Consider the following 144179-nt stretch of genomic DNA (forward strand, 5'->3'; position numbering starts at 1 on the left):
CAAATCCATTTAAATTGACCCAATGGGTGATCAACCCATTTCCAGCCTGCCAAGTAAATGGGCAGATTGGGTGGGTTAGATACTGGATGAGTTAGGTGGGTTCAACGGGTTGGGTGACAAATTGCCACCCCTAAAAGTGATTAGTTCAATTTTGTTACACAATATGAATAAACCTCCATAGTTTCTTATTTTCCATAAATTGTTTGCACATGTATTCTACGTGAAATGTTTACTTTGCTTAACAGTGATGATGTCAATCATTCTATATATCGCCAAAAGCTTTATGGCACAACCACTTCATCGTAGCTCATTCTGATTTAGGTAGGTGGCGTTTGGTAGTGTGTAAATATTGTGGATGAGACCGTTTTAATTTTGTCCACAGTAAGATATGGTGTTCTATTATGTGTGGACAATCCCCGTCCACAAAATAGTGTGGATAGGGGTAGGCTACAACCCAATTTATCATTTACGGACCATAGTATTTTCTCGTAAATGGTCCACACTATGATGTGAATAGTTTGTGGGAATATCTCAGTGTGACGGACCCATATTATATTGGTCCAATGATTCCCATTATCAATAAAATAATAATTTTTAATATTAATTGTAAATTAATATTAAATTTACAATTTTTTCATTACTTGAATATTAAATTTTACAGCATCTTTACCAAAAAATTCCAAACCAAGTGATGCCTAAAAACGATAAAACCTAGTTCCGAAGAGAATTATATTCATGCATTGCGAGAATGAGGACGCCCATGGGGAGGGGTTAATTTTGGCCATGGCGCTTACAAATTTTATTGAGGTTTTCTTGGTCGATACTTTGAACCTTGATATAGATGTACTAATAGGATAGAAGGGTTGAATTTGGTTGTGGCACTTGAAATTGTCTACGCCCAAATTACTGTATATGTTGCTGTAGTTATTTCTTAATTTGAAAAATAAAAGGGGTAATAGCATATAAGGTAACCCAAGAGCAACGTAACCCACATCCATCTAACAAATTCATCGCTTCATCAGATAAACCCTCCATTCATAAATATGATTGGCTCATTTTATGACGCACACTCCACTGGTCAAACATTTTCGGCTAATATTGAACCTGACTACGTTCCATTGGTTGGGTACAAACGGCAAGACGGTCACTGGGACTCTGGGAGCCCGAGAAGGCGAGAATATTGACCACATCTTGTACGATGGTCGAGCTTGCCGAGTGGAAGAACCAGGTACTCCTGTAGCCGTGACCGTGAGATTCAGATTCTGTCGCATATGCGTTTCCAGCTGTTTGATAAAATGTGAAAAAGAGGAACCCAGAGCTTGCTTTCTCGTCCAATTAGAAGAGGATGTCTCTCGGGGCTCAAGCGGGTAATGCTTCAGCATACGTACATTTTGCTTTTGCCCTTTTCTTCCATTTGCTATACAGATTTACCCTTGTTAATCAACTCTCCTCCAAGCAACGAGGATTGACATCTTCCTGTAGCTGTAATCGTTAGATCATCACAAGGCTTCTCTTGCATGCAAACAACTTGGTTGAAATTTGATCCCTTCTCATTGGAATCATACACTAGATGAACTCCGCACTTGTTTGTTGACAACCCTCCTTGGCGGCCTATCGTGACCTCCACTTGGTGCCCAGCTTCCAACATCCCATTGCAGGGTTTATAGCTCAGCCACATGTGTTCTTGACTGGATTTTGGTAAGTCACAGGCATATGGTATGAAGCGGTAGACAACCCCTTTTGTCTTGTTATTGAAAAAAACGAAAGGACGTAAGGTCGCATGACTCCCATCATGGTCATCCATTTCTTTAGCATAAATAACACACAGAATAAGCCCTTCGATCTTCCAATCCACAACTGCAGGCACCTGAAAAGATACAGAAGATCCCATTCTCCAATAGCTGAACCAATCTGGAATGTCACTCCCGGGAAGAAAGATATGACGTGTTTCCGATCCCTGTACCATCATCAGATAATATTTACATATAATATATATAATATGAGAGAGAGAGACCTGAAAGAGGGTTATGATATTTTCCATGTAAAACTTCTGAATCATTAGATTGTAACAATCATTAAACTGCAAGGCCCATATGTACTGCATATTTGATAGATTTGGCAATCTTTCCAAGGACGTGCAACCTTTTGCAAACAAATCTTCTAAGTTTGACGGAAGATCTGGGGGTAGTCGAAGCCTTTTGCAATCTTCTAAAGTCAGAGTAATGAGACAAGAAAGAAGACTTGTATCACGTGGTAGGTCACAAATGTTGGATCCAGACAAGTCTAATTCTTGCAGTGAAGATAAATTCCCAAGATTTGATATTTTTTCCAAAGATGTACAATCACCAGCAAACAATTTCTCTAAGCTTGATGGAAGCTCTGCTGGTAGTGATTTTAACCTCGTACATCCTTCTAAATTTAGGTGCTTTAGCTTACCAAGGCAACGGAAGCTATCCGGTAGGCTATAGAAGTTGTTGCAACTTAAATCCAGTAACTCCAATGAAGGTAGGCTCCCAATTTCACTCGGTATTGAACTCTCCAACCAAGTGCAAGCAGTGAGTTTTAGTGTTTTTAGGAGGCGTAAGCCAGAAATGGGTACCAGATTTGAGCTGTAAGCATCAGGACTTCTTGTTGGTGGTGATCCCCAAGACCAGAAGGATAAACGTTTGTCAAGTTCAGAACAGCCAGAGAGAGTAAGGTTCTTCAGGGATTTCAATTGAAAGACGTTACTTGGAAGATCCTTAAGTTTCTTGCAGTTTTTCAAATTCAAAGTATTGAGTTTGTGAAGATGTCCAATGGAATTGTCAACCTTAACCAATCTTGTACAACCTTTAAGAATCAGACTTTCAAGATTGGGAAGTCCTAAAAAATCCGGGGTTGTGGTGAGGTAATGAGAATGACTGAGATCAACTATCTTCAAACTTTTAAGTGGCTGCAAGAAAAACAATGAGAATAAATCATATATTGAAAAAAAAGACAGACATAAACATTAATTCATAACCGGCTACCTTGATTTTCTTCCAAACTTGTTTGAGGCTGCTGTGTTGCATGTCAAGAACAGCTAGATTCTCAAGATTTAAACTGCTTGGAATACATTTTAAAGGGAACCCATGCCAACAGAGCCATCTTAACTCTTTAGAAAGATGTTCAAAACTCCCCTTGAGGTCTACATAATTGAGTTGAAGCAGTCTCAGTCTCTGCATATTTGCAAAGGCTGCAGTTTTGAATGGTTCCCTTATTGATCTAGATGAGTTATCCAGGATGAGGCCTTCAATTGCTCCTGTACCCTAATTAGGCATGGCAATAGTATGAGCACAGGCTGAAGATTTACACAAAATTAATATTTACTTCATGAATGGGTCAACATAAAAAGAGTGAAAAAAAATCAGAATCCTAATTAGGCATGGCATACCACGGAATTGATTGTTCCTGGAGTTCACATACAAGGGGTTTATTTGGAATATTTGACAACAATGTTTTGGTTGAAAATCATTCAATGTGCAAAAGTTGTAGAAAGGAGCAAGTGACTCTTTTCTTCGAGCCACTACACAGAATATTCCTAGGTCACTAAGGCTTCATTTGGCATGGTTTCAGATAATTAACTCTGATGAATTTTATGATTCTAATAGTCATTTTTAAGTTTGGAAGTGTGAAAATTGTTGAACCTAGTTCTTCTATCGGTCTCAAAACTCATTCTATGAATCGATTCTTTGGAACTAAAATACATTAGCTTAAAAAATCAATGTTGAAACTCATTTTTCAAATGGTGGGAGCAGAATTTTAACCAAACATGGTGTTAGACTCCATTAAACCACCTAGTTAGTAGATCATCCATTTGTAAGAAAGACTTCAAATTGAAATTTATTCTCACCACATGTTATTCTACCAAGACTGATGAGATCAATCCAGGATTGAATGCCACATTTATAGCATTGATCCCTAAAAAATTTGGAACTGATCATCCAAAGGGTTTGGAGGAGTTGAAGAGGAGGAAAGGGTTGATTTGTAAACATGATCCAGAGAAAGCTTATGACTTGGTGGACTGGTCAACATAAATGGAGGTAATGGAACAATGAAGCTTTGGGGAGAGACGGTGCAAGTGGGTGTGGGATGTATCTAGACATGCCACTATTCTATTCTAATAAACAAAACAGTCGTGAACTTTTTTCAGGCTAGTCGAGAGATTAGACAAAGATACCCCCCTTCCTTTTTACACTCATTGCAGAGATTCTTAGTAGACTGATGATTAGGGCAGGTGTGAGACAATTTGTAAAAGGGTGGAGAGTGGGAAGAGGCAGAGTATCGATTATTCACCTGCAATTTGCAAATGATACCATCTTGTTTTGTGAAGGTGAAGATTTAGATGAGGTTCGGAATTTGAACACAACGGTACAACTCTTTGAATGAATGACAAACATAAAGGTAAATTTTGGTAAGAGTTGTATAGTAAGGATTAATATGGAAGATGGAGATTTGTTAGAATATGCAACAATTTTGGGCTGCAATCTGTCTTAGTGGCCCCTGAAGTACTTAGGCTTACCCTTTGGAGCCAATCCTAAAGAGGCATGCTTTTGGAATCCTGTAGTAGAAAGATTTTCAAAAAAGCTAGCCTATTGGAAAAGGGGTTATTTATCTCTTAGAGGAAGGATAAGCCTAATCAAGTTGACATTAGCTAACCTCCTTGTGTACTATCTCTTAGTCTTTAAGATCCCACAAGGAGTTAGCAAAAGAATTCAAAAGTTGATGAGAGCCATTTTATGGGAACTGGAGGAAGAAAAGAGGGACCATCAAGTTAAGTGGAAAGTAGTTAGCAAAAGCAAAAGTGAAGGGAGGATAGGATTAGGAAATATTTAAATCAGGAATCTAGCTTTGTTGCGGAAGTGGCTGTGGAGGATGCCTTAAGAAAGAGATAGGTTATGTGCAAAACTGAGCTTCTCCTTGGACAACGAATGAGATGCTGGAGTGTCAACTATGACAAATTAAGCTTCTCCTTAGAAGGCCATCAACGCAGTGCTACCATTATTTTTAACTTATGTCAAGTGTGATCTGTGTTTTGGGGATCGTACCAAATTGTAGGTACAAGTTTGACTAGGGACCTCACCACTATAGGACCAATTTCCCTCTCTATTTGCATTATCCTCAATACATAATGAACCTACCTCTAACTTCACAGCTCCCCCAAACTCAAGAAATAGCTTCAACCGGGACTTGGGATTTAGAAGAGGTGTAAGGGACTCTGACATTCCTTATGTTTTCCTGAATTCAATTGCTTGAAGGAATTTTTCTTGACCCACCCAAAATTGATGGCCAAATCTGGACATGTTCTCCCTTTGGCCTATTTACTTCTGCCTCCTTTTTCGAAGCACTATCTCAGCCCACAACCCACTCTTTGAGCCCTTTTGCTGCAAAGGAGGTGTGGTGCAAGTCTATTCCACCTAGAGTAGCAGCTTTTGTTGAGAAATTGTTCTTGTGAGAATCAACACCTGCGATTTGTTTCAAAGGCATAGACCTAATTGGTGTATTATGTGCAAGGCCAATTGTGAGAATTTGATTTGTTTCTCTCTTTGTTTGGGTGTAGGTGGACCCCTCTGGCTGATGTTCCAAGCCCTTTTGCTCAAACAACCTTTGAGTGGCCAAAGAAGGGAAGATACATGTGGAGATATGTAAGAGCCGCAATTATTTGGACAATATGAAAAGAAAGGAACTCCAGAATATTCTTAGAGAAGGAGATAAATTTAGAGACCTTAATTGAGTCCATTTTGATTATAGGCCATTGTCATGTTTTTCACATGTTACAGTGGATGACATTACTAGAAAATAGAAGGAAGTGGCTGATTCTTCTTGCAATAAGAGTATCACCCATCCTTCATGGGCACCACCGGAGAGAGGATTCATAAAACTCAGTTTTGATGGGAATAGCCTTGGAAATCTTGGAATTTTAAGAATTGGAGGGGTGATTAGGGATGAGGAAGGGAAGGTAATTGCCCTCTTCTCTGGATCAATAGGTGAGGGAGACTCCCTTAGGGATGAAATTATTACAATGATGGAAGGTGTAAAAAGCGCAAATCGATTGAATATAAAGAAACTAATTATTAAAGTAGATTTAAAATTAGTAGTGGGGTGGTTACTAAATAGACATGAAATTATGGATGTACAACAATGAGAAAAAAGAATTCAAATGGCTGGCAAAGGATATGGGAGTGAAATTAATTTGGGTTAAGCAAACCTCCAACTCTATGGCAGATGCATTAGCTAAGCAAGGGAGAGATAAACTGGTTTATCTCTCATTCTTTGCATATTTATATTTACAGACCTTTTAATTTTATAATTTAATGAAAGCCGCAGTTATTGATCAAACAAATTATAAGCAACTTCTCGATGGTGAACTTTAGAAAGGCTGTGACTTTGGGCAGCTAATATGGATTGGGTCCACACTGCCACAGGACAGGTGATTAGTGGTGGGCTACGCCCTATGCTTCTACCACAAATCATTATGAAATTTTACCTTTGGGTTTTTCTCAACTTGATTCAGAGTAGGTCATGAAATGAGTCGCAATAAAGAACTCAAGGCACAAAGACAATAATAATGTAGATACATGCATGCATTATATAAATAAAGTTTAAAATATCCATAAATATATAGAGATAACTTCTTTCTCAAACTTTTTTTTTTATTTTTTTACCAGTGAAATGCACTATTATTATAAAAGGTCAATGTAACAGCTCTTACCATATAGTTTTTCAGAACATCGTAGACATCTTTCTGAAGCCATAGTCTGCTGCGCTTCTCAGGCTCTCTTGGAAACTTGTCATGAACAATTTTCTTCCCCATGTCACGAAGAAGATCATGCATCTCCAATCTATTCATTTTATCGATTCTTACAAGAGACTTACTTACAAGATTACTGATTACATCCTCTGGGGAGAAACCATAACAACCTTCAAGTATTTTATTCACATAGTCTTTGTCCATTCGAATGAAGAAAAATGCGATATCAAGAAACATATCTTTCTCTTCATCATCACTTAGTGCATCATAACTTATTTTAAGTATATCCATAATTTCACCATTAGGAATCACTTTTAACTTTTCAAAAGCACTTTTCCATTCTGATGTGCTTTTGCCAAATAAAGAAGAACCCAGAACAACAAGAGCTAAGGGAAGACCTTGAGTTTGACTTGCAATGCATTTTGAGAGATCTACATAGTCTTCTTTAGAATGATCATCTGCAAAGGCATGCCAACTGAAAAGCTGAAGAGATTCCTCATCATTCAATGCATCAACTTCATATATTTTATCCACTTTAAGTAACTCCAGCAAGTGCATATCTCTAGTTGTTATGATGATTCTACTTCCTCCACCAAACCAATTACGACTCCTAGCTAATGCGTTTAATTGATTTCGATGATTCACGTCATCAAGAATAATAAGAACCCTTTTACTGCGCAGTCTTTCTTGGATCACAGTGATCCCCTTATCAACACTGCTTATATTTAGGTTTTTTGTCATTAAGATGTCAGAGAGAAGCTGTTCTTGTAAAGAAACTAGACCATTGGGTTTCTGAGAAACTTCTCTAACATTTTGAAGAAAGCTGATAGCTTTGAATTTATCAAAAGTAAGGTTATAGAAGGCTTTGGTGATGGTTGTCTTACCTATACCACCCATACCACAGACCCCTATAATACGAACATCATCTGATGACACATCTAATAATCTAGTCATGCGTTTCACACGAGAATCTATTCCAACTGGGTATACTGCAATATCGAAGTGTCTTGGATTTAACTTAGTGATGACCTCTTCAACAACTCTTTCAATAAACTTTGATTGGTACCTGTCAAATATAATTATGATTCAAATAGAAGAGGAAGCACAAAGAGCATGCATCAGTTGAAACAATCCATAAAATATTTAAGATGTAGGTTACTAGTTTTAATAGCCACTCACTCAAGTCAAATATAAGCATACAAAAAGCGTACGTTTCTTCGTTTCTTTTTTTAACCAAACTCTATAAACTTTACTTTAGGTAGGTGCTTGGGATCGACGTTGTTTCCTCCACATCAGAAATCAATTTTCTGAGAAAATGTCTGCTTTTTGGTTGGCCGCTTTTCCGAAAAACATTTTCTTTGACCACACCTTGAAAATCGGGAAAAGTGTGATCTGAGAAAACACCCTTTTTACATGGTGTTTGGAAGTGTGGGTGCTTTTTGGGACCGATTTTCAAGAAAAAATGTCCATGCTTCCAAGACCTGTTTTTAACAAAAAAACGCTTCTGCCACATAGGCAGTGAGCAACACTATGCTGTTTGGTAAGATGATTTTCATCACTATTTTTTATGTATGTGCTACAGGTAAGCACCACATAGGATACACATTAGTCAACCGTTGGGGGAAACGGTTCACCGATGCATGAAACGTCAAATTTTCTAGGCATACCCGATTTTTTAATAATCGACTGAACCAAACAATGAGATACATGGGCGTTTGTTGAAACGCCTATGTGGATCCGACGTGGCACCGTTTTTTGAAAAATGGCCATGGTTCCAAACATCCCCTTAGTGTTTTCCCGTTTTTCTACTGTTGCTAGCAATGGTGTGCTGATATGGCATTGAAAAATGCCTATGTGGCAGCAACAGCAGTGGTACCAAATAAAAAACCTAAAAAAATGTTTTCTAAAAAGACAACATGCTTATGCAGCACCGTTTCCTGAGGAAACGCCTGCCTCTCAAGAAATAGCATCGATCCCAAACACCATCTAGGTGAAACAGAAGCCTTGAGAACTTTAAAGGGGAAGATATAGAGTTGGGAAAAAATTATGATGTAGACATGATATCCAAAAGACTTTGACCAATCAAAACCCATATGAATTTTGATAAAAATCCAGCTGATTGATTACCACTTTTATGATGCTGTTGATTTATTATAAGTTTTTTCTGATATCATGCCTTTTACGCATCATAATTGAACCATAGAATTATATAAACCAAAATAAGGGAATCAAATAAGAACTACGCCCACGTTTGGAAGCTTTTATTTTTTGAGTTTGCAACAAAAATGAGCCAAAAAGAGTATTAAGGTTTGGTAACAATTGCTTTTTGAAACATATCAATTTGAAGCTTAACACTTTCAAGCCCCAAAGCAAATTGCTTCAAATCGGGGCTGTAACTCTAAAGATCATAAAGACGCATCCCTAACTTTGTATTACAGTCAGTTAGCTCCCTTTTGAAGTGCTTATTTGAATGCACACTTATTTTTTAGGCCGGATCCACACTAATAAGCATTTATGTGTGTTTGGTGAAAAAGCCTAGTAGTGGTTATTCCTGAAAATAAAATCTATTTTAAAGAAACCAAAATATTGGGCTTATTTTTAATCACTTATTTCCTTCTCACCATATCATTTTGAAAATATCTATATTTTCCTGTAAGCGCTTTTTCACCAAACAATCATTTACGTGTAAAAGTAGAATATTTGAAAACTTCCAATTAAGGGAGAAGAATTAACATGTAACCTCATGAGGAGACAAGGAAGAGTTTTAGTTGAAATTACCCATCAGCGACTTGTTTTAGATCCAAACCAGACAAATCCGCCACTTGTGCAAGAGCTTCCCTCCACCTCCTCACCTTCTCAGTAATCTCCCCCAAATCAGAACGTGTTTCATGTCTAGCAAATGCTTCAGCAAAACTCCCAGTTTGCTCTCTAACATCCGACGAATCAACATCATAAAAAAGAGGTATAACCCACTGGCCCTTTGTCTTCCGGCACTCCAGGATCTTCACAAGCTCCTCCAGGCACCATCTTGAAGAAGCATAATTTCTGGAGAGAACAGCGATTGCAATTCTTGATTCTTCGATTGCTTTCTCAAGATCTGGCGTGATTTCTTCTCCTCTCCTAAGAGCTTCATCGTCTCTGAAAGTGTTAATCCCTCGCTGAACCAAGGCTGTGTAGAGGTGATCAGTGAAGTTCTTGCGTGTGTCTTCTCCTCTGAAACTCAGAAATACATCATAATTCCATCTTGAGTTACAAGAGGAAGAAGAACCTCCTTGGGTCATCATCTTTGCCGAAACAGAAGCAGATGGGAGGAACAAAAAAAAAACACAAGAAAGAGAGATCGAGCTTCTGCTACGACGGGGTTTCGGCCTCTGTGCAAAAACCCCGTGAACACGAATGAATATAAATGCCCTTCCATTCCATGTCCTGCTGTGGCCCACTTTGATCCTTGACGTAAATCCACTTACAATAACGATGGTCCCACAGCAAATAAATACATCCAAGGCCATCTATAATATTAGCGAAAGTGGTCTCCACTCCCCAGTCAATTAGATCCCCGAAAATCTATAATATTAGCGAAAGAAGTTCCACACACCACTACACCAGTACCTAACCAGTAACCACATCGCATTTTTTGGGGGCTAAATTCTAAAAACTCCCCTCTAATATGGTGCCTGTGACAAAGACCCCCTTCGATTAGTCTTCCATTAAAAAAGATGAGAAGTTCGTCGTTGTAATATTTTATACGTTTTCTTAAGGCTGTAAGTCAGATCGGGTTAAGTCGGATTGAGGCTAAACTTAGCCCAACCCGAAGTTTTAAACCCCTAACCCTAACTAAATTCCTTCAACCCTAACCTGAAGTGTTGGGCCTAACCCAACCTTCTTCCCATCCCTTAAAACCTCATAGAATTTCTCGATTTTAGATCTTAACTCAACTTTCACTATATATATTAATCCTATGTTTCACTAGTATTTTTTTGTTCTTTTAGTACAAAATTCAAAAAAAAAAAAAACAAGTATTAGAAATGATTATAATTTATTATGAGTTATTTGAATCTTGACATTTGAATTTCAGAAGTTTTAACTTCTTAGAAAGCATGAACAAAGTTTGTAATGCTCTACTCCTAAATCTGTGGAATTTTGTTATTCAAACATTAAATGCCTTGATCCTGAAGCTTTTTTGTCACCAACTATTATGAATTTTTACATTCGGTAATCATTTGCAATAGTATTCAGATTACTGTCTTTGTGTCTGTTAAATACCTGAAATAGTTCTTTTCATAGTAAGGATTTAGATAGTCACCTAGATGCGATTCATTAATACAATCTGTGATAGAGGAACACTTGACATTTATTGGGCCAAGATAATTGTATTATTCCCCTTCATGTAACTGAAATAGTTCATAATAGAAGCAAATAAAATAACCATGTGCTAATTTCAAAAGAAAAAAAAAATCAATAATCAAAGATGTCTAGAATCAATAAAAAGAATGTTGAACAAAGATAACATTGAAATAAACACATAGGTTCTCCTGACATTAATGCCTAGATGTTTCATTAGGAATTAGCACCTTCATAGTGCTTTTGTTTTAACTAGTTAGAAAGAATGAACAAAGTTTGTAATGTTCCACTCCAGGACCCGTTTTCCCCCGTAAAGAACTTTATATAGTGCAAAATTTTTAATTTTTTCCATAAATTTTGAACCTTGATGTTAAATTACTTCTTTGAGAAAGTTTGTAATGCTCCACTCTTAGCCCCATTTTCCCCACTTAAATGCTGTGAATATGTCTCCTTGCATTTTCTTACAATTTCTGCAAAATCCCTGATATTTTCATGTATTTTGTTTTCTGAATTTTTCCGCAAAACTATTGTAATTTCTGTATTTTTCTGATTTTCATGAAATTTTCTGCAATTTCTGCAAAATTTCAGGTATTTTCATGCAATTTTCTACAATTTCCTACAAACTTTCTGTAATTTCTATAATTTTCTGCAAAATTGTTGTACTTTCTGCATTTCCTGCAATTTTTTCTATTTTTGCAAAATTCCTGATATTTTCATGCAATTTCTTGCAAAATTTTCTAGTATTTTCATGCATTTTCTGAAATTTCTGCAAAATTGTTGTAATTTCTGTATTTTTCTTGCAAAATTTCTACATTTTTTTTTTGCAAAATTTCTACATTTTTTTGATATTTTCAAGCATTTTTTGCTTTTTTATTTTTATTAGGGTCAAAATTGGAAATCATGGCTGATTCTGATTCCTGCCTCTTAATGAACCAAACAGCATAAATTAGAATCCAACTCCATTTCCAGTCTGGATCAAACATTCAAGCAAAATAGGCCATTCCGATTCTGATTCCAAAGAATTCCGATTCCAATCGTGAACCAAACGGACTCTTAGATTGAAACATTAGTTATGAGGAACACAAAGAGTGTAGAATGCAAGAATTTAATGGTAACAAACTGTTTCAATCCAGGAAAGTAAAAGCTGATGTAGAGGAGGGTGCTGTTTGACCTAATTTTGCAGCACTATATACCAAAGAATACCAACCAAGTGCTACCTGCCTAAAAGGGCTAAAACCTAGTTCTGAAGAGAATCAATGAAATTCATGCATTGCGAGAATGAGGCCCATGGGGCGGGGTTGGTTTTGGCCATGGTTCTTACAATCTTATTGATGTTATCTGTATAAAGAGAGCAATAACGGGTGAAGGTCTGTCTTCTATCTCGTCCCTAAAAAAATGACGGACTCTGATATCTCCGACTAGTTGTTTCAGTGTAACTGGACCGGATGGTTGTTGGACCGTTAGAATTGGGAACCAGCAGATCAGTCATAGAAATGTTTACTTGGGCGAACCTTCTGCTCTTTTCCACAAAATATATGTATTAATATTTTTCTATAACCTGTAATATTCCAAATGGCTTTAAAAGATAGGGAGAATGACTGATCAGTCCAGGGCAGAATTTTGTGGAAATTTCTGGGGAGCTGTCATTCAGAATTTTGCATTGGGTTGCAGAGTACTTAACCCTAAAATGTACAATAGGTTATTCCTATTGTTGGATATGATTGGTAAAAGTGACTAGCAATGGCAATTGGGCTGGTTGGGTTGGGTTTGCTTTGCTTTGTTTTGAGCTTCAACTCAATTCATCTAACCCGCTAATCCATTAATGACCTAGTTATATAAAATTAAATAGGTTGGGTTCAACCCAAACCCGCCTTGACCCAATCCAACCTGCCTAAACCCATTAATTTTATATTTATGTACTTAAAACAAAAAACTAACTCTCATTTGACAAATAAGTTGGTCATAGCTTGGTGGTAATAATAGTTGTTATTTACACAAGTGGTGAAGGTTCAAATCACATTACATGCATGTTATTTTTTATACACAAGTGGCGAAGCCATTTGACTATGTTCGGGTTTTGGGTTTGACCGAACCACTTAGGTTCAAACTGGTCAGGCCAACTTGAACTATCTAATTGGATTGTCTTCGAGCTAATCACATCAAGAGTGGTTGAACCATTTGGATTCAAAATAGTCCGATCGAACCAGACTGGACCGGTTCAATCAATTGCAAATTGACTTGGATCAGCCCATGTCAGGTTACGCATGGGTCCGCGACCTGGCCCGGCTCGACATGAACTTGGATCGACTTGGCACGATGGTCTGCGGATTGTGCCGCTCGCAGCACGCAAGCCGGCACAATCCATATATATTATTTATATATAGATATTTATATAATATACTAATAAAATAAATATTTTTTTTAATTTTATTATACTAATTTATTTAATTATTGTATACACAAAATTCATATAAAATTAAAATTTTAAGTTTTTTATCAATTTTTTTAAATAAATAGCTTTGGCCCGGTGCACGACCCGACTTGGCCCAAGGCTTGGCCCACGGGCCCGCACGGGCCTGGACCATGTCGGGTCAACCCCTAAAATTTTCACTAGGGAGGGCAGCACGACTTGTGATGGCTCACGGGCCAGCACGACACATCCCACACTTTGCGCGGGCCGCCCACATGCCATGGCATGCCGGCCCACACGACCCACTTTACACCTCTAGTCAAGGGAAGTCAATCGGGCTAGTCCAATTTTGGGTCGGGTTGTACGGCGGGTTGAACTAGGTGATCCAAACCGAGTTGAAGCAAGCGGGCTGAATTTCGGGTCGGATCGGACTGAGTCTAGGTCAAACCAAACCATCCGACTCTGTTCATATTCGGGTCAACCCATATTTGTATGGTCGGATCGGGTTGGGTTTAGACTTGGGCTGACCAACCCAAGCGAAGCAAACCGAGGTGATCGGATCTATTCATATTTAGACCGAATTGAACTGGTCCAAAGTTGGATCAGGTTGATTTGGATTTATGTCAATTAAGGTGAAATGTGTTGATTCGAGTCAAAACTAATTTTAGTCAATAATTAATATACATTAATTATAAATTATTTCACTCAAATGAAGAAAATAAAAAAATGGCTAAGGAATTAATACTTGCATCTTTAGTGACTAATCAATGGTTATCCACAACCCAACCCGATTCAACCCATTTAAATTGACCCAATGGGTGTCAACCATTTCCAATCTGCCAAGTAAATGGACGGATTGGGTGGGTTAGATACTGGATGAGTTGGGTGGGTTCAATGGGTTGGGTGACAAATTGCCACCCCTAAAAGTGATTAGCTCAATTTTGTTACACAATATGAATAAGCCTCCATAGTTTCTTATTTGCCACAAATTGTTTGCACATGTATTCTACATGAAATGTTTACTTTGCTTAACGGTGATGATGTCTATCACTCTATATATCGCCAAAAGCTTTATGGCATAACCATTTCACCGTAGCTCATTCCGATTTACTTAGGTGGCATTTGATAGTGTGTAAATACCATGGATGAGACCGTTTTAGTCCTGTCCATAGTAAGATATGGTGTTTTGTTATGTGTGGACAGTCCCCATCCACAAAATAGTGTGGATATGGGCAGGCCACAACCCAATTTATCATTTATAGATCATAGTATTTTCTCGTGGATGGTCCACACTATGGTGTGGAGGATAGTTTGTGGGAATGTTTCAGTGTGACGCACCCATGTTACACTGGTCCAATTGTTCTCATTTTATCTTTTAATAATTTTTAATTTTTAAATGTTTAATATTTTATTAATAAAATTTAATGTTAATTCTAACACAAGTCTGATAGTTCTCCTTCTCCACTCTTTCTTCATTATTTAAATATTAATTTTTTTAATATTTTTATCATTACTCTCCCATAAAATATATATGAAATACATAAAATAAAAAACCCTACCACAGGATGTGGTGTGGACCAGTCCACACCCACCAATTTCTCATCCATATTATGGAACACTCCCTTAATTTGCTATTATATTATTCTTTTTATGGGGACAAAAATGATAGAACCATATTGAGAATATATACAGATGTTTCAATCCAGCAAAGTAAAAACTGGTGCAGAGGAAGATGCTATTTGACCTAATTTTGCAGCATCTTTACCATAGAATTACAAACCAAGTGATGCTAAAAGGGATAAAACCTTGTTCTGAAGAGAATTAAATTCATGCATTGCGAGAATGAGGACGTCCATGGAGTGGGGTTAATTTTGGCCATGGCGCTTGCAAATTTTATTGAGGTTTTCAAAAGCAGTGTGGTCGATGCTTTGAACCTTGATATTATGATATAGATGTATTAATAGGATAGAAGGGTTGAATTTGGTTGTGGCACTTGAAATTGTCACTACGCCCAAATTACAGTATATCTGTATATGTTCCCGTCTGTAATCATTTCTTATTTTGAAAAATTAAAAGCATTTCTTGCGAACCACAGCGACGTAACGACGTAACCCACATCCATCTAACAAATTCATCCCTTCATCAGATAAACCTCCATTCATAAATATGATTGGCTCATTTTATTTTCGCTCCTTGATTTTATGACGCAAACACTCCACTGGTCAAACATTTTTGGCCAATGTTCAACCTGACTACGTTCCATTGGTTGGGTAACGGCAAGACGGTCACTGGGACTCTGGGAGCCCGAGAAGGCAAGAACATCGACCACACCCCGTACGATGGTCGAGCTTGCCGAGTGGAATAACCAGCTATTCCTGTAGCCGTGACCGTGAGACGGCGAAAATAGATCTTCTTCTCCAACAATGGTGACAAGATCTTCTCCAGCGATGATGACACTCGTTTCTCCGACGGTGAAAGGACACAGATGATTTCAGGCAGTGTTTATGACAAATGTGAAATTTATTCGAAAACAACAAATAATGGGTGAGTTTCTATTTTCGTCATTTTGAAAATATTAATTTGATTTATAGAGGGTATTTTCATCAAATTATACCTTTTGTTAACTGAGTTAACAAAAGGGGTCTTTGTCTCTTAGTCATAGTACAAGGGAGTCTTTATAATTTACTCTTTTTTGGGTATGCATCACTAATAACTTCCCCGTCCCCTTTTGGAATAAACCAACTAACACACCAATGAGTCAGCCATCAATTGATTACCACATTGCATTAATAATTAATAGATTAATTGGTGATTGTTTCTTAATAATAAGATAAATGTAAAAATTTGGTCAAAACATTATTAAAGACATTTTTCATATTGCCATTAAAATAAACATATACGATGAGTTATCTTATGAGCAAAGAATGTACAAATGACCCTCCATACACAAAATTATAGTTTGATTTAATCTCCTCCCAACATGAACAAAAATTATTTTTTTGGGTTTGGACAAAATTTAAAACCCGCGGGCTTGGGCTTTAAATACCAGGCCCAATTATTTTTTGGATCAGGCTCGGACTTTCTCAAATAAGCCTGACCCGATACTATTACATATAATAGAAATATATTTTATTTATATATAATATGTATTTATTTATAAAGTTATTATCAAATATTAATTTACTGTTCAGAAAATATAAATTAATTTATTAAATTATTACTAAATTAATATAATATCAGTTTATTAAATTACACCAAGAATAGGACATTTTATGTATAGATTAGGCTTTGGGCTCGAGTTTTGGGCCTTATATAAGGGCTAGGCTCGGGCTCAAGATCTAAGCCCAAAGGTTGGACCGGATTCAGTCGGCCTGAACATTTTCTGTAGATAAAGAGATAAAACCTGACCCAATCCGTGAACAGGTCTATTTCCATAACATATTTCCCAGGCTGCAAGGGCATACTCTTGCTTTTCCTGATTGAGTGGATTCCACCTGACGTTCTGCTGTTGTGTTTCTTCCACAAGCTCTTCAGCCTCCCAATCCTAGAAAGTTATTCAAACCTAGATCATAGATTGATTGATTGCTTAGGATCTCATACGAATCAGAAGCTGAGCTGTCTATATTGATTATTGTTGCTGAAGAGTAACCTCTCTGTCCGAGTGATTATTTATGAAAAAAGAGTAACCGTTTCGTTTGAGATTGCTTGCCACTGAAGAATAACTGGTTAAGAACTGAGAGACAAGTGAAGACAGACAAGACTCATAAATTGCAAGCCTTGGAATTGAAATTGTAACCCTTGAAACAGAGAACAAAGAAGAAGAAAAAAAATCTGGAAATAGAAGAAGAGTTATGGCATTTTTGAAAGACAAAACTGAAATAATAAGAAGTAAGAAAAAGACACTACGGAGGTGAGAGATGGAACCTTACCCGAGAGACCAACCACCGATAGGAGTTTGTGCCATTGAAAGAGTTGTTAGGAAGAAAACAAAACAGGAGAAAGACAGAAATGGTTGGGGGTTAGGGTTTGGTCGAGCATTCTTATGTTTTTCATGCGTGATTACCATAATACCCCTCCTTTCACGTGAAAGAAAGCTTTATTTTCTTCTCTTTCTTTTTCTATTTTGTTCTCTCTCACTTTCTTCATAACCAAAAACAGTGTAAAGGTATATAAAACATTTAGTCATGTTCCATGACTAAAATACCACTACCTGAATATAAATTAAGGCTCAGTTCGGAGAGAGTGCAAATGCAAATATGTAATATGTATAGTATAGTACAAAGCCTTGTATTTTATATTTCTAAACCAAAAATAGTGTAAAGATTTACAAAACCCAAGGCTTGGCTTGTGCCATGTTCCATGACTAAAATCCCACCACCTGAATAAAAATTAAGGCTCAGTTTGGAAAGAGTGTATATACAAATATGTACAATATAAAGCCTTGTATTTTGTACTTCTAAACCTACATTTCATTGTAGATATTTGTATTTGCACTCTTTCCAAAAAAGAGTACAAATACAAATGTGTACAGGGCAATACATAGAAACTAATATAAAATATAAGGCACTCTGCATATTTACTTTTGTACTCCTACCAAACTAAGCCTAAAAAAATAATTATGGGCAAATATTATATTTCCCATCACTAGACGGGGAAGATTAAACTATACATTGAAAAAGAAGGAAACAATTCTACAAAAAATAAGAAATGTTTTCAGTCCATCGACAGAATCTTGCCAATCTAAAAAATCCTACCCACAATCAATCCCATGACTGCAAGCCTGTCAAGCGTCTCAAATCTTATTCAGTTCGAAGAAAACTGCCAGTTTTAGTCAACTGCAATATCCATAATACAGGCCAAGCCATTTCTGAAATTTGGATTGAGAACTAACGAATTCCATGACAATAATTAAAATTAAATAAGTAGCAAAGCGCATTCAACTACCATCATCACCACCACCACCGTTGTCAGCATCTACCTCACCCATGTAAGTGGTGTCAACTGCAAGCATGTTCCTTCATCTATTATTATTGAGAAACCTCAGTTGCTCACCGAACTGACACTTGAATCTTATCAACTATTAAACACTAATCAGCAAGCAGTTTAGAGATTTTTCAAGGGGATCTGTAAGAATTGTTTTCAGTTGTTTTTCAGACATTGCCCTTAGAAATCTGCAAGATTTCTTTCCACCCCTACGGTAGTGGAGGGTGACTCTAGAAATTGGGTGGGCCTCCAATCCGAAGGTTGGTCCTTGGAGATTGGCCTATCTGCTGAATAAAATCCAAGATCTCTCAGCTCCCTTCTCTTGCCCTTTCAGATGGATTCGAACTGAATGAAATGGCTGATTCATTGGCCAAAACAGTGGCAGCTTTTTGGTACGGTACTAATGCAATGCCTTTGTAATTGTTGTCTTTTTGGAGTTCGGACTTCATGTACAGCCAATCATAGGACACGACCTCAACAATCTTTGCACGACATCAACAATCTCTTGCACAACTTCCTGCACATGCTCTCTTGACTGTTTCTCTCCCTTCAGATTGCCCAAAGACATACATCCCACATCAATTTGCCTACCCTGCTCTACCCCTTGAACTGCCATGTCTCAATTTTTTTTTATGAATAATAATAAATTTATTAATTCAGAAACTGATTTAGAGTTGTGAATTCATACAACATCCCAGGGAGAGGTGCAAGCTGCAGCCCCTCCTTGAATCTTACAAGTAAACTAGGAAAGAAATACAGGAATCACAGCTGAGTCCAAAACAATTCTTCCCTATTTACCCCTTGCTTGGCTAACACATCTGACAAAGTATTTGTTGATCTCCCCACCCACTGTACCGTGACCAACATATTCCTTATCAATCAACTGAATTTTTTCATTTCATTCTTATAGCGCCATATAGCATCTTCAGGATTTTTCAACCAACCCACCACCACTTTAAAATACCCTTTGTATCACTATTGTTACTATATAATGCCAATGGCTTCACGTCCAGAACACCACATGAAAAATCTAATTCATCCCCCCCCCCCCCCCCACACACACACTTTATCCTCTCTCTCTCCTCTTACATGCATTTTGCACTTGTTATTCAACTTGTTACTGATATTGAGACAATTTTATGAAGGATTGAAAAGTAGGCCCAACATGGCAAGATCTCCACAAAACTTTCAAGAACCGAGACAACAAGGAGTTCATGGACTCAAATTCTTTAGACCTTTGGCACAAACAACAATAGCTCAAGACTCTGTTCCAGCAAAGAACCAGTCCTTAAAAGATTAAATCATCAGAGATACCATTAAAATAACATATCAATTTTGTTACCAATATCCTTCTATTTACCCCAACGAACCCATATTGACACTAAAAACTTGGACATATTGGTGTCGGACACTAACATGTTAGTGACAGATAGATCCAACTCCTGGACACACCTAAAATTCAAACCTACAATATTCTCATTCAAAACATGTTATAAAAAAAAAAATCAATTTCCTTCTTCCGAATGCTCCACAAAGTAGCATAAGACATGCGCACATCCATAATAATTTGTCAGCATGGCCGAAAGGAACAAATCCCAAGATCTCGTGGAGTGAAAGAATGTCATGCAGATTAAAAGGAACTTCAAGACCGATGGAATAAGCAATTGTAACTTTTTCAACCTCTGAACAGTGTAGGAATAAAAAATCAATACAGGCCACTCAAAAACATAGAGAGGAAAGCATCCAAGAATTCCCACTTTGAAATGAGTTTGAGTTGAAGGTACTTGCCCTTCTTATAAACCACCTACCATAATTTTGTAAGAAAAGTCATAGGAGGATAAGGTTTAGGGTATAGATCTACAGACAATAACAACCATTACCACTAGTTACAGAGAAGGAACACCTGAAATCTATACTCAAAAGTGAGCAGATGGCTTTTAGGACATCAAGAAAGGGCCACATCTTTTTTTTTATTAACAGAAAATTTCATTAAATTAAAACGTGAGAAAGAATAACAGAGCTGGAATGTTAACCCAGCCACCCATTCTGGTTTTCCAGTTTCAACCCAATTACAATTCATCCCGAAACAGCTGTTCCCTGTGAAACACTTGCTTGGCCAAAAAATCTACCATTACATTTGTCGTCCTCCCAATCCATCTAAATGTAGCTCCCACTTCCTTGGCTAGTGTATCAATTTCCATCATTGTTTGCCTATAAATCCAAGCTCCTGGAATGTTGCTATTTAGCCATGAAATGACTAATTTAGAATCTCCCTCCAGCTTCACTTATTGAAACCCAAGTTTCTTAGCTATCCTCACCCCTTGTAGCAATGCGCCATTACTTAAGCTTTAACAAAACCTCCAACTCAAATGAGACCTGAATACATCGACTTGATAGCACCGCTTCATCCCTAATGACTCCCCAATTTGTATCAGGCTTGGATTGCCTAAAGAGCTCCCATCAAAGTTCAGTTTCAATCCCTGACTTGCTAGTGATTTCCATTCCACCACAGGCTTAACAATCTTTCATCTTCTTCTCTCGTCTCTCAACAATCTTTGAAGGAACTGGAAACAGGACATGTAATATGCAGGAAGGCTTAGCAGAACACTTTTAATGAGAGTTACCTTACCACCTTTAGATAGGTACCTTGCTTTCCAAGGTACCTAAATTCTATAAATGGTGAAAGGCAAAATTATCTTTTTATGCTACATTTATTATTTTGGTTAGAAGTAAATTAAACAAGGACTACAAACACATTAATATAAAAGCTACCACAGGAAAAAAAAAAAAAAATTAGCTTTAGTTCTAACAGTGTCTTAGCACAGGTGAATTGGATAGCATTCTTATATGCTAATAAGGTCAAGAAATTTGTAAGCCTATCTTGTCGTGAACCTTTTCTAGATTACAGTTCATATCTTTTCAACACGTTTCCTTCTATCCTCTACATATTCATTGGAAATTAAAATTTCATCAAGGATTTAAATAGCCTAGCTTTATAGTATTTAATCATTTTCCTTTCACCTTGGATTTGTAATGATTCCAAATAAGGCTTTTTGAATTTTCATTTGGAAACAAATAGGAGAGAAATAAATAAATAAATTTAAGGCAAGAAATTATATAACGTAAAACAAAACAAAAACATTGAATCACGAATATCAAAAAAAAATCTAGCCAATGTAAAGCTATCAGAATTACTATCAATTGTATATCCAGTAAGATGGCAAAGGATGTCTGAAGAAGGCTATTACCCAATGCTGGTCCTGGATATCTGGGGTCTTGGGAGGGATAGAACGGACATGGACCTAACCTTAGCATTTTTAGTATGAAGTAACAACTTCTAGACCTGTGGTGTTATCCACTTGTCAGCCTGAGATTTTACCATCATAACAAACAATGGTCCCAATGGAAAAAGATGTCTCATAATCTTATTAGTTATATTAAGAAAATACTTGGTACACAAAAGAGTAAATGGAATAAATGTTCAGTTATTTAAACAATTAGCTTTTTAACAAAATGGAAAGCTTTGGAGCCATTTCTGGATTGGAAGCTTCATAACTGTATGGATAATCATTGCCACAACAGCAACACCATAGAACATCTTGGCCTTCACTGCTCATGGAATTCTTTAGAGGAAATACAATAAAGGCAAAGAATATTGAAGTAAGGTGCAAAAAATTGAAGAAACAATTTTCCAAGTCTGTCCAGTGAAAATTAGGGTATGAAGGGACCTCATTTTTCACTACTACAATATTTCAATAAGTAGGAGCAAAGAAAAACAGAAGTATTTAGTTGAAATTTTAATAATATACTCAATCGTTGACCATCATATCCAGGAAAAGAAAACTGATTTTAAAAAATAAGATCTGTTGTTTTAATTATCAAACAAAAAGATATTAATGTCGATTGAAGTGGAGGATGTGATCTTACAACTGGCTAATCTGTTGATTTTTTCAAACATAGCAGAGACTCTGCCATCCCTCTATCTTTGATTCCATTAGTCATTCCCTATTCAATATTTCAATGGGAAAAAAATCAGCAGCACAAAGAAAAGAAAATGCAATAAAACTAGATTCTCAAATCTGAGGCATCAAAGCTGAGGCAGGGTCCTCAGAGCTGGAGCTTCCTGATGTTGCTTTCTCCGTTATCTTCTACAAACCACCATGCTCAAACATTTATCACTTAACATCTATCACTTTTAGTTGGATTGACAAATGGATTTGCAGATTCTTTAGCTAAACACGGGGTATATAGGAATCAGATTTTTCGGGCTCAATTGTAAGCTTGTTGATACAGTTTAGAGGTGGCACCTCACGCCTCTTTGTGGGATCTTGTAATATGTATCCTTTGTGATCTTTTTAATAAAATTTTTATTAAAAAGTCAAAAAAGAAAAAACATCTATCACTTATAGTTAGAGTAACTGATGGCTTTATTGATTAAAATAAAGAATAATTTGTGTATACAAACAGTCTTGCAGTCCCAACTTTGGATGATTACTGCCACCAAACCCAAATTTCAAAATTAGATTTCAGTTCCCAACCCTTCCCAAGATAAGTGGCCTCTATTTACCCCCTGTTTGGATGGTGCATCATAAAAAATGGTTGCTGATCTGTACATCCAAGCATAATCAACTTCCATCTATCTTGTTTACACCCTTAACTCCTTAAATGTGTTCTTGCAGTGCCATGAGCTTTTACCATTACCTGGCATCAATCATTTTCCCATCTACCTTGGTAAAACTTTTTTATTAGATTATCAGTGTATAATGTAGAATGAACTATGCCCACAGTACAGGACAATAAGAATAACCAAGATGAAAATGAAATGCAATTACATTGATCAACAACATCATACAGTATCATTTGAAACTAATTTATGGTACATCCTCTAGAAGACAACTCATGTACCCATATCACAAACAAAAGAGCTAAGAATTTTATTTGGATATTGTTATTCTGTAATAAAATTCAAATTTAGTTTAGTCTTCTCCTTTTACGCACATGATGAACACCTCCATCTACATCTAGAGATCCAGACACACTATTTCTCCTTCTTCGTCTGAAGCTACGAGAAGAACTCCCACTGTTCGGCTCTGACGGGGCGTCAACAGGAACCCCAGCATCACCCTGTATCACAGCCATTGTGCTTGAAGCAGAAACTTGATCTGCAGCAACTGTTGCTTCTCTGGTGCTTTGAACATTAGCATTGGAATCCTGTGGATCCACAGATGCTGAGGCACCAGAATGGTTACTACTGTCTTGTATCCTCCCTGCAACATCAGCAGCTAGAGCAGCCAATCTCTCAGAAATAGGAACACTGTAAAAAGGATGCCCAGGCCAGAAGCTAATTCCATGTCGTGCAATAGCAGGCGGTGTACTTCTTGATTCACTCCCATGAAGCCCTTCAGGAGGCAAGTTACCACTTTGTGTGTAGTTTAAAGCCATCTCAATAGCATTTCTAGATGTTTCATTTCCCCTCAAGTTGAATCTACTTTCCAAACCATCCCCCATATGAAACCGCTGAGTTTCCATAAACCTGGCAATTCTACGGCTACGTCTAACCCCATCAACAATCCTCTGTGTGCTTGGCTCCTCTTGCCCTTCTCTATTTCCACTGTGTGTTTCTTCACCAAAAATAAGCCTCCATGAGCCAATTTCTTCCAGTCTTCGGGATAGTGGTCTTCTTATCTGTTGCCTTAAACTCTCAAAACGGTGTCCACGGGGCCTAGGAGGGATCTTCAAATTTGAATTCCCCACTTCCTGCTCCTTCTGTTCAACCCCCATCTCAGAGTTCCCTCGCCCATAAATAGGAATTATTTTTGATTCAATCACCTCCCCTTTACATACAGGGCACTCCTTATGGTCACAGTGAAGATACAACCACTGATACAAACAAGGCCAACAAAATAAATGACCACAAGAAGTAACCACTGGCTCCTTAGCCACATCCAAACAGATATTGCAATCAAAACTCGTGGTTCCACTACTTTGTTCCTTCGTTCCGTCTTTGATATCCTGAGCAGCACTGCCTTCCAAACTTGTTTTCTCATTCTCACCATTTGCTTCATTAGATTCCTCAGTTGTTGCCATAGTGCGAAAAGCATGGCTCTCTGAGGAAATTGCATCTAGGTTAGGACTGAGATTGTAAGGAACTGTGGATCTGAACCTCCTAACCCCCCATCTGCGGCTCAACTCAATCAATCTCCGGATACGAAACTCTGGATATTGAAGAAGCTCTCGCTGCAAAGAACCATCCCCAACTGGAGTATCTCTACCCTGTGCAGTTACCTGTTCTGCACCAAACCCTGTTACTTCAGGTACCAACCCACTAGACTGGCCATGGTGAGTCTGGTCAGATGGACTAACTGGGATATAGGGGACATGAGGATTTTCTTCCTGGATCAATGGTTCACTTGAAGGACCTGGGGGCGACAACGATGCAGGCACGTAAGAGGGTGAATATGGAACATACTCCACATGATTTCCACCCTCATGGACCACAGTTTCAGTGTCTTCATGCTCAGATGCGGACACTGGAGCGTACGATGGAGAATAAGGAGCATGGTCTATCGGATCATTTACGCCCTGTCCTGCAGGTTCCAGGCGAGCTTCTGCTGTTGGAATAACAGGATCATAGGATGGCGAGTACGGGCTATACTCGGGATGGGACCTGCTTACTCCAACTAGAGATTCAACCCCAGGTTGCATCGCTTGAGAAGCAGACGGAAAAGACGGCGACGGAGGAGAGTAATCAGGATAGGTGAAAGATGAGTTTTCATTTCGGTCAAGAGGTTCAACAGCCTGCGGACTCGGGGAGTGTGAAGCATGTGATGGGGAATAGGGCGCATGCGAATCTGAGAGCCCTGCATAACCAGACATCTCGGTTGATCCACGAACTTCTGCCTCGCCTGACACGGGTAGCGAGCCTAGAGCAAGATCAGACCCAAGATCCAATTCTCGACGACGTGGTGAACGAGGAAGACCCAGATACAAATTCAAATCCATTCTCCTGTTTTGGTCTTCATTTCCCGCATCGGCCATCCCCAAACCAATCCAATAACCCAAAATTCCCCTAATCTCTTATTTCTTTCTTAATTCCAGAACTCCATGCTTTCAATCGATCGTAACTTTTTGAAGGTTTTTCAAAAATCAAGCACACGAAAGCTAATGATTTAAAAAAAAAAAAAAACGCCAACACGAAAGAGGTAAAAATACACCAAATAAACCCCAAAATTGTGAAGCAAGCTGGGGTAAAAAACACTGTACAAAACCCTAATTCCCCTTCAATCATGACACCCACAAAATACCAGCTAGTCGAAGATCTCTCAAGCTACAGACAAGAACATGGGTTAATACTTCAGGGTTCCATCTATTTGGATCGGTTTGGGGAAACGAACAAACAAAACCCTAGAAATCCATACCTGTGAGTGAGGAATTACTAATCAAGGAGAAGTCATCTATCTGGGTCTGACTGACAGAGGCACTGTTGCATTCTTCAGAGCCCTTCGAAGGGATTGGATTTTGAAATCCCTCCCACAACGACCGGAAGGGAGGGTGGAATAAAAAGGGAAAATTCGTAGTTCTACTTGATTTTCCTCGCTCAGAAATTTCGGTTCATTCATTATTTCCTCTTTTGACGGATGGTTTTGGACTCGCTGGCTCCTGGCGTGCGTGTCGTGTCGCCTTGGATTCTTCTAATTGAGACGAGACGGGTCGTATCGCTCTCTCTCCTCACCTTGCGCTTGCAAAAGCACGTCGGTACTCGATAGGCGCTTATAAGTTATGGCTCCGCTTCCCCATAGACCGAGACCGACCTGAGTCGTCTGCTCAGGCCTGGGCCTTACACAAGGCAGCATTAACATAGCCCTTGCTGTTCCTATCATAGAGATCGGCTTTAGTGGCTCACAACACCGTGTTTATAAATTATACCGTTCGGACAGACTTTTACAGCCGTGCATTGGGAATATCTCCATACTTGAATGTTTTTTATAGAGAGATATTCCCATGCAAGGCTGTAAGGGAGTGTGCCGATTATGTCAGCACCGTCTTGTGAGGATCAAATCTAATTTCATAGAAAAATATTCCCTATGAAGGGGCTGTGTGAATGATGTGAACATGGTCTTGTAAGGATCAAATCTGATTTCATAGAGAGATATTTCCAATGCAAGGCTGCAAGGGGCTGGTGCAAATGATGTGAGCACTGTCTTCATGCTGTACTCACAACCCCTTTGTAGCCATGTATTGAGAATATCTTCTCACGATTAAAAAAGTACAAGTATGTTCCAATGTATGGTTGCAAAAGGCTGTGAAGAGGGTGATGGGATCTGCTCCTCACAAATGGGTGCCTCAGAGGCACATCCACCATGCATTGAGAACATCTCACGTGAATAATAATTAATAAATACGGGAGATGCTCCCAATGCATGATAAGTTGTGCGTGTGAGGTGCCAGGTGTGAGGAGTAGACCCGGTCTCGTGAAGAGGGCATTAGGACAGTTTTGTGAGGACTTAATCCAAATTCGTTTCACTCTTATTTTTTAGGCTTCATGGGTATCTTGAGTTTGTAACTTGGCATAGCACTACCAAATCTATTACAAAAGAGTGCAAAGGAGATAGTATTCCATACTCTCATTCAATTTTTACTCATGTTGGGGTGTTCTATAATGTAGATGAAAAATTGGTAGGTGCACAATAGTGATGTCTGATGTATTGTAATTGTTCTGGATTACGGACAGACCAGATCATCCATGTTGATTTTATATATCTCACATACAACTTTTTTCTTTTGGGTAAAACTTGTGAGATTATCTATGCAATTGATCATAAGTGAAAATCTCTTATATTTTAAGCCCATAATAAATTAAAAAAATACAAAATAATAATGAATAAAATAAAACACCAATATGTAATTATTGAATATGCCAAATAAATGCCAAACATTAGAGAATAAAAATGTATAGAATATGAATTTATATAATAATAAAAAACCATTTCTATTAATACAAAAGGTAATAAAAATAATTTAAAAGCAATTACTTTTTATCTTCAAATATTTTTCATTAACAAAAAATAATGGAAATTGTTCAATGTTAAAACAATTACCACAATAAAATAATATACATATAAAATAAATTTAGAAGGAAAATAAACTAAAAATATAACTATGAAAAATGGGACTATAGTCCCATCATGGATGTTTACAAAAAAAAGAAAAAAGTCCCATCATGGATGGGGTGGCTGGTCTCCATTCACAAGTTTTACCTGTGGACAATGTATTGGGAAAGGGATGGTCCCTACCCACAATATATTATGGATGGAGACTGTCCATAGTGAGCCAAATAACTCTTATGTCTCATGGACGGGATCAAAACAGTCCTGTTCACGAGATATTCATGCAACCAAATACAACCCTTATTGTCAAGTATATGGTCTCATGGTCCAATCCAATTTGGCTTGGAGAAAATTTCATACCAAACAAGTAAATTAATTGAACTGTTTTATTATAACTTGGTCCAATGTTTAATATGGTTTAAGCCATTCTAAAAAATAGACTTAAATTGTAAATCGAAATTTAAAAATTTTCCAAACCAAATCAAAGCATTCTTAAATCTGGTCCAGACCAAATTGCCAATTTCAATTTGGTTTGATCTGGTTTGGCAGTCATTTTCTTTTTTGGTATTTGGTGATAGATACCATACCCCCCAAGTCGTGGATGTAAGAATTGAATCCACATTTATATTGGGAGCCAAGGAGTTAACATACCAACTGAGCCATCCCTCAATTTTGTGGTCTAAATTATATAGTGAACACCCCTAATGAAGTGTGAGGCTATTCACAAGTTTTTATTGAGTTCCATTCACGTTCTAAAACCCTGTTTATATATATATATATATAGATATCCTATGAAATGACCCAGTTGAGCTTGTATGAGTGTTGGAAACCAAATGATTAGAAGCAACTAGTATCTTTCACATCATAATTAAAACAAATTACATAAAACCAGAATTTACCTAAAATCACTGTCAAGGTTCAAATCATAGAAACATACGATACATATTGATTTTCAAGGTCATTGGTACGATATTTATTAGGTAATGGGACCTTTTAATATATTTAAATGTTAATAAGGTGAAATAACATTGGTTTTTTAAAACACTTAGGTTGCGTTTGGAACCTTCGGATCCAAATAATGCATATATAAAGGCACCAACCCCAATGGCATTGGGGGGGCAAGTAAATATATTCTAGCTTTCATACTTTGTGATTTTTAGCTCATAGTCTACTATGAGAGTACTGACTTAAGCATCAGAGTGACTTCGCCGGGTTAGCCACCTCGGGTCCTCTGACATTGATTCCTTGCAGGTCTCTAAAGAACGACGAAACTCAGCAATCAATCCAGCTCACTACCAGGCAGTTCGGCCCTCTGAGAAGCTCGTCACCTAATAGACAGCTCGACATTCTGGTCAGCTCGGTACTCTGGTCAACTCGGCACCTAATAGGCAGCTTGGCACTTAACCTGCCTAGCTCGGCCCAGTCAGCTTGTCACCTAACCTGCCTAGCTCGGCCTAGTCAGTTCGGCACCTAACCTGTCCGGCTCAACCCAGTTAACTTGACACCTAATCTCCCCCAGCTCAGACCAAATGACAGGTACTTGGCACAAAAAAATTGATTCATCAACACCTATTCTATACATCAATGCCCGTCCGTAAAAATTTGGGTCAGATGTACCATCTTTATATGACCATTGTACTCTATCAAGAAGTCATGTCCTAAATCAGATTGGACATTTATAGGCCATTTCTAACTACCTTGACTCATGCTGCTATTGTCTTGCCCTAGCTTTTTTAAAGCCTTCTATTTGCACCAAGTCGGTCTTTCTCACTAGTGCAATGCTGAGACATCTTTAGTTGTCTTTCTTCATTTTGTTACTAATCGGATAACTCCTATGTCTTCCCAAATGTGTTCTTAACTGGTTCAGACATTCATAATCTTGGCACTAATCCATCTTATCATATTTATCCAAGCTACATACTCTTCTGAGCATATTTCTTTATTGTCCAAAACTCTGTTCCATATAACATTGTTAGCCTTATAGAACATTACTTTTGGTCGTATTGTTATGTACCAACCACATAAGAAGCCGTATTTATTTTTCTATCTCAACTACGAGACTTAACATTTGGTCTGAGTGACAACTATAAACTGGTAGTCGTTTGAAATCTAAGAACCATAAGCATGTCTTACTTGATCATTGATTGACATGATAACTTGAATACGTATTTAATAGTTTAGTTGTTCAGTAGCAATTTCAGTAAGACCAGATTTGGCTTGATGAAATTTTTATAGCTCTATTGGAACATCTTGACACTCTTAATATTCCATGTTAAGTCTGTCTTCATCGGCTTTTCCTCCAACTAATCATCAATAGTATGTTTAAGTGTTTCTTCAATTCCCTTTCATCTTTTTACTAAATAATCCACATAGCATTTAAAGTAATATAGAGACCTTTCCACCATCAATGAATGTCCAAGAACAAGATCCCTCCTCCTAAAAAAAAATCAAGGGGATGAGAAAGAAGGCTGAAGAATTTGTGGATTAAAAAGAACAAATCTAGATTGAAATAGAGAAGTAATGGGCTTTGAAGAGTGCTTTACTTCATTTTGGTTGAAATTGGTTTGCATGCAGGGGCATGTATTTCTTCTAATTTCATTGGGGGGGGGGATCCTTTCTAAAATTCAGAAAAGCAAGAATTCTGGCCCACAAATGCTAAGATCAGAAACAAAGCATAAAATATGGAATGTTCTTCTCATAGATAATAAACACAACAAACATGGAAGAGATTTTGCCACTCTATGAAGATTGAGTGTGTTCACTTAGATGGATTAGGCGTTTTATGTGGCTGTATAGATTTTATTTTGCAATTTTCTAGTAATTATTTTTTTATAAAAAACGAGTTGAGTTGTGAGTTATCTAATGACAGCTCTCATCTTAGGTCAGAGTACTCCTGCATTCACTGCTTCAAGATGCATGTATTTGGATGATTTTAGCAGACTTGGTTAAAGAGAAGTCATAAAACAGAATAAAGAAATAAAGAATTTCTTGACCATCTAGTGATTTATATATAAAAGACAGCTCTAATTTTATTTCCTTGTCCCAGCCAGTTTCTTCTGTGATGTCTTAGCAGGCTATTGCAGCTCTCTTAATTTTAGGCCTTTGTCTGGACACTCTAGCAATTAGGAATAAACTAAAGGATATTTCACAATAACCTGTAGCAACATCACACTCTGTCTTGAATCCCAAGGTAAAAAAGAGAAGGTAGGCATTGTAACATTGCAGCACAGAAACAATCCTTGTGAGATAAACATGTTGCATAAAGGGGGCTCAGATCTGCTACCCACTATCTGTTCCCACATCTCAACCCATGGGACACAACAGTTGCACATTGGGAATATCTCCCTTTTCATTGATAGGGAGATGTTCCCAATACACGGAGGGAGGCAGTGTTCGGTGGGTATAGATGTGGGAAATGGGAACAAGTAGTGGGTAGCAGTCCGGAGTGGCATAAAGGTGAGCTAAGTTCCCAACACCTTTGTCACTCCACTTATATTCTACACATCCAGTTCCCATCCACCACCAGTGCCCAACTAGTTCAGTCACAATAAAAGGTGTAACACTTTTAATGAGGGCATTGATGATACATAGGAGCCATTAGGCACCACATCAGCAAAGGTGCCAAATAAATGTCGTTAGGGGAAGCTCCAAAATGAAGCTTTCTGAAACGGGAGAGGCACACGGAAATCAATATTTTGCAAACAGGGGTGTCAATTGGACTGGATTTGGTCCAATCCGAACCAGTCCAATGTGAGTCCATTATAAATGGACCAGGTCCAATCCAATCCAATGAATGTTTTGGATCAATTTGGACTGGTCTAATTCAATGTCTGGACCATCTAATCTGTTCAAATTTATTTTGACTTAGATTGGTTTCAACCCAAACTTCGTTCATTAACACATATATTCTTATCTTATATCAATGAACCAGATATTGGCTTAAATCCAACCCTATCCAATATAAATTTGTTACGGATGGGCCAGGTCCAATCCAATCTAATAAATATGTTGGACCGGATTAGTCAAATCCAATATATCTTGTTGGTCCATCCAATCCATCTAAATTGATTTTGGACAGGATGGGGTCCAATCCAAAACCGGTCCATTGACACCCTTATTTGCAAACATCGATACTTGCGCATGTGCATAATGATGCCTTTGCTGATGGGGCACCTATGTGGCAGCATGAACTCAAACACATAGAGTGGCAAGCTTTCAGCATCTTCTAAATATCACAGCTTTTGAAGAATTTAAATAGCGCCTAAGAATTCAGCAGGGAAGCAATTTAGTGAAATATCAAAGAACATCCAATTTATTGGTATAATCTTTTTGAATATAGAATCATCAACTGACACTCCTCTTGATCTTATTTGCCAAGCCAGGCCCTGCTTGCACCATACCGACCCAAGAAAACTGAAAAGAAAAAGGTATATGTGGGGCAAACCAAGGTTTCAACCCCATCACTGCAAGTACCATACTGCAAGTAACCAAAACTTGTAACCACACCAAACTCAAGCCCATAAGTGATCTCAGTTTTCTTTTCCTTCCGAAGCCAACTGGTTCCCTGTCAGATCTTGCAGAGCTGTTCTTGTCCTTCCCAATTGCTGCTCCTGCAGTCACCAAAAAGCAATGTGAGCCACCCTACTGTCAGTAATCCTGTACCTAAAAATATTAGCAAATCCTCAAAGAAGAAATATCTTCTCACCTTGTTATTGTCGTTGTTTTTTGGCCCTTCAATCTGCAGCTTCTCTTTGAACATCTTCCTCAGTTGCCTTAGACTGATTTCCTTCAGTGCCTTTTGTGCAATTTCCTCACCTTTGTTCTTGTTCTCCTTCTCTTCTGCAACAACTGTTAACAGCTTGGCATTTCTAATTCCACTGCCAACACCCAGTTTTCTGGCACTGTTGTCAATGTTCTCTTCATCATCCTCCAAGACTTTGATTGTCCTTTGAAGTGGCGTTCTTGGCTTCATGTTGGATGACTTCTTCGGTGTCACTTCAATTTGAAGTGGGAGATGATGATTGGAACCCGAATCAGGTGCTGCAAAGCTGATTGGAACCTTGGTCACAGTAGCCTCAAGGATACTGCTTCCTGTGGTTGAAATGTCTTCATGGGACATTGGAGTCTGCTCCAAACTCGAGAGACCTTCAGCAATTGGACTCTCTGCCTTCAGATTTTCATGGTCAGCACCATCAAACTGATCGATGACAGCTTTCTTTTCCACCAAAATGACAGTTCTCTCAACCTCCAATACCACATCATCTGGACCATCAAGTGGCAATGAATCAGCGCCAGAACCCGACTCCAGAATTCCATCGCTTGTCTCAGATTGCCCTGTGATAGAATTAATTTCCATTATACTTTCTTCAACTGAAACTTCACCACAGAATTCTTCTTTGACGTTTTCTTGCTCAATAACAGGACCACATTTCTGCAATTGATCAGGGACAGAGTATTCCATTTCAAATTGCATGTTGATTGGAACCTCTGCAGACAACTGATCAATTCCATTCTCCTGCTCTGGAATTGGTTGATCATCGCTTTGATTGCATTCTTTGGTGCCCAAGGCCTTTGGACTCTTAGCAGGACAAGAATACAAAGACCCTAGCTCCTCCTGTGAAACATAACCAGTTTTCCGGCATTCCAGAGGTAATTGACAGGATACTTGGCCATCAAGAAGAGCTGGAACCTCCGTCATATTTGGGTTTTTACCATCCGCTTCTGCTTCTGCACTATATTCATACTCTAAATTACTTTGGCACTCTACAATTGCAACTTCAGACATAATTTCATCGAACACTTCCGGATCATCTTGAGAAGTAACTTCACTTCCCGAATCGCAGGTCGTGCTTTGGTGGTCTTCCACCGCATCTACATTAGAACCATTGCTCTCCAGAACTTGTTCAAACTTCCTGTCTTGCACAACCTCAAGGCAGCAATCATCCGCATTGCATTCATCTTGCTCTTTGATTCCACTGGAAACTTCAACAATAGACTCATCACTTGCAGCAGCATCCTCAGATTGAGCGGCATACGTGTCTTTTTCACAAATGTCATGGTTGTTGGCTTCTGGCAACACATCAAGTTCCTTGATTGCCGGAAACTCACTAAACGAAACCCCATCCAAAAGCACAGATTCAGTAGCAACAAGAACAACATCATCAATAGACCCTGCATACGTGAACAAACAAAATTCACGTTCTGAATAATAGGATGAGGACTTTGGATTTTAACATACCCAAAAAGAATGAAAAAAAGTAGCATACCTCTGTCTTCCTGGACATCGTCATTTGCATTGCACATCGATTTGGGTGACCGTCCGGGCAAGACGATTTCAGAAGCATCAGATTTCTCAGATGCGTCTATTTCTTTCTTCTCCGATTCTTGGGATTCTTCTTCCGACAATGCGGAAATCTTAATGGCTTCTCTTTTCCCTCTTCCCTTCTTCTGAGTCGATTCGAGTAGCTTCTTCCCAGACAACCTTGTAGATCGCCTCGTATTGTAAACACGAGAAGGAGGATTCTCCTCCTGTTTCTCATCTTTTCCTCCTTTATCTTCTTTTATATGGGTATTAACCCTTTGGCGAGAAGCGACGACTGTCGTTCTTCTTCGTGAATTTTGGGGAATGGGTGTTTGTAGTATTGCCGATACGTTATCTTCAGCTGGTTTTTCGGTTAAAATGTTGGGGTTTTCTTTCTCTTGTTCCTTTTCTTGAACGGTTCTTCTTCTTGTACTCCGGAGAGTGCGAGTACCAAGCAGAGAACTCGGGGGTTCATTCTCGATCAGAACGTCCAGATCTTTAACGGGTTTCCGGCGAGTCGAAGTTCTGCGGCAGGTTTTAGGGAGATCCGGAGATCTATTCTCTGTCTTTTGTGGCGATTCTGCCGCCGATTGTGGATTTTCAGACACAGTAGTCGGTACTATAACATCTTCAATTCCTTCAACCTGATAAATAAACATCGGAAGGATGAGAGAAAAGATCAAACCAATAAAGAGACAGTGACTTGAAAGATTCTGCTTAAAAGAAACGTAAATTGGCTTATAGGATTAAAGAAGTATCTTACATTCTTGAGAGCCTTGAGAGCATCAGCCATGGCATCGTTGGTCATGTTGGCCGGAATTTTATTCTTCTTGCAAAGAGTTTGGAGCTCCTTCCTTGTAAGGCTGTGAAAATCCATCGTCGATGAAGGGAAGAAACTGAAATCCCGATGAAGGGGCTGGTAATTGAGAAGAAATTGATATGGGTGATGGAGCGGGAGAGCTTCTCGATGAGAAGGGAGGAGAAAGGAAGAGAGAGATTATGTAGAGCGAAAGATAGAGACGTTGTGAGTAAACCAGGCGAGGAAATGACCGTTGGGGAATTTGAAATTCAAATTTTGTGGAATGAAAGGAAACTATGGTTGTCAAGTGCGGCGCGTAGGGACAAGAAGGGCCATTAACGGAATATTTTTAAACGCTCCCGGTCGCGGGCACTTGTCACTTGATTTTCAATTAGGGTTTTCTCGTTTAGATGGGCATTTTCCTTATTGTCCGATTGGAATCTAGTTGGCACCACTATTAAATCCAGACCTTCCGAATTTCGGCCCTTGTCCTTTCGAGTTGTAATGTAACAGTGAATCTGGACGGTGGAAAAAGTACCATTAAAAGCTACATGAATCTGGTCATCTTAAGATCTTAACAGTGGGTCCCATTCTTTTCCCTCGGGTCCAGATTTATGATACCGGGAAGGCGGGAAGACCGATCAATCGGTATCAAAGTGATAACCAATGAGTAGGGTCTTCATTATACGGTCCAAACCCTTAAATCGAACTGAACCAAACTGAAATTGATGGTTTTATTTTGTTGGAACCCAGATTTTTTACTCACTTTTTTTAACCATTCTCTACCAACCACACATCTCATAATTCATAATAGAGATGTGTAGTTGCAATTCAGGCGGGTAGAGAGTGGATAAAAAAAGTAAGAAATCTCGATGCGTTTTGTTGATCTTAAAAAGGGCCTGGTTTAGATTAGTCTAGAAAATTTTTAAATTTTGATTTTATGGTCTCAGTCTGGTTTTTGAATTTTAAAAATCAGTCTAGACCATAAATCTTATTAATAAATCTAATATGACTGGAAACCTGATCACCAAACACCTTAATCAAACAACATCTGCAGCGAAAATTAAAAAAAAAAATGATTAACTTCTCTCTAACACTCAAACTCTCAAACCCTAGAATCTCACCTTTTCCTCTATGTCTCATCGATTCATGTTTCTATATGATTTCCTACACTCTTGTTGTTTGTTGTTCGTTTTAATTCTTTAATTTGTAATTTATATAATAATAGCTGGTACTTGTTTCAATTTGACATGTGAATTATATTTGTCATTGTTTTGAAAATCGGGTCGGACCAGACGGTTGAACCAGATTGGGTCGGACCACGAACACCCTTACCAATGAGATAATATTTATCAAGATTCACCAAGGGTGGTGTATACATGGAAATATTAAGTAGAAGTGTCATTATGAATCCAATGCAGGAATTTGTCTTTTATTATTGATTCTTTGTGCAAAATAAGCCCACCCTAGTCAGTTTTGCACTTGATGAGCTCGAAAGGTTTTATTTATTTATGTATTTATTTATTTAATGGGCTACACTATAGGGTAGCACTTAGTAGCGAGCTGAAAATGATATAAGAGAATGAGAGAGCTAGAGAATAGGGATTACCCCTCTTTTAGCATACTTTTGCCCCTGGGGGTAGGGTCTTTATATACTGGAGTCCACACGGGTTTGGTGGAACAATTCCTGGATTCCCACTGTGACGGGACCTGCTTTCGTGTTAGGTGGGGATAAAGCCACCAACTGGTAAGGTTACCCATTTCCGCCTAAGTCGGGGAGTGGGTGAGCTAATATAGACGTTACAAGTCACAATCCCATAAAATGCGGGGTACGGTGGTGAGCTCCTTGGGATTGTTAGGTTGGCACGTGGGCCAGGCCGCCAGGTCGCGAGGTCGCGCTAGGGCTAGGCTGCCAGCTCGTGCCAAGGCCAGGTCGCGCCAGGGCCAGGCCACCAGGTCGCGCCTGTGCCAGGCCGCCAGCTCACGTCAGGGCCAGGCTGCCAACTCATGCCAAAGCCAGGTTGCGCCAGGTTCAGGCCACCAGGTCACGCCTACGCCAGGCCGCGCCGGTGTCAGGCCGCGCTTGTGCCAGGTCACACCCGTGCCAAGCCGCGCTTGTGCCAGGCTACGCCTAATGGGACATTATCAACTTAGCAAAGGCAAGTTGTTGCCAAAGTGGTCCTGGGTGTCACCTAGTTGTTCTAAGGTTACAGGCTACATGAGGGAGAGCTGCTTGTGGCGAGCTGCCTGTAGTGACCTGCCTGTGGCGAGCTTCCTGGTGGTGAGCTGCCTAGTTGTCAAGAGGCTGCACTTAGTTGTCATGAGGTGCCAGGTGTCACAATGTCATTGGAGGGCCAAATCCGCCCTCATCATTTGCCCCCCACCCCCGAGCTGAAAGTAACTCGACGAAGGGAGTGGATTTCTTCTTTTGGCCCGTAATTCGACGAGCTCGTAAGCGCTGATTCAGTCTCTTAGGCTCTAGGAGCTACTTGGAAGCGAGCTGCCTGTAAGGTGCTGAGGTCTCTTCTAGTTCGGTACTGTAGCCCTTAGGCTCTGGGAGCGACTTGTGGTCCACTCCGGAACTTTGCCCAAGCCGAAGAAGCGACTAGTCTTATGCAGTATCGTGGCCCTTAGGCTTTGGGAGCGACTCATAGTCCACTCCTGAACTTTGCCCATGCCGAAGAGGCAATTGGGTCTTAAGCAGTATTGTGGCCCTTAGGCTTTGGGAGCGACTCATAGCCCACTCCTGAACTTTGCCCATGCCGAAGAGGCAACTGGGTCTTGAGTAGTATTGTGGCCCTTAGGCTTTGGGAGTGACTCATAGTCCACTCCTGAACTTTGCCCATGCCGAAGAGGCAACTGGGTCTTGAGCAGTATTGTGGCCCTTAGGCTTTAGGAGCGACTCATAGTCCACTCTAGAACTTTGCTCATGCCGAAGAGGCAAATGGGTCTTCAGCGATGAGGAAGTATTTTATCAGTTCGTCAGTTCGCACCTGGGCCAGGCCGCCAGGTTGGCGCCCATGCCGAGTCGCGTCAGGTCGGTGCATGTGCCAGGCTGCCAGGCCGTGCGCAGGCCGTGCCTGGCCGCCAAGTGGGCGCCTTAGAGCTATGAAGCGAGAGCTTCAGTTTCTAAAAAGGTGAGGACTTAGCTTTCTAGGAGAAGAGGACTTAGCTTTTTGTAGGATGAGAACTTAGTTTTTGTAGCGTGTTCCCACAGACGACACCAATTTATGTCACATTTTCTGGTCACGTATCAATTTTTTGGCTAAGTACCTCGTCAGCTTGTCTGCTCCCAAGTGGCCTGTGACTCGGGGACTGAAGTGGAGCTCCCTAGCGTAGCGCAACCCAGCTTCTCCCTGCAGGAGATGATCTAGCTACCAGCAACAACGGGAGCTAAACTGGCTACTCCTTGCTGGCGATGATCTGCTCATCTTTGTAGGCGGCGGGAGCTAAGGAACCTGCGAAAACTAAATCAAACCCGGCGAGGTCACTCCGATGGCTAAGTCAGCACTTAGTAGCGAGCTGAAAATGATATAAGAGAATGAGAGAGCTAGAGAGCAGGGATTACCCCTCTTTTAGCATACCTTTGCCCCTGAGGGGTGAGGTCTTTATATACTGGAGTCCTCGCAGGTTTGGTGGAGCAGTTCCTGGATTCCCGCTGTGATGGGACCTGCCTTCGTGTTAGGTGGGGATAAAGCCACCAACTGGTAAGGTTGCCCATTTTCGCCTAAGTCGGGGAGTGGGTGAGCTAATATAGCCGTTACAGGTCACAATCCCGTAAAATGCGGGGTAAGGTGGTGACCTCCTTGGGGTTGTTAGATTGGAGCGTGGGCCAGGCCGCCAGGTCGCGCCTGTGCCAAGTCACCAGCTTGTGCCAGGGCCAGGCTGCCAGCTCGTGCCAAGGCCAGGTCGCGCCATGGCTAGGCCACCAGGTTGCGCTTGTGCTAGGCTGCCAGCTCGCGTCAGGGCCAGGCTGCCAGCTCGTGCCAAGGCCAGGTCGCGCCAGGGTCAGGCCACCAGGTCACGCTTGCGCCAGAACGCGCCTGTGCCAGGCCGCGCCCGTGTCAGGCCGCGCCTGTGCCAGGCCATGCCCAGTGGGACACTATCAACTTAGCAAAGGCAAGTTGTTGCCAAAGTGGTCCCGAGTGTCACCTAGTTGTTCTGAGGTTCCAGGCTACATGAGGGTGAGTTGCCTATGGTGAGCTGCTGAGTGGCAAGCTGCCGAGTGGCGAGAAGCCTGTGGCAAGCTGCCTGTGGCGAGCTGCCTAGTTGTCAAGAGGCTGCACTTAGTTGTCATGAGGTGCCAGGTGTCACAATGTCATTGGAGGGCCAAATCTGCCCTCATCAATAGCTATCTAATTTGACTCTTAATGTTATGGAATGAATTAAGAACAGGTTCCACTCTTTTGGTTCCTTGGGTAGACCTTGGAACCAACTCTAAGAGCACCAAAGCTAAAACAAATCTTGATAGGAAAAGCTTTAGTTCCAAAAACTTGGAGCTGACGCTTACAGGGTAGGTTTCAGATTCTACTTTCGAACCAAATCGAATTGACCCATGCTCACTCCTAAACTAAGAAAAGTTTCAAATACCTTATGATGTGGCGTAATCCAGCATCTCCCTGTCGGATGCTGATGTGGCGGCTAGCAACGACGAGGACTAGGTTCCTAAAAGAGAAGAGTTAGAGATCCCGGGGTGGCTCACCCGGCGAGGATACTCCGATGGTTAAGTTAGAACACTGTGATAGTAGAGAGCTTGAAGATGATAACCGTGAGAGAGCTAGAGAGCAAAGATTACACACAAATCAATAGATAATAGAACGTACCCTCGCCCCTGGGGGGCGGTGTCTCTATATACTATAGCCCAGGTGGGTAGGTGGAACGGTCACTGGATCCCTGCAGTAATGGGACCTGATGCGGCGCGTTAGGTGGATGAAATGCCACCGAATGGTAACACTATCGCTTCCCGTCAGAATAGGGAGTTGGTGAGCTAATGTTACCGTTACAAGTACAGTCCTGATGGGATACAAAGTACGAAGGTGTGTTCCTCGAGGTTGCCAAGCAGAGGCTCGAATGGTAGGTGAGCTGCCTGATAGCGAGTTTATTGGTAACGAGCTTCTCGAGCTCGTGCTCAGTCTACCCTTGTCATGAATGCTGAAGTGCCTTCGAGTCCGGGGTGAGTCACCTACCCGGGCTTGACCTGTGGCGAACTTGGTTCCGTTATCCTGGTCGTAATCTGGTATTGGGACGATCTTAGCCCGAGGTGACTTTAGTTCAGGGTGTTAGTGCATCCGAGCTTGCTTCGTAGCGAGCTGATTTATGCTGAGCTGTCACCCGTGTTGAGTCATGTCCACATGTCGATCTGATCATGTCGAGTTGTCATATATGCCGGGTCACATCCACGTGTCTCTTGGTTATGGGGTCGGGCCAAATTCCCCTTCATCATATATGTCGGGTCACGTCCACGTGTCTCTTGGCTAGGGGTCTTGACCTATTGCGGGGAGTTCATGACGTGACGAGTGGATTTTGTCTCGAGGTCCAGGCTGCTCTGGTGGATCGCGTGCGGTTTACGCGCGGACGTCACACGATCTTTGAACTTTACAGATGCCAAAAAATGCGCTAAACTGATTTCGATCTCGATGGTCGTGCAACCGGTTTTCTTAGGAGCTGTTGGATTGTTTTGATCTTGATCGTTGCTTCTTCGGTACAGTGGCTATAAATAGGAGGATCCGAGACTCGTTTTCTTCGCCACAAGCTTACTAGTCTTCGATCTGAGGTCGCGCTTGGCTTCTTTAGCTCGGGTTTTCTAGTTTGCCATCCTCTCCTAGTTTAGTCATTTCTCTTTGGTGAGTCTCCCTTCGCTTTTCCTGTCGGTTTCGTTCAGTTCCATTTAATTCCATGTCTTCTTTTGGTTTCGATAGCCTTCTTGATGAGGCCGAGGAGGGTACCTCGGCCCAGGTTGGTAGCCAAAACAAGGATACCCCGAGCTCAGAGGCTGCCCGCGGCCCTCCTGAGGTTTAGGCACCTCGGGAGGCATGAGAGACTTCGGGTAGTCTGGCATCCACTTCTCACCAAGGTCGGGTGCGTGACCACTTTGGCCCTTCGACAATGACTTTGGGCTGGCTTCAGGCCTTGGTTCGCCAGTACAACCTCCTGAGGGAGTTTTCTTACAATCTCCCTTCAGGCAACTTCCCTTGGGAACACGATAACAATGAGATCGTGATCTTTGAAGAGCAGTTTGTGGCTGGTCTCTGTCGTCCTTTGCACCCTTTGATTGTGGAGGTCCTGAAGTCCTTTGACATTACCATAGACCAGTTACACCCGAACTCTGTCCATAACGTAGTAGGGACCATTTCACTCTTTCATGAGTATTGTCTTCCTCTCGACCTTGACACCTTTTCTACCATTCTGTCATTCAAGAAAAACTCTTCCTGTGTTCTTCCCGAGCACAGGAGAACCTATTACTTGTCTCCCCGTCCAGGCTATAAGTTATTACACAAACTCCCCAATAAGATCTCGGCCTGGAAGCGAGATTACTTCATGGTCCATAACCCCGAGGGATGGCCTTTCCCAACCCATTGGAGGCCGGCAATTCAGGTTCCTGGTGTTAGACTGGGCCTGAGAACAAGGGAGATGCTCAACTCTTGGGAGGAGCTCGGCTTCCTTTGCTTGGACTATCTTGCCGAAGACAAGCTCATGCAGGCCAGCTTGAGTCTTGGTAGGTCGCCTTGGGTTTTTGCTCTCCCTTTTTTTTTATTAGTTCGTGGCTAATCTTGCTTCTTATTTTTTGCAGTTAACATGACGGTTAATGCAGAAAGTCTTCTAAGGAGCTCTTAGAAGAAGAAGAGGGCGAAGAGGCCACACCAGGAGGCCAGTTCTTCTCCCGAGGTCTTGATCGTGGAGCCCATCTTCACTGAGCCTGTCTTCGCAGAGCCTCTCCCAGAAGAGGTTTGACCTGCTTCTCTTGAGGAGGTTTCGGGGGAGGCTCAACATGAGGGAGCTTGTCCCTACAATCCAGAGAGCTCGTCCGCGCCTGTGGGGGCGAAGGCTACTCTAGAGGGTTACCTTCCGCAGGTGAAGGAGAGCATTATGGACCACGTTCTGGCCATGTGCAAGAGTCGGGGTGCCATCTTCCAAGATGAAGTCTCGAAGTGGGCTGAGATGTCTCTGGGCAGTCTCTTAGAACTAGTTGCCAGCCACTGTATGGTGGTAAGTACTTCGCTTCCTCTTTCTTTTCTTTCCTTTTTTTTTCCTTTTTTGTTGACCTTAGTCTTCTCTTGGTAGGCTAATATGGCTGGTCACGCACTGGCCTGTCAAGCGGCGATCCGCATAAAGGAAGCTATTGATGCCAGGGCGAAGTCGCAAAAGCTCCACCGCGAGATGGACCTGACTCAGGGTGAGGTTCTTAGAGCCAAGAAGGGGGCCGAGGCTCAAAAAGAGCTGATCCTGAATAAGGAGGGGCAAATCTCCTTGCTAACTGTGAAGAAAGAGAGGCTTCAGCGGGAGGTCACGAACCTCGAGGCCATGATTAGAGAGCGGGTCGAAGTCTTTGAGGCCACTGTTGCAGATGAAAGGAAGAAGGCTATTGAAAGCTTCAAGGAGTCCCCGGAGTTCGAGGCTCTACAGGTCGAATACAGCTCGAGCTCCTATCGCTCTGGGTTCAAGCTGTGCCGGCATCTAGTTCGGCAGGAGTTCCTTGATCTCGACCTTGGTAGGATTATGATGAGAGGCTTGGACCCCGAGGTGGCTAAGGCGGCAGAGGAGGAGGAGCCCGACTCCCCCGGGGAGGAAAGTGACATTGAAGTCGAAGTGGCGGACCCTTCTGCATGATGGCTTGTTCTCTTTCTCTTTCTTTTCGGACTGTGGATGTGCTCTCCCGAGCCGTTGAGCTCAGATTTTAGTAAAATTCTTGTACTTTCCCCTTTAGGCCAATGAAATATATACATTTTTCTAAGTAATCCTGAGTGCCAAGTGATTCAAAATGTGAGTGAGTTCCGAGCTGGGCAATTTTTTAATGTATAGGTTATCGAACTGTCGAGCTACCGAGCTAGCAACAAACAAGGATAACCGATAGTGATACTCCGGACGGCGCAGGTTACCCCGAACTATTGGGTTATCGAGCACGGCAACGAGTAAGGGTATCCAGGGTGGAATAGACATCGTAGGGTTTTATACCCGAGCTGTCTTTACCTTAGGTATTTAGGAGCTTGCTTGTGCTAGTGAGGTAACCAGGTCTTATGTAGTGCCTAGGTCCTTGCTAGTTCGGTATTTTTGGCTCTTAGGCTTTGGGAGGGACCCGTAGTCCGCTCCTAAGCTTATCCCATGCCGAAGTGGCGATTAGGTCTTCTTATAGCCCTTAGGCTTTGGGAGGGACCCGTAGTCCACTCCTGAGCTTCTTCCATGCCGAAGTGGCAACTGGGTCTTCTTATGGCCCTTAGGCTTTGGGAGGGACCCGTAGTCCGCTCTTGAGCTTCTCCCATGCCGAAGTGGCAACTTGGTCTTCTTATGGCCCTTAGGCTTTGGGAGGGACCCGTAGTCCGCTCCTTGGAGACCTGTAGGGAACTAGATGTCAGAGGACCCGGGGTGCTATCCCGGTGAGGTCACTTCGATGGATAAGTTAATACTCTTATAGTAGATTGCAAGCTAAAAATCATAATCTAAGAGTTCGAATTTGCTTACTTGTTTTTGATGCTGGTGCCTTTTCAATTCGTAATTAGAGGTAGTATCGTCTCAGGTTGCTGATGTTCCATGCCCGAGGTACTTGCTCTTCTTCTAGGGTTTAAAGCTCGTACGTACCTTCCCCGAGTATCCGCTTTACTCGGTAGGGACCTTCCCAGTTTGGTCCGAGCTTACCTATACCGGATTCGGGCACCATAACTTTTTGGAGGACCAGGTCTCCAACGCGAAAGTGTCACTTCCTGACTCGGGCGTTATAATACCAAGCTACTCTTTGCTGGTAGGATGCAGTTCGGATATACGCGAGATCCCATACTTCTTATACCAGGTCGAGGTTGGTGCGGAGCTCGTCATCGTTTCCTTCGTTGTAGGCTTCCAGGCGTAATGTGGGTACCTCGATCTCGGCTGGGATTACTGCTTTCGTGCTATAGGTGAGGTTGAAGGGGGTTTCTCCTGTAGCTGTCTTGGCGGTAGTTCGGTAAGCCCATAGAACGCTGGGCAGCTCTTCTACCCATAGCCCCTTAGCTCAGGACAAGCGAGCTTTCAGTCCATGGAGTATGGCTCTATTCATGACTTATGTCTGCCCGTTCGCCTGGGGGTGTGCTACTGAAGTGAAGTTCTGTTGTATCTCCATCTCAACACACCCGTTCTGGAACATGATATCTTCGAACTGCTTACCATTGTTGGAAATGAGCACTCGAGGCAGTCCGAAACGACATACTATGCTCTTCCAAAAGAAATTTTGTATAGTTCGAGCTGTGATTGTTGCCAGGGGTTCCGCTTCTACCCACTTCGTAAAGTAATCCACTGCTACTACTAAGAATTTCCTCTGTCTTGTCGCTGGCAGGAATGGTCCAAGGATGTTGATCCCCCACTGTGTGAAGGGCCACAGGCTGGTGAGGTACTTCAGGTCGACAGTAGGTTGGTGATGGATGTTGGCGTACCTCTGACATTTGTCGCATTTCTTGACGAGCTCGAGTGTGTCCGCCATCATCGTGGGCCAGTAGTATCCTTTCCGCAGTGCTTTCTAGGCGAGAGCCCTGCCCCCTAAGTGTCCACCACACAGGCCTTCATGGATGTTGTGGAGGACGAGCTCAGCCTCTGAAGGTCGCAAACAACGCAAGTAAGGGAGCATGTAGGATCTTAGGTACAACCGTCCGTTTATCATGATGTACTTGGTTGCCTGTCATTCTACTCTTTTGGCTGTGTTGCGATCTGCAGGTCGGGTTTCGTGAAGCAGGTAGTTCGCGAGTGGGTCAATCTAACTCAACTCTGTTTCTGCAACAAGAGCGACCTCTTCTGCCCCCCCCCCCCCCCCCCCCCCCCCCCCCCCCCCCCCCCCGAGAATGCTGGGCCAAGGCAGGTTCTCTATGTGCACAGTCCTCATGGTGTTGCTGCTCGTGCTGGCTAAACAGGACAGGGCGTCGACCTCAGTGTTCTCGGACCTTGGAATCTGCCTGATGAAGTGTGAGTGGAAGATTTGTAGAATTTCCCTGACCTTGGCTAAATAAGCAGCAATGGTGGGGTCGCGAGCTTCGTAATCGCCAGTAACCTGGTTGACCACGAGCTGGGAATCGCTGCAAATGATGATGTGTTTCGCTTGTACCTTTTTCGCCAATGCGAGCCCGGCTACTAGTGCTTCATACTCTGCTTCGTTATTGGATGTTGCAAACTTGAACTGAAGTGCATACTCCAGTTTCACCTCGCTTGGTCCGTGTAGAACAACGCCTGCTCCGCTTCCTTGTTGATTGGACGAGCCGTCTACATGGAGGATCCAGGGCTCCTCGTCCCAAGTTGGCCTTGCTTTAACCAGGATTGGTGCCATATCAGTTGAGGCCGCCTCTTCGCGTTCAAGCTCTGCCAGTTCGGGGGCTGTGGTGGTGAAGGTACATTCTGCCAAGAAGTCGGCTAAGGCTTGGGCCTTAATTGATGTCCAAGGCTCGTAAGGTTGTATTCGCTGAGCTCGATGGCCCACTTCGTCAGTCTGCCAGATACCTCGGGCTTGAGTAAGACTTGCGTCAGAGGTTTGTTTGTGAGGACTATGATGGTGTGGGCTTGGAAATACGGGCAGAGCTTCTGGGCCGCCGTGACCAGTGCGTACGCCAGCTTCTCGTTCTCTGGGTACCTGGTTTTTGCATCCTGCAAAACTTTACTCACATAGTAGATAGGTCGTTGGACCCGATCTACTTCTTTTATCAGTACCGAGCTGACCATCTCATCACTCATGGAGAAGTACAACTTTAAAATGTCACCCTCCTCGGGTCGGGTCAGGACCGGGATACTAAGTAGGTACTTCTTAAGCTCATCGAAGGCGAGCTAACACTCTTTAGTCCATTCGAAATCTTTACTTTTCTTGATTGCCTTAAAAAAGGGTAGGCAGCGGTCCGCCGACTTGGGCATGAAGCGGCTTAAGGCAGCCATGCGGCCATCAGCCTTTGAACCTCTTTAAACTTGCGAGGTGGCTTCATTTCTAGGATAGCCTTGATTTTTTTGGGGTTTGCCTCGATTCCATGCCGGTTAACTATGTAACCCAGGAATTTTCCCGATGTGACACCAAAGACACACTTACTAGGGTTTAACTTCATACTATACTTGCACAGAATTTCAAAAACACATTGTAAGTCGCTTATTAAACAGTCTGAAAATTGGGTTTTGACGACCATGTCGTCTACATAGCATTCAACCTTGTCACCGATCAACGGCTCAAAAAGTTTGTTGACAAGTCTTTGAAAGGTTGCCCCGACATTTTTCAGTCCAAAGGGCATAACCTTGTAGCATTACAGTCCTAGCTCGGTTATGAATGTTGTTTTTTCTTCGTCGGTGGGGTCCATCTTGATCTGGTTATAGCCCGAGTATGTGTCCAGAAAACTCAGCAACCCGTGCCCTGAAGTTGCATCCACTAAACGGTCGATCTTAGGGAGAGGGAAACAATCCTTCGGGCAAGCTCGATTCAGGTTAGTGTAATCGACGCACAAGCGCCATTTACCGTTGGCCTGTTTTACCAGAACGGGGTTAGCCACCCAGCTCGGGTAGTGGACCTCCCTGATGAAATCGGCTGCGAGGAGTTTCCCGACCTCCTCATCGACTACCTTCCAGCGCTCCAGGGCTAGGTTGCGCTTTTTTTGTCTAACTGCCCTGACTAAAGGATCAGTGTTCAACCGGTGAGTTATAACCTTAGCATCTATACAGGGCATTTCATCCGCAGACCAGGCAAACACATCTAAATTTTTAAGTAAGAATCTTACAAGTCGAGAGCGGATAGGCTCTTCGATCGAGGCTCCGATCTAGAGAGTTCTGGTTGGATCTTCCGCCGAGGTCGGGATGTGGATCGTTCCTTCGGTTGGCGTAGCTTGCTCCTCGAAGTACTCCATAGGTCGTTCTAACTCGAGGTCATCTACCAGCTTGGCCTTTCCATTTAGAGCGGCAACGTAACACTTCCGGGATTCGAGCTGGTCGCCCCGAGCCACCCCTACCCTGAAGTCCGTGGGGAACTTCATGGCCAGGTAGTAAGTAGATACCACTACGCAAAGCACGTGAGTGATGGGTCGTCCTACGATGGCGTTGTATGGGGAAGGCGTTGCGACTACTAGGAAGGTATGTTCAAATCTCACGATGTTGGGCAATGTGCCAACCTCCATGGGTAAAGAAATTCGCCCGAGGGGCCTGACTTCTTCTCCGCTGAAGCCCACTAGAGCAGTGCTGGCGGGCTGGAGGTCACTTTCCCGGAGTTGTAGCTTGTCGAAGGTGCCTTTGAACAGGATGTCAGCCGAACTCCCTAAATCTACCAGGATGTGCATGACTTCGAAGTCGTTGATCTTCATTCTTATGACCAGTGCGTCATCGTGGGGGTACTGGATCCCGCGCGCGTCGTCTTCGGTGAAGAATATAGGGTCCTCAGGTCGCAGCCGCTTTGGAGGGTTCTGCTTTTCACGCTCTAACTCGCGAGTTGAAGTTTTTCCCGCCGCTGTGGAACAATCCGCGACGACCGACCCATCGGTGATCGTGTTGATTATCCCACGAACTGGTCTTTCTTTGAGCAGTTGCCTCTGTTCACTTGGCCTGTTGCTGGACTCGGGAGCGTCTTTCTTCTGCTCCCATCGTTGGTTTGTCTGGCCTTTATTACTTTTCTATACAAAGTTTCTCAGGTACCCGCGACAGATGAGCTCCTCAATCTCGTCGCAGAGGTTTTTACAGTTTTCGGTGCTATGACCGTGGTCTCTGTGAAAATGACAATATACATTTTTATTTCTGTGGGCCAAATTGCTTCTCAACCGGGGCGGCCACTTTACAAAGGAGGCATCCTTGATTGCCATGAGAATTTCCCCTCGCTTCGCGTTGAGGGGTGTGAAGCTCGGTCTTTCAACCAGGGGAGCTCGGGGATGAAAATCTGACATGTTCCCTCCCCTGGTTGGGGACTTGCTTTTCTTCCTCTTGTCGCCATCGTTGTGCGAGCTGTGGTCCTCCCTCCTTTTTTCTACTGGGTCTTTGTTCGCTGGTTCATCTCTTCCTCAGTCTCGATGCTGATGTGGCTGCCAGCAACGACGGGGACTAGGTTCCTGAAAGAGAAGAGTCAGAGATCCCAGGGTGGCTCACCCGGCGAGGATACTCCGATGGCTAAGTTAGAACACAATGATAGTAGAGAGTTTGAAGATGATAACCGTGACAGAGCTAGAGAGCAAAGATTACACACAATCAATAGATAATAGAATGTACCCTCGCCCCTGGGGGGGGGGGGGAGCGGTGTCTCTATATAGTGTAGCCCAGGTGGGTAGGTGGAACGGTCATTGGATCCCTGCAGTGATGGGACCTGATGCGGCGCGTTAGGTGGATGAAATGCCGCCGAATGGTAACACTATTGCTTCCCGTCAGAACGGGGAGATGGTGAGATAATGTTACCGTTACAAGTACAGTCCTGATGGGATACAAAGTACGGAGGTGTGTTCCTCGAGGTTGCCAAGCGGAGGCCCGAATGGTAGGCGAGCTGCTTGATAGCGAGTTTATTGGTAACGAGCTCACGCTCAAGTCTACCCTTGTCATGAATGCTGAAGTGCCTTCGAGCTCGAGGTGAGTCACCTACCCGGGCTTGACCTGTGACGAACTTGGTCCCGTTATCCTGGTCGTGATCTGGTACTGGGACGATCTTAGCCCAATGTGACTTTAATTCGGGGTGTTAGTGCATCCGAGATCGCTTCGTAGCAAGTTGATTTACGCTGAGCTGTCACCGGTGTTGAGTCATGTCCACGTGCCGATCTGATCATGTCGAGTTGTCATATATGGTGAGTCACGTCCATGTGTCTCTTGGTTACGAGGTCGGACCAAATTCCCCTTCATCACCTTCCAAAACTTTAACATGTATATCAATTAACCTCTTTTGTTAGCCTTGCATGGAGAGAATGGTCGGAAAATGGTCATGCATGCATCATGTGACCTTTTAAATCTTTTAAAATTTCGTACTTACCCTTTTAAACATTTTTCCCTCCAAAAGGGTTTTTATTATTTGAATACAGACATTTGTATGAGCTTTTTCACTTATCATATATGACTTTCACAACGTCAATATGGAAGTTAACGAAAAAAAGGGCAAATTAGCACTAAGGTTGTGTTTGGTTGCAATGCGAATTTATTTGCATTGTTGCAAAACTATGGTAATGTAAATGATTTTGGCGCAAATTATGATTTTTTTTTTTTTTATTTCAAAATTTACTTTATTTTATTCAATTGCAATAAAATGAAGTAAAATAAGACCTGAAGCAAAATAAAGTAAAACCCAAAATAAAATTAACCCAAAATTTGCATTATTTTCATTTGCACTCCCATACATTTGTACTAGTGCAAATAAAATTGCTCTGCAACCTAACACAGCCTAAAGAAAGAAAAGAAGAGCATGCAAAGAGGAAAAAGCTTCCCGTGCCACCCAATCTGCTACTCGATTGGCTTCACGAAAAACATGATGGTGTGTCACTCTATAGTCAAACAACTTACTAGACTTCCAACATTCTTTGATAAAGGTCTTCATTCTCAATGACACTTCAGACTTCCTCGTGGTATGAAATAACAGAAAAAAAAAAGAATCACCTTCAATTGAAATAGGAAAGGGAGTTAAAGTTTACCCTAAGGGGGCGTTCGTTTTTGGGATTTTGAGAAGGAGGAAAGTTGGTCAATGGGATTCACAATCCTAGTGACCAAGAAACCCATGTTCTTTTTTCAAAATTATGTGGGGACTGAGAAAAGTTTATTTTCTTGTGTAAGTGATACCCATCTCCCATGTGGGTAAATAACTTTCCCAATAGGTAGGAGGCTCCATAGTTCTAATTCATTGTGGATCTGTATTGGGCTAATAATTATGGGATGGGAAAGTCCATTTCAGGCTTGGGTCTTTAGAACTAGGGGTGTAAATAGACCGAATTTGAATCGAATCAAGTAATATCCAAATTCAAATATGATTAGAAAATTCAATATTCGATTCGATTTGAATTTGACCAATTAATTATTTTAGATAACTAATAAGTATATAAAACAAATATTTTTTATATAAAAGTATATAAATATATAAATTCTTTATATAATTTAATTATTATATATATAAATTATATAAAACATTTAAATATTCGAATTCGACCATATGATATTCAAATTATCCGAATTTGATATGATTATATTGAATCTCGAATTCAAGATCGGATTTTCGAATACTATTGACACCCCTATTTAGAACTCTTGCTTCCCTGGGATTAGACCTATTCATAGGTTTGATGATCCAATGGACTCACCTGGATTGTTCCGTATTAGGCTTGGACAAATTTTTAAACTTGTGGGTTTGGGTTCAAGCTACCAAATACTAAGCCTGAGCCCGTATCTAACCCAACAATATTATATTATATAATAATATTGTTAGTAGCAAAAAAACATTATTTAATATTTTATATAGAATATATATAGAATATTATATAATATATTATAAATTTTCTATCTAGATCCAACTTTGGGCTTTACATAGGATTAGGTTTAGGCTCAAGATCTAAGCATGATGGTCGAGCTAGGTCTGAGTTTGTGAACAAGTCTAGTTGGGTTGGGTTTGAATGCAACCTGTTGAGGGGCGATTTGGCCCTCCAATGACGTGATGACACGTGGCATATCATAACAGTCATACAACATCTTAGCACCACGTAAGCAGACATGGAAAGCGCTTCGAACACTTAGCGCCCGCCTTGATGACCTCAGCACCACTTCGGTAGGCCAAACTATGAATGGCCTGGCAAGACATCAAGATGGCATAAGAGGCGACCTGCTTATGCCAATCTGACCTGACTTCGATTAGCGACCTGCCTGATGTGCCGGGTGATCTCCTCCTTAAGCAGACTATTGTCTCCAACTTCCCCAGGATCACGACACCACGTCAGAAGAGCCGATTATCACCCCGCCTGCTTTGGGCCCGACTGGATAAGCATTACCCGCTTACAAGGAATTCACCTCCAGGCGTGAAACCACCTCTGAACTAGATGTGTCGAAGATCTCAGGCGGGCTTTGCAAGCCTTACGAAAGCTTGCCTATATAAAGGCCTCTCCTTTAACCTCACAAGGTACGCACAATTTTAAGCTCTCAATCACTCTAGCTCTCTTGCTATTTGCAATCACATTCCAAGTTCGCTGACTTAAGTATCGGAGTGCCCACCCCGGGTCCAGCAACTCGGACACTTTGATTACTTCTTTCTTTTAGATTGGCCATGCAACCTACCCAGTCTGACGTCCGAGCTATCCGCCAACAAGGAGAGTCAGATCACACACACCATCAATTGGTGCATTTGTGGGAATGCACTACACAAAAGCCTTATTCTCACACTTTCTCTCTAATTACAAGCTCAATGGCATCTTCTAGCAACAACCCCATCAACAACGCATACGTTGACGGAGTAGTCATTGGAGGGCAAGACTAGCTCGCCATGCACACTAAGGTCCCCTCTGTCATTATCGAGTAGTTCACTGTGCCCCTGACCTTACCAGGCGTCCCCGTCGTACAAATCCTAACCTCTCTCTACCTACTATGAACGTGCCTCTTCTAGTGGTCGAGTCCTTTACAATTGCTATTGGGAGTGATGGCCACCAGTTTCACGAGCTGGTGCAATTTGTCCACGGGATAGACCTGTAGATGAGAACATGGGAGGGCCGTTTAGCAGCAATAGTTGGGATGGAACAATAACAACACAACACCCACAACATCAGGTCGTCGGGCAGAATATGAACCAGAATTAGCAACCTGATGACTAGAACCAGAACCAAAACCAAGTACCGAATCTACCTCACCATCACAATGAGCCAAGCCAGGTCCAAGTTGAGGAGTTGAGCCAAGCTGTAGTGTCGACTAGGACCAAAATAACCAGCTCCACTGAGGGGTCCAGGAGAAGGTGTCACAAACATACGTGCCACAACATAGGAAAGAGCCGTCTCGCCTCGAATGACAATGAGGAGGCAAAGAAGGAAGAGGAAAAGGAAGTGAGTCAAATCGCCACCTTGTCAGCACAGCCAGTGACCCACACTTCACCACTAGCCATAGAGATTCTAATGGCCCCATGGCCTAAGGATTACAAGGCCCCCAGCCTGGAGTCCTATGATAAAACCGCCAACCTGATTAATCACCTTGATAGCTCCCAGGCCTTGATGCAGCTTCACGGGGCCAATGATGCGAGCCTTTGCATGGCCTTTTCGACCACCTTCCGGGGCATAGCTTGGATGTGGTACTCGGAACTGGTCGCGGGCTTAATCAAGAGTTGGAGCAAGTTTGCCTATCTCTTCACCACCCACTTCGTGACGAGCAAGCGGTGTTTGAAGTCAGCGACCAGCCTCCTGAACGTGGTCCAAGGACCCAACGAGAAGCTCTGGGATTACATCAACTGGCTCAACTTGGAGTGGTTACAGATCCCGAACCTCGACCCGACCGTCCAGCTCACCATGGCAGTTAACAACATCCAACACCCTGACTTGGATTGGGAGGTCGAGTTGAACCCTCTAACCTTTATGGAAGAGTTTCTTGATCAAGCAGCCAAGTTCACAAAGGCTGAGGAAGCGCTCGGATCCCGGTTAGAGTTGAGTAGAAAATGGAAGAGGTTAGAGGAGGAATAGAGGAAGAAGAGCAGGTCGCCGAGACACAATAGGTCCCCCCATAATCGACATAGCAGGTCGTCGCTGAGAAGAAGTAGGTCCCTCTACAGGAGTAGCAGATCCTCAGGCCGACATTCTCACACCCTTCCCGTTCGGAACCATAACTGCACTACATTGAATGCAAAGAGGGGAGAAATCCTGATGTAGATAAAGGCAGGCAAGTATGTCAGATGGCCAACTCGGATGAGAGGGGACCCTGCCAGTAGAAACCAAAACAAATACTGCCACTTCCACTAAGACATTAGCCATGAAGCAGAGAATTGCCATAACCTCAAGGATGAGTTGAGGAGTTGATCCGCCAAGGTTACTTGAAGCAATTTATTAAGTAGGAAGACCGACACCAACCTACTGACCAGCCAAGAGAAGTGCCACAGTCAAGCAGGGACCAGCCTCCACGAAACCCATCACCAATAGAGCTGCACATCCATGGAGTAATCAACATAATCATAGGTGGGTCCATCGTAGCAGGCTACAACATGTCAACCGAGAAGAACTCAGTTCAGGAGCTTGTGTATGAAGACGAGAACCCTCCAAAAAGCCCTCGTGTGAAGGAAGCAATCTACTTCACAAGGAATGATGCTCGCGGGATCTAGTATGCACATAATGACGCCCTAGTAATCAAATTAGTGATAAAAGACTTCGAGGTAAAGCAGATTCTAGTCGACTCTAGCAGTTCGACAGCCATCATCTTCTTGGAAGCATTCGAGTGGATAGAGCTAGAGAGGAAGCACCTGCTCCTGGCCAATGCCCCTTGACAAGCTTCAGTGGAGTAATGCGACCTCTAAATCAAATAAGAGTACTAGTGACAACGGGCTCAACGTCGAACCAATTACACTTCGACCATGACTTGTTAGTGGTCGCAACTCCCTCGCCCTACAATGCAATCTTGGGCCAGTCAATCTTGCATGCCCTCAAAGTAGTGGTGTCGACCTACCATCTGTCGATGAAGTTTCCGACATATCATGGAGTTGGTGTGGTGCAAGGTGATCAACTCGAGTCTTGCAAGTGTTATGTGGGAGCATTGAAAGGGAAAGGTAAATAGGCCACCGATTTTGACTTGGAGTCGCCTCTGAAGAACAACGATGAGAGAGATCACCTAATGGAGGACACAGTCATGGTGCCAGTCTTAGATACCGACCTCACAAAGATGATACAGATCAGAGCTCGCCTCAAGGAACTATTGCACTCTAAACTGGTAAGTTTTTTAATTAATAATTTAGATGTTTTTGCTTGTTCGGCAACAGAAATGCCCGGCATAGATATCTCTATCATAACTCATAGGCTAAACATTGACCCTTTAGTCAAACCAATCCAACAGAAGAAAGGGAACCTCGCTCTGAAGTGGTGGAGGGTAGTAGACGAGGAGGTAGGGAAGCTCCTCACTGCAAACTTCATTAGAGGGATCCAATACCCGAGCTAGATTGCAAACCAAGTGCTCGTGAAGAAAGCCAATGGCAAATGACGCATGTGCGTTAACTACACTAGCCTTAACAAAGCCTGTCCAAAGCACAACTTCCCACTCCCTAGGATAGATCGCTTGGTAGATGCGGCCTCAGGGTTCGAGTTGTTGAGCTTCATGGATTCTTACTTTGGTTACAACTAGATACAAATGGATCCCACTGACTAGGAAAAAACATCTTTTATAGATGAAACGGGCTTGTATTGTTACAAAGTTATGCCCTTTGGTTTAAAAAATGTTGGGACGACCTACTTGTGTCTTGTAAGCAAAATATGTTTTGATTTGATAGGAAATAAAATAGAAGTTTACGTTGATGATATGGTTGTTAAAACCTAGTTTTTGAGCTCTTTAATTTCTTACCTAAATTGTGTTTTTGATATTATAAGAAAATATAACATGGAACTCGACCCGAACAATTGCACCTTTGGAATCACGTTGGGCAAGTTCCTTGGGTACATAGTGAACCATTGTGGCATCAAGGCCATCCTATATAAAGTCCAGGCCATCCTAGATATGAGACCCCCTAGGCCGATTAAAGAAGTTCAAAGGTTAACAGATCAAATAGCCACCCTAAACCAATTTATGTCCAAATTGGTTGGGTGGTGCCTTCCATTCTTTAAAGCAATAAAAAAGAACCAAGACTTTGAGTGGACCAAAGAGTGCCAACTCGGGTTTAATGAGCTAAAAAGGTTGTCAAGGCGGGGTAGTCATCTCGGCCTTAATCTGCAAAGTGGACAGAGTGTCACAACTTGTCTACTATGCCAACAAGGTCCTACACATCACCAAGACCAAGTGCCCTAACATTGAGAAGCTAACCTTCTCGCTAGTGCTAGCAGCCCACAAACTACACCCATACTTCCAAGCACACACCATCATCATCCTCACCGATAGATCCTTGAGCCAAGTTTTGCTAAAGCCCAAGGTGTCAAGGAGGCTAGCGAAGTGGGTGATCAATCTTAGCGAAATGACATTCAGTTTGAGTCGCATTTGCAATAAAGACCTAGGTTCTAGCTGACTTTGTCATCTAGTGCACATTCAACACACCGGCCCCTAGGGAAGAGCCTATCAACACCTCGAAGACTTCAACCAGTGTGACACTCATCCTGACTTGGGACGAAGAGCCTTGGATCCTTCATGTGGATGACATGTCCAACTAGAGAGGAAGCGGTGCCAGATTAATTCTCTATGGACCTAGCGAGGTCAAATTGGAGTACGCCCTCTGATTCGCATTCCAAGCATCGAACAGTAAAGCCTAGTACGAGGTCCTGATAGTTGGGTTGTCACTAGGAAAGGAGGTCAGTGCAAAACATCTTGTCGTCTACAGTGACTTACAACTAGTGGTAAATCAAGTAAACGAGCAATATGAGGTCTAGGAGTCCATCATGTTGGCCTATGGCCTATCTAGCTAATGTTAGAGAGCTCCTACCCAATTTTTGCTCTTGGTACATACAACAAGTTACGAAGTCTAAGAACATTGAGACCAACACGCTCTTAAAGCGGGTCAGTGCAACAAACGCTATGAAGAGGATAGTCTACATCGAAGACCTACCACAACCTAGCATAGAAAGAGTGGCAGAGGAGGTCGCTCTCGTCTTGGTTTAGAACCGAGCTGGATAGACCCGATTGTTGACTATCTACACCATGGGACCCTCCCAGTGGAATGCAACACAGCTCGGAGGGTAAAGCAGTATTCAGCTTGCTATATTATCATTGGCGAGTAGTTGTACCATAGGTCGTTCATGCTCCCCTACTTGCGTTGCTTACATCCAACAGACGCAAATCAAGTGTTATGCGAGATCCATGAAGGTCTCTACGAAGGATACTTGGGGGTAGAGCACTGGCCTAGAAAGCCCTACCATAAGGCTACTGCTAGCCCACAATGAAGGCAGATGCAATAGAGTTAGTTTGGAAATGCGACAACTGCCAGTAATATGCCAACATACCACACCAACCGACTGTCGACCTAAGGTACCTTACCAGCTCATGGCCAATCGCATAGTGGGGGATAGATATCCTTGGTCCCTTCCCACCTGCGACGGGGCAGAGGAGGTTCTTGGTGGTTGCGGTGCACTACTTTATGAAGTGGGTGGAAGTCGAGTTGCTGGTATCAATCACAACTTGGAACGTGCAAAATTTCTTTTGGAGGAACATCATCTACATATTAGGACTCCCTAGGGTACTGATATATGACAATGGGAAGCAATTCAAAAACATCAAGTTTTAGAACTGGGGTGCCGAGATGGAAATCTAGTAGAAATTCACCTTGGTGGCCCAACCCCAGGTGAATGGCCATGCCGAAGTGACAATAGGGCAATCCTCTACAAACTAAAAGCCCAACTTTCCCGAGATAAGAGTTTGTGGGTGGATGAGCTGCCTACTGTTCTATAGGCCTACTGAACTACCATCAAGATGGTGACTAGCGAGACTCCTTTCAACCTAACATATGGGACAGAAGCCATCATCCCAACCAAGATCAAAGTGCCTACCTTGCGTTCCAAGACGTACAAAGGAAGCTAACGAGGATGAGTTGCGGACAAACCTCGGCCTGGTGGAGGAAGTTCATGACTTAGCTTAAGTCCTCAAAAGCACAGACTTCGCCGCGGCCATGGCTCCATGGGAATTGGTCCAAGCCAGGCAAAGTGCAGTTGAAATCATTCAGGATGTGGAAAGAAGACACCAAACTAATGACTTCTTCCTTGCTTAGCTCGGTGGAACCGAATTGGGAGCTCGACTGTGGCTCTCGCTAGACTTGTTCATGGGCGAGGCTTAAACCTAGCTTTTGCCAAAATTTGAATGGGCCCGACCTGAAGCCTGAGCCCGACATAGTGTAAATTCAGGCCCAAACCCTGGCCCATGAACAGGTTTAGCTCTCGCTGAGAGTTGAGGTCCCTGTATGGGAACCTTGCCAATCTCGTGCCGAAGTCCCTTCTTCGGCCCGAGCAAAGTAGGAAGACCCCCCTTTAGACTCACTCGAAGACATGACTAAAAGAAGAGGGAAAAAGACTCACCAACTTTTTGGGAAAGAAAGACTGACTTCGCCTAACCAGATTTAGCTCATCGAACTAATAGCGACCTCCCAATAGAATTTGCCTCCAACCTCTTGCCTCACTCTCTTGTAAGAAAACTCAAAACAGTATGAATGGGACCCCCTATTTATAGCCATGGTCGCGGAAAATCAACGGATGAGGTGTCACGACAAAAGATCGACGGTTGAGAGGATCACACTGCTTGCAGGTGAATTTGAATTTTATAAAATTGTGCGCCCAATTTAAAATTTGAACTTGCCAAACGCGCTAGTCTGCCCTTGAGCCGAGTCGAGCGAAAAAGTTAGGCAAATTGCAAACCGACCGGACGAGTCACAACGGAACGGAGATTGGTAATGAGCTACTCCCTTCCTCGAACCAGCATCAAACTTGGGAGTGAGGGCAATTGATGAAGGGCGATTTGGCTCTCCAATGACGTGATGACACGTGGCATATCATGACAGTTGTGCAACATCTCAACACCGCATAAGTAGACCACGAGAGTGCTTCGGACACCTCGCGCTCACCTTGACGACCTCGACACCATTTCGGTAGGCCGAACTGCGAACAGCCTGGCAAGACATCGGGTTGGCGTAAGAGGCGACCTACTTCTGCTGATTTGACTCGACTTCAGTTAGTGACCTACTTGACATATTGGGCAACCGCCTCCTTAAGAAAACTATTGTCTCCGACTTCCCCGGGATCACGATGCCATGTCGGAAAAGCCAGTTATCACCCCACCCGCTTTGGGCGTGATTGGATAAACACTACTTGTTTACACAGAGTCCACCTCCAGGCATAAAACCACCTCCGAACCAAAAGGGTTGGAAATCTTGGATGCACTTCGTGAGCCTCGCGGCAACTTTCCTATATAAAGGCCTCTCCTTCAACCTCACAAAGTACGTGCGATTTTAAGCCCTCAAGCACTCTAGCTCTCTTGATTTTTGCAATCATATTCCAAGTTTGTTGACTTAAGCATCGAAATGCCCACCACGGGTCGAGCAACTCGAGGAATCTGATTACTTTTTTCTTGTAGTTTGTTCGCACAACCTACCAAGTCCAATGTCCGAGATGTTCGCTAGCAGGGAGTGTTAGATTGCACACCATCACAACCGTAGCTTAATGCAATGAATTCCGAATCCAGGGCCCTTTGATAAGTGTTTTTCGAAAGATCTTCTGAAAGTTTTGACGTTCAAAAGACGTAGTGAGCTTTTACTTTAAAATCTTAACAGTTTGAAGACTATTTAGTTAAGGTGTGAGACGAGTTGATATAACCAAAAAACTCCTTATAACTCCTACAAATGGGCTTTGCATGTATTCTCCACACGACATGGCAACTATATCCTTTTCCAAGCAAGCAAACGGGAAATGACTAAAATGCGAGTTGCCTGAACGGGGCCGGTACATTAAGCAACTGCTTTCTGGAACTCGCCGTCACCGGGCTTTTTTGAATATATAGTAGAGCAGAGGAGAAGAGGGGCGTTCTAGACTTCTAGGCTTCTACCCATCCGGCGCCGGCGGGCCAATTGATCCAATTTCTAGTCTACCGCCAAAATTCGAATAGTCTGTTGTCCAGCTTCTTCCCTGCGTTATCTGTTAAGTTCTCTCTGCACATGAAAGCTACGTAATACGTATCATTTTATTCATGCTTCAACCTCTTACTCCTCCTCCTCTTCTCTTTCCTCTCCTTCGACAACTTCAGAGAACACAAATAACTTTCCAATGTCTCAGATCATTTTCATCTGCCTCTGCCCAAAAACCCAAGTGGAACATAAACAGCAATTTGATGATCACAAACCCAGTTCTCTTAACCATGGAATCCTGCAACTCGATGTCAGAGTTGAAGCAAATCCAAGCCCATATGACCCGAACTGGACTCATTATGCACCTTTTCCCGGTAAGCCGGGTCTTGTCCTTCTGTGCACTCTCCGACTTCGGCGACATAAACTATGCCAAGATCATCTTCTCCCAAATCGCCGAGCCCAATACTTATATTTGGAATACAATGATCAGGGGCTACTGTAAGGCCAAGCTTCCGAAGTTGGGCTTACCTTTGTTCCGCCAGATGGTCCAAGAGCAAGTTGAGATGGACAATCGGACTTTCGTCTTTGCTCTCAAGGCTTGTGAGCAGTCTCCTGGAGCTGTTGAGGGTGAGCAGCTCCATTGTCTGATTAACAAGTTGGGTTTTGATACGAATTTGCTAGTTCAGAATGGTTTGATCCATTTATATGTTAGATATGGGTTTTTAAGTTCTGCTCGTCTTTTGTTTGATACAAGCTTTGTAAGGGATGTTGTTTCTTGGACCACTATGATCGACGGGTTTGCCCAGAAAAATCTTCCCAATGAAGCTCTGAATCTCTTCTACGCAATGCTATCGAGCGGCATTACACCCAATGAGGTTACTATGATTACAGTGCTCTCTGCCTGCTCACAGATGGGGGATATTGGACTAGGAAAAATTGTTCATGAATATATAGAGAAGAACAGGGTCAATTGTAACCTAAATTTGTTGAACGCTTTGGCGGATATGTATGTAAAGTGTGGTTGCTTGAACACTGCAAGAGAAATATTTGAAAAGATGGAAGTTAGAGATGCCTTCTCATGGACGATTATGATCAATGGTTATGCAAAACAGGGGGATCTAAATTTTGCAAGAAAATTGTTTGATGAGATGCCTGAGAGGAATGTGGTGTCTTGGAATGCAATGATTGCCGGTTATTCACAGAATAATCAACCTAATGAAGCATTGGAACTGTTCCATGAGATGAAGGAGTTGGGTGTGGTGCCAATAGAGAGTACTCTTGTTTGTGTTCTCTCTGCCTGTGCTCAATCAGAATGCCTCGATCTTGGTCGGTGGATTCACCAACACTATGTTGGTCAGAAAAGGATTCAGCCCAGTGTTATTCTGACAAATGCAATTATAGATATGTACGCTAAATGTGGGGATATTGATGCAGCTGCAAAACTCTTCAATGAGATGCAAGATAAGGATTTAGTGACTTGGAATTCTATGATTGCAGGGTATGCGGCTCATGGATATGCTGACCAGGCCCTTGGTCTTTTTGAGCAAATGAGGAATTTAGAATTAGTGCCTGATGATATCACTTTTGTTGGTGTCCTATCGGCTTGTAGTCATGGGGGGTTGGTCACCCAAGGTAAGAAATATTTTGAGGACATGAGAGTAGAGTATGGAATAGAACCCAAGGCAGAACATTATGCATGCATGATTGACCTATTAGGACGAGTTGGACTTGTGGAAGAGGCCAAAGAGTTGTTAAAGAGAATGCCCATGGAGCCAGATGAAGCTGCTTGGGGTGCTCTTCTTAATGCATGTAAGATGCATGGGAACGTGGAGTTGGGTAAGCTTGCTGCAGATAAACTTCTAGATTTGGACCCTAAAGATAGCGGGATTTATGCCCTTCTAGCAAATCTGTATGCTTCTAGGAGAAGATGGGATGATGTGAGGATGGTCAGAAGTATGATGAGAGACAGGGGTGTCAAGAAGACTCCTGGATGTAGCTCCATAAAGATAGATGGTCAATCCTATGAGTTCTTGGTTGCTGATAAATCGCACACAAGATCTGAGGAGATATATGAAACGTTGGATGTCATGCTTTTGTGGTTGAAGATGGAAGGCTATGTACCAAATACATCCCAGTTAATGGGTTTGCATGAGGTTAATGATGCTTTCCTAAACACATGATTTTTACATTGAAGATCTCTACATCCACCCAGTTAAAGCAGGTTTAGTTCCCATCAAGCATCACAACCATGGAGAATATTTAGTTAGTAGTGAAGTTCATATTTGCTGATTCTCCAGTAAGCTACTTCAAACAGGAAAAAAAATGATGCAGCAGATGGGAACTGTTCCAGAACAATATGAAATATGAGGTCACAAGGCAGTTAGCAAGGAATTAAATTCATATTTGCTGATTCTCCGGTAGGATGATGGTGCAGCAGATGTGAATTGTTCTAGAACAACATGAAAGATGAGATCACATGGCAGGTGGTGCCTCTGCAAACCAAATTTTTTTAATTAGTGTTTAAGTCACAGTTCTCTATGCCAACTGCAACCCACCTCCAAGTAATTAAAAATCAATTTGGCAATGGCTGTCATCAATAAATACTAATTCGTGCCTTACTGGAACCATTGGGAGGTATGTCCAGAGGATGGAATCAGTTGATTGTTATGGTTTGATCCCTATTGTTGATTACAATTTTCTATGACATAAAAAAATTTCATGATGAGGAAGAATGTCAGATATTCTAGATTACTGATGAAAAAATGTGGGATATTCTAGATGCAACATCTATAGCCATTCTTACATGAGAATAAGAGAACCCCCGGAGGTCTTGAGGTAAAAACAATCAATCAGTTGGATAATCAAACTATCATCACCAGACTCTCATCAAGACTATTCTGATACCACTCGTGAATGTCTCTCTCGGGTGATTTCTTATCACCTTTCTTATTGTAATCTATTTTCTTTTATGAATTTAATTCTTATTCTTCAAAAAAGAATCATTCTCTGACCATAACAAAGAATGAGATAGCTCAGATGGTTATTAACTCTGATTGACGTGACACTCTACCTGGATATCTTGATATGTTTGATATGTTAAACCTCTTAATGAAACAATTATCTATTCAGAAGGCTAAGAATAAATTTGCTGCCTCATTGTAATAACTTGATCATGTTATCATGTACTCGTGTTTATGCTTAGAATATTTATTACAAGGGAAAACAAAGGAAAACGGAGGTTAGTTGGGCACTTGTTGCCAAATTGTCTTGCATGAGACTACAAATAGGCCGAGTGTAAATTCTGATTTGCTTTTGCATCAGCTTTTGACTTTGTCTTATTTGTCTGTGAGGTAGGAAAAAGATAATGTAAGCTCAGATCTCCTCCTCACACTCACCTCACAGTGCTTGCAGCCACACATGGGAACATTTCCATACTTGAATGATTTTTAATGGGGAGATATTCCCAAATGCATGGTTGCAAGGGCTGTGAGGACCAATTTTGTGAGGAAATCCGATTTCAGATGTAGTCCTCAGTTTTATAGGAGAGACTTGAGGCAAGTCTCAAAGGAAAGGTGGTGCAAATTTTGCATCAATTTTTAAGTGATTCAACTATGATATAGAAAAGATATGATATCTGAAAAACTTCTGACCAAGCAACTGGAATCATAAATGTGGTAGCCAATTCATAGGGGGTTTTGATTAGTTAACTCTTCCCGTACCATACCTTTTCCGCATCATAGATTTTCCCATTTTTAAGATGCAAAATTTTACAGTGCCAACAAGTACAAATGAAACAAAAAAAAAACAAATTTTGTATCAAGTAAAAGTGCAATTCATAGTTTGCGGACAAATAGATGTAAAATCAAACCGGAAGAAAGATTTATCTAATCCAGATTCGCATTGCAACCAAATGCAGCCTAAGGTATGAATGCCTTTTTTTTGTATGTTCAACATTATTTGATTATTTGATAACAACAAGCCAACATGTTTTCTCATCGTTTGACTCCCTATTTACAGGCATATAGTGTTAGAATTTAAAATAATATAAATTATTTTAATAATGTATATACTTTACCATGACACATCTACAAGTCCATGTTTTCTCATCTTGCCAAGTCAGACACTTGGACATGCATGGAATTCCGACTCTCCATCCGTATCCATACATCACTACCTGGCTGGCAGCCCATGATAAAGAGAAAAACAGAAAATAGAGTGCGACTTCAAGTTCATATAGTACTAATGTGAAACCACGCTAAAAAAATACCGACCGGTTAAACACCACAGACAGCAAGACCCATTAATCAATATCATCATCGGCTAAACTAATCCTGTTTCACCATTCCATTTGTTTAAATATGTTAAATTATGAACACTTAAATCATTTCTTAACTCTATGTCTTTTTTAGTTTTCCCTAACCCTTCAAACCACTTCAACTTACAACTTGTTTTGTCAATATGTAATGGAGATGCAGAATATTTATCATTTCATTTCCCTCACCTTCTTGTAATATGGCTACATGCACTGAATCAGTATTCAGTATGCAGTACAAACATGGGAAATAGAAAAACGTAAAACATTATTATCTACCATCTTCATCATGGTAATCAAGATGAGAATGACTAATTATTAACATCATCTTTAGTAGCATGGATAACCACTGCTAGTGCTAGCTGACCAAGTAGACCTCATATATCTGATTCCAACTCAGTTCCCTTCAATACCACTCTGCTCTTCTTGTATCTCGCTTATCTCCAAGTTCTTACCGCTATTGTTGAGATCCACTTCACCTCCCAACTCTGATAGTTTTGTAATCCTCTGCAACTCATCAACTTCGTCTGAGGAGCGTTCCATCACCTGGTCATTACTTGGTTGCTCCTTCTGAATTATGGATTTTGGTTGTCGGATTGCTGCAGCAGCTTCAGGCATGGAAACCGGTGGGGGCTGTGGTGGAACCCATGTACGCTGGACAGGACGTTCATTGGCCACAGGAACTATGCCATATGAGGCTATCCTTTGATCATTCTCATCTTCAATTTCTGAGATTCTCACATTTTTCCGTTGCCACCAAGGCTCTGAGCTGTAACCATTCAACTGAGAGGCAGAACCATTATCTTCTACCTTGTAACTTGAGTTTTCACCGCTTGTTTGGGACTGAAGGGTGTAGCTAGAGCTATTCTGAGCCTGACCAACCTCCCATGGCTGCTCAGAAATTAAAAAAAAAAAAAAAAACTTAATTAAATTTAAAAGCAACTGATTACTTACACATTTACTTATTAGTTTTTTAATCAATAAAAATCAGAATGCTTTCATTAATGATAAGAAAGAAGTGAACCCCTGCTAAAGGAAGAACATGGTGGCAAGGAAACGAACGAGATAGAATACAGGTCAGCATAGAGCCCACAAACACAAGAAAAAAAACAAGTACAACTAGGTTGCCACTGAAAGTAAAGTTCCCAATGTTATTTGAACACGTGGAATTGTAACAACAAAATCATCAATTTCACCATTCATTGACTCCATTTACTTCATTAAATGTTCTATTTAATTCAGCTTGCTATTCAATATTCAGTTCCAATCTTCTTGAATTCATCTGTCTTTTGAAAGGTCATAATAGGAAGTCTTCTCTGTATCAAGAAGGGGATTGATTTATAGATGCACAGATCATCTGATGACCCCCCAAAAGGATGTTATAGCTGGTGTTTGGAGCCAATGCCATTTATTTGAAAAAAGGTGTCACACCAGTATGCCACATCTAAAATCCATTTTTCAGACAATTCCTGATGTTTGGTTATGCGTTTTTCCAAAAACAACATTTCTCAGACCACGCCTTGGAAATCAGGAAAGGTGTGATTTGAGAAAATGCCCTTTTTGGTGTTTTCTCATTTTTTACTGATGCTAGCAATGGTAAGCTGACATGGCATTGAAAAACGTCTATATGGCAGCAACAGCAATAGTACCAAATAGAAAAATAAAAGGAAAAAAAAAAAACATTTTCTGAGAAAATGCCATGCCAATGCAGTGCCATTTTCTCAAAAAACACAACAGGAAATGGCATTGGTTCCAAACACCATGATAGTCAAGAATACCGTGTTAACTTTGAAAATGGAATTGATTATTGGAGTCCAGCAAACAACAATAAAACAAAGGAAATGAACTAATCATTCTATTCCAAAACAAAAAACAAATTTGATATCTATTCAAAATTCCCTTGTTCGTTCAAAAATAAGGCAAATTTCATCCAATATTTAAAGTTAAAATTTTAAAAATATTCCAAAGGCAAACCTTCATTCTAGGTGCTAAACGAGGATTTGATGGTGGCTGGTTTGGATTGGGAGGTAGGTCGTTGATTTCCTGGAACCAGACCAAAACAAGACAAAATTAATGTTGCAATCCAACATAGCCAGTTAAATCCCATTTTGTGAAGGGAATGAAGAAATGGATTACTTTGATGCCAGGAGGTTTCTCCCCTCTTTGCACCATAGCCATGATCTGCAAAATAGAATTTTCGTACTCATGCCATGCCTCTATTTTTGTTAATAAACTGATTAACTTGAAAACAAAAGAAAGCAGATATATGAAATCAACAATAATGATGGTGTATATAGCAATACGCCCCTTATAGCATACATCTAATGTACATGCTGCCTTCCCAATGTGGTTTCTAAGTTTAGTAATATATACCTAACATTACACCATCAACCAACATACTTGGGAATCACATCAAGTCTCCTTTAGAAGCTAGATGTAGTATTCATCTTAGTCTGAAAAAATATTAAAGATATTTATTGCCCATTGCACATGTTCCATCAAAGAGGAATAAATAAAACTTTCGTTTTTTTTTTTTTTTTGAGAAAAGAACAACATTCGGTAAAAAAACGAAGGAATGTTCCTGGGAGGATTACCTATCTTCTCCCCTTTAATCAAGTATGATTTAAACTCAAGCAACCTCATAAAATTCTAGGAACAGACCTGAGTGGGTAATTCCCCTTTGAAGGACCAGTTTCCGTCTTTGTATTCTCTCTCCGACCTAAAAATAAGCCCATATCCTCCTTCATTGTCCCTTCTTCCTCAACTTCTGAGTTTGGTTGGAACCTGGGCTTGAGAAGGGCTGTTAGAGATGCAGATCTGCACAGCACTTTGGCTCTCCTGGGTTTTCTTGAAAATGTTTTCCTGGACCCCACTAAGGAAGACACTAGAATTTGGATCCCCACCCCCTCAAGTTCCTTCTCTTGTGCTTCATTCTTTAAAGTCTTGACTCAGCCAGATAATCCCATAAGCCAATTCCTCCTAGAGTTGGAAGTTTTTGTTGAGAATTATTTCTGAATAGAATCAACACTAGTAATCTGCTTCAAAGAAAGAGACCCAAGACTTGATTATCCCCTCATAGGTGTATTCTTTGTAAAGCTGATGGGGAGACTGGTTTTCACCTTTTGATTTCTTACCGGGTTGCCAAAACTATTTGGAAATGGGCCTTCTCTCTCTTCGGGTTTGGGTGGAACCCCCCTGTGGATGCACAGAGCCTTTTTTGTTCTTTTTTCAGGTAGCATTTGAAAAGGGGCAGAACTATGTGGAGATGCCTAGGGGCTGCGATGTGCTGGTCAGTTTGGCAAGAAAGGAATTCAAGATTTTTCTCTGAAAGAGAGAGAAGTGTTGAAAATTTGATAGAGCTGATTCACATCAGGGTAGTTCAGTGGTTGAAATCATCGGACCTATTCACAATTTTACTGTGGATGATCTGCCAAGGAATTGGAGAGAGATTGCTAGCAGTGCCCAGGTCAAAACGGGTCTAAGTCTGTCTTGGACCCCTCCCCCCTCTAGATTTATAAAGCTGAACTTCGATGGTAGTAGTAGAGGGAATCCTGGGCAGTCAGGAATAGGGGGTGTATTTAGGGATGAGAATGGGACTGTTTTAGCTCTGTTCTCAGGCCCAATCAGGAGTGGAGACTCTCTCAGGGCTGAGATCTTTGCAGTCTTGGAAGGTGCCCAAAGAGCAAAGGATATGAACATTAAAAGGCTTGCAATTGAAGGGGATTCAGAGGTGGTAGTAGGGTGGCTGCAAGAAGACAAGGCTGGATTATGGAACTACAACAACAAAAGGAGAAAATTCAGATGGCTAGTTAAGGACATGGAAATAAAGTTCAGTTGAGTGAAGAGATCTGCTAATTCGTTTGCTGATGAGTTGGCTAAACTAGGGGTGGACAGGGAATCTATATTTTGGGCTCAGTTGTAATTCTGGTTTTCTCTTTGTGGGGGTTCATGCCTCTGCTGGGGAGTTAAGAGAGTTTATGTCCCCCTTCGTATAATTAATTATTCTGATTGATTAATGTTCATGGGAGGATGCACATGAAAGACAAAAAAATCAATAAAACATGCAGCCCAACCAAACAGGCGTGTTTCCACTATTCAAAAATGGCCTTCCTGACTTGATCTAGCTAATCAATCAGCCCCTGTTTTAAAAAATGTTCAAAGAATAGGAAAAGGGAGAGTTTAACAGATCAGAGGTTCAACCAGGGCCAAACGACTCAAACCGTGTGACATGGCATATACATATATATACTATGGGTCTTATAAATACTATATATAATATATTTTACAACTTTAGTCATACTTAAACATGGTGGATGGATGGCAAGTTCCTTAATTTTTAAAGCAAATGACAAGGGCTCAAGCCTCTTAATTCACACACACACACAGATATATATATATATATATGTTAGAATGCTCGAGTCAGGGATATTTTGGTCATTCTGGTGTATCTTATTGAAAGTGAAATGTCTATTGTATCTGAGTTTAAGTTATGTGTCCCATCTTCTATGAGGGACAAAATTGTCTTTCTTGTAACTCAAGTTTTTTCATGAATAAAAGTCAAGTGGGTCGGCTAGGAGAGTGACTTTTGAACATCCTCTCTTCTAGTCTGGCTGAACACTCTTCTCCTCTCCTTCTTCTTTCTCTTTTCTTTCTTCTTTCTTCTTCCCTACTTTGACCTAGAAACAGCTAGGGTTTATTCACATGGTATAAAAGTTGAACTACCTGACCATTACCCGACCAGATATATCATTTGCTGTGAGTGTGGTGAGTCAGTTTATGCAACATCCCCGGGTTCCTCACTGGGAAGCTGTTCTGAGAATTGTTAGGTACCTAAAGGGTGCTCCAGGTCGTGGTTTGTTATACCAAAAAGGAGGACCTCTTGAGATAGTAGGGTACACAGATGCTGATTGGGCTGGCTCTATATCAGACAGGAGGTCAACCACATGGTAGTGTACCTTCCTGGGTGGCAATCTTGTAACTTGGAAGAGCAAGAAGCAAACAGTGGTGGCAAGAAGTAGTGCGGAACCAGAGTACGGGGCTATGGCCCATACCACATGTGAACTAGTATGGCTGAAGAACCTACTACAAGAGATGGGTTTCTCAATTGACAAACCCATGAAACTATATTGTGATAACCAAGTTGTTGTTCGCATCTCATCCAATCCTGTCTTCCATGAAAGAACTAAACATATTGAGGTGGATTGTCACTTTGTGAGAGAGAAAGTGATAAGTGGGGTAATAACTACATCTCATGTGAGCTCAGGAAATCAGTGGGCAGATATCTTCACAAAAGGATTGTCTCGGGGAAGAATAGATTACATTTGTAACAAGCTGGGACTATATGATATATACTCTCCAGCTTGAGGGGGAGTGTTAGAATGCTCGAGTCAGGGGTATTTTGGTCATTCTGGTGTATCTTATTGAAAGTGAAATGTCTATTGAATCTGAGTTTAAGTTATGTGTCCCATCTTCTATGAGGGACAAAATTGTCTTTCTTGTAACTCAAGTTTTTTCATGAATAAAAGTCAAGTGGGTCGGCTAGGAGAGTGACTTTTGAACATCCTCTCTTCTAGTCTGGCCGAACACTCTTCTCCTCTCCTTCTTCTTTCTCTTTTCTTTCTTCTTTCTTCTTCTCTACTTTGACCTAGAAACAACTAGGGTTTATTCACAATATATAAAACATAAAGAGTCATTAATTAACAAAAATAAAGAAGTAGGTTAATAGTAATTAAGCAATACTACAAAATAAGAGGCCATGGGTTCAAGTCTTGTCACACATGTTTTGAAATTTCAATTGTTTAATGGCCCAAATAGTTTCATGAAACCGAGAATGGTTCACCAGTTTTCCAGTTAAACCAGTCAGTCAGCCAGCTTTTTTTATCAATAATAGAATCAATTTCATTAAATTGGTCAGTTAGCCAGTTTTCACCAGGTTTTTAACCATTTCAATTCTTGGGGTGTAATCGAACTGGTGAGGGCCCCAGTCACGGTGCAACCCATCTGACCGACCAGTCCGGTTCAGTTTCCTAAACTGGTTTTATCCCTATCCCTTGGAAATCATCTAACCTCACCATTCAACTAAGATGGGATTTCCCTAATTTCATTGAAAAAGTAAGAGAACATACAAGGGCCATTTTTGGTACATTGAGACAATGAAATAACATTTCTTGAGTCTTTTTCAATATTCAAGGAAGTGATCTGGAGAACTTTATGTTCTGAGACCAACCAACAAGGCACTACCTTCTTCTGCTTCCGTAAAATCAGTAGTTTGTCCTATTGGCAAACTAAAACCTTACAGAGTAGAATCATCTACCTTGAGGGTTGCTTGCTTTAAGTGCCTAATCTATTTTGTACATGGCGCTATGAAATTTTTTATACCCTTAATTTTTGGGGGTTATAATAACAAAATACATATTATTACTAAATTATTCATTTCATGGGCTTATATACTAGTTTCTTTTTATTATTTTCTTACTGGTTAGGATTTAATCAACACACATGGTGGTGTATGCTCTCTTGAATGGGAAGACTTCAAAACCTGAACCAATAAGCAAAGAACTTCAAATTTTCTCCAAACAACACATTCTTTTTTTTCTTTTCCTAGGACAAAAATAGGGGCTCAGCTCCTATATTTTTCTAAATTTTCTTTTCCTTCTTTTTCTCCTCATGAACACATTGTTTTCTATATATAAATATGGAGCTTATACCTTTTAATGAAGATTATGCATAACGACTAGTGAGAGATAGTTTGGAAGATTTCCTTTGTCTTTCCATAATATGTCATCAGGAGAGATTGACCAAACTCTAGTGTCCTCCACTAACTAGTCCAAAAAAAACTGAATCAAGCTCAGCCAACAAATGAATAAGGAACTCACATTCATTATCCCTCAATCCACCTCTAAAACCAAAATCCCAAAGCGGATAAAGTTAATGAAAACCAGTTTTCCTCTTGTATTGATTCCCAAGAAGCTGAAGTTGAGATGGGGGTTGCATTTGCATCCCATGTATGCTTGCAATAATCCTATGCCAAAACCTGTTCCTTTCCAAAGAAAATCTCCACAGCCATTTACTTAAAAGAGCCGTATTCCTATGAGTTAGGTTCACTATTGCAAGCCTTCCCTGTTCCTTAGATTTATAACCTATTCCCACTTCACCAAATGGTCCCTTTTCTCATTTCCTAGCTCCCCATAAGAAGTGCTTCATAAGTTTCTCTAGTTAACCCACTAATCTAACTGGAATACGGAAGGTGAACAAGAAGTAGATAGATAATTGGCCAAAGTTGCTCTAATCAAGGTTATTCTCCCACCCATTCAAATACAATTTCTTTTCCAAGGTGTTGGCTTTTTGACAAATATTTCTACCACCAGTTTCCAAAATACCTATGTTCTCGGGTTCCCTCCCAAAGGAAGACCTAGGTACACCAAAGGCCAATATCTAACTTCACATCCTAGAATCCCCACCAATACATGAATTCCTTCCACTTCCAAACTAATACCTGTTACATGACTCTTTCCCATGTTCACCCTCAGGTTAGAGATAGTATCAAAAATCTTAATTTCTTCAAGTTCCTCAAATCATCTTGATTGCCTCCTTCACAAAATAAAATTATATTTGCAAATAGCAAGGAACTACCACCTCATTTCTTCCTACCCTTCAACCTCTAATCAAGCCATTTTTGGCATGGCTGTGTTGTGTTGTCATTTGAGCTCCACATCAGTGCCACATAGGCATTTAAACCTCAACGGTCAAAAAACCTAAGGGTGAACATGGGAAACCTCAACCCAATGTAGCACCTTGATTTATAAGCCTCAGGCCATTTGAGGAAGCAAAATTTTTTAGCTTCCTGAAGCAGCCAAGCATTTGAGCTGTTGCCTCTCCAACATGGCATGGCATTAAGTTAGCATCGAATGTGGACACAATGTTCATTATTCGATAAGGGTGAACATTCGGTTAGAAAACTGAACCAAATAAATCAAATTTTTAAAAACCAAATTAAGAAAATGAAAAAGAACCAAAACCGAATTATAGAAAAACTGAAACTGAAATTTTCAGTTCGGTTTTCGGTTAAAACCAAATTTCATATTCTATTCTATTCTATTCTATCATTTGAGTTGTTGCCTCTCCAACATGGCATGGCGTTAAGTTAGCATCCAATGTGGACACAATGTTCATTATTCGGTAGGGGTGAGCATTCGGTTAGAAAACTGAACCAAATAAATCAAATTTTTAAAAACCAAATTAAGAAAATGAAAATAGAACCAAAACCGAATTATAGAAAAACTGAAACTGAAATTTTCAGTTCGGTTTTCGGTTAAAGCCGAATTTCATATTCTATTCTATTCTATTCTATTCTATTCTATATATAATGAAATCAAATTTCATTATAGTATATATTAAATATTATGTTATATGTTATATATTATATATTATGTTATGTATAATATTATTATAATTCGGTCTGCCCTTGAGTTCTGTTAGTCTGATAACAGCCAAGAAGAGAGAAGAAGAAAGAAGAAAGAAAGAGAGAAAGGAGGAGAAAAAAAGAGAAGAAAAGTCTACTTCAAATGATATAAAAATTACCTCTCCCATTCAGCCAAGTATGTTTTATATTACTAACATAATGGAAAAGACACATGTGCCCCTACTTAAGTGAGGGACACTAGTTCTAACATAATATTACACATCAGCAACCTCAACATAAGTATAAAGACAGAAATACCCCTACATACTCGACACTAACACTCCCCCTCAAGCTGGTGAGTATATATCATATAATCCCAACTTGTTACATATGTAGTCTACTCTTCCCCAACTCAACCCTTTAGTAAACAAGTCTGCCCACTGGTTCCCTGTGTTAACATATGCAGTGTCTATCACTCCACTCAGCACCTTCTCTCTCGCAAAGTGACAGTCAACCTCTAAGTGCTTGGTTCTTCAATGGAACACTGGATTAGAAGAAATATGAACTACAGCCTAATTGTCATAGTAGAGTTTCATTTGAGTGTTAACATTGTATCCTATCTCTAGTAAAAGGCTCCTTAACCACACTAATTCCCAGGTGGTATGTGTCATAGCTCTATATTCTGCCTCTGCACTGCTTCTCACCACCGGCCCAATCAGCATCAGTATATCCTTCTATTTCAAGTTTTCCACCACTTTTGTATATCAAACCACGGCCAGGAGCCCCTTTTAAATACCTCACAATTCTTAGAACCGCATCCCAATGAGGAACCAGAGGTTTCTGCATGAACTTACCACACTAACCGCAAATGAAATATCTGGCCAAGTAATGGTTACGTAGTTCAGTTTACCTACAAGTCGCCAGTATCTGCTAGGGTCTTCAAACACTTCATCCATATCATTGCTCAGCTTAGTATTTGTTTCCAATAGGTGTTTTAGCTGGTTTAGCACCTAACAAACATGTTTCCTCCAACAAATCAAGCACATATTTCCTCTGACACAAATTAATACCATGTTTAGACCTTGCTACTTCTGTCCCCAAGAAATATTTCAATTTACCGAAGTCCTTTGTTTGAAAATGTTCCTACAGAAAAGTCTTCAACCTGTCAATGCCCATTTTATCATTTCCGGTAATAACAATATCATTTACATACACCACCAAGAGGATTTTTCCTGCCTGAGAGTCATGATTGAAGACCGAATGATCAACTTGGCACTGTTTCATACCAAACTTCTTTACCACCTCACTGAACCTACCAAACCATGCTCGAGGAGACTGTTTAAACCCATAAATAGCCTTCTTTAGTCTGCACACCTTACCATCCTCCCCCTGAGCAACAAACCCCGGTGGTTGCTCCATAGTAGGCCTCCTCGAGCAAATCACCATGCAAAGAAGCATTCTTGATATCAAGCTGATAGAGGGGCCAATCATACATAGCAACAAGAAAAATCACAACACGAACCGAACCTATCTTAGCAACTGGGGAGAAGGTCTCTGTGTAGTCAATACCATAGGTTTGGGAGTACCCTTTTGCAACCAATCTAGCTTTCAGTCGCTCTACACTACCATCAGGTAAACACTTAACAGTATAAACCCACTTACAAACGACAGCCTGCTTCCTAGGAGGAAGAGTGGTGAGGTCCCAAGTATGATTATGAGTTAGAGATGAAAGTTCTTCTTCCATTGCACGACACCATCCTGGAGAGGTAAGGGCTTCCTGGACATCCTTAGGGACAACGGCAGAGGATAACAAAGAGATAAACTGGCGATGGGAAGTAGAAAGGTGAGTGAGTGAAGCATAATTAGAAATAGGATGAAGGGTACAAGTGTGTTTACCTTTCCGCAAGGCAATGGGAAGATCAAGATTTGATACTGGGTTTGGGGCCAGTGTGGGGACAACTGTCGGATTTGTCGACGTTGATGGAGTTGGAGGAGCAGCCGGTACATGTGGATGATCTATATACACTTGGAAAATAGGTGGTGGTGGTGGCACTGGAGGCAAGGACTTGGTCACAACTAGAACAAGAGGAACAAAATCCGCAATTGGAAGAGGAAGAGGAGTAGGTGATGAGGAGAAAGAAACACCACTGAACCCCGAGAAAAACGGAGTAGACTCGAAGAAGGTAACATCAACACACACAAAGGAATGTCGAGAACTAGGATGATAACACATACCCTTTCTGGGTCCGGGAATAGCTAAGGAAGATGCACTTAATGGATCGTACATCTAACTTGTCCTTCCTGAGGCCCAGATTATGGACGAAGCAGACACATCCAAAAACCGGAGGAGAAAGAGGAAATGGAGACAAGGTGGGAAACAAGGTAGTGATGGGGAATGACCATCAAAGATAGATGTGAGCATCCGATTAATCAAGAAGTAAGCACCACATCACTCCAAAAGGGTTTGGGAACATTCATGTGATGAATGAGGGATCGAGCTGTTTCCAAAAGATGACGATTCTTTCTCTCGGCCACCCCATTTTGTTATGGGGTGTAGGTACATGAGGTCTGATGTACAATGCCACGTTGATCCAAGTATTCTTGAAATGATGAAGAGAAATATTCACAGCCATTATCGGAACGAAAAATTTTAATGTTAACACCAAATTGGTTGCGAATCTCAGCATAAAATTTTTGGAAGAAGGTAAACAATTCACTCCTTTCTTTCATTAAATAGAGCCACATCATCCTTGAATAATCATCAACAAAAATGACAAAATATCTATACCCATTGTATGACATCACTTTATAAGGACCCCAAACATCTGAATGAACCAAAGAAAAATGACTCAACACACGGTTATCAACCCTAAGACTAAAGGGAACATGATGATGTTTCCCCAACTGATACGACTCGCAATCTAAAACAAAAAGTTGACTCAACGAAGGGACCAAAGACTTCAAAACTTTTAGCGAAGGATGACCAAATCGACAGTGCCACTGGAGAGGAGAGAGGGATGACTGGAGAGCTAATGATATCTTCCACCACCAAGATAATACAATCCACCAGCTTCATGCCCTCCACCAATCTTCATCCCCGTCTTGAGATCCTGAAAAACACACGAAGAAGGGTAAAAAGTAATAGAGCGATTGAGTGACTTGGTCAATTTACTAACAAACATAAGGTTAAACGGAAATTTAGGGACATACAACGCTGAGGATAAAGATAAGGGGGTCATGTTAACATTGCCAACACCACAAATGGAGGATGTGGAACCATTAGCAAGGGTAACAGATTGTGATGTTGAGCAATGAGAGGGAAGAAAACACACTTGGAGTTCCAATCATGTGATAGGAGGCTCCAAAGTCAACAATCCAGGGATTGGTGTGGATGCCAAACAAGCCATACCTGAGTGTGCGAGAGTAGCCGTGCTCTACTGAGATGTGGACTGTACAAACCTCTCATACTGCTACCACTCCAGCCATATACCGGACCACTGCTACCACTATGGCCAGACTGAGCTCCCCGAGCTCCACCTCTAACACTACGGCCCCTCGATACTGCAAAGGTTGATCTATCGAAAACATTAGAATTCTTAGTAGATCCAATGGAAATCCTCCGAAGTCGAGCAAACACCTCTTCCAAGGAAGGGAGAGTTGATCCTCCTAGTATTTGAGCCCGCATTGGTTCATACTCAGATTTCAGCCTCACTAAAAATCCAGTCACATCAAGTTGTTCTCTTTACTGTTGCTGAATTTTGACATCAGAAGTGAGGAGGTGATAAACGTTCAACTCATTACGAATGTTTCTCATACTAGCATAGTACTCCTCAAGACTCTGATTGCCCTGTTGCAGATTAAAGTATTCCTGATACAGCTGGTATACTCTGGTTGTATTGTCTTGACCAGAATACAACTTCTTAGCATGGTCCCACACATCTTTGGCAGTGTCAAGAAACATCAAATTTACACTAATCTTGGGTTCCATACTATTCCATAACCACGTGATAATCTGTGCATCCTCTTGTTCCCAATCATCATACTCATGAGAATCAGTGGAGGGTTTTTCCTCCCTTATGTGTTTCACCTTCTTCTTTGCCTTTACAAAAACTTCTACAGATTTATCCCAAGGAACATAATTCCCTCCATTCAGTTTAATGGAGGTCATTTGAACATTCAGGTAATCAGTAGGTATTATCACATTAGATTTGCTATCACTGCTATCTCCCATTGCTGAATTCGGCACACTACACACTAGACCACACCACACTGATCACACTGGTTTCAGCACTTGTAATTGCTGAAGTCTTTACACCACAAACCCTAGCCCACGACTACCTGAAATCTCACCACACTATATGAGGACCACTCCCCCTTCGAATCACACTGAAAACAGCATAAACCCTAACACACTACAGTCTGAAATCCCACCATACGATCTAAAACATACTTCTTATTTGATTCATAACAAAAAAACGCATAGAAATCTCTTACCTCATCACCTGAAATTCAAACCACACAAGACACTCACTGCAACACAAATCAGCCCTCTTCTCTTCATTGATAAGGGAAGGGCTTCTTAGAAACCACAGCAATCGACCACGAACAGCACAACTGGAGGCATAGAGACCTCCAAGGGAAGAGGACGACCACTCCTTTTCAGCCCTTTCCCTTATCTCCAACCGATGACAAACAAACCAAGAGAAAACCCTAGACTAGGTGCGCAGAAAACAGAAACCTGGGCAGATCCGAGTTGCTTAGTTGAGCTCTGATACCATATTATGATTCGGTCTGCCCTTGAGTTCTGTTAGTCTGATAACAGCCAAGAAGAGAGAAGAAGAAAGAAGAAATAAAGAGAGAGAAAGGAGGAGAAAAGGAGAGAAGAAAAGTCTGGTTCGAATGAGAGAAAAATTACCTCTCCCATTCAGCCAGATATGTTTTATATTACTAACATAATGGAAAAGACACATGTGCCCCTACTTAAGTGAGGGACACTAGTTCTAACATAATATTACACATCAGCAACCTCAACATATGTATAAAGACAGAAATACCCCTACATACTTGACACTAACAAATATATTACATGTTATATAGCAAATTTTGGTTTTCTTGGTTAACCAAATTTCTAATTTAAAGACCGAATTGAATTAACCAAAAACTGAAATAACTGAACCAAAAAAACCGAATCCAAAATTTTCAATTCACCAAATAATGCTCACCCCTATTATTCGGTATGTCGCAGGTGCACCAATTCATGTATGTGCCATATAAGAACCACTTATTTCCTCCTTTGCCCTACCTTTCCTATGCGATCTCTCTAGAATTTTTTATGCCGCTTTGCATACCAACAACCCAAACAGGTATGGCCCCGCTGCTATCAAGTGGGTCACCAGTGAACCCATTGGAATATGTTTCTGTGCACCTATCTCTTCTCTTCTAACTACTGAACCTCCCTATATCTGAAATTGGCTCATTCAACTTCAGGTTAGCCTCCATAGGTTTATCTGTTAGCAAATGTTCTTATGAAGGCACTTCCTAATATCAACATGTTACTACTCTTAGCAAGCTGGGTATGTGTGACATTTATGCACCAGCTTGAGGGGGAGTATCGTAGTTGTATTTGGCTTATACTAGTAGCATCTGTGAATAAACAGTAACATTGATATTATTCTAATTACACAATCTTCTTATAAGTTGATAAAAGAGGAGAATAGGTGTATGTGCACCTATCTCTGTTTCCCCAATTCTCTCCTCTTAACCTTCACCTTCTCCTCCTAACTGCTAGCTAGGGGTGAGCATTATTCAGCTAAAACCAAAAATTTCAGTTTCGGTTTTTTTCTTGTTTTATAAAATTTTGGTTCTGGTTTCGGTTTTCAGGTTTAGGAATTAGGTTAACCAAAAAAAACGAATTAACTGAACTACATTATCTATATACTATATATTAACATATAATACATATATAATATGTATAATATATATAGTGTCGAAATTCAGTTTTTAACTGAAATAACTGAAAATCTTGGTTTTTCAGTATTTCGGTTTATCTGGTTTGGGCTTTAACCGAATAAACCATTTTCTCACCCCTACTGCTAGCACAATTAATAAGAAGGTTTAATGGATTCTCAATCCTCTAAACACATGAATCAAATATGAAGCAAAATGAACAAGTGCCCTTTTTCCTGTCCCAAAGAGATGCAAATGCACATTTCTAGGAATACTAATGCAAACTTTCCAACTAGTGTTTTAAAAGGCATGGGAGGCATGCCTTCAGGCGAGGCGCACCCAAAGCGCCCTGAGGCGTATGCTAGAGGTGCTGACACCATTGAGGTGTACGCCTCATAGCTTTGACAAGACCCCCCCCCCCCCCTGCAACTAGTGCCATCTTTGTTCTTAATATAAAAGATTTTTATTAAAAATCTTTAAAAAATGAGATTCCCCCTTCCTCTTCTTCCTCCTCCTCACCCCCTCCTCTTAAGGAGGCTTACGCCTCCTTGTGTTCAGGAGTCTTACACCTCTTACGTTCTGAACTACGCCTCACGCCTCTAGGTAGTGGAACACCTCGCGTCACACCTCCACGTTTTAAAACACTGTCCAACTTGTCATGGGTATATGTGCATTAGAATCACAAGTTTGTATGTGTGTAGAGAAAACAGCTAAAGATGTAGTAAAATATGGAAGGAAAAGTACACTGTCAAGCTTTGGAACCTGCAAGGTGAATCATGAAATCAAGCTCTCAACAGTTTTCACCCAAGAGAAACAGTCAAGCCAGTTCAATTCCATTAGCACATTTGAGTTAATACACTCATCCAAACAGCCTTCCCTGGTAGTAGTGACAAATTTTCTTCTTCCTTTTCTTTCAATACCGGATTAAGCCAAACAGCACTTTTAGGCCTAGCAGCAAGGGATGGGAAGATAAAGAATATTACCTCCATATATGACTTTGGGTGTGGCGCAACCGAAGGCTCCATGGATGCTGGTGCTGACATAGGCCTCCCTGTGCAGAATGACCCAGTTATCATAATGAAGAAACAAGTTGCAAAGATGAGCTTCAGGAATAAGGAAAATTATGAAGTTTAAGCAATAGAAGAACAACGCCCTACCTGAGCCTGAGTCAAAGTCCACTGTCCCATTCACTTTTGCTTGCTGGTCAAAACATTATGAAATAGTAAGAGAGTCAACTAGGATTAACTAAGATAATATATATACATATATATCATAGACTACGGCTCTGAAATATTTCTAGAGCCATTGAACCACTCCCCTACTATAAACATTCTTAATTTACCTTAAAACCTTCCATAAAACCTCTAGAATCTTCTTGGCTAGCATGCGAGGCACTCCATGATGTGTTACTTGGTCCTGATGATTGCAGTAAAATAATAGTATTTAATGACAAATGTAAACTTCCTATTTCTGGCATAAATCTATACAAAATTCTCGCACATGAAAATGGCAGAAGAGAAATCATGATTTGAGAGTCCAGAAAATTTGCAAAACGAAAATATATACAAGATTATCATGGGCGATGATTTCTGCACCATGTACACGTTTTTCTCATTTCAACATATTATCAAGTCTATAAAAAATGCCATTAACCAATGTTGGTCTCAGCTATCTGGGTCTTGGGAGGAGTGGACTGGATATGGACCTAACCATGGGAGGAGTGGACTAGATGGGCTACCACCGGGGTGGCTGCCCCAGAGAAGACAAATTGACTGGTTCATCCATAACTGCAAGTCTTCAGAACCCAACAGTCATGGACTCCATAAATGGAAGAAAGAAGTTATCATCTTCCGAGTGGTACAATAGCTCCATCAAGACAATTACCATAAGCAGTACTTTTAAAGATATGCAGAATGTACAACTTGAGGGAAGGAGTACTAGAAATAATAAGGGATACCTAGGGGTGCAGTATGAGTAAGGGGCTGTTTGGTAATGGCTGAAATGGCTAACCTGAATGGCTTCTTGCCTTCCCTTTTAGTGCACAAAATAATCATACAGTGCAATATTTAAGGGTAAAGTTATTAACCCAACATTCCATTCAAAGGAGCTTACAACCTACTTAATGAATAATCCACTAAAAGACAAAACAACAAATTCAGTTTTTCCTCAACCATTATAAACGGTCCCCAAGAGAAATAGCCCTTTGCCAAGATATTTGAGAATCATAAACTAGCATCAACTCACTCGCTTCTATGCTTTTTTAGTCCTTAGTGCATCAACTAGAATATGTACGTACATCTAAAATGTTTAGCACGCAGCTCTAAGTCATGTCCTGCAACTTATGTTACCCAAATACCTCATGAACAAGACTCTCCTCATTTTGGTACGTACATATTATATACTTATTACCCTCTCTGAAAAAAATCAAAGTGAAAACTGAAGTGAAAAACAAAAATGGCATTAAATTTTGAATATTCATGTAACATAGGTTCCAATTTACACAAGTAATCTCAATAATAACTCACATACTTACCCATATTAAACCATAAGGCTGCGTTTTAGTTCCTTGGGAAACAAGTGAGAAAAGAAATATTGTGGGAAAATTCTTATGGGCAAATACAGACTAAAGAAACTATTTGGTGCACAGATTTTTTCATGAACCCAGCTAAGCTAACATGGTTCATAGTTGTCTAAGTGTAACAAGATAGAGAAGCATGTTTTGAATTTGGAAAATGGAGAGGAGGAGGCTATTGTGAAATGTTTAGAATGTTCTATTTCTACTTGGCCTATGACTTAATTGGAACTTCCATTAGGGGCAAACCCTAGGGAGAGTAGCTTCTGGTGCCCAGTTGTTGAGAAGTTTGAAAAGATTGGCTTCGTGGAAGAACTACATATCTTTGAGGGTAGAATCACATTGATTAGAGCCACTCTTGCTAACCTACCAACATACTTTCTATCTATCTTCAGGATTCCTTCTAGGAAAGCCAAGAAACTAGAGAAATTGATGAGGGATATCCTTTGAGAATCGGAGGAGAGTAGGAAGGATTATCTAATAAAGTGGAAGTGGTGTGTAGGACTAAAGAGGAGGGAGGGTTGGGAAGAGGAAATGTAGTGCAAAAGAACACAACTTTATTGGGGAAGTGGCTGTGTGGAGGTGACCACTAGAGAGAGAGAGAGAGAGAGAGAGAAAGAGATTATGACACGAGGTGGTAGGAAGCATTCATGGTCACTCAGAGAACAAATGGGACATTGAAGTATCTCGATGGGCATCTTTGGCAACACCTTGGAAGGCAATTCACAACATTTTTTTTTGAATAATAAGGCAATTCACAACATTCTTTCTCAATTTCGCAACTTTGTCACGTATGATGTGTGTAATTGTAATTTAGTACTTGGGTTGGAGAGGCTCCGTTGAAGAACATCTTTTTGTCATTGTTCACTATCCCTTGGTATAAAAAAAAAGCCTATGTCAAAATTCTTTTCCTCTTAGGAAACTCCTATGGCACCAATTTGGGATTTTGAGTTCTGTAGAGGGTTAAGGGATAAGGAGATTGAGAGTCTAACCCAATTATTGAGTCTTCTTAATAAAGTTTGTTTGGACCCCCTTCAACAAGACAAAAGGATTTGAACTTCCGGGCCCTCTAGTATTTTCTTCTATGCTTCATTCTTTAAATCCCTTTGCTAATCTTCATCTCAATAGGTATTCCCTTTAAAGGAGGTTTGGTATAGGCCTAAGGTTCAGTAGACCTACTAGCCTCCAAGGAGATAATCCCCACCGAGAATGTGTGGGTCTAAAGAGGGGGTCAAGGAAGTTGGGGAAGGAAGTACTGACGACTTTGTGGAATCTAAGATCGGAGAAGTGTCAAGAGGAAAAGGGCTGGTAGATGATGGCAAGGTTCAAAATACCAATACGCAAGATACGTCGGTATGGGCGTTTCGGGCGAATCGATACAGTGTTTCAGGCTTTTTTTTATTTTTTTTTCGCAACCGGTTCAGGGAGGCCGGTTTAGGTCTCCTCTACCCCCTGAACCGATCAGACCTCCGATACACCCACCGTAGGGGCGTATCGGAGGGGTCTCGGAACGATACGTATCGGCCGATACGGGCCGATATGTGTTGATACTTTGAACCTTGGATGATGGAGACAACATTGGTGATCAGCATGAGAACCATGTTGGAGACTCTTTTTGTTTTAAGGAGGTGAAGGTCGAAAGGTTGGGTGTAGACTTAGGTCGACGAAGCATGAGTGAAGAGAAGAATGAGTTGTTTTAATGGAGTGAATTGTAAGAAGTCACACAGCTTAAGAAACTCTAATGTAGTGCATGTGACCAAAATCTTATCTAGGTTTCTCTTTTTTTTTTGATAAATGAAGAATTTACTAGAGAGAAAATAGAAGCAACTTTTACAGGAGACACTTGGAGAGGCACGAGCTGCAACCTCTCAAACCCTACAAAAACATAAAAAAAGATTACAACCGAGCCCAATACAAATGTTCCCTCCTCGCCCCTTACTTTGCTAAACAGTCAGCCATAGCATTAGAAGATCTCCCTACCCATTGTATTCTAACATACAAGTTTCCCGTCAAACATTTGAATCTTTTAAGTTCATTTCTGAAGCACCACGCTACAGTCTGGATTCTGTAACCACCCCACAACCACCTTAGAATCACCTTCTATTAGTAGCTGCTCCACTCCTATCTGTACAGCAAACTGTACCCCTTGTAGTGCAGCTAAAAGTTCTGCCCTTGTGGAGTCCCCCTCACCTATAGGACCTGAAAAAAGAAGACCCATAGAACCACTTCCATTCCTTAAAACCCCTCCAATCCTAGAAGGGCTTGGGTTGCCCAAGCTACTCCCATCAAAATTTAATTTCAGGAAGCCTTCAGGTGGAGGTACCCAGCTCATGTGCAACTTTGTCTTCAATGAAGAACTGCTTGCCACTTCTGCCCAATGCTTCCACAGTCATTAAAAGAAAACTGCTGAAACAACTCTGAAGATTTTAGCCACACTATAACCCTATATAGGATACAGTCCTTCAAATCTTGTTGGCTTTGCACCTTCTCTTGGAATATTCGGGCATTCCTTTCTTCCCACACTGTCCAAAGCAGTGCTGCTCTTACAACCCTGCTTACAACACTGTCCCACACTGTCCACACAGTGTGGACAGTGCTTACAACCCTGCTCTTACAACCCTGCTTACAACCCTGCTTTTACAACACTGTCCCACACTGTCCACACAGTCCAAAGCAGTGCTGCTCTTACAACCATTCCTCTTCGATGGCGCAAAGCAAAGGTAGAAGGGTCAAAAAGTAAGCTTACATCTGCTGGCCTATTCCACCTGCATCCAAAAATCAAGAAGAGTCAATCCCACAAATCTACTGTAACAGTACAGCAGATTAGCAAATGATTGCAGTCCTCACCATGGGATCTGCAAAGGGTACACCAATTGGGTGAAATGCAGAGATAGGGTCTTCTCCTGTGTAGATTATCCAAGGTGTTTTATTTTCCCATAAAACACTTCCCAACAGAAAGCCAAGACCTTAGGGGGAACAGGTTTGCATCAAACTGCCTTAAAAGGGAAAGGAGGAGCAGACAATGAACGATAAAGGGCTTTCAAGGAGGCACAAGGAGACAAAATCTTCTCTAGGTTGAAGCTTGGTTTGGCAAGGGCAAGACCCACAAAAAAAACTAAAAATGAGTATATAGGAGAAGATGGAAGAGAGACGTTTTTCACCTGGAGCTGATTCTTGTCAATCTTCTAGGTTAAGAGAACACCAAGAGTTTCAGGGGTGTCAAACTGAAATTGATCAACCCCCACCCCAAAAGAGACTGTATATCTTATTATTTATAAATATTTACAAAGACGCCCTTTAAGGGCTAAAGATAAAAAAGAATAATTACAAAGAGGCCCTTGGAGGGCTGAAAGATAAGAAAGAAAATAAATGCTATGGTACAACAGGGACCATAGAACTACAGTACATCAAGTATCTCTACACTCCCCCTCAAACTGAGTGTTTGGTTGCAACGCAAATAAGTTTACACTGATGCAAAACCATGGCAGTGCAAATGATTTGAGTGTAAATTCTGACCTATTTTTGTTTCAAATTTTAGCTTATTTTGTTTAATTGCAATACAAATGAAGTAAATTAAGGCATGAAGCAGAATAAAGTAAGACCCAAAACAAAATTAAACAAGAATTTGCATTTTTTACATTTGCACTCCCACGCATTTGTACTAGTGCAAATAAATTTGCACCGCAACCAAACACAGCCTAAGCATCAGTTTGCCCACATGAAATAGATGTCTAGATCTCATCATAGGCTTTGTGAGAGTGTCAGCAATCTGTAAGTCGAAAGCTATATGAGGAAGGGAAATAGAACCAACAAGAAATAGATCCTTAATTGAGTGATAGTCCACCTCAATGTGTTTGATTCTTATATGAAACACTGGATTAGATGCAATCTTGATGGCGCTAGTGTTATCAGCATAGAGGGGAATAGGTGTGGGGAGGTGAACACCAAGATCAGCAAGAAGAGATTGAAGCGAAACAGTCTCACCGCATACTGATGACATAGCCCTGTATTCGACTTCTGTAGATGACTTAGAAATTGTCTGTTGTTTCTTACATTTCCAAGAAATAAGGGAGTCTCCCAAAAAGACACACCACCCAGTAGTAAACCGTCTGGTGTCAGGACAACTTGCCCAATCTACATCAGCATAAGCCCTCAACTAAAGAGAAGAGGAAGAAGAAAAGAACAACCCCTGATACAGAATGCCATGAACATAACAGATATCCAATGGACAACAGTCATGTGGGGGTGGCATAGGGCTGAAACAAACTGACTAACTACCTGAACCGCATGGGAAATGTCCGAACGAGTCATGGTGAGATAGATGAGAGACCCAACTAGTTGTCAATGTAGAGTAGCATCAAGAAGCAAGGTCCCATCAGATTTAGACATCTTGACATTGAGTTCCAAAGGTGTATCAACCTGTTTGATGTTTGTAAGGCCAATAAGCTTAATAAGATTAGAGGCATACTTGTGCTGACAAACAAAGTAACCACGGTGCTACGATGTACTTCCAGCCCCAAGAAATAAGAGAACCCAAATCTTTCATATGGAAGGAACTGTGGAGAAGAGACTTAAGTTCCTGGATTCCAACCTCATCATCCCCTGCCAATAACATATCATTTGCATACAACAACAAGATTGTAATACCTTGAGGTCTTTGACAGATGAAGAGAGAATATTCAGAGGCACTTTGATTATATCCAACAGCCACTACAACATCTCGGAATTTATCAAACTAGGCCTGGGGAGCCTGTTTAAGACTATATAAGGATTTCTTTAACCGAAAAACAAGAGAGGAATTACCATTGTATCCAAGAAGAAGCTTCATGTATATTGTCTCCTTCAAATCACCATGAAGAAAAGCATTATTCACATCTAACTAATTGTGAATAAACCCTAGTTGTTTATAGGTCAAAGTAGAGAAGAAGAAAGAAGAAAGAAAAGAGAAAGAAGAAGAAGGAGAGGAGAAGAGTGTTCGGCCCGACTAGAAGAGAGGATGTACTAAAGTACTTCTCCTAACCGACCCACTTGACTTTTATTCGAGCATTCTAACACTCCCCCTCAAGCTGGAGAGTATATATCATATAGTCCCAGCTTGTTACAAATGTAATATATTCTTCCCCGAGACAATCCTTTTGTGAAGATATCTACCCACTGATTTCCTGAGCTCACATGAGATGTAGTTATTACCCCACTTATCACTTTCTCTCTCACAAAGTGACAATCCACCTCAACATGTTTGGTTCTTTCATGGAAGACAGGATTGGATGAGATGTGAACAACAGCTTGGTTATCACAGTATAGTTTCATGGGTTTGTCAATTGAGAAACCCATCTCCTGTAGTAGGTTCTTCAGCCATACTAGTTCACATGTGGTATGGGCCATAGCCCTGTACTCTACTTCTACACTACTTTTTGCCACCACTATTTGCTTCTTGCTCTTCCAAATTACAAGATTGCCACCCAGGAAGGTACAATACCCTGTGGTTGACCTCCTGTCTGATATAGAGCCAACCCAATCAGCATCTGTGTACCCTACTATCTCAAGAGGTCCCCCTTTTTGGTATAACAAACCACGACCTAGAGCACCCTTTAGGTACCTAACAATTCTTAGAACAGCTTCCCAGTGAGGAACCCGGGGATGTTGCATAAACTGACTCACCACACTCACAGCAAATGATATATCTGGTCGGGTAATGGTCAGGTAGTTCAACTTTCCCACCAACCTTCTGTATCTTCCAGGATCATCAAACTCTTCACCTGCATCCACACTTAACTTGGCATTGAGTTCCATAGGAGTCTCTGCTGGTTTAGCACCTAACAACCCTGTTTCTTCAAGTAGATCAAGAACATATTTCCTCTGACATAGGTTGATCCCCTGTTTTGACCTCGCAACTTCTATTCCTAAGAAATACTTTAGCTTCCCCAGATCTTTCGTATTGAAGTGGTCCTGTAAGAATTTTTTCAGCCTGTCAATTCCATTACTGTCACTTCCAGTTATGACAATATCATCCGCATACACGACTAGCAAGATGTTTCCATCTTTCGAGTTATAGCTAAACACGGAATGATCAACCAGACACTGTTTCATCCCAAAGGCCTTCGCCACTTCACTGAACCTGCCGAACCATGCACGAGGAGATTGTTTCAGTCCATAGATTACCTTTTTGAGCCTACACACCTTACCAGCCTCCCCCTGAGCAACAAACCCTGGTGGTTGCTCCATATACACCTCTTCAACAAGATCACCATGTAGGAAGGCATTTTTGATGTCAAGTTGTAGGAGAGGCCAATCATACATAGTAGCCAATGAGATCAACACCCGAACTAAACCAATTTTAGCCACAGGAGAGAATGTCTCCATATAGTCCACACCATATAACTGAGAATAGCCCTTGGCCACTAACCATGCCTTCAATCGTTCCACACTGCCATCAGGAAGATGCTTCACTGTATAGACCCATTTACACCCAATAGTGTGCTTACCAGGAGGAAGGGTGGTGAGTTCCCACGTATGATTATGTTGTAGAGCAGAGAGTTCTTCTTCCATGGCTTGCCGCCACCCTAGAGAGACAAGGGCTTCCTGTACAGTCTTGGGAATGGGAACCGATGAGAGTAATGATATAAACTTGCAATGGGAAGCAAAAAGATGAGCAGTGGAAACATAGTCTGAAATGGGATGAGAAGTACAAGTACGTTTACCTTTCCGCAAAGCAATTAGGAGATGAAGATTTGAGGGAGAAGGGGCAGTAGCAGGATCTGTCGACGGGTGCTGAAGTGGAGGAGGAGCCGAAGCACTTCTGCGAGTATACACTTGAGTAATTGGCGGCCTCTCTGTAGTAACCGGCATATGATGTGCATCTGCAGTAGGAGTGGGAACTACGGGAAGGGGGTCCACAATTGGAACAGGAAGAGGAACCAATGAGGGAGAAGAAGAGACCCCGGCATTGGAGAAAAAAGAAACTGATTCAAAGAAGGTGACATCAGGGCACACAAACGATTTATGAAACTTAGGGTTATAACACTTGTACCCTTTCTGAGTCCTTTAGTAGCCAAGAAAAATACACTTTGTAGCCTGAGCATCTAACTTGTCTACTCCAGGCCCCAAGTGCTGAACAAAACAAACACAGCCAAAGACTCTTGGGGTGAGAGGAAAGGGAGACAAAGTGGGAAACAACACGGAGAAAGGGGATTGACTTCCAAGGATTGACATGGGCATCCGATTTATCAAAAAACAGGATGTAAGAACAGCATCACTCCAAAAGTGCTTTGGGACATGCATATTGATCATCAATGACCGAGCAATTTCAAGAAGATGTCTATTTTTCCATTCAGCTACACCGTTTTGTTGTGGGGTGTAGGCACAAGAAGTTTGATGAATTATTCCATGATGTTCTAGGTATTGCTGAAATGATGAGGAGATGTATTCTTTGGCATTATCGGAGCGAAGTATTTTCATATGAACACCAAACTGAGAGCGTATTTCAGCATGAAATTTCTGAAAAATAGAGAACAATTCACTACGGTCTTTCATAAGATAGATCCATGTCATCCTTGAAAAGTCATCAACAAAGATTACAAAATACTTAAACCCATTGTATGACACCACTTTAACTGGACCCCATACATCAGAATGAACTAAAACAAAAGGACTTGAGACACGACTATCAATTCTTGGACTAAATGAGACTCGATGATGTTTTCCCAACTAACATGACTCACAATCTAATGATGAAAGATGACTCAAGGAAGGAACTAGCAGCTTCAAAGCCTTGAGAGAGGGATGACCAAGTCTGCAGTGCCATTGGAGAGGAGTAAGAGACGACTGAAAAGCCACTGGAGGGCCACCACCATCAAGGTAATACAAACCACCGGCTTCATGCCCTCCACCAATCTTCGTCCCCGTCTTGAGATCCTGAAACACACAAGAAGAAGGATAGAAGATTACAGAACAATTAAGGGACTTGGTTAATCTACTAACAGACATAAGGTTAAAAGGGAACTTAGGAACATATAAAACAAATGTTAAAGACAATGAGGAGAGATCAACATCACCAACACCACAAATAGGAGATGTAGAACCATTAGCAAGTGTAACTGTCTGAGATGTGGAGGTGCGAGAAAGGGAAGAAAATACATCAGGAGTCCCAGACATATGGTCCGAGGCGCCAGAATCAATGATCCAGGGTGAGGCTTTGGAAGCTAAACAAGTCATACCTGAATGGGCAAGTGTAGCTGTGTTCTGCTGAGTTGTTTGAAGGAACTGCTCATATATTGCCCGTGGTACACTCACCATTTCCTGCCCGGAAGCACAAGTGGGTGTGGAGGGGGTTGGTGCAGTTTGCTGGCTTTCAATAATTGTGCTACTACTCTTAGATGTAACATGGTTAGCCTAAGTGTTGGGTGGACCACGCAAATCATAGCAGAAATTAACTGTGTGCCCCTCTAAGCCACAATGTGTACATTTTCTCTGAGCATTACCCCTTCCTTTTCCACGGCCTCCCCCTGACTCACGGCCTCCAGTCCGGCCACTAGCCCGGTTAAACATGTGCCCACCACTGTTGCTTGGAGGGCAACTGCTGCCACCACCACTTCTACTTCCACGACTACTCCCTTTAGTCACTACCAAACCAGATCTATCAGAGAAGGAAGAATGTTCCACTGGCTCAATGGATGTCCTCTTAAGATGGGCAAAAACTTCTTCAAGTGAGGGGAGAGCTGATCCCCCCAATATCTGTGCTCTGACAGGCTCATACTCAGCCTTCAAGCCCACAAGAAACCTAGTCACATCAAGTTGTTCCCGTTGCTGTTGTTGGATCTGGACATCTGATGTGAGAGGGTGATACACATTTAGCTCATTGCGGATGTTTCTCAAACTTGCATAATACTCTTCTAAGCTTTGACTTCCTTGCTTCAAATTGAAGTACTCTTGGTATAACTGATATACCCTAGTTGTATTGTCTTGTCCAGAGTACAACTTTTTAGCATGATCCCAGATCTCTTTGGCTGTATCTAGGAACATGAAGTTCACACTAATCTTTGGTTCCATGCTGTTCCAAAGCCATGTCATTATCTGTGCATCATCTTGTTCCCAATCACTGAACCCAGGAGAATCAGAGGAAGGTTTCTCCTCCCTCACATGTTTTACTTTCCTCTTGGCCTTCAAGAACACCTCCACAGATTTTGCCCATGGTACATAGTTCTCACCATTCAACTTGATGGATGTCATTTGAACACTTAAATAATCTGAAGAGAGCATGATGCCTGTTTTGTTGTCATTCCCAACTACAGTTGAAGCCATCTCAATTATGTCTCCTCTAAATATACACCACAATCTCACACTTGTCACAAGACTTATCTCACTTACAATACCACCAACCCACTTTCTTCAACTGCACATTACACACTACACTCTAAAGCTGAAATCATTCAGTCAACACATCAAACACTTGGACTGCACACTACAGGACCATTTACCACCAACACACCACTACTGAAATTACTCAATCATTTCATCGAACACTTGTTCTGCAAACTGCAGAACTGATTACACACAAGGTCTAGGGGTTCACTTTTAAGCATTTAAAAACATAGATATGTCAGCCACCACAACACAATGAACACCACACCACTGTTGTCCTGGACATCAGCAGTCTACCACTCTTCTTTCAGCACACATGTGAGCAAGAAAACACACAAAAAAACATGACTGATATGCGTATCAGTTTCACCCAGCACCACAACAACTAACTTTCGAAGCACACAAAAAAAAATCAGCATTCACAGTCCATTTCTGAACACACGACAGCAGTGTCCATACCTATATTACGACCAGCCCTCTTCGTACACTGAATAGAGGGTCTAGCATACCACTTCAACGACCACCACAGCACCTGCCAAAGGCATTCTCACCTCCAGGCCCTCAAAACGACAACTCCTTTTCAGCCCTTTATCGAGTCTTCAATCAGATCAGCTGTAGGATGATGAAACCTACTGTGAAGCTGGCGGCGAACCCAGGAAGAAGACAGCAGCAAGAAAACGAACACCAGACCTTAATGCTCTGATACCATGTGAAGAAGAAAGAAGAAAGAAAAGAGAAAGAAGAGGGAGAGGAGAAGAGTGTTCGACCCAACTAGAAGAGAGGATGTACTAAAGTACTTCTCCTAGCCGACCCACTTGACTTTTATTCATGAAAAACTTGAATTACAAGAAAGACAATTTTGTCCCTCATAGAAGATGGGACACATAAGTTAAACTCAGATACAATAGACATTTCACTTTCAATAAGATACACCAGAATGACCAAAATGCCCCTGACTCGAGCATTCTAACACTAATAAATGGCCCATGAATGCATAGCAGATAAAGCTAGGAGGAGTAATCTTGGCAACAGGAGCAAATATCTCCTCATAGTCAATGTCATACTCTTGGGTGTAGCCTGAGCAACAAGCCTAGCTTTGTACCAATCCAATGAGCCATCTGATTTCAACTTAACTGTGTAAACCCAACAACTTCCAATAATCGAAGCATTTGAGGGAGGAACTACCAAATCCCAAATGTCATTCTCTTGTAAGGCATGAATTTCTACATCCATGGCATCTTTCCAATGAGGATTGGTAATGGCATGCTTATATGAGTGGGGAATATCTGTGATAGATAACACAGTAGAGAAAGAGCTATGGTTTGAAGGTAATCCATAACAGTCAGGTGGTCTAGAAATACAAGAGTAACAGCAAAAAGATGTGAAAGGAAGAGAATCTAAACAAATATCACTTAAGGAGCATTAGTGGGGGGATAATCCAGACCGGGAGGAAGTGGGGTTGAAGGCGTAGGATCTGGGGCACATAATCTTTTGTGAGAAAAGACAAAAAAATTCCTTCACACCAACAAGAGGAGAAGCATCTTATGAGTCAAAATTCTGCAAGGCAAAAACAAATGGAGCAAATAACTTTGCAACAATAGCAAAAAAGAAGATATACACAAGGAAAACAACATTTCGAGAAACATGAATACGATGAGTAAAGGGATTATAACAAAGAAATCCTTTGTGATATGGACTATATCCCACAAAGGCACAAATAACAAACTGAGCAGACAACTTGGAACGTTCACGAGGGGGAAAATGAAGAAAGCAAAGACACCCAAAAACATGTAGGCTAGATAAGTCTAGTGAACGGTCAAATAGTTTCTGAAAATGGAGCATATTAGCAAGAACTAATTAGGGTATATAGTTAATTAAGAAAACAATAGTATTAACAGTCTCTACCCAAAATGAAGAAGGTGCATGAGATTCTTGAAGTAGGGTTCTCACAACACGTTTTGAGGTGTATCTGGATAGCTTCATTAAACTTGTATCCATGACTTCTCAAGTAAGGTTAAGAAGTCTCCATCAATGTATTCTCCCCCTGAATCTGAACAGAGAGTACATATATGAGACTGAAACCAGACTTGCATCATAGTATGAAAAAGCCAATATGTAGGATACACTTCAGATTTATGTCTCATAAAGTAAACCCATGTATACCTGGTGCAATCATCAATAAACAAGACAAAGTACTTGTATCGAAGTCGGGAAATAACAAATGAAGTCCAAACATCACTATGTATAATCTCAAATGGTGAGGTGGCATGCTCTGATGTGTGATAAAAGGGTAGAGTGCAGCTTTTACTTAAGCAACAAGAAACACATGAGGTATCAAAAGTAAAGAAGGAATTTTATTTTTAGTAGAACCAAAGTCAAACAAAGTTATCAATTTTTCAAAATGATGATGTCCCAAACACTTATGCCATAAATCCCAAACATTATTTCTTTGTCCAACAATAGATTCAAAAAAATGAACTAAGATATACTAAAAATGTAGGTGCTTTAGGATTCTCGAACTCCAATGCAAATAAACGGCCCAGCCAACGCCCCTTCCCCTTCACCTTCCTAGTATACCAATCCTGAATCAAACAACCATCATGAGAAAAAGTAAATATATATCCTTCATCAACAAGTTGATCAACATAAATCAAATTAGCAATAAGATTAGGTACGAGAAAGGTTTTGGTAAGAAGAAAGGAGGTAGTAGATGACAACTTAAGGGAAATGTCATTGCTACCAATGATATTCAATTTTTTACCATTGGCAGTGATGATACGTCTATGGTGGGATTTAGGAATGCTAATATAAGGTTCAAAATAAGCTCCTGTCATATGATTAGTTGCTTCGAAATCAATGATGCAAATATGAGACTGAGAAAACGGTAACCAGAAAACTCACTAGACAGGCTAATGGCAGAAAAAGTAGAGGAGATAGCAGAGGATACCAATTGTCGAATTTCATCCATAGATGCAAGAGATGCAAAAGATTCACCCTTAGTAAAAGAATCACCATTGGAAGAGGAAGCTTTAGGGGTTTGGCCCTCGTTCACTTGATATGCACGTGGTTGGTTCTTCTTCTGGGCACCTTTAGATGGTCAATCTGGGATGATGTGACCATGCTGCTTAAAATAGGTGCAAACATTCTTCTTACAGTGAGAAGCAATGTGTCCAAACCCCATTGCACTCATAACATTGTATTTTGGAGAAGTCCTTAGCACCAGATTTCTTGTTTCCATGAACAACAAAAATTGTATTAGCCCTAGAGTCAATTAATTTTCTATCCAAACTTGTAGCAATTAAAAGTCTAGTCTCCTCTCTCAACAATTCCCCCATCGCTGAATCCAAATCTAGAGCAGTCCATCTAATCTATGTTGGACCTAATTATCACATATTCAAGCCCAAGTCTCATAAGGAACCGATTCACTTTTCTTTTCTCAAAGTGTTGTTGGAGATACTTGACACATTCTACAAGATCTAGAAAATTTATATTGATAAGTTCATACTCTTCCCACAAATCAATAAAACCGGCATAATATTCCTAAATCTTCTTATCTCCCTAGCAGTAGGAAAAGATTTCAGATTCAATCTAATACTATCTAGACATGTTGGACTGATGGTACATTTTCCTCAAATATGCATACATCTCATAGTTGTACGCATCCTTCTCATGGGTACAGAAATATGAGAAACAATTGAGCCGAGTATCCAAGAGAATAATTTCCCATTATCCAACTTCCATTGTGCATATCCTTTAATATCAGTTTCATTTGGCTTAGTAATCTTCCCATCCAAATATCCCTCTAGGCCTTTCCCTTCAACAAAGAAGTTGAAATGAAACTTCCACATGTTGTAGCTAGTTCCATCAAACTTTACGAGAACGATATCAGTCTTCTCAAACATTTCAAAGCACACCTACAGTCCAAAATAGGTTAAAAGACTTCAAGAGAGGGTAACGATCCAAGAAATCGGTGATTAATCACCCAACTAAGATCAGTAGCAAATCAACAACAGGATGGGATCGAAACCCTATCAAAACTGATCCAAACTTCAAGGCTGAATGATGAACAGATAAAGAAGGCCTATGCGACACCAACTACAAAGTTCTAGGCTGATTGAACCAGCCAATTTTTAAAAAAAAAAAAAGAAAATCTGACCTGCTGGGTGTCTTTTCTTGGAAAAAGATATTGGCTTCGTCTGATCCAAAACAGCACTTAAAAAACTTCAACCAGGATTTGAGAGTGATCAAAATACTACTTAAACAGTCCACTAATCACCCCAAAACTCAAACAAATCAGAAACTGAAGGATATGGCCCGCTCTGATACCATGTCAATCTTCTAGGTTAAGAGAACACCAAGAGTTTCAAGGGTGTCAAACTGAAATTGATCGACCCCCACCCCCAAAGAGCATATATATCTTATTAGCTATAAGCATTTACAAAGAGGCCCTTGAAGGGCTAAAGATAAAAAAAAAAAAAAAGAATAATTACAAAGAGGCCCTTGGAGGGCTGAAAGATAAGAAAATAAATGTTATGGTACAACAGGGACCATAGAACTACAGTACATCAAGTATCTCTACAATTCTAAGGGAACGACGATGAAGGAGCAACCACTGGATTCTCATTTGGGGATGGATGTTCATGCCAACAAAGAGGGCAATGATGGTCCTGATTCTGGTACGAGTATGAAGGTGCAAAGTATGAGTTTAAGGTTAATGCTTTGGGCGGTGTGACTCTTCAGAAGTTAGTAGACAGAGTGACGATTGGAAAAAGTTTGGGTCTCTTTTTTTGGAGTGGTGAAGGGTTTGATAGGAGGGCCTTTGAGGAGTTTGAAAGGAGAAAAAGGGAAGAGAACTTAAAGAAAAAAGCTCTGTTGAAAGGAGGCAAAGCTTGGAACGAGGAAGTTTCAAATCAGGAGGATGAGTTCATGGATGAAGACTAAGCCTCTCTGCCAGACTTTTCAAGGTTTTCAGCTCGAGTCTGGTTTTGTTTGAGTCTTTGGTATGTAAGTCGTGTGCCTGTTTTTTCAGTGTTGTTAAGGGGTCTAGAAATTTGTTTGTTGGGTCATTTAGTTGTACTCTCCTTTTGGATGATATCTTATCATCTTATGTTGTATCTCTTTTTACTTTTAATAAAGTTCTCCTTTTACTCTTCCAAAAAAAATTCCTTTCTCTTTTGGGTTTTACTGGTAAGAGATTGAAACCAAGTGAGGGTTTAGAGAGAAGTAGGACAAAAATAAGAGAACCAAGGCTCAAATGCATCCCAGGTATTTCCTTGTTTCTTTTATGTTGCTTTTTCCTCTTCTTCTTTTTCCATTGGGTTCATCAATAGAGATGGGCTCTTTCTGGTTGCACATCCTTTTATCTCCTTTCTCTGAAATTGGTGGGTTCTCACTCCCTCTCTAGCTCCATAGTGTCAACAGCAGGGCTATTCTGTTGTTTTTATTTATTTATTTATTTTACTTTCTTGTTCTGTTCTTGTTGACCATGCATGGCTCATTATTTCATTGCAACAGAAGAAAATGAAAAAAAATCTATTCTGTATAATTTGAATTTTGCATAGCTATATTAGAAGCTAATAAAGAGTGGGACTGGTTGGTGCCAGACTGGCTGGTGCTGGTGGTTGCTGTCAGCTATCGCCTAAAGTAAGAGCTTGAGAGGTGGTGCCTGGCGGAGCCGCAGAGAGAAGAAGTGAGAGAGAGAGAGAAGAGAGATACAGAGATCAGAGATGGCATTGGTGCTTGCTTGCCGATGAGGCGGCGGCCAGCGTTGCTGCTTGGTGCTGGTGGTTGGCGCGGGCCACACGGCCGTCTGGGGAATACGAAGAGTCGAAGAAGACTAGAAGAGTAAGACTGTAAGAGAGACTGAGAACTTCAAAGAGAACTGAGAGAGACGAAAGAGAAAAGACTGAGATAGTGAGAGAAGGTTTAGGTTTCTAATTCGAAGAGATAAAAGAGAATAAAGGCTTGAAAATTTTCGATTTTCGAGACTGAGAGATGGGCAGTCTCCAGTCTGGCACTCTGGCAAAGGCAGACTGCCGACTAAACTTTCAATTGAAACTTTATTCAATTTTCAAAAAGAAATAAAAAAATATAATATATAATATATAATACATATATGTAATATTATATAAATATACATTACTGTATATATATATATATATATATATATATCGGTCGGTTCGGTAAACTGCCGGTTTTTTAAATGGTTAACCAAAACCGAACCGAATGTGCAGGGGTAAGGCTGTGTACATCGTGCTCACCCCTAATGTGCAGGGGTGAGCAGGGGTAAGGCTGCTGGTTTTTTAAATCGGTCGGTTTTTTCAGTCGGTTCGGTTTTTCGGTTTTTTTGCTCACCCCTAACATGCAGGGGTAAGGCTGTGTACATCTGTGATCTGTCCCTCCCCAGACCCCAAATTGGTGGGAACATGCACTGGGCTGCTCATCATATTAGAAGTTAATAATAAGTCATCAATTATATTGAACTATGTGTTTAGAGTCTTTAGACTATAGAAAGTGATGGTTTAAAATGCATGTTCAAGTACACTTTGATATGGGAATTCATTATTATTGGTGAAATTCATAACTACTACATTTTAGTATTGTCCTGGTTGCTTTTTTTTTATCAGCAACACAAAAAAATTCATTAATTAGTATTGTCCTGGTTGCTATTTCAAGTATAAAAACAACCTAGAAATCCAAAAGGACTTTGTCCAAATGAAATGCCTAGGCACCTGGCATCGTAGGTGACAAGGTGTCCCTTTGTTGCCCAGCTTGACTCTACTGCCTTGACAACTATGGCTTGGTTGCATAACAGACCCACAATATCTACAATGAATTTCCAAAAGTGAGACATCCACAGCCCATAAAATTTGAGTGGGATGGGAAAAATGGAGGGTTGCAACAGGAATATTGTGTGATGAGAGAATAGCATTTAAGCTAAAAGGAAAAGACATAAATATTGAGAAGATTGGGTAGGAACACTAGAAAAATGGGACCAAAACGAGCATATTTCTGAGAATCTAGGAGTTGCCCTTATAGTGGATAAAAGGAGGAAAAGTAGACTAAGATGGTTTGATCACGTGCATACTGCATAGCAGATCATCTAGAAAACCAATAGCACAAACTGACCTCTTTCAAGTTGAAATAAAAGAGCTAGGGATAAACATGGATTTAAATAGTGAAAAATGATTTCAGGACCCATAATTGATATGGTACTGAACAAAATGAAATGACAGTTGAGTTGTAGCCAACCCCATGTAGTTGGGCCTAAGGCATTTTTGAATCAAGTTGAACTCAATTGATATGGTACAGAAAAAAGCCAGAGACAGTAGCTTGGTCTTATAGGGGGGCTTTGAGAAGATTGAAATGGTTAACCACAAATATAATAGTCAATGTTCAGTAGGAAAGAAGATTGGAAAATGGGTTGCCAGATTTTCAATCCAAACAAGAGGCACATAGGAATTAGCTATTTTGGGCCCAATTGTAATATTTTTTGGGTGTTTGAGGCTGCACTTCATGCCTCCTTGTGGAGAGTACTCTCAGTGTATTTTTTGATTACTCATTAATAAATCTCTATTACTCACCAAAAAAAAAAGTTGAATTGAGTTCAGACATCCATGGCCTAATTATTATACCCTGAACTGTAGGCAAATTGGCTGCCACCTAGAAAGGCCTGTTCAAGTAAACATCAGCCCATGTGTTAGCCAATTCACTGGCTCTAGATGGGATTGGAAGATCTTAGCATTATTCATAAGAAAGAAAGAAACACCACTAACAGCCATGAAGCACTGTCAGAAAAAAAGAAACATTACTACAATCAATTCTCTGGGAGGAAATGATTAAACTAACCATTCCTTGACACTGATTGAGAATGTTGTTCTCCTTTAGCTTCCAATTTCCTGATAGCGTTACTCATTGATTTCATTTCCGCTACTTGGACATCCAGCACACTCATAAAGGTCTCAAAGTATTTCTTCTCTGACATGGATAAAAATGGAACATAAGATTTGAATATAAATAAACCATAATGAAAAAAGGATAAAAGGGGATGTGAGGAAAAAAAAAAACTATCAGGGAATAAATAAACCACCTTCATTTTTGGAATTTAACATCTCCTGACTTGCCCTGGCCACATCAGCAGCTGCAGCTGCAGCTGCTTTTGCAGCCGCTGCTGCTTCTTCAGCCAAACTTGGTTTTGAAAGATTTCTTTTCACTGACTCATCTTCTTCTTCCAGTACAACCTTCCGGATCCAAGATTTTAACCTAGGAACCACAGCATTCTGTACAAAGGGTTTTCATCAAATAGGGAAGGCAGAAACCATTTGGCAAGAGTAGAACACCACAGTATATATAATGATAGTGGTGCCAGCGAAAAAAAGAAAAAGAAAATGGCTCAGGCTTTGGCTCATGAAAATACTTAGTAGTTATTTAATTGCTAAAAGTTTTACATAGTTTTTAATTTTCCATTAGTATTCATGCAAAAAGTGAATTGAAATGGAACCCTACTGCAAATACTATTCATGAATTGTTAAAATCCCCTAGGATCTATTACTATATACCATTACTATTCACTATATACCATATACTAAAATAAATTGATCCATATCACATGGCCTCTCCTTTTTTCATTTCCCCTTCTCTGTTTTCTCCTTTTTTTATTGGTTTTTTGAATATTTCTCCAAAGCCCCACCCATTCATGATTGTAATGCATAGGGAAACTGACCGGAAAAGACAAGCACCTACTACAATCACTACCATTATTATTTGAGTCAGTTTGACTTTTGCAACCTATGATCATCAACATAGTAATGTAAAGAAACAAAAGGGTTGCAATAAACTCCGCAATGAGAGCCCTATAGAAGGACCACTTGGTGAATTCATCAGGGTTGATCAATGGTGCCAGAGGGAGGTCATGGTAGTCCTTGGCCAAGAGTGGGCTGTGTTTGGAAGTGTCAACGTCCTTTGCCATGCCGCACAAATCACAACAGTTCACAAGAGCTGGAAGGAAAACAGAGGATAAGAGGAAGGCCCAGGCTGTGTTTGATGTGAGTGCAAGGAGAGTGAGAGGGGTTTTTATTGTGGGAAATTGAGAAAAAAGAATTTAAGTTCATTAACTTTTAATGTTGTTGCCCCTACTCCCACTAATTACGATTTTAAATTTCTTTCATGGGGCCCCTTCTCCCTACCACCCTGTTTCTTCTTCTCTCATGCTTTTTTGTTTGTTCGCTTCTCACCTTTTTAGCCACACATATAGATTACAGAAAGTGATTCTGAAAATCCCTTTTTTTATTTTTTTATTTCACAAAGTGAATATAGGACAAATGACTAATGTGGCCTATTGAACAAGTTCATTCATGTTGCCAGTTTCCAGCGACTTGACAAAACTCAATGAACATATTTTCACTCCTTAGATGGCCTTTATAGGTTGTGTAGTATGGCCTTGGAACATACTGCAACTCCAACCCATTTTGAAATATACAGGTGTAGAAGAAGACATAAAACTCTTACATGACCCATTCTAAACAAAGGATGAGGGTCAACCCGGACCATCAAAGAAATATGCATTAATTTAAATCACGCTAAAGGTAGGTCATGGCACTACTAATCACTTTACCAAAAAATAAATGTTAGTGATCAAATTAAACCAATTATGGTTATAGATTAATTAAAAAATAATATAATTAATTAATTAATTATTAAAGTTAAGCATATTTATTAATTTAGTTAGTTAATTCTAATAACCCCATAGTATAAATATTTGACAAAATATACGCCATTGGCAGAGCCTAGCATTGCATGGACACAAACTTGGGAATCAAAGTCTGAAACATTTCTAGGAGTAACAAGGACTTTGACACATTTATAGAAATTTATTAACTATTAAAAATAGTCCATTTTTCCAATTGTAACATTATATCCCTATAAAAAGGGTTTAGAACTCCATTTTGTTATTTAATAATGGTTTCTAGAAAAATTGGCATTCTTTGTGTATATTAGCTATCAATTTATGTCAAACAACCAAGTAGATAAAGGAAAATGTTATGCTGGAGTGTCCACCAACAATTCATGGAAGTGTGAGAACACAATGATTGTCTAACGCAAACACTTCATCACTTGGGGGAGTCCATGCAATATTGATGGAACCATACCTGGCCCTAAGTTGGTCAATGGTTCCCTAAAAATTGACCTACACCATTAGACAATGCGACTGCTGTTAAATATTTAGATACCTTAAAAACAATAGCAGATCCAGCTCCTGAAACAGCAAGAAACCCTATGGCAAGAAGAGCATGGGACCAATGAAACTTGGTACGTGGCAAAGTTGCCAAAGCAGAAGCAGCACCTGAAGGAACAGCCGCAGGTTGTGGAGCTTGTCCCTGGATTTGTGTCTGCAAGTTTGTAGATGGCTTCAACTGGCTATCTGTTATCAATAATACAAGAATAAATGGTATTGCAGTGACCCACAATTTTTACTAATGCCAAATGAAATCTAAGCTCATGATTCTGAAACCATTTTCCCTTTTCAATGGAAAGATGGTATTGACCCCATAGATCTAATTTTGACTTCAAATTCTAAGATTCGTTACCTTGACTCGTGGCAGTTGCTTGCACATTGGTAACAGTTGGAGGTGGGTCCTGTAGTTATGCAAAATGTCAAAAAAGATGCATACCCATGGAGGAAGAGCATTATAAGATATTTATATGAGGGGTTTAAAGGATAACTTGCTTACAGGTACACGACGGAAGGCTTCATCTATCTCCTCCTTTGTGAGGCCTTTCTTCTCTAGAAAAGATCGCCTATAAATAACTGGGGATCCCCTTACTTTAGGATGTGATAAAAACTTAACAGCATTCTGCACCTGCTCCTCTCGCATTGGTTCCGAGTTAACAAACACAGATTTTGTAGGAATTTCTTTGGTAGAATCTCCCTCAGCAACTTGCCCATTCACGTCCATTGCTTTTACAGAATCTGAAAATGTAAGAATATTACCTATCCAAAAAAAATATAAATTTCCACAATAGAAAACTTTAAATGGTTAATTTTACATAAATAGACTAAGGGCAAAATTTGCAAATGTGTGTCATTCTGCATTTTCAATTTCAGGTTTTTTTTTTTTTGAGAAAGTTGAGTAAGAAATTTTATTGCTGATGAAAGTTATATTACAACAGCAGCCAGGATTACTGAAACCAAGATGGCTACTACATTACACGTCCCAAATGGAGTGAGATTCCAAAAACTGAAAAACATTCTGAATTTTAAATTCTGAGGTAACAGACAACCAGGGAGCCAGCCTATTAACCACCAACCTCAGAAGGTCTTCAGGGGATCTAGATCTGTTACAGAAGACACGACTATTCCTCTCAGACCAGATAGTGACCATAACAGCTGCAGGAACTGTTTGCCATACCATCTTCCCTTTTTTGCTCAATCCAGGAAGCTTCCAGCAACACAACAAAGCTTTAACAGATCGAGGCATAACCCAGCTTATACCTACTGAATTGATAAAATGTTCCCATAATCTGGCTGAGAGGAGACAGTGAATGCATAAATGGTCACTAGTCTCAGGCACCAGCCCACAAATGCCACAATTCAGATCAGGGATCTGAACCCCACGCTTGCACAAATTGGATCTAGATAGACATTTATCGAGAACCAGAACCCAAACCAGAAAGCTTGCCTTAGAGAGACTAGTAAAAACCCCGCTTACTCGGGAATCCCATATTAACTCCTTGACTCGGCTTCTCAGTCATAGATTTGACTGAGAAAACCCCATCCTTACTCCATTTCCACTTCCATTCATCCTCCGCTTCAACAGAGACCTGTTGATTCTGTAAAAGCTTCAGAAGTTCCAACAGCTGCTCCAGTTCCCAATCGTGCAGATTCCTTCTAAATAGGTGACACCATACCACACTCCCCCCTTCCTGATCAAGAGATTCAGAGACTGATACATCAGGAGCAGAGGCACATAGATATAGGTTAGGAAAAACCTCAGCCAAAGGTGAGTTAAGGCACCAGGGGTCCTTCCAGAATTTCAGCCTCTTACCATCCCCAAGCTTAAGATCCAAACCTTCAGAAACAGAAGGGAATTTTTCATAATTCCTTTCCACAAGGAACAGCCCCATGATGGAACGGAAATGGGTCCAAAGTACTCCAGTTGCCCCAATCCACACATATTTAGCAGCAATCAGAGACCTCCACCAAGTTTCCCTTTCAGAACCAAATCTCCAAACCCACTTACTTAAGAGAGCAGAGTTAAAAGATTTGAGATTTCTCATGCTCAACCCACCATCTTTGACATACAGACCTGATCTCAATTAACTAACTGGATTTTCTTCTCATCCTCCCACCCCCTCCACAAGAAGTTCCTTTGGAGGGATTCTAATTTTTTTTATATCTTAGAAGAGATGGGAAAGAGAGAAAGAAAATATGTTGGGAGATTGGAGAGGGTACTTTTGATTAGGGTTATTCTGCCTCCCACAGAGAGATATTTTGCCTTCCAAAAAGCCAACTTCTTCTCCATTCTCTCAATCACAGGATCCCAAATTGACAAGGAGGTGCATTTCACCCCCAAAGGAAGACCCAAAAATTTCCCTGGAAGATGATTAACCTGACAAGCTAAAATCTCAGCTAGCTCCTCCAAGTTCTCCACATGACCAATGGGAAAAATTACACTCTTTCCAAGGTTAATCTTAAGCCCAGTCACAACCTCGAACCAGCAAAGAATACCTAACATAGAATCCAGTTGTTCAGCCGAAGCATCAACAAAACATAAGGAATCATCTGCAAATTGGAGAAGCTGAACCTTCTCTCTTCCCGGAGAAATCTCAAAGTCATCCCATAAGCCCCCTTCCGCAGAACTCTTACTAAACTGAGTAAGGACCTCCATAAGACAGATGATAAGCAAAGGGGAAAGAGGATCCCCTTGCCTAATCCCCCTAGAACTCTCAAAAAATTCCACTTGCCCATTAATCAAGACTAAAAATTTAGGAGATGACACACACACTCTCATTCAATTCCTCCATTTATGGCCAAAGTTCATTTTTCTAGGGTGAAATCCAAACATTTCCAGCTCACATAGTCATAAGCTTTCTTGATGTCCAGCTTACACACCAAACCAGCTTACCCAGCCTCTTTCTGGAATCAATGAACTCATTAGCTATCAAAACACTATCCAACATCTGTCTCCCAGGAACAAATGCACCTTGGTTCACAGAAATCGCAGAAGACAATACCTTTTTCATCCTTTCAACCAACACTTTTGCTAGGATTTTATAGAAACTGTTGAGAAGGCTAATAGGTCTGAAATCTTTAATGTTAACAGCCCCGGCCACTTTAGGGATTAGAGTAATAAAAGTGGAGTTTAAGCTTCTCTGAATTGATGCACTATTGTGAAAGGACTGGAAAGCCTCCATGATATCCTGCTTAATGAAGTCCCAGCATTTCACATAAAACAAATTTGTCCACCCATCTGGCCCCAGAGATATTTCATTTTCCAACTGATTGATCACTTCCTTCACTTCCTCATCAGTAAACGGAATCTCAAGAGAAGCTTTCTGCTCTTCAGTGAGTCTTCTAAAGGGAGGGTGGAGAGGGAGGGGTCTGTTGGCCCAAGGTTCTTCAAGGAGCTGTTTGTAAAAGGAAGAGGTAATAGTTTTGATTTCAGAATCTGATTCACCCACCACACCCTCCCATTCCAACTTACTGATCTCTTTTACTCTACACCGGGCATTAGCCATTTTATGAAAGAAGCTAGTATTTTTATCCCCAACTCTCAGCCAAGTTGTTTTAGCTCTTTGTCTCCATTTTATTTCATCTCTCACCGCAAACTTGTCAAAGGTTGATTTAGCCTGACATCTTTTAATCTTCTGATCTTGTGTTAAGGGATTAACTTCTTCCATCCTATCAATCTCTTCAATGATATTCAAACACACCCTTTTTTTCCTTCTCCTTAGCTAGGTTATTTTCTGTTCTCCAGATTTTTGCTCTCTCTTTCACTTTCTTTAACTTCTTTGCTAAAATAAAAGAACTGGTACCCTCAGCTTGACACTCCCCCCACACCTTAGCCAGCATAGGGACAAAACCCTCTTCCTCAGACCACATATTCTCACACTTGAAAGGTGTGTTGTACCTACCTTGATGGCCACAGCTGATCTGAATGGGACAATGATCCGAAACAGGTCTGGGTAGAGCCAATTGTTTGAAGGAAGGGAAAACTTCATCCCAATCCAAGGTCACCAAGAATCTGTCCAGTCTTACCAAAGTTGGGGCATCTTGGTTATTTGTCCAGGTAAATTGGCCCGTTGAAGAGGAAGATCCATCAACTCAAACCTATTAATGAATTCTGCAAAGAGATCCATTGCTCTGGATCTTCTCCCACCAGAGTTCTTCTCTTCAGCTGATAAGATCACATTGAAATCTCCTCCAATCACCCAAGGATGAAGGGACAACCCTCTGATCCTGGCCAGTTCATCCCAGAACTCAGATCTTTGACTATAGTCAGTTGGGCCGTATACATTTGTGACTTGGCAGAACCTACCACCTGTCAGCTCCAAGATCACCGTTATTGAAAAAGATCCAACAGATTGAGCAATTAAGGAACACTTAAATGGATCCCACAGAAATCAACCCCCCACACTCCCCACTGAAGGTTCAGCAAGCCATTTAACCTAACCAGAACCCCAAATACTCCAAATAATGGATGCATCTAGAAAAGCAAGCTTAGATTCCCGAATAAGGATCACCTAAGATTTAGATTTTTTGAGGATTTCACACACCACCAACCTCCTACGCCCCGACCCCAGCCCCTTAACATTCCAAGACAGAAAATTCAACTCCATCAAAGACCGAGAGAAAAGAGAAAGAATAAGCTCGGCACTCCCTTCTTAGAGCTTCTTCCCTCCTCTCAAACCCCCGTAACAGTTCCCCATTCTATCATTTAGACCCCATGTTAATCTTAACACCTCCCTATTCTTCTTCGCAGTATTCACCCCCCCCCCCCTTTTTTGCGGTTAGCTTCCCCCTCTCCATCAACACCCTCTTTTCCACCATCTCCAAGTATTTCATAGTTTCATCCTCCACACCCTCCATTGATACCCCCAAAAAGTCTCCTAACTCCAGCAATTTAGAATTTACCCACGCCGATGGAGAGCAATGAACTGTTACCTTACCTGTTTGCTTTTGAAGGCCCAACTGAACTTGTACTAGTGAGCGCCTAGGCACACAAGTGAGGCGCATTTTAGGGTAGGTGCCTTGCCCAAGTCCTAGGCACAGCACATTCAAAAGGCGCACGCCTATGTGCCTTGCGCCTTGGCTCAGGCGTGCGCCTTTTGAAAACTGCACGCTTTTTTTACTTTTTTTGAACCTAGCGGCTGGGCCAGGGGCTCCGCCCTCGGACCCTCGACCACGCCCCTTGAGGCAAGCTCAAACAAGTCCATGTTCGGGTCTTAAATTCTTATTTCTCACACAAAAAAAAAATAATGATTTTATAATTTTAATTGCCTTTAAATAAGATGTTTTATTAAGATAAATGAATGGACAACATTAGCAAAAAATAATGATTTTATAATTTTAATTGCCTTAATTCACTCGCTCACCAAAGCTCCGAGAACCCCCTATTTGCTAATGTTGTCCATTCACTCATCTTAGTAAAACATCTTCTTAAAAGGCAATTAAAATTATAAAATCATTATTTTTTGTGTGAGAATTAAGAATTTAAGACCCAAACATGGACTTGTTTGGGCTTGCCTCGAGGGGCGTGGCACAAGGGCAACTCATAGAATCAGAAATGTAATATGTTTTACATCACATTAGCTACTTGAAGTAATGCAATTGAGGAAAAAAGAGATTGTAGGCTTTACATTCTTGAAAATGTTTAATATGTTTGATTTTATTTTTTAATTTTCATTTGAATATGCTTTACATATTATGTTTATGTATTTTAATTTTAGATAATAGGTTTTTTAAACCATTAATTTTAAAATTTAAGTTTATATTTCTTATTAATATTATGTTTAATACTTTTGCATTTTTTTGAATTTTCTAACATTTTTTATTTTTTAGCAATTTTTTGTATTTTTGCGCCTTGCTTCAAAAAGGTGCACGCCTCACCTTGCACCTCTTGCCTTAGGTGCAATTTGGCCCTTGCGCCTTGCGCTTTTAAAACACCAACTCGTACCTGAACTCTCCTTCACTACTGACAAGTTACCAGTATGCTTTAGATTGCCCAGCAAGCGTACATCTTCTTCCTCCACTTGCGACTAACCGAAAAGAACATCCCTACTCCTGTCAATGTCCACCACCGCTAAGGGAGTAGCTTCCACCAAATCCTCATTAGGATTCATGATAGGGAAAGAAGATCTCAAAAGAGAAAAAATGGCCATCGAACTCGAATCCATATTTTGAGCAGGTACCACAGTTGGGTTCTTAACTACTATCCATAGCTTCAGTAGACAAACACCTATCAGATCCCCTCTCAGGCCACGACCCAGGTCTGTCTTCTTGAAACCCTTTCATTGGTTGGGATAACCAATTTGGGCCAACCAAAACCGAAGGACGATTAGCCAAACCCCATTCATTAGCGGCTTTAATATTTAGGCTCAAATCCTTACCCATTTTAGTAATTGGGTTAGGAGTAACAAGGTCCAGGCTTCGCTCCACAATACCCACAACCTCCTCACCCCCCAAGGAAGAAGTTTCTTTTGATTTCCCCCCCTTTTGACTACACCCCTCACCCCCAGGTGCCAGCTGGAATTCGGCTAAGCATTCCAATATTAAGTTTTTTAGGGACTCGATAAAGATGTTCCCTACCTCTTTGGAATTTGAGATTTGGACCTCCTTTTCTTCCCTCTTCCCCTTATTGACTCATCCTGACCGTCCGATACAGTATCAATCGGACGTTCATTGTCTCTTCTTCTTCCTCTTGCACCTCCCAACCCTAATCCACCGCCATGGTTCAAAGAATCCCTCCCCTGTGGAGAACAGGGAAAATGGATGGTCGTCGCTTTAAGAGACACTCTCATCATCTTCCTCCTAGAGGACAACTGCTTTAGAGATTTTCGGCAGCTGTCTTGGCATTTGATTCATTAGCTTCCACCTGCACGCCATAGGAAGAGTCTCCGACCAAATGCGAACAGTGTAGACCACCTCATCAGCCACAATATCTACTGTTTCAAGAATATTCCTACCATTTCTTACTTTCACCCAGACCCATTCACAGGTCATCAATTCACTGGAGGAATCATCTGTTTGAATAAAACCCCCACAGGCATCCCCCATAGCTTTGATCACATTAAGGCACCAAAGCAACAAGGGGAAGCCATAGATCCTAATCCAGGTTTGATCCGTCGGAGGATCCTGCTATTCTTCTGACTTCAGGTAGATACACCCCGAACTAGCCCCCCACCAATCGAGCAGCACATTGGATCTCCCCAAGCACCAGGGAGAGATAACAAGAGCAATTTTATTAATTGAACCATTTTTTTATCAATAACAAAGAGAAATTTTATTAATTGAACCAGCAATACATACAAAGATCTAGGGAGAGATAAAATGACTTAACTCTCCCTGAAATGATTCAAGGTAAAATTATAATATTGTCCAAAACAATTGACTCCTATCCACCCCTATTTTGCCAAATTATCAGCAAAGGCATTTGCAGTTCTCTTCACCCAATGAACCTGAAATTCCACTCTCCTCAGTAACCACTTAGCCCCTCCTTTCATTAGCATAAATCCAGAACCCATTACCACTCTTTAGCCAATCTAACACTAACCGTGGGTCTCCTTCAATAATCACCTTTTGTATGTTCAGTTCCTTTACCTTTCTTAGCCCTACCAGCAAGGCTAACAGTTCAGCTCTAAGAGAATCACCCATCCCAATGGGACCTGAGTATAAGGCAACCACCCTCCCATTTTCATCTCTGATTGCTCACTGCTCCTCCCACCCCTGAAGGGACTGGATTGCCTTAATTACTCCCATCACGGGGCTGGAGGTGACCACCAAGGACACACCACTGATTGAGCCGGCCCAGAAGATGCCACTTCCTTCCAGTTATTCAGCAGCATACCAGTGGAAACATCAGCAAAAAGCTCCAAAGTTTTCAACCAGTGCATCACTTTACCTGTTTTGATTTCAACCAGCTCTTCTTTTCTCCTTTCTTTTTCAGAAAAGATCCTTAAATTCCTTTCTTCCCACAATATCCAGCAAACGGGAGCTCTCACACATCTCCACATGATTTTACCTCTTTTCTTCAGGCCCCTAAAGAAAGAAGCAGCAAAGAAGCCTTGTATACTTGGAGGGGGTAGCCACCTGTAGCCAAACAGATCCATAAACCAAGCCAGAACCGAAAGAACAAGAAATTAATAAATGGTAGGGGCTTTCACCATTAGCTTTGCATAGGATGCACCAGTGTGGAGACAAGCACCTATTCGGCCTTTTTCTTTGGAGCAAGTTACAGGTATTACATCTTTCCAAGAAGGCCTCCCAACAAAAAGCTCCGATCCTTAGAGGAATCAGATAACCCCAAAATTCCTTCACAGGAAAGTGCTAGAAGCTAATGTTAGCAGAGTGAGCCAAAGACTTAAAGAATAAGACACAAGAAAACACTCCAAAAGGGGTTAAGGTCCAAATTCTGCTGTCCCTTTTAGAGGGGTCCAACACCACCCTATTCAGAATCTGAACTAACTCCAAGGCATTCTCAATTTCTGATTCCATGAGACCTCTTCTAAAACCCAAATCCTAGTCAAACCCAAAGGTGGACTCAGAGGGGACCAGGAAGAAAGACACAGGTTCCTTTTTAAGTTGAGAGATGGAGAATAATGCAGGAAATTTGTCTTTTAAAGGCATTTCTCCCACCCAAAGGTTTTCCCAGAATTTCACTTGGTTATCAGAACAGAGATCATACCCGATGTGCTGCAGAAAGGAAGGGTCAAGAGAGGATGGCATGAATAGATCTCCAAGGAGAGGCTTTGGTGGTCCTTGCCGCCAGACCCAAGTCCCAACCGTCCTCAGTAAGCCCATGTATACTTAGTATCACTTTAGCCCACAGCTTATCTCTGTCCTTCGCTAATCTCCATAACCACTTTCCCAACAACGCTTCATTCCTCTGCCGAATATTTCCTATAACCAGGCCTCCTCCCTCCCTACTTCTAGAGACTATCTCCCACTTCACCCTATGGTCTTTCTTATCCTCCCCCGGCTCCTACAAGAAATCTCTCATCAGTTTCTCCAAACTCTTACTTATACCCTCTGGGATCCTAAACACCAATAGATAATAAACTGGCATACTAGCCAAGGTGGACTTTATCAAGGTAATTCTGCCTCCCAATGATAGATAATTTTTCTTCCAAGAAGCCAACCTCTTCGTGAATCTATCAACCACCGAACTCCAAAAACTGCTATTCCCCGGATCACCCAAAGGCATCCCCAAATACTTCAGTGGCCATTGTGACACCTCACATCCCAAGATTTCTGCACTTTTTCTCATAGCATTCTCCTCCATGTTTATCCCCACTACACAACTTTTATCAAAATTGACCTTCAAATTTGACATTTTCTCAAAAATTTGCACTACCCACTTCATGTTCCTAATCCACTCCACCTCCTCCCTATCACAAAACAATATTGTACAGTCAGCAAATGTAAATGAGTGATAGGTATTTCATCTCTTCCCACCCTCCAGCCCTTCACTAGGGGTGTCAACGGTATTCAAAAATCCGATTTCGAATTCGATATTCGACATAATCGAATCGAATTCGGATAATTCAAATATCTAATCGATCAAATTCGGATATCCCATTCTTACCAAATAGTTAATCGGATTCGAATTCGAATATGACCTGATTCGATTCGATAAATATCCGAATTCAACCGATTATTTAATTTTTATATATAATATATAAAATATTTTATATAATATATATAATAATTAAGTTATATAAATAATTTATATATTTATATATTTATATACTCATATACTTTATATCAATAAAATATTTATTTTATATATTTATTAATTATCTAAAATAATTAATTAATCGAATCGAATTGAATATTCGAATATTCAATCGGATTCGAACTCGGATATTAATTTTCAATATCCATCAGATATCGGATTTTCTAATTGGATTCGAATTCGGATATTGCATGATCCGATTCGAATTTGATTCGTTTACACCCCTACCCTTCACTAGGTTTCTAGCATCTGCCCTTTTAGATGTAGTTGGTTCTAAGTCGTTCAGATGTATGTTGCTTCCAGAAAACTTGTAAATCATTTTATTTCAATCAACATTCTTTCTCCCCTCTTATTGAAAAAGAAAAGATCTATTATATTAATATTTGAAAATTATTTATAAACATGGCATGTGTAGAACAAGATGCCCAGGAATTAGCGCACACCCCCCCCCCAAAGAGAACCAAACCTAGCATAGGTTAGGAGTTCTGAAGATGATGGTAAGGTGCCTAAAAATTCTTTGCCTGTTCTTAGAAATTCCTTCATGAAACTGCTTGTATTATTATTAAAAATATTTGCAATTCCTTCACCTAATAAAACTTGTAAGCTTACAAATGGAAGTATATGCCACAAGATCCTTACTTTCTCATTCAACTGCTTCATGGACCATCTATTGAGCACATCCATGAAAATATTATACAATCCCATACACACAATCAGGAAAATAAGACTAAAGGTACATGCTAAATTCACAATGAAGTTTAAGTGATTGGCTGATTTTGCATCACTTAAGTAAAGCGTAGATGCAATGTACATAATCTACCATCTACTTAAGAAGTTTATTCACAGTCCTAATGGAACTATGCACACCATAAAGCAGTTCCAATGGAAGACAAAAACTCCAAATGCATGTGGAACTCAACCTATAAAAGAAATAACAGACTGCAAAACTTCAGAAGAGCTCCAAATCCAATTCAATCCATTTTCTATATTCACTCACGTTTTTTATTTCAGTAATAGGTGAAATAGGAGCAATTTCAATTTCTTATGTCAATTACAATATAGATGCACTGTGCTGCTTACAGCTTAACAGAAATTAAAAAGCAATCTTCAAGATGAGGTAAAGTTAGAGCCTAGGTATGCTCAGCTTTTACTATAATAACCCTATTTCTTATGTCTATAACTTTTCAAGAAAGTTACGCTCATAATTTACACATCTTTAGAACCAAGAAGCATTCTCTCAAACTTTTTCTTTTTCATATAGTGTAACTCCATTAAGGCCTAGTACTAAAACAAGTGAGACCAATTCTCTGGAAGAAAATAAGACTTCTCTCTCATGACCCAAACCCTAGAATCCAATTTTTTTATTCTACTTTCATTTTGTTATTTGAAAGAACAGTCCCTGGTACCCCTGTTCTATATCAGGGACTTAGGCCTATTGACAATTTGGTGGTGCCATGATACCCTTCCAAGACCCCCATATACAAGTGGAATTCATCAAAAGCAAAGCAAAAAATTGGGCTCTTCTTGGAAAATAAGCATCTCTTACATCCATCCATGAACCACAGTTTCTGCTACAAACTAGGTAAGTCAGTTAAACACTAAGCTTTAGTACATCAAAGCCATAAAGGAAACGATAGAAGAAGAAACAAGATGGAACACAACCTCAATCCATTCACGGAGCTACAAAGAAAATTGAAAAAATAATGCAACATGTAGCAATAAAAGGTAGGAAAAGAAATGCATCTTACAATATCCAGGCTAATAAGCACATTAAGGGATTGAAATTATGTATTGTTTGAAGCTCCTTGTTGTGCAGTTCTAAGCATGTACAGTTCTTGATTGGGCACTGCACAGCTCCTTGTTGTGCAGATATGGTTTTGCTTTTTGCCTATTATATCTCAAAAAAAAAAGTTCTAAGCATCCATACATGATATTTCAGGTAGCAAGGAATCGAAATTATTTAAAAAGAAAGAAACAACAATATTCCGTGTCTTGTTAAAAATTACTTGTTCGTGTTAAGATACCGTATTCGAGCGATGCTCCTTGGAGACTTATTGGATCTTACCCTTCTTTTGGGACAAAGCTTGTGAATTATAACAGAAACTAAAAAGAACTAACAATACCACGGATACGAACAGAAAGCAAGATCCCGATAATGAAATAAACAGTACAATAAACCCAATAGCTTTGTACATATTCCGGAGCTTTTGAAAAAGTACCCAGAATAGATTTCATCATTAAAATCCAATTCTGGCAAAATTTACAGTAAAGAAACTCGAAATGAATGAGACAAACCATAAGGAGATAAAAAGAAAAATACCTGGGTTCTGAGGCTTTTCATCCCTAAGATTCGGAGCAGTCGTAGATTCACTCCCCATATTCTCCTCTTCCGTTAAACCGATTCCTCTTGAAGTACACGCCCACAAGGAGAAAAAACAGTTGAATTTGACCCAGAAGAAATTGATATTTGTAGAAGGAGATTAAAGAGAGAGAAAGGTGTGGAATTAGAAGTGATGTGGAGCAACTAAAAGCAGCAACAGATACCTGGCGATGATTTTTGGACAAAGAGAAAGAGATGCGAGTAGTAGGTCTCACAGAATTTTGTTCATAATCGAACCGCTGTTTCTGTGTTTTGTTTGCTGGAGCTGAAAAGCGCCAAATGACAAAGTGAAGTCAGTGCCCTCGTCACTGACTTCTTTATCTTTCGTTACCCACCTCCCACCGCGCTCCGCGCTGTGCTCTGTCCTCCTCCGGTATCCTGATCAGATAATTTCAAGGCAATTATGCATTTCTGTGCAAATTACGACACGTGTACGCTTTATATCCGTGGATATCCTTGAAATCGTACATTTCGACGGCTAAGAGTGCGAGTTAAGATCCGTTCCAACTAAATACGTTCCAGTACGCTTACAATGTAATCTTACACCGCAAATCTTACCATGAGAATGGGGCCCATCATCTGACACCACTTTCAGAGTAAACCGACCATGAGACTGGGCCCTACTGTGTGAAATGTGCGGCGTCCGATCTATCCGGACTCTAAAAGTGCACCAGTGTGGCCAAGTTCCGATCTGACGCCCCGCACTAGCAATAAACAATAAACGAGTGGGACAACTCCATTGTGGACGCTGCTCAAACAGATTCGGCCCACGAGAATTCTGTTCACGTCTACTCACAAATACACTATCTCGTGAATTGGGAGCATCTCTCGCTGCATAGATTATGCAGGAGGATGAGATGTTCTCTATGTGTGGCTATGATATTATATGGGTAGACGTGGGTAGAATTTGGGTGGACAGAAAATCTGGACTCACTCAAACACTATTGATAGAAAATACATATACGAGAAACATCTAGCCACTTATACTATCTGAGGCTGGATCTGCTTCTCACAGGCACATCCACCCTACATCAGGAACATCTCCCATGAATTATAACTAATAAGTATGGGAGATGTTTCCAATGCATGATAGGATGTACATGTGAGGCGCCAGGTGTGAGAAACAGATATGGTCTCCATAGAGCGTGCCTCACACTGGTCTCACAATGTCTTGGTCACACATCAAGAATATCTCCTATACTTGTATTTATTTATTATTTATGGGAAGATGTTCTCAATACAGGGTGAAATGTGGCTGTGAGGTTGATGTGAGACATGTTCTATGAGGAACAGATCTCAATTCATACCATCTATTATGTTCTCTACAGGTGCGTAAATAAGTCAGACTCCTAAGTGGAGAGATGTTCCTGATGTACGGCTATGTGTGTGGGTAGGGTGTTGCACGCTTTGTACTGCAGTACGAGTGATCCGATCTCACATTAATCATGCAGATTCCAAAGTGAAATGTGGATTTTGTCCTCACATGACCATCTTACACCATTTTCCCAACCACTTGCAGCCGTACATTAAGAATATCTTCCCATAAATAAAAATATACAAATATGAAGATGTTCCTAAGGCACAGCTGTAAAAGGTTATAAAGAGTACGTGAGAAAAATTTGTGGGATGAAATCCCGCCTCCTCCAAGTGGACTCGATACCTCTTATCACATTTTTCTTGATTTTGGACAATGTTTTTATTAGGAGTAAGGAGTAGGAGTAGCTGTATTGCTCAAGCTAAACGTTTTTTGGGTTAGGCCTAAGCCTAGTAGCCCTAGACTACCTCAAGTCCAAACCCACCTTAATCTGAGTTCTGACCTTCTGCCCATGAGAACCCTACCCACATTTATCACAGTCACATATGGAGAACATCTCATCCTTTGCATAGTATTATGCAGGGGGAGATGTTCCCAATTCACAGGGGGTACTGTGTTGTGGGTAGACGTGGGCAGGAGATCCGGATTACCTTAATCCACCCTAATTATATAAGTATATATAAATATTCACAAATATACATTTTTCATCAATATTTGCATAAATTACATCCACACATACACATACATGTCAGATTGACCAACCGAAATATATACATGTTGGGTTTAGGTTAGATAAAATGGGCTTGGTTAGGGCTAAGTCCTTCGATTCAATTTCTAAGGTTGAATGGATTAGCCATAAACTCGACCCAGTTTGCCTAATTTGCACCCCTACTCTAAGCCAATCAACCTTTTTTTTTTCTTGAACATAATGATTATGATATGATAATATTACAACTATTTCTGTTTTTTTTTTTCATCCAAAACTGGTATCTTTTTAATACAGAGAAGTATGGATATACCCAGTGCAGATTTTTGACTTATGCTATAAAACTATAAATATTCAAAATGTCAAAAGCCCCCACTTTATACATCAATGCCCGTTGACGAATGAATATCAATTCTAAACTGGCACCGTCTCCAACTATACTTTAAGCCTAAAAATTCTGATCCTGGGCTGAACCGTCATTCTTCCCTTTTTAATATGCCAAAATACATGTACATGACTTATAATCAGTGTGGATTTTAATCGGAACAACTCCATCCTTCTTACATCGGGCGTCATTTACATTACCAATCTAGATTATTGATAGGGCCGGTTGCGTCTGTATTTCGATTGCCAATATAATCCGTTCATGATTGATTTTACCACACTCAACCCTACTAAGACCTGTTATTTTCATGACAGAACAACATAAGTTTTCAACCTGTGAGTCTGTGACCTAGACAGCAGAACCTGTGACGATCACCTAACACAAATTCAATTGGGTCAATCTCTAACCCTCCATACATACAAAAATTATTGGCTTGTTCAATGAGCCATCAACTTTGATGGTTGACCCATTGATCCATTGGCCATTTAATGGGAATATTTGTTTTATATATGTATATATATAACAGAAGCTGATAAGACACATTAAATAACTAATTTTATTTATATAAATAGATTTAAAATTAATTATTTGAGTAAACGAAGCAAATTAATTTATTGGTATTTAATTATTTAATTTAACTTGATTAATTAAATATGATAAATAAATTAATTATTAATTTAATTAATATAATTAAATACTTAAGTTACACTAATTATTCAAATTTTAAAATAAATAATTTTACAATTACAAATAATAGCTTCAAAATAATTAATAAAATCTTAAAAAATACATTTAACTAAAACATTTTAACAAGTGTATAATGTTAGAGGGGTTGGGGAAATGGGAGGAGGGATGGGAGGGAGTGGTTGAATTCTTCAAGAGGGAGATGGAGAGAAGAGGAAATGTTTTCAAATATTAGTTTGCTTTTTGTTTCATAGATTTCAATTGAGACGTTAAAGAGGTGTAGATGAAAAGGCCTAGCTTGGCCCAAAAATTCTAGGCTTGATCCTAAGTTTTGTGTTGATACTTGGTTTGGACCTGGCCCTACAAATTTTTATCCCAAGATTTGGCCCAATACTATAGCCCAGCATGAGCTCCCAGTAGATTCACAAATTTCCAAGTCAATGTCTGTAATATTTTTTAGATCCAACCTTGAATTAATTCGTGACTGGGTGGAACCGACTCTGACCCGATAAGAATCATGACAATATATAATGAACCGAAAACCGAATTGGCCCACTCGGTTGAGTCCATCAGGTTCAACCCAACCCATTAACTAGGGATGCAAACAGATCGGATTGGATGCAAACAGATCTGGATCCGATCAGACACTCTTAATTGTAAGTTCGATCAGAAGATCCGATCGGATATGATAAAACATGGGTTTGAATTCGAATCCAATGATGAAGTCAGAATTTTCAAATCTGATCCACTCTAATTTTGATTTTTTTAAATAACAAATAATTAAAATATAACAATTTAAATAAAGACAAACAAAACTATAAGTATATTTTCAACTATTTTCATCATATATACATGTTTTTATAAAAAATAAATAATATAATAAATTTACAAAAATGTAATATAAACAATATATTTCTAATTCGTCATTATGTGGAACATGCTCCGACCCGATAAGAATCGAGATAATATATCAGGAACCGAAACCGAATTGACCCAATTGGTTTGGGTCCATCAAGTCCAACTCAAACCATTGATAGACCTAGAACAAGAGAGAGAGAGAGAGAGAGAGAGAGAGAGAGAGAAAGGGCAATAAATTAAAAGTATAAAGAGAGTAATAACAATTTTGTGGCAATATTGTAAATTATAATTACATATTGATGGTACTATTGTAATTACATGAAAATTCAATGACATAAAAAAGAGGCAATGGTTACTTTTAATGGCACTCCTGTAATTAATAAAAACTCAAAGTGACAAATAATGGCACATTTGTAATTAGCAAATGCTCATGAATATCATAGTTGATTTTTTGCACGAGAGTTAAAAGAAAAATGGTAGTTCAATAAGGTGAGATTGGATTTTACACTTTGATCTTCTATTGGGTTTTACATTTAACATTTAGTTTTACTTGTTGGTTTTTCAAAGCCCAAAGATTCTATTTTGTGAATTCTAAGGGCTCCTTCTGTACACCATTTCCTTGTTAGTATATATAGGAAAAATTCCCGATTAGTACTTTGTACTTTCGGCCTAGTGCCACTTTGGTCCCTGAATTTTAAAATGGACGATTTAGTACCCAAACTTTCAAATCATGACAATACAATACTTATTGTTAATTAGCTGTTAACCAGCCATTAGGTGTCATTTGAAAAAGACACAAATGCCCTTTGAGTGTTATCTAATTTTATTTATCAACCATCCAAACATTGGCAAAAAATTAACAATCTCAAATCCTTGCCTCTTCTATTCAAGAAAGTTGGGGTCACTAGAATGCCCACTCAAATACGACCCCAACTTTCTCAAATGAAAAATGCAAGGATTTGAGACTTAATTTTTTGTTAATGTTTAGATGGTTGATAAAGAAAATTAAATAACACTTGAAGGGAATTTGTGTCTTTTTCAAATGTCACTTAACGATTGGTTAACAGCTATTTAACGGCAAGTACTGGATTGTCATGTTTTAAAAATTTGGGTACTGAATTGTCACATTTTAAAGTTCGGGGACCAAAGTGGCAATAGGCCCAAAGTACAAGGTACTAATCGAAAATTTTCCCATATATATGACCAATTGGCTCACAAAATTTACAGGCTGGGCCATTCTAGGAATGATGACCCTTACCTGAATAGTACAAAGAGCTGACAAGAAAGTAGAGACCTTCTCAAGTGGTTTGGAGTTGAGAGAAAGCACATGGATCCTGTTTCCTTTGGTTTCTCGCACGTAAAATGATTATGTGCCTCCCCGGGCTTAATCTCTGTATTTTCATTAGGCTAAAAAAAAAAAAGAAATTTTCACATGATAAGTCACTTGTCCCACGACCCATATAGTAAATTAGAGGGCCATTTACTAAAACACCCACTATAGTTCCATTGATTTACTAAAACTTATCCTATAGTTTCTATTTTACTAAAACATCCCTTATGGTTTGCAATCAATTTACTTAATTAACCCTCCATTAAATGAAAATAGAAAATGATAGTTTCTACTCTAATACCCATTCAAATAAATTTAATCAAAAGAAACTAAAACCAAAAATGTCATTTTTGCCCCTAGTATAACATGGACATTCACTTTATTTTCTCTATTTGGTCAATTTTATTCTCTATACAAAAAGTGTTATGGGTACTTTTAAACAACCATGGATCCATACCCTTGAACATTTTTCACTCATTTAAGGGTACTTTTGGAATAAACAACTAGGGGTCCATGCCCTTGAACATTTTCCAATAACTTGGTGGTAATGTTACTATTTTCAGATAGCAAAACAAATAGTTATTAATGAAAGGTCGATTAAGTAAATAGGTTGTAAACAATAATGGGTTTTTTAGTAAAATATAAACTATATGGTAGGTTTAAGTAAAAATGTGAAACTATAGGGGGTGTTCTAATAATGACCCTAAATTATAATTCACATCTACCCCATGGGCACCCCACAACACATCCCAACTATGTATTGGGAACACCTCCCTGTAAGGGAGATATCACCAATGCACGCTGAGAGATGTGAACTCAGTAAATTACACATTAAAAAAAATACTCATGGAAATAGGGTGTCAATTGGACTAGATTTGGTTTAATCCGATTCAGTCCAATGTAAATCCATTACAAATGGACCAGATCCAATCCAATAAATAGTTTGGACCAATCCAATTCAATGTTTGGACCATCCAATATGTTCAAATTTGTTTTAATTTAGAGCCCGTTTGGTTCACAGTTGAAATTGGAATCAAAATCCTCCGGAATCAGAATTGGAATGGTCCATTCCCATAGTCTGTTTGGTTCAGACAAGAATGAGAATGAAAATTAAAATCCGAAGGAATGGGATTTCATTCCCAAGGGAGGGGCAGGGAATGGCCATTCCCTCAAATGGGGGATGCTATTCCAGCAGGAATAGAAATGAGATTCCGATTCTGCCCAACCAAATAGTTAAAATCCGAATAGCCCATTCCAATTCCGATTCCAGACCCCTAATCTTATAAACTAAACAGGGCCTTAGATTTGTTTCAACTTTCGATCCGAAGCTAGTCCATTGAAACATATATTCTTACCTTATATCAATGGACCTGATATTGATTCAATCCAATCCAATCCAATATAAATTTACACCCAAGTGATTTGTTTTGTATACAATAACTTTCTTGGTTGAATACTTGTATGGTTCAAAAACTAAAAGCGAATAAACCACAAAATACCGTCAAATGGATTTCATTTCCCAAAGAAGTCGGTAATCACATCGAAAAAGTTTATCCCACCCATTGCATGTATCATCCACATCGGTCCCAATTCTCCAACTACTGTAAGGCCTATGCTTTCACTAAAAACCCTCAAGCTTATTCATCTAATCAACAAAAATAAGAAACATATATTCAGACTCAGTTGTCAAGTTAAGCAATCAAGGATCAGAGGACCAAAGTCACAGACACAGTACTAGTGCAGGAAATTAGATGCCACGTAAAAAACTAACATTGCAGGTTGCAACACGCCTCACAAGCTAATAAGTTGTTGAAAAGATGGCCCATGAGTTTTAATTTACAAATCAAATGGGCTGGCTAAAATCTAATTTAATTCCTCAAACAAAAACTTCAGCATAAATTACCAATTTGCCATATTGGATATCAACCAAAATATCAAATATCCTCGTACTGTGGTCGGGATCATTAACCAGTCATTTTCAAGGGAAAAATTAAAGACCCTTAGGAAGAAGTACAAATCAGCCCAGCTCAGAATTTACTAGGCCCAAAGTACAGGGGGAATGCATCTGACCGTGAAATTGATACCAAATTCACGGGCAGAATGTGGTTTATAGTGGGGGACAGGGCTAGTAAGGGGGCGCTGGAATTCAGAATTCTGCATCGTGTGTCTCCGTACTTTTCCCTAAGGATAACGTAAAGGTACCGCGAGTGGATGTTTAACTTACTTGGGCCTTGGAATCAAGACATTTAACAGCCACTAAATGAAACTATGATTGTAGACATGCATTAACACAACCTACTTTCCGTCCTTTCAGCATCTTGAAAGAATTTATGACCACGTAACCAACAATAGTGCTATATTATATTCTCACGTCTCTTTACCCCTCAAAATTTTAGGGACCAATGAAAAATAGCAAAACCCACAACTTCCGAGATTTAGACAAGTTAAACACGAGAAGCAAATCAGCAGCCAACGTTGAGTAATAGGGACCCAGAGGCCGAATAGTAAACGCAATATTCTGAACAATTAAAAACATGTGCATACATATCTAGGCAAATAGTAAACGCAATAATACATCCAATAAAATGAAGTCAAATAACAATAACCAAGTCCAAGTGTATTATGTAAGGTGTAATAATAACATTAACTGTAACCAACAGTGTAGCTGGTGTTAGATAGGCGGGTGTGGATAGGAGCCAACGGATCTCCAACTCCCCTACAAGTTAAATTAGACTACAACAAAACAACTCAAAAACGAACACCTGAATGACGTGGATGATGGAAGGCAAAATGACCTGCACCCATCCAAATATGCCTTTGATATCTATCCTACTGGCGATGTACACTTTTTTCCCCTTGGAAATTAGGTTAAAAAAATCAAAAATAAAAGAAAAGGACTTTACAATGAAGATGAGACGGGCCATATCCGCGTTGAGCATAATATGGGGGAAATAAAAAGTTGGGGCGCTCTGCTGCATGTCCGGGAATACCTTGGCCTCTCTGCTTACCTTCTGTTATCTGACAGTGGAGCTGATTGGTTGATGCTCCTTCAAATTTCGATCACCTGGGAGTTGCTTCGGTTGGCTGACTACTCAGAGAAGGATTTGATGGGATGGAAGGTAGGGTGCCATTATCTTGGGGTGCCGGGCCACCCCACTTTGGTTCTGCATCAGACGGCTCAACCACATGGACTGCACCATCACTCATGCCAAGGGCGATTTGATTGGGTTCAGACGGGTGGGCTGCAATCACCATTGGATAGAGAGTGCTGCTGCTGCCACTGAATCAAATTCAGACCCAAGGTAGCTCAAGTCAGCATATAATAAAAATCCAAGTTGTAGTCATCAATGTCTACAGGGTAATCTTGAAATGTTAAGTTGATGGGGAGAAGAGGGGGCGGGGGAAGAGGGGAAAGCTCTGCAGGCAGTTTTAATAAAATAATAAAACAAATCCCAGGGATAAATAATCCCAAACCATGGCCAACCCGCCAACTAGGACGTAGCATTAGCAGGAGTTTGCTATATTGCACAGATACATGCTCGCCAACCTTAGGACATGTGCTAGGCTATGAAAGGTAGAAAAAGAAAATACTGACTTTCACAAGTTACCAGAGTAACAAAAGGACATAGAAACATTCCAAATCCATGTACCTTGTTGTGGGAGGAGGCATGTATGCGGAGGGTGCTATTCGACACCGAAGCCTCAAATTGTCTGCATCAAATACACCAACAGCACCATCACAAAATCCTGTGTAAACCAGTTGACCATCACACGAGTATATTGCGCTTGATATGGGTGCAGGAAGAGCATCTCTTGGAGACCACTGCAAAATGGAGAAGCAATATTACAGAACCCGTAAATACAACAAGTTCAAAAAGTCATATCTTGCCTAGTCAGCTAAGATTTCAAACATCATACACAGTTTATTTTCTTTTCATTTTTCAACGTTGATCTTTTTTCTACCACAAAGTAATTAAATCTTCCCTTCCTCAGTACTTCTTTTATGGTAAGCAATCAAGTGTTTGTAGTAGGAGATTTCCAAGTTAGGAATTTGCAATAATGTGATTCAATTTTTATTCAACTTGTAGTTTCGCAAGGAACAATTTCAACACATAATAGCCTAAACATAACTTCAATTGATGCTCTAAATATAATGCAACAAAATCAATGCACCAGAAGACCATTGCTAGCACCATTCCACATCTAAGAAAAGGTGATTTTTTTTAACCAGCTACAAAAGGTGAAGATTTGAACAATCTCTATCTCTATTTTTACAAAATATAAAAATTTGGAATTCCATTAGTTGCTCATCTATCCATATAAATTAGTAGTTCATCATCTCTATTCTCCAAAACTTCAAATTGGTTTGTGGAAAGGAAATAGGAAATTGTCACTACAATAAGGTCATGCAAATTGGTTTGTGGAAAACCACCGAGTAGGCAATAGATTAAGTGTGCAGACCATTTTATATAAGACAAAAAAAAAGAACTAAAAAGGGGAAGTCAAACAATTTTAGATCAGATATTAATGTGTCAATTTGAGATAAACTTACCGACCGCAGGCATTCAAGCTTGCTGTCATAGACAGCAATTTGGCTCTCATGGACCACTAACAAATGAACCTGGTCATTGTGGAATTGAACCTTGGTTTCTCCAACCAGTGGGGAAGAGCGACCGGGCGGTGCTTGTATGAACCTTGCTTTCCTTTTTTCCCATCCATCAATGCTCCACATGCAAAGCTGTAATCAATCAATAACAAGTCAAAAGCTAATACTTGCTAGTTGCCAATTATTATCAACAGAAATAATTTACTTTGAAATAGAAACCACATAACTAATACTAAGTGATGCCATGCTTTGTCCATATATATTTCCCATAAACAAAAGTTAATACATGCTTTCCATAGAAACCACATAATAGTGTGATGCCTATGCATACACATGGTACTGCCTCTTAAAACGTAAGTATGCACTTCCTCAATCAGTTACCTGTGCATCAGCTCCAGATGACACAAGGACATTCAAAGTCTGGGAAAATGCAAGACCAGTGATTCGTTTCTGGTGCCCCTTCAATTTGGTTTTAACCTGCCAAGTCAAATAAACATTAAAGATGTCTAGGAGTGAGAAATAATAGGCAAAAATAGCTCCATTTTTCTCAAGAGAAGGAAAGAAAACAAATTGGGAAAAGTGAGCGAGAATTTCCAATTTATCAACATATTTGTTGCATATGTAAGTTTCAAACACCACATAAAAGCCCTCCCAGTTTTCTCCCCATAGTGCAACCACAAGAAAAAATAATAACTATTCACATTGAATAACAAATAACAGTGCTAGCTCATGAGAATATACATCTTTCCTTCTTTTTGATTGAAATGTAGATAGATATGATTTTTTCTAGCCGTCGTGCATTTATATTTTGCACAGACAAATCAACAAAAACATTGCCCAGAGATTCCACGTGTAAACAAGAAGTGACCACAGGATTTTTGAGATGTGAAACTAATAAAATTATGCAAAGGTGTCTAAAGTGATTGCCTCACTAACTCTAAAACTTCCCCAGGGATCAAACTTAAAAGTCTAAAGAAACTCGCTGTTCATTTATATAATAAAACAAATCTAAAGAAACTCTAAAACTTCCCCAGGGATCAAACTGAAAAGACATGGGAGGCATACGCCTGGAGGTGCGCCTCCAGGTTAGGCACCCCCAAAATGCCCTAAGGCGTATGCCTTAGGTGAAAGAGGCATACACCTCATATTCCTTTTTCATGAGGCGTGCTAGAGGCATGCACCTCATGAAATAAAAATACAAAAAAATAGAAAAGAAAAGAAAGGGAAGGAAAGGGAAAGAAAAAGAAAAAGGAAAAAAGAGAAAAAGAAGGAAAAGAAAGGGGAAGGGAAGGGAAGAAAGGGAAAGAAAGTAGGCAAGCCCCTGGACTCCCCTGGCTGGGGGGGCTTGGCTAGTCTTATGCATCTTCATTCTTCTTAATATAAAAGATTTTTATTAAAAATAAAGAAAAATGAGATCCCCCTTCCACCTCTTCCTCTTCCCCCTCCTCTTAAGAACGCATTGTGTTTGGGAAGCTTATGCCTCTTATATTCTGAACTACGCCTCATGCCTCTAGGTAGTGGAACACCTCATGTCACACCTCGGTGTTTTAAAACATTGCTACACCACACTTGACACTCCTAATACTATAAGTGAGTGAATAGGACAGGGCATCACCTCATCAATCCGCACATTGTATATTTGTATGGTTGAATCCTCCATTCCTATAGCAATGATATTGTTGTCCTGAGGGTGGAATGCCAAGAAAGTGGCTGCAGGGGGAGGGGGCATGAAAGTTGTCATGACCTGTGATAGAGAAAACAGGTTGAACCAATTAGTTTTGCATATCTAAATACAGACTATTGCATAACAATTATAATAACAAAACAATCTCAATATTTTGCCCAAGCTCGTGAAAAATGGATAACTGAAATAAGATATGCCACCAGACCTTAAATGTCATCATGTTGAACAAAGAGACTTTTCCACCGGATGCAGACATTACATAAGAATCATTCTTTGATAATGCAATGCATGCAGCTGATTCTTCAGCTGAGTTGGTGTCACTAGTGTCATTAGTCATGAGAGTTCCACTTGTAGGCTGCCACAACTGTGGGGTAACAGATGCAGTGGACTGGAAAAAAACATAAATTAACTAAGTAATTAATAGATATACAAATACCAATAAAACATGTGTGTGAAAGAGAAACTTAAACAAGTAAATTCAACATAAGCATACCTTGCCAGATGGGTTCCTTTCAGTACGCTGCCATTTCCACAGTTTATGGACTGCATTGGATGCAAGTGCCAAAACAGCTAGCCCTGAGTTAGTATATATTAGCCGTACAACCTGCAAATCATGAAGCATGTATCTCAGATACTTTGAGCCACCTGAAGAAGGGAAGTTAATGCATCACATATAGCAAGACATAAAAAAATAAATAAATTCATGCATCCAGACCCACAACCTACAATCAACTCCTAACAATTTGGAAAGCCGTACCAGATTCTGGGGAATAATGAAAAACCCAAGAAAAAAAAGAGAGATATTTGTCAGAACAATAAACAGGAAACAACAATAAATCTAATAGATAATGGCATCATGCCCGTATATACAAAGAAAGAAACCTTTATATACAATAGCATATTCAGGTTTCCGCTCAAAGTAGCCAAAGTGAAACCAACATTCCATTGGATTTAACTAGTAATTTCATTGAAAGGAAAGATACTGTACCCATAAGAAGTGAACCATAGCATGCAATCTAAAGATGAGAGTTGAAAGCTTTTCTCCAACTTAAATAAAAGCAGTGATGAATAGCTAATACAAAAAAATTATATCAGGAGGTTCATTTCTGAAACATACCTTCCCTGCTGTTATGGGGTCAGGCAAACGTAGAGCTTTTAGTTGGGATGAATCTACAATATCAGGCAATTTCCAGCTTTTAACCTTGTCAACATCATCTGAAATTCTTGGCTTAACATCTGTTGACCTGCCGTTGTCCATGGGACCCTGAAGTTGGAACCGTCATTATAACAATCCCAAAACTGTGTGTCATAATAACTTCATGTAATTAGAAAAGGACAATAGCTTACAAGACTACTAATAGATACTGCTGATGTAATTCTATCAGAGCGTTCCATGGTTGGTGCTAAGGGGGCAGAAACATTGGCTACAGGACCCAGTGGGGTAACAATTGCAGGCTGCCAAGAGGTAAGAAAAAAAGGTTCAGAGACCTTGCATGCATTAAAAAGAGCAAACTCATAAATGATGAAAACAAGAAGTAGCAGCACCTTAGTATTGATTGGTTCAGTAGGACCACGAGACCCCTCAAACGTCCGGCTCTCCAGCATCCGTATTAAACGCTGCCCATCAGTGTTTGCCAAGATCTTAATTCCACTATCGCTTGTTGTGACAGCCAGTAGTGACCCTTCTTTGTTGAACCTCAGTCTAGGGCTTGCCTGCAACAAGTACCATAACATTAAAAAAAATTAGAAGCTTAGGTTTCTTAGGTTTTCAACTTGAAGTGCTTCTTTGAAAAGAACTCAGAGAGTAATACTAACAGGTAATCCACCATCAGCATCAGTAGTTGTCAACAAGTTGGTGTTGTCCATATCCCAAAACTTGATCTGAAATTCATCACCAGCAGCCAAGAAACGGTTCCTTGTTGTGTCAAACTGGACAACACCTAAAGAGCGCTTCCTAAAACCAGAGTAAGTCCTCTTGATTGCTCCTTCACTCTCATTCCACTCAACTAGGTGAGAGTCACCTTCTTTACTTGTTCCACAAGAGAACAACCTGAAGAATGCATGAGAACAAAAGCAAACAACAAATATGAAATAACACACAGGAACATAATTAATACACTAAAAAGGATAGGTTTTAACTGAAGAAGGAAAATACCAAGTGCCACTGTGCAACCTAGGGGTGGACATGAGTTGAGCTTTTCACAAGCTATTTGATCCCAGCTCATGAAAAGTTTGATTCAGCTTGGTCTAAACCAAGCTTTGAGAAAAAATCAAGCCAAATATATAGGCTCATTTACTAATCAAGCCGACCTATCCATTTATCTATCTATCTGTCCATTAATATATATAATATTTTATTTTTATATTATAATAATAAATATTTTTTATAATTCTCAATTTTTATATGTAAAATAAGAAATAATTTATTATATGTCTAATTTTCATTTTTCATGGGAAGCTTAGCTCAAAGTTGAGCTCAAGTTAAACCGAAGCTGCCGAACTCCAGGATATGAGCTTTTCGGTCGAGCTGAATTCAAGCTCAAGTCTCTAGTTCGAGACGAGCTCAAGCTCAAACTTGAGCCTCGTGTTTTTTGGCAAGCCAAGCTTGAATAGCCAAATATTTGGCTTGGTTTGGCTCATATCCTCCCCTAGTGCAATCTTATGTAGCAAGAACACCAAAACATTTATTGGATATTAGGCTTTTCACTTGTCTACAGAATACTTAAAGACAAATATCTGTATAATTTATGTTACATGTCAAATCCATTGAGATACTTTGAAATAATTTAATTGCCTGAAGCATTCCAATACAACAGAAAATGTACCTTATAGTTGACAACTCGAGTAGTATATTAAGGATACTTAACTACCCAATGAGAACAAGAGATACATGGTAAATTAAGTTTGAGTTCTATGGGAGGAAAGAAACACTAGAATCTTCAAAGATAAGGCTCAAATCAAAGAAGCTATGCTTTAAGCCTAGAAAGCATCAAAGTTAAAGTGGTTGCTTGGGTGATGATATCCTTGAAACCTTTTCAATTTTTTTCCCGTTGACAATATCATATAAGTTAGCAGCATGCTGCAATCTTGTTTACACTTAGGATACACTCTTATTGTAATTGGAGTTCATCAGTGCCTCATAATATCAAGCTAAATTTGGATAAATGCTGCTTGGCTAACCAAGATAAGTTGGGTGTAGGGGAAGTATTTAGAAACAGCTAAAGAAACACAATGACCGTATTTTCAGGGCCTATGGGTCATGTTAACACAACAAGGACAAACTATTGGCTGTTTTGCAATGTCTAAAGCTGGAATAAATTACGTCACAACCTCATTCATCAAAAAATAAATAAATTACTTCACAACCCATTGGCAGAAGGAGACTCAATAGTAGTTATGAGAAGATTGAAAAATAATGATCATGGCTCTTGGGTTTACAGGCATACAATGAAAGAAATATGATATCTAGCTAGGGAGTTTGATTCTTGAGAACAATGTTTGCACGGGCTCAAAGTTCAGCTAATACATCAGTACATGCATTATCCAAGCAACAGTTAATAGATGTATACTGCTTTGGGGAGTCATTTCTCCAGAGCACCATAAGATAAATGCTTGTGAAAGGGGTTATGTAGCAGTTGCTAGCCTGAATTACAAAGAGGAATACATGGCATTGTTGCATTATGCATCATTCTTTACCATAAATTAATATAATTTCCTATACCAATAAAAAGGTTTGGTTTCTATCAGAAGCAGCTACATGTACGATACATGTGAAACAACATGGCATCTACCAATGCCACATTTAAGACAATGGAACAGGCCCTTTTGTTGTCATTCTTTCATTGTCAGTCCAAAAGAATACAAAGGAAAGGGAGTAAGAAAAAGGAAAGGGAGTGTTTCTGTAGAGAAAAATAACAATGCAAAAAGAATAGTTCACTCTAGATCCCAAGCAATTATAGAGCCACTCAGTTTCAAGATGAGTAAATTTCACCTTGTTCCATCTGCACTATATGCCATCGTAGTGCACCAAAGTCCAGGAGCATCATAGTCCACTCTAGATCCCAAGCAATCATAGAGCCATGCTTTAATTTTCCCATCAATTGCAGTAGAGAAAATAAACTGTATGCAAAACCAAGTTATGAGATTTTGAAAATCAGCAGTGATGGAAAAGCTTAACTCTTTAAGCAATAAACACCCACTGCTTTAAGATGATAATGTCTTACACGGTTACACCAATTAGATATTTCCTCTAGGGACAAAAACAATTACCTGTATATTCTCTTTATAGTGAGGACAAACAGAATACACAGGTGCTTCATGGCCTTCAAATATATACTGCCTGCGCCCAGCTACAGCATCCCATACCTGTTACATATGTTCTGTTAGAAAAAAATAACAAATCACCATTTTTATACAAAACTAAATATGTGCATCAAGGTTGATACCTTAATTGTCTTGTCATCACCACAAGTGACAATACATAGTTGCTTATTGGGATGAGCAAAGGCAATATCATTAACACCACCAATATGAGCATCAATCTACAATACAGAATGGGCATTTAGCAATATATAATATTAAACAATGAACAAAAAAACTATGATGCAAAGCTACCTCTAAGTGTTGTCTCAATTCTCCAGTTGGGTTGTACATATATATTTGAACAATATGCTTTGAAAATGCAACACCTAAAACAGAATGTTTCAAAACATACAAAGATGAGGAATAAAAAAAATGATCAGACACAAGAAAAAGGTCCAGTGAATGATAAAGAACTAAAGATAATACTAAAGAAAAAACTTAGTCATACCAAGTATGGATCCATCAGGGCCCCAAATGCATCGGTTCACAGATATTGTAGCATCTTTCATCAATGCTGTCTGGAAATATATTATGAACATTTTTTGGAAAAAATAAGTGTAATTAACTAATGGGATGTAAGAAAGGAAATGAATCATACATGCAAACTCAAAACTTTGAATAGAATATAATAAGAGTTCTGGCCCATTTAGATTCCACAAACAAATGAATAATACCTGCAAGGGCATTGAACAAGCTGAGATATCCCAAACCTTAAAGGTTTTATGTGCTAACCGTTCTCGAGACCCAACTTCCCAAATTGAAATTTCACCAATATTTGTACCCACTAAGTAAACCAAAGGAAAAAAGAAAAGCAAAGATTAGCAATTTAAGACCATTAAAGTTGTGGCCTGAAAGATATTCTACAAATGCCAATAGCAGAATTTAACTAACAAATGAAAAATATTCAGCAAGGCACCAACCAAGAAGAATTGTCTGTTGCTGTGGATGGAAGTCCATGCTCATCACATTGGATCCTTGGCCAAGTGTCCGTACAACAGTTCTAGGAAGGTCATCTTGGGAATAGATATTAGGAGGATGTGTAGCACCAGAAAATGAAACCTAAAAGAGCATATTGAGTGGATGTAGTCATGTGAGAATGCAGGGGAGGGGTAACATATTGAGTATTGTGCCAAAGGACATGATTATAAATCTAGAGAACATGCTTTTTTATCCCTTCATACCTCATCAGATTGTCCAGTTCGAATTCGCTTCATCAAATGCTCTGAATCAGCTGACTGATAATCCATGCCTGGAGCACTCGTAGGAGTCCTCGGGTGCTTCAAGAAAGCAGCTGCAGACAATACAAAATGCAATTATCAACTTGGCAGGCTCCATTACTCAACTGAACATATATCTAGAATCAGTACTTGTCAAAATTAAAACATGAGAGAATATGCACCACCTGCATTAGGAGGCTGCACAAGACTAGGAGGGGCTGCTGCCACAGCAGCATGAGGTAAAGAAGGATTGGGGCTTGACATCCACCCTGCAATAGCACTGGCAGAAGGCGAAACAACTGGCTGAAAAGGCTGCCAGCAAAAACGAATGATGTAAATAAACAGTTTTTAAGATATCAACAACTATGGTCATGCAGATTGTCAGCTGCAATGTACTTACACTATGTGCACCAATAGGAGGAAAAGCCCCAGCTTTAGGAATCGGTCCAACAAGGGGGCTATTGGTGGGGGGTGGAGCACGAGCCCCATTATTAGGGGCACAGGTATGATCAGTGAAAAGTGTCTTGATATCAGGGTTTGGTCGTGGATTCTTGCATAGCTGATGCTGCCAATTCAAACTGGAAATTCCAGGAAAAATAAATTACAATCAGAGAAAACATCTAAAATACAGCAGATCTCAGATAAATATTAACACAATAGATGGGATCCTTAAGCATTACAATCAGATAATGTGATCAACTTCTGTGTTTCCTTTTTGGTATGTTTGGTTGCTGCGATTGGGATGGGGAAATGGGAATATTCCCATTAGATTCCCATTTTCGTGTGTTTGTCCGCTGGGATGGGATGGGATGGGAAACTGTGGGATGTTGATTCTCAAAACCAAGGATGCGGGGTCACACTGAAATGATGCGACCCCAGTGAGAAGAGAAAATTATGAGAAAAAAATATCGAGACTTTCGACTGAAGCTCCACAGCCGTCCTCTCATTGTCTACCTGAGTCTACAACGTCAAGTCTCTGACAACATTCCCGATGACATCCGGCCAAGATAAGACCAGATCCATGACCACCGAGTAAAGGCGATTATCTTATTCACGTTTTTGGCATCATCGATCTCCTCATGCCGTTGGGAAGACATGGTCGTTTGTCGGCTAAAAGCTATTTCTTCCGGCGGTATAGAGGTAGATGTTTTACAGATCAACACTTGTTCTTGTAGATCTAACATGTTTATGTCTTTTTTCTGGGTTCAAACATTCCCATTAAAACGCGTCAATGTGCTAATGCCTTTTTCTGGGTTCAAACCTTCCTGTTAAAACGCGTCAAGGCAAGAGTTTTCTTCCCTCAGATCTGTTTTTCCCATGAGATATGTTTCTCTTCCCTCAAATGTGTTAAAACAGGTCCTGATTATTCTTTTTACTTTTTTTATTTTTATATGTTTTTCTCGTTGGGGTGAAGATCGGAAGCAGTGAGAACAACTTCAGATCTTGCTTCTCCCTTGTATCCTCTGCAACTTTGAAGGTGACAAACCCTTCCTACATGCTCCTACCTTTCGATCTTTGCTGAAGTACTGATTTATAAATATATTATTATTTGTTAATTTTTTCTTGGCATTCTTCTTTTACTAATAGAAAAAAATGTTGATCACTAAACATATATATTGCAGAGACATCTCTGTGAAACATCTTTCACTCTATACAGGAAACACTTTACAAGTTAGTTTCCCCCTTTCTACTGAAATAAGTCGAGTGCTTTATAGATAGGAAATATTCCCAAAAAAAGTTTGGTAGATATGGTATATGTTAATGAATGAAACCCCAAGCTAAAAGATTTGATTCAGAATACAGAAATTTCACACTTTAAAAGAGTTCTAAAATCTTACCTAGACAAATACCATGCCCATCAACTTGAACTAGTGGAAGATGCAACATGGAAAATTCAATAGTTCCAATGCTCATGATTTTTTAATATCAACATGTCACGTGGCAAAATTCAATTGTTACTATGCCATGTCACCTCATAAATAAGGGTTGTGTTGTGGAGTTGGAGAATGCATGGATTTATCAAAATGGAATGAAACCAGGCATCCTGCAAAATTTTCTAATCAACCAAACACTGGAAAGCATATTATATAGGATAATGGCTCTCAGCAAACAAACACGGTGTGCCAAAAATGAGAAAAAAATCCCTTTCTCATCTCATCCCAATGTTTCTCGACAACCAAATGGACCATTTATGACCAAGACAGTATTAGTCAGGTGAAATTAAATTAAATGGAGAAAATAATTCAAACTTGAAAGAACATAATAAATAACAGAATCTGGGAAAACACAACTAGGGCAAGTTAAGAATGCATATATATTACCTCTGGTTAATCAGGGTTCTCAATCGTGAAGCTTTGAAGGGTGGGAATGTGAGCTTGTCCCTGAATAAAGGATTTGCTTCTATAAGCTTTTTAAGTTCCATAAGCATGATATTCCGAGCTGATTTGGTATCACCATATTTGGAAAGCTGTTCATTCTGTCTGATAACATAAATACAGCACCAAGAAAAATGCATTAGATTCACACGTCAAAGTGCACAGATTTTTTGTTTTGAAGGGCAACCATGGCCACAGAATTCACAACTGGCATCAGCAATGAGTACCTAAAGTTCTCAAGAGTGAGAAGCTGGGTAATTTCCTTGAACAGTTCTTCATTGAAAGAAGCAAAAACTTTAAGATCCTTTACAAGAATTTCAACTGCTTTTGCACGATCATGCCTGGGTAAGGAAACACGTAAGAATTAAATACTTGTTCTAAACCTAACTAGGTTTCTTTGAAAGTGCTTTCAAATGACAAAAGCAAAGACCAACCGATCAAGAGCTTCCAAATACTTCTGTTTCCTTATCTCAAAGAAAATTTTCATTGAGTACCGATTATCTTCAACCTTTGTAAACCCACATAAATATTTTTCAACTTCATCCCATTCACCCGCCTGAACTTGATCCTCGAAGTGTTTCATATTGAAGAAAAAACCAGACTCTTGTTCCAACCTAGGTAAATACACAAAAATGAGAAAACGGAGACCATTAAATTAACTATAATAGAATTTTAATTTTGCTAAGGATGTTGAACTCATTATTTCTACTTAAATAAAAAGCATCCACAAGGGGCAAAAGATAGACTTACTTGTGGACTGTTTCCTTGAACTTTTCCTCGTCCAAGAACTGTAAGATTAAAAATACCAGTTCCCTGCTCAAGGAAGACATGGTTCCCGGTATCCCTAATCGCTCCAGCGCAAAGATCTGATATCAAACTATGAATGAAGACTGGTGACAACAGGCCTAGGTAACACCACGACAAGAATCGGCTACCAAATCCTCTCTCAGTCTTCCAAAACTTTCCTCTTCCTCTATCTACTACCTCAACAACAACTAACTTAAACAACAAGGAGAATGCTCTTCGCTTTTGCTACAACAATTTCATCAGAACCTTTCTACTAGTACAAAACAATAAGATCTCAACCGAAACAACACAAAACCCTAAACCTCACTTCTGACAAAAGAGGCACAAGCTAACTATAGCGTTCCGTCACTTCACCTTCGAAAAAAAAAGGTTTCCTTTTACCATTTCTCGAACAGAAAACACAGAGATCTGAGTCAAACAACACACAACAGAATGGAGAAGCTAGTAAAACCTCCTCTACACCTCTTCGTGGTTGTCGCCTTCAAAAAACTTCCTCTTCTCCTCCTCGTTGACGAAAAGCCTCAGTGAAACCCTAATTTTCAAAGTACAAACTCACACTTAACGATCCAATCAACAAAAAAAATCCAAAAAATAAATAGCAAACATTTTCCAGAAAATAAAAATACAAAAATCTACGTTCACAGAAGCAAGTATCTCTTCAAGTTTCAACTGATCTGACGAGTACAAAATGCAAACATCTTTATCTAAAAAAACCAAAAATAAATAAATAAATAAGGCGAGACCGGGACCTTACTCGTGTTCAAGTAGTAAAGAAGCAAGCAAGAACCATTTCTAGGGTTAGGGTTTTAAGCAGTTGCTTCCTTTTGCTTCTTCTTCTTCTTTATCTCGTCTCTGCAACCTCTGCAACAACTGTCTCGCTCTCGCTCTGGTTTTTGTATCTTTTTCTCACTCTATCCCTGTAGGCCGCCGTGTTCGGTTTTCCCTCTCTATTTTCGTGTTCATTAAATAACCCTACGATATAGTCGCTTCTCTCTCTCTCTCTCTCTCTCTCTCTCTTTAGGCTTTTAAAGCAAAAAAAACCGCGATTAGGTTGCTTCATCATTTCAGCTTTTTCTTTTTTTTTTTTTTTTTGAAAATTTCCAAACCAACCCACTTCAGTTATAATTCACCATCAAAATTATCCAATTGCCCCTTTCCCCATTTTGTCTTTCGTTTCATCCCCATTCTGCCCTTCTCCTTTCTCTATAACTAATATTGCTTTACCCATTTGATATTTGGACCACAATTTCTTACAAATTAAATAAAATTTAATATAAGTTTCACGAACTGTCATTGTTACACAAAATTGTGAAAGCCTTACCTTTCTAAGTATATCAACTAATTCGAATCAATTATTCAAGAAAGATATCTTATAAGATTCACTCCAACCTTCATCCTTATTTCACCAAAAAATCACATATTTATAGAAAACAATCATCACAAATATATGCAACACGGCTCTTTTATAAGAAAGTAGGAAAAAATGAATCATAAACTCAAAAAATGTTTTCCATATGAACAACTACATTAATGAAAGCGATGGCCACTTTTGATATTATAAGATATTGATGTAAATGGCAGTGCTTCTCAACCTACCAATCATATGGTCCCCCTTAATTCCTAAAGCCTTTTTTTTAACAATGGTGATTTTTTTTCACTAGAAAAAAAAAAAGAGAAAACTCCAATAAGGATTTTACATTTATTAATAAAAGTGTAATTATTTTAAAATAAAATCACGTATTATATTAATTTTATTAATAATAATGTCTTGTTTGATATTTTAAGGTAAGATATGCCCATTTTACAGAAAAGAAAAAGGAATTTTCACTTAATAAAATTATCAATTGATAGGATTGATTAGTAGGTAAGTGCCGGAGGGTAGAAAAGTCATATCGTGTGTAAGAGGACAATGGCGTCTCGTCTTTTAAAAATGTGATTAGGGGCGTTTAGGTCATTTTCCAACAATTTGATTCCCAAGGGCCACGTCATCCTACCTCGTACACATTAACTCCTTTATTTTTTTAATTTAAAAATAAATTTCTTTTTAACTGCAATATATCTTAATCGGCCAATCAACACGTCATTTTCTAATGTAGTGCGGGGTAGCTGTCGAGTCAGAGTTGATACGCACGTCTAGTTATCAAGGGCTTTCGATAAGCGAAGTCACGTCCCTGACATCGTTGTCTTCATTTTTCCTATTTTCTATTAAAGAGGAATAAAAGCGTACGGTCAGATTGGGTGTGAGGACAGGACGCAGACTAATGCTGGCAACAGCCAGCTGGAGGTTAAGTTCAGTAGGGAAGCGTGAACGTGCCAGTTGGAGATTTGTCGGCACGTGAGTATGACAGGTAGCACGTGTGAGATTTTTGAAAGAACCTGAGATGCAGAGTCGCCACGTCGCTGTTTATTTTACACAAGCCAGGAAACAGGGGATGGGATTCCCTTTTCTGGGTCTTCTTCCTTTTGGGGCTTCGGGAAGCTCCGGTTTTTCTTTTCTATTTTTTTCTTTAATGACAGTTCTGTCCTTTCCTTTTCTCGTAATTGCAGCACATCACGGTCATTATTGTACTTGCCAAAAGGACTCACGGAGTAAAGCCCTACGTGGTAGGCCCTACCCATCACCCTTGAGATTGGAACCTTTCGCTTTCTCAATTTATAGCTGATTTAGACAGCATACACTGATACACATATACAAACCTTCCGTATTAGACAAAAGATCCTGATCGGATGGTTATTATTCATCCACGTTGGTGACCCCACCTGATGCTTGGAAATTGAGACGACCTCAAAGTCAATGAATAATTAAGGCGTTAAATTTAAAATAAAGCATTGGACTCATTAACTTAATTTGTATTAGCTTAACAATGACTATTAAAAGGCAACTGTGTCTCATTGACTCATAACTCATCTTGTGTCTCATTCTGACTGGGGAGGGGCCCAGATGAGGATAACAGATTCCAAATTGAGGGTTGACCGGGTATATGGAGCACTATTGTGCATTAGATTTTGATTTTAAGTAGACCCCACCTGAGTTAATGCTTCACTATCCGATGGTCAAAACTAGGCCCCACATCCTCTTGCTAAATTATATATATATATATATATATATTCAATTGATGGAACAAGGGGCCCACTAGATTGGCTCTGTGCTTACTTTTCTTGGACCTTAGTGATGGTAACAGCTGAATGCTTCAAATTTTTTTACTTAAAAAAAGGGCCCATGACAGAGAACTTAAACAGGCCACTTGGCAAGTGATTTTTGGAGATTGGATTTGCCCTAGATTCCTATTGGGCCACAAGCTACGCTTCCACGTATAAGATTCTTTTGTTGTTTAAATAGTTCTGTAACTTTCTTGTCCTAGCGAGTTCATTTCACAAACTGTCGGTGTTTGCAATTTTTATTTGGGGCCCATGTAATCGGTTGGGTTGATGGGTTTCCAAATCCAGATTAGGGTCCTCTGGTCCTATTCTTTTTTCCTTTTTCTCCACAAACCGTGGGCCTCCACTTTGTATGTTTCCTTTGTTGAAACTGAAATAAGACACTGGCTCTATCTTTTATTGGTGCATAAAAGAAAAGAAAAAAAGTTATAATTTTTTTAAAGGGATTTTATTCAATAAAAGGGACCCTCGCATGATGAGGCTCTCTTCTTGTAAACTAGTGTTTTCAAAGCAATTGCTTTCTAATCAAACACTTCGCTACTCATAGACGGGGGCCCCCTTATCAAATCACAAGCCCTGATATGAGAGTACACTCGTGAGTAAGGACATAAGTGGGGTTGGGTTTAAGTGATAAGTAAGCCTGTCTTGACCCGATTTGATTGGGTTAGCCTAAACAGGGTTCTTCGTCTGGTTCAAGTTGAGTGTAACATCCATGCCAAAACCATTCTATTGATATAGTAGCATTGAAACATTTGAAAATATAGATACTTTTTGGGAGGGCTTATGTGTGGTGATTGATCTGTTCTAACTAGAGGTCGTGGTTCGATTTTTCAAACCAAACCGGTATTATGGTTTTAGAAAACTGGTAACCATAATCGAATCAAAGCCAATCAGTTAACTGGTTGGCTGGTCCGGTTAACCTCAGTTCGGTTTGTCATTTTTTTGGTTTGTTATATTTATAATGTATACTATAAATAAATGTATAATAAAAAATCTAGAAATACATATAAAGTATTAGATTTTAAATGATAAAAATATATTATATATTATATACATATATATAGAATGCATATATATTAATCTATAATACATAGATAATATAAATATATATAATATATGTATATATATATATATATATGTATGTATACCGGATTCGATCTCATAGGTTTAGTTTTGTTTTTTTGGTTTTTGATGGTCACCCCTAGTTCTAACTGAGCTGTTTCTAAGAAGCTATGTACCATAGTTTCACCAGGAAGTTAATTTTTTGACTTGTGTAAACCTATAACCTATTTTTTGGGCTTTTGGATTTTACCAAACGAGACCTCAAGACCTTCAAAGCTTCATGGCTCATACAATGTCAGAAGCCCCTGTCTGAAAGCCCTCCCAAACAGGCACATAGCCTTCACTTGAGTATAAGGGGGCGTTCGTGGGACGGGTTGGGTCAGGTTAGAGACTTAGAGTGTATTTGGGTCGGGTTTGGGTTGAGCCAAAGCACATGCCGAACACAAGTTGTTGGTTATTTTGGGTCAAAATCAGGTTGGATCGGATTGTTGAACCAATGGTCCAATGAAGCAGTAAACCCCATAGCTGGTTTAACTGGTAAAATCAGTGTCCCGTTGAGCTTTTTTGATTTTAAGTCTGCCGGGTCTGACAGCATTTTCAAATTCAGCATATTAACAGAGAGGGGAAGAGAAAAAGAAGGAAAAGAAGATGCTTTAATGTGGTCTCGGGACCACGCTAAGGGCTGTTGTCGGCTGTCCTTGATGGTCTGATTGTAAATGGAAAAACTAACTCCGAGGCATATTTTACAACTTTAATACAGACCAGACCACAGAGACTCTATTATTTTGTAGGCTAACTTTTTTTTTGTGATCCAATGAAAGTACCGTTCACGAGGGGGAAGCGTATTTATCGTCTGATTAGAATCCATTTATTACACATAACCATCCTGTACTAGAAATAATCCCATCTGACACCACCCCACCTGATACCAATCCAACTCTTAAAAGCGCCTCCTCATGTGAGGGACCCCTTACACCTAAAAGGCCACTTATGTCGCCATCACATCTAGATTAGATCATCAAGTAGAAAAGAAATCTTATTTGAAATTCTAATTTTGCCCCTCACACCGAGACGCCGAGTGAGTGAGTGTTTTACTTCTCATATCTATTGAATTGTTGCATTTGATTTGACATGGACTTCTTCTTCTACACACTCAACTGTTTGCGTATAAACTGTTTGTGAAATTGTGCCATCCAAGGTCTTCATTTACATCGATGTGGAAAGTCTTCAATGACAAGGACAACAAGCCAAGTGGAGATGGGGTGGGGAGTTCATTTCCAAACTCCCAACAATTTATTAAGACTGGAGCTTCGGAAACGTCATCAGGGATGGTCTTCTTATTAATGAGGAGTTCTGGAAACAGGACCTGAGTTGTTGAAGGAACATGTGCCAATCACAATGCCGCCTGGAAATGGTATACACCTCACACAGAGAAGGTGGAGATTTGTTTACAATTGAAAAGGAAAGCAATCTACTTTTCTAGCTAAATCCAATAAAGACTGGGTTGGCATAAAAGAATAAATAAATAAAAATTGGATCATGTTGCAGAGACCCCTTCCGGCCTTCCCCAAAATAAAATAGCGCGTGACAAAACTAGGACTTTAATCGGATCGGACTCTGATCGGATCAGCAACATCCAAATCCGATCTGATTAATGAAAGTTTACATCCGAATCTGATTGGATTTGAAATCGGATTCAAATTCAAATATGAGCGGACTTGATCGGATTTGGATTTAATTCGATTTCTCTTTAATCTTTTAAAATGTAAAAAAACGTGAAAAAGTTAATTATTTTTCAACTTTTATATATAGATAAGTTGATGTAAATATAATATACTGAATTTTTTATGTATAAATTTGTATATAATATAATGTATAAAATATGTATTTTATAAATATAAATATAAATATAATTATATAAAATATATATATTAAAATCAATAAATATTATTATATAATTGGATTTGAATTTTAATTGAAAAGGACGGAGTAAAATCTAATTCCGATCTGATTACATAAATACATCATCCAAATCTAAGATAATTGGATTGGATGTGAAATCAGACCTCAAATTTTCAAGTATTATTATTAGGCCTAGCCAAATCTCACAATTTTTCTTCTTTTAAGGATTTGTGCACCATTTATTTAATGATTCAACTATGATACTGAAAAAACTTACGACCAATCAATGTATCATAAAAAAGGTGATCGATCTATGCTATTAATTATAATTCACCGGGTGCTTTGATTGATCAAAATTCTTCGGGTACCATGTCTTTCTAGTATCATAGGTTTCCCTTTATTTAAAAGAAAAATGATTGGCCATAATCAATGATGCTAAAAATGTGATTCAAGAAATTCTTGCTATTTTTACCAAGGCTACGTTTGTTTGGGGTGGAAAATTGAACGGGTAAACTTTACACCCTGATTTGATTTTATTGACGTTTGGTAAACATGTAATTTTACACTGAAAATCGGTGTAAAATTACATTTTAATTTAAATTTACATTGATAATCGCCCACTCTCTCTCTCTCTCATCTCCTTCTCTATTCTTCTTCTTCTTCTTCTTCTTCTTCTTCTTCTTCTTCTTCTTCTTCTTCTCTCTCTCTCTATCTCTATCTCTATCTTCTCCTCTCTTCTCTCTTCTTCTCCTTATTCTCCTTCTCTCTCCTTGTTCTTCTTCTTCCTCCCGGTTTCACTCTTGTCTATTCGTACCTACCATCAGTCTTCAATTTCCCCCCTTCTCTGATCAGTTTTCAACCTGGGTGCTCTGCTCAGCCTTCATGCCGCAAGCTTCTTCACCGGCGTAAGAATCGGTGTTGCAGATCTGTACCTCCCGTTGGTTTTTAATCTCATAAGAGATTAAATTAAATGGGTTTGATTTGTCAATTATATGAGAAATTGAACATACACACTTGATTGAAAAATTATCTTTTCTTTTACAAAACTCAGTTTTGAACTTGTCCCACATTAGAAAATTATAAGTTTTGTTTTAAGTTTTTTAATAGGAGCTGATTTACACTCCTTAGAAATAGTAGAGGAGAGTATGGGGGTTTGATACCGCACAACGCGCGCATGTGTGCGGCGCAATGAGGTGCTTTAGAGTCACACTTTGCTCGCTCGCGAAGGGTGGCTTTGGTTTTGGTGCGATACTGACCGTTGATCACTGTTGATGAGATAAACGGTCACGATTCGATCGGATGTAATCAAGAGGCATAATTCAAAGTTAACAGTCATTAATTCAAGGTGCCTTCTCTGAACCAGCACCCACCTTTTTTTCATACCTCTTCATAAACTATTTAAGGAGAATGAATCAGACTTCAAAAACACACATTTTTCTAAATCCACTTCCTCTCTCTTTCTCAGTCCCGTCTACTACAGTCTCATAGAAGGTTTCTTTGGAGATTCTTCAACTTTGCTGGTTGCAGATTCTCGCTCAAGGCTATGTTGTATCCTATGAACGGATTTGCTTGTAACCCAACAGCAAACTCGGTGAAACTGAGTGGGGGCAAATAACGTTCTAAAGATAGTGTCTTCAGACGCGCCTCAAAGCTTCTCCTCCAAAGTTACAATGACCCCATTTTCCAACACCTCCTTCACCCAGGTAGGTACCAAATGACAACGAATCAGAGCTCACACCTCTTATCAACGTTGCAATGGTAAACCGAGTTCCACCGGCGTTTCCACCATCTCAGAGCACAAAGGATCGTTGGCGAGATCATCACAACCGTGACGAAGACACTGATTATCAAAAGAAACTCATGAGAAATCGCCATTATCGTCATCGTGAATCAGCTCAGATCAAGTTTCTTTTTCTTTCCTTCTCTCTCTCTAACTTTTATTGTCTTCTCTCTCCTTCACCGGTTATATATGTTGAGGTCATGAGGTGAAATCACCGAAATCACCTCATGACCCAATAACACCATCGTCGTCGTGAATCAGTTCTGAGATGGTGGAAACGCCATTATCAAACATATGAAGTTGTTCCCGTGCGACCGAGTGGCGTTTCTACTAGTCACGGGCGGTGCACCAGCTGCAATGGTGGACAAGGACTCAACCCTGGCGGCATCTCTCTCCAACCTGAGATGGAAGAGTGCTTCTGGAGTGACATTGAAGGGCAAAACATCCCTGTGTTCTAATCGTACAGTGAGAGTGGTCTGAGGATTGGTTTCAACGGTTTCAGAGAGGAATGAAGTTTCAGATTCGCTCCAGGAGAGATCGGGCCTGTGGGTGGGCGGTTTGGGAAGAGTCCCTAAAACCAGGGCCAGTGGTTTTTGCTTTTCCTTCCATTGGAGAGAGAGATGGAGAGAGATGTTCGCTCCAGTGAACTGTGCATGAATCAATGGAGGCGTTACAGGAGAGATGTAGGGAGGCAGTGACCAGGGTAGGCAGGGGTAGGCAGTGAAAGTGTCAAACGTTTAAATTACTTCCAAACATGACGAGTGTAAATGGGGCCAACGACCGGTTACCATTTCTTATTTTACATTCAGTGTAAATTTGTTTTTACACCTCAAACAAACACAGCCTAACATGAATATGTATTTTTCTATGAAATAAAATAGATTATTTTTGCCTATAGAATGTTTTATAATATAGATAAATTTACATTCAACCTACCTAATGTTTGAAAATCAAAGTGATGCTTGATCTTACATCACCAACTTTTCTTTAATAGTAATAAAACCCTCATAACCTACACTCTCTCTTTACGTCTCTCTCTATTTTTTTTTTTATTTTGTAGAAAACTATTTGATTGAAAATGCCAAGCTATCCACTAAGAAGAGTTTGAGAGATTAAACAAGAGGAAGTTTATATGTATCTTTTTATCTCAAGAGAAAGCATAATGATAGAAATTAAAAAAAGAATTATAGTTTTAATAAATAATGGTATAATGTATTATTTTGACATAGGGTGGAGGTGCCAACTGACTTAGTTGGTAAGAGGTCTTTTGGCTGGTTGTAACGGGAAACTTGGGATTGATTTCTGCCTTTACATGGGTTAGTGGGTAAGTAGGGGGAGTTCACATCAGGTGTCCCACAATGCCCCATAACACATTTCGACATTGTATTGAGAACATCTCTCGATGATGTTTCATCATCTCCCGTGCTTATAATCGGGAAATGTTCCGAATACAAGGCCGGGGTGTGCTGCAGGGCATTGTGGGGCACCCCTTGTGGGGTGCTGATGTGAACTCTAAGTGGGGGTGTCAATTGGACCCAATCCAGTCCAATATGAGTCCATTACAAATAGACCAGGTCCAATCCAATCCCATGAATACTTTGGACTATTTGGACTAAGTCCAATTCAATTTTTGGACTGTCCAATCTGTTCAAATTGATTTTAATTTAGATTGATTCCAACCCAAACCTAGTCCACTGGTGCTTGTATTATTATATTTTTTTAATAAACCAGATACTGATTCAATTTGACCCGGTCCAATATAAATCCATTACAGATGGACCAAGTCCAATCCAATCCACTAAATACTTTTTGGACCAATAAATCTGATATGATCCAATTTAATATATATTATTGGTCTGTCTAATCCATACAAAATAAGGTCTCTGGAAACTTGGGATTGGTTTCTGCCTTTACGAAATGGTTGCCCCATGAAAACCTCCAAAAAATTAGAGCAAGATAGAAGGATCAGATATATGAGAGAGATAATCTCTATCTCTCTCTTATCCGATTCAACTCTTCAAGCATTAATTGCCTGATTTTAGTGGTCAACATTGCCTGAATTAAGTATTTTTATTACTTAAGAAAATATTAATATCAATTATTAATATGGTTTTCAAAACCGGACGATTGGACCGGAAAACTGGGCCGTTTTCACCAAAACCTGATTTTGGCAAAATAAAACATTGATTTTGTCAGTAAATCGCTGATCCGGGCGTTTAAACTGTTTGAACTGTTTTTTAATTTTTTTTGTCAGAATGGGCCGACAGTTCAATTCGAACGGTCGGACCATTTGACTCGAAAACTTCATTCTCTGGGTCGGTTATAAAAATCTTAATTATTAATAATATTTTCTTTTTTTTTTCTCTGGTGTTTTGTTTGATAAAAGTTGCCAAGTTCCGATTTTTGAATTTTACCTACATATCAAGAAACTTAAACTCAGAGGCGCTAGCTTCTTTTCTTGTAAATTAAAGATGCACGTATCTCTAAACATGATCAAATATATATCTATGTAAATTTCTGTTAATATATTTTAAGCTTCATTATTGCCAAAAAAAATTGCTGATATAGCTGCAAATTATCAGGGTGAAACTAAATTACCCTACCAACCATAATACATAAGGTCTACACATTTTGAGTGGGATTATTGATAGGGCCCGATAATTGGTTGTACTTGTTCTGACATAATTAACACCAAACAATTATTTATTAGAACAAGACAGTTAAACAGACATGGTTTATTGTAATAAATTCATACTCGCACGCACAAAATATTCACACGTGAAATGTGAACGAGTAGATTCCATTTCCTCACTTGAGTAATTGACTCGGTTGGCAAGTTCTCTTGCTGGTTATAAGGAGATTTGGGATCAAATCCTGCTATCACCAGGTTAGTGGGGTTATGGCTATTGGAGGGAGTCTGACTTCGGTCAGGGCAAAGCCTTCCAACAGCCTTTACAGCCTTGCGTTGGGAGTATCTCCGCACTTATGTGATTTATTTTATGGGAGATATTCCCAATGCATGGTTGTAAGGGGCTGCTCTTGCCTTGATAGAAGCCGAGCTATTAGGGGATGATCTTTCCCTTACGTATTGTGTAGCACCCAGAATATGCTGCATGCCAAGCTATGTGCATGGTTTTCAAAACTAGACTGGACCGGATGGTCAAACTAGAAAAACTAGGAATCAGTTAGGTTAGGTGATCGGTTCCATTTTACCTTAGAATTGTTATTTCGTCAAAAACCATTGATTTGGTCAGCAAATCGTTGACTTAGGCGGTAGAATTGTTCAAACCGTTCAACGCTTTGGCTGTTTTTTATTTATTTTATTTTTTTATCAGAATGGGTTGTTTGTTCGGTTCGAATGGTCGGACTATTCGATCCAGGAACCGGACCCCTGACTGGTTTCATTGTTTTGTTCGGTTTTAAAAACTTGGTTGTGTGTAACGGGCTATCTAGTCAATCATGAATGAAAACACCAGGATTCCATGCATACAAAACCCACATACGTGTACTATAAGGCTGCAACTTGGGTCGGGTTGGTCCGAACCCAACCCGAAAAGTTGGGTTGGGTTGATGCTCGAGTTAGGGTTAGGGTTGAAATTCATGAACCCGACTTCACTTCGGGTTGGGTTAGGCTTGACCCCTTAGGCAACCCGAACCCGACTCTATAGTACATGACATATATAAATATATGTTGTATGTAATATATAACATACATTGATTTGCTTAGATGCATGATATTTGTATAGCCCCCATCACATAGTATCATGTATTTCTTTTAAGATAATCACTTCACTCAGTCCTAATCGGAAAGACTAAAACCTTAATAACATTATAATAAGTCATAACTCATAATAAACTATATTCATTTCTAACACTTGTTTTTCTGAAATTTGTACCAAAAGAACAAAAAAAAGTCAACAAACAAATACTAATGGAACATAGGATTAATATATGCAGTGAAAGTTGAGTTAAGATTTAAAATCGAGAAATTCTATGAGGTTTTAAGGGGTGGGAAGAAGGTTGGGTTGGGTTAGGGTTGAAGGAATTTAGTTAGGGTTAGGGTTAGGGTTGGGTAAGTCGGGTTGAAGGTCAGATTGGGTTAGGGCTAGGGTTGGGGGTTTAGAACTTAAGGTTGGGCTAGAGTTGGCCTCAACCTGACCTAACCCGGCCCGACTTACAGCCCTAATGTATTAGCATGTTCATTTATGATTGGTTACATAACAGGCTACACACAACGTGAGGAGTAATACATGCTCATTTTGTAGCCTCTTTATCCAGTTTGTCATACCCTATAGGGAGGTTGGGACCAAGCTTGCATCTTTTCTTATTGGGTTAGGGACTGGGTCTACCTTGACCCAACCTAGACTTTTACCCCTTGACAGCCCTAAGTGCTGATAGATAGGAATGGAAATGGGATGGGACTATACTCTCCGAGTCCCCATCCTCATCCCAATCTATGATCCCAGATAGAAATAGGTTCC

At 40.1% G+C, this 144179-nt stretch overlaps 4 protein-coding genes and 1 pseudogene across 10 annotated transcripts; 1 reads left to right on the plus strand and 4 right to left on the minus strand.

The window, feature by feature from the left end:
• Positions 1-906: 906 nt before the first annotated feature.
• On the minus strand, positions 907-10202 carry LOC104587274 (TMV resistance protein N-like). 2 transcript variants are annotated; one of them, XM_088895373.1, is made up of 5 exons: positions 9548-10202; positions 6731-7835; positions 3009-3287; positions 2015-2932; positions 907-1957 (listed from the first exon to the last, which is right to left on the minus strand). In XM_088895373.1, exons 1-5 carry the CDS (start codon positions 10051-10053, stop codon positions 1418-1420), a joined length of 3348 nt encoding a protein of 1115 aa, XP_088751499.1. In that variant the 5' UTR covers positions 10054-10202; the 3' UTR covers positions 907-1417. The 2 variants fall into 2 exon arrangements, with proteins under 2 accessions (XP_088751499.1, XP_010243120.1); XM_010244818.3 differs by having other exon boundaries at positions 907-2932; positions 9548-10201.
• A 21302-nt stretch (positions 10203-31504) lies between these two features.
• Positions 31505-34897, minus strand: LOC104587273 (uncharacterized). Its single transcript, XM_010244817.2, has 4 exons — positions 34675-34897; positions 33877-34555; positions 32316-33781; positions 31505-32220 (listed from the first exon to the last, which is right to left on the minus strand). The coding sequence occupies exons 1-4, from the start codon at positions 34786-34788 to the stop codon at positions 32140-32142; spliced, it is 2340 nt and encodes a 779-aa protein (XP_010243119.1). The 5' UTR covers positions 34789-34897; the 3' UTR covers positions 31505-32139.
• A 23426-nt stretch (positions 34898-58323) lies between these two features.
• On the plus strand, positions 58324-61265 carry LOC104587272 (pentatricopeptide repeat-containing protein At2g22410, mitochondrial pseudogene; annotated as a pseudogene). Its single transcript, XR_016085489.1, has one exon. The product of XR_016085489.1 is annotated as a pentatricopeptide repeat-containing protein At2g22410, mitochondrial pseudogene (transcript).
• A 1742-nt stretch (positions 61266-63007) lies between these two features.
• On the minus strand, positions 63008-111846 carry PEX14 (peroxin 14). Of its 4 annotated transcripts, none has more exons than XM_088895374.1 (13): positions 111631-111846; positions 111407-111492; positions 99865-100091; positions 99721-99769; positions 99364-99554; positions 97224-97413; positions 96983-97111; positions 78545-78618; positions 78360-78402; positions 78186-78253; positions 64992-65036; positions 64830-64898; positions 63008-63746 (listed from the first exon to the last, which is right to left on the minus strand). In XM_088895374.1, exons 2-13 carry the CDS (start codon positions 111462-111464, stop codon positions 63252-63254), a joined length of 1638 nt encoding a protein of 545 aa, XP_088751500.1. In that variant the 5' UTR covers positions 111465-111492; positions 111631-111846; the 3' UTR covers positions 63008-63251. The 4 variants fall into 4 exon arrangements, with proteins under 4 accessions (XP_088751500.1, XP_010243115.1, XP_088751501.1 ...); XM_010244813.3 differs by having other exon boundaries at positions 99865-100103; positions 111631-111844; XM_088895375.1 differs by lacking the exon at positions 64992-65036 and having other exon boundaries at positions 99865-100103; positions 111631-111828.
• A 7458-nt stretch (positions 111847-119304) lies between these two features.
• LOC104587269 (protein TOPLESS-RELATED PROTEIN 2-like) lies at positions 119305-132803 on the minus strand. Of its 2 annotated transcripts, none has more exons than XM_010244809.3 (26): positions 132550-132803; positions 131739-132327; positions 131423-131602; positions 131216-131329; positions 130935-131093; positions 129014-129191; positions 128799-128925; positions 128578-128687; positions 128317-128455; positions 128071-128180; positions 127845-127914; positions 127649-127722; positions 127480-127575; positions 127304-127399; positions 127026-127153; positions 124850-125084; positions 124580-124747; positions 124382-124489; positions 124152-124298; positions 123528-123638; positions 123240-123422; positions 122966-123094; positions 121732-121827; positions 121297-121482; positions 120395-120567; positions 119305-120024 (listed from the first exon to the last, which is right to left on the minus strand). In XM_010244809.3, exons 2-26 carry the CDS (start codon positions 131816-131818, stop codon positions 119805-119807), a joined length of 3417 nt encoding a protein of 1138 aa, XP_010243111.1. In that variant the 5' UTR covers positions 131819-132327; positions 132550-132803; the 3' UTR covers positions 119305-119804. The 2 variants fall into 2 exon arrangements, with proteins under 2 accessions (XP_010243111.1, XP_010243113.1); XM_010244811.3 differs by having other exon boundaries at positions 132545-132795.
• Between the last annotated feature and the right edge of the window lie 11376 nt (positions 132804-144179).

This window comes from Nelumbo nucifera, chromosome 1 (assembly GCF_055504915.1).
Source record: "Nelumbo nucifera cultivar China Antique chromosome 1, China Antique-T2T, whole genome shotgun sequence".
Lineage (NCBI taxonomy): Eukaryota > Viridiplantae > Streptophyta > Magnoliopsida > Proteales > Nelumbonaceae > Nelumbo > Nelumbo nucifera.

What these genes read in the sequence shown, in the direction of transcription:
- LOC104587269 (XM_010244809.3), bottom strand. Translation starts at nt 131,818, where the DNA reads ATGTCTTCCTTGAGCAGGGAACTGGTATTTTTAATCTTACAGTTCTTG. An exon ending in GAACTGGACAATCTGATGAG is followed by an intron (nt 128,456 to 128,577) that starts GTATGAAGGGAT and finishes ATGCTCTTTTAG; the next exon opens with GTTTCATTTTCTGGTGCTAC. An exon ending in CTTGTTCAATGCCCTTGCAG is followed by an intron (nt 127,915 to 128,070) that starts GTATTATTCATT and finishes ATATATTTCCAG; the next exon opens with ACAGCATTGATGAAAGATGC.
- LOC104587273 (XM_010244817.2), bottom strand. Translation starts at nt 34,788, where the DNA reads ATGGATTTTCACAGCCTTACAAGGAAGGAGCTCCAAACTCTTTGCAAG. An exon ending in CTCTCAAGGCTCTCAAGAAT is followed by an intron (nt 34,556 to 34,674) that starts GTAAGATACTTC and finishes TTTATTTATCAG; the next exon opens with GTTGAAGGAATTGAAGATGT. An exon ending in AAAACAACGACAATAACAAG is followed by an intron (nt 32,221 to 32,315) that starts GTGAGAAGATAT and finishes TGGTGACTGCAG; the next exon opens with GAGCAGCAATTGGGAAGGAC.
- PEX14 (XM_010244813.3), bottom strand. Translation starts at nt 111,464, where the DNA reads ATGGGGAGTGAATCTACGACTGCTCCGAATCTTAGGGATGAAAAGCCT. An exon ending in AAGCCTTCCGTCGTGTACCT is followed by an intron (nt 99,770 to 99,864) that starts GTAAGCAAGTTA and finishes GCATAACTACAG; the next exon opens with GACCCACCTCCAACTGTTAC. An exon ending in GGACTTTGACTCAGGCTCAG is followed by an intron (nt 78,254 to 78,359) that starts GTAGGGCGTTGT and finishes CATTCTGCACAG; the next exon opens with GGAGGCCTATGTCAGCACCA.
- LOC104587274 (XM_010244818.3), bottom strand. Translation starts at nt 10,053, where the DNA reads ATGATGACCCAAGGAGGTTCTTCTTCCTCTTGTAACTCAAGATGGAAT. An exon ending in ATGTTCTGAAAAACTATATG is followed by an intron (nt 3,288 to 6,730) that starts GTAAGAGCTGTT and finishes ATGCCTAATTAG; the next exon opens with GGTACAGGAGCAATTGAAGG. An exon ending in AAGTTTGGAAGAAAATCAAG is followed by an intron (nt 2,933 to 3,008) that starts GTAGCCGGTTAT and finishes TTTTTCTTGCAG; the next exon opens with CCACTTAAAAGTTTGAAGAT.